This window comes from Maylandia zebra, linkage group LG22, assembly GCF_041146795.1.
Source record: "Maylandia zebra isolate NMK-2024a linkage group LG22, Mzebra_GT3a, whole genome shotgun sequence".
Taxonomy (NCBI): domain Eukaryota; kingdom Metazoa; phylum Chordata; class Actinopteri; order Cichliformes; family Cichlidae; genus Maylandia; species Maylandia zebra.
In genome coordinates, this window is record NC_135187.1 from 10237361 (window position 1) to 10381539 (window position 144179).

General features: G+C 41.6%; 1 protein-coding gene and 2 long non-coding RNA genes across 4 annotated transcripts; 1 reads left to right on the forward strand and 2 right to left on the reverse strand.

The window, feature by feature from the left end:
- Positions 1 to 56627: 56627 nt before the first annotated feature.
- nedd9 (neural precursor cell expressed, developmentally down-regulated 9) lies at positions 56628 to 98366 on the forward strand. Of its 2 annotated transcripts, none has more exons than XM_076879730.1 (7): positions 56628 to 56693; positions 78790 to 79173; positions 90946 to 91044; positions 93169 to 93306; positions 95072 to 96247; positions 96396 to 96485; positions 97461 to 98366. In XM_076879730.1, the coding sequence occupies exons 2-7, from the start codon at positions 78796 to 78798 to the stop codon at positions 98004 to 98006; spliced, it is 2427 nt and encodes an 808-aa protein (XP_076735845.1). In that variant the 5' UTR covers positions 56628 to 56693; positions 78790 to 78795; the 3' UTR covers positions 98007 to 98366. The 2 variants fall into 2 exon arrangements, with proteins under 2 accessions (XP_076735845.1, XP_076735844.1); XM_076879729.1 differs by lacking the exon at positions 56628 to 56693 and adding an exon at positions 60434 to 60685.
- A 9887-nt stretch (positions 98367 to 108253) lies between these two features.
- Positions 108254 to 112115, reverse strand: LOC143414565 (uncharacterized). Its single transcript, XR_013095198.1, has 4 exons — positions 111829 to 112115; positions 109989 to 110074; positions 109757 to 109820; positions 108254 to 109605 (listed from the first exon to the last, which is right to left on the reverse strand). It is a non-coding gene; the product is annotated as an uncharacterized LOC143414565 (long non-coding RNA).
- Positions 112116 to 132823: 20708 nt separating this feature from the next.
- On the reverse strand, positions 132824 to 137130 carry LOC143414607 (uncharacterized). Its single transcript, XR_013095253.1, has 4 exons — positions 136963 to 137130; positions 135883 to 135968; positions 135651 to 135714; positions 132824 to 134500 (listed from the first exon to the last, which is right to left on the reverse strand). It is a non-coding gene; the product is annotated as an uncharacterized LOC143414607 (long non-coding RNA).
- Between the last annotated feature and the right edge of the window lie 7049 nt (positions 137131 to 144179).

Sequence of the window (144179 nt, forward strand, 5' to 3'; positions counted from 1 at the left end):
CTTCACAAAGCAACAGGTGTTGCTACATATTGTCCTCCCCTCACCCTTAATGGGTCGCAGCAGATTGCTGCCCCTCCTTGAGCCTGGTTCTGCTCAAAGAGGTTTCTTCCTGTTAAAAGGGAGTTTTTCTTTCCTACTGTCACCATGTTCTTGCTCACAGAGGACCCTCTGATAGTTAGGCCTTACAAATCACGACCGTTGTTGTGATTTGTCACCATAGAAAACGAACAGAATTGAATAAACCCTAAGTATACAGAAATTTTGGCCAATCAGAAGACTGCAAACAAGAACACAGTGCCCGAAAAGCTGCTCCGAAGTACGCGTGGAGAAATGGCTTGTTTTAGACAAAGGATTAGCTGAGACGCTACAACCAAGGTCTGTTTAAAAAGACGGATTTTAAAATGTGAATCAGGCAAAGTAACTCTAGTGCAGAATAAAAATATAATATATAAAACCTAGGAATGAGCATAACAGGTCGAAATTAAGAATCCCACAGCTGTAGCTGTTTTTAAGACCTTTATCACATTGTGAAGTTTGAGTTATCTGAGTCTGCAGAGCTCCAAATGTTTTGAAATATGTTATACATAAAGGCGAAAGACTTCATAATGTTCATAAGTGCTAGCTCGGCTGGTTAGCATGCAAACATTTCCTAATTAGGAATGGTCAAAAACACAGAAACAAAAGTGTGCAACAGTAAAAGTCCAAAGACCAGGAAAGTTATTCAAGTCTATCCTGTGCAGATGAATACCCCGCTGTATGTATGGATGCAAACCCAGCCACACTGATGCACTTCTGGTGTATTTAAGAAGTGAAACCACCTATACTGTCACTTATTTGTAACCAGAGAATAAATTGGGATGTAAACATTTGGACAAACAGTGCAGTCTGACTCACTTTTAAAACCATCTACACTGGTTCAACCCACCCTTTAACCAATCATTTTCTATGCATCGTAATGACACATTTGTCATATGTTTTCTGTTTGTACATGGATCCTTTTGAAATATGTGTATATAGGTATTTTGTCTTTTAAGATTTTGCTGATGTTTTAAAGAAAGGCTGGTACACAACGTTAAATTACAGAGATCATCAGTCCTGTATAACACAACAAAGAAAACATGTCTCATTCACATAAGATAAAACGGGCCCCAGCATCATTATTCTAGCCTATGTAAGAAAAATCCATCTGGTCAATAGTATATAGAGAGATAACTCAACTCATCCTCTTGATAAATACTACCAGCGTGTTTGCTTATATCATCTACACGTTGATAAATGAACAGGGTTTGTCTTAAAGTACAGCACGTATTTCGGTGCTTTGTCAGCAGTCTGGGAAGATACTGTTTTACACTTTAAGCTCAACGTCAACTCTTGATAAAAGCCTTAAAAAACATAGTTGTCGGCTGTCTCGCTGTCTCAGAGATCATGTCTTCACTGATAAGACTGTCAGAGAGAAAAAAAAACTCACAGACAACGTTGACGCTGCCTTTTCCAGCAAGAGGAGGAACCACAGTACTCACTGTGGGTGTACATATGATCTACTCTGAGTAAAATGTGTATGACTCCATGCAAATATTTAGACTCAGCTACACAGTAACTTTCCCCCGAATTCATTAAGTCATAAAACCAGGGGTGAATCATTCTTACATTAAGCACCGGCAAGACTAAACAAAATTTACAGAGCTCAGAGGGCTGATGCAATCGGTGGACGCCTGAGCTATTTCTGTTTCACTTTGTGCTCTCCTCATTCCCAAACACCACGTGGAGGCAACTGACTGCTTCTGCTGACCATTTATACACTTTAAGCCCATAAAATAAGGCCTGTTAAAAAAACAACTTGACTTTATATATGGCTTCTGCCCCCAAAACAGCGAATGTCCAGTCCAATTTTCACAACTGGGTCTGACCTGATTCAATTAAAATACTACCAATAGATTTTTATGACATCTATGAAGCAAAAACAGAAGAGAACAGCTGTAAAGTTTGCATGCTAAAGTGACAAACACATAGAGCGGTCATAAGTTATAAAAAATGGAAGAATTCAAATGGTGGGATATCAAAGTTCAGTGTAACATTAACACTGAACTTTAAAAAAACAAGAACCTTTTATTGGAGCGACTAGCATTAGGGCCAAAGAACCCTTACAATCAGCCCTCTGCCACTGGATCTATTGGTTTTTCAGTCAAGATGCATTCAGTCAAGTCAGTCGGTGGAACAGCACAAAGGTCTGCCATGTTAGCCAAACGACTGTGTGATTCGTCATTTTAAATGGATTTCTTTCTATGAAGCAGAGAAGCACTGTGTTTTAAAATATAACAAAAATTTTAAAGAGTAGTTACATAGTTAATGTCTTACAAAGAGGAATGCTGAGGACATTAGGATTAATTCCAGCATTATAATGTGGCAAAAGTCTGCTAATATGTTACAGAATCAATCAATATTACCCTGTTATTATGGGGATACTACCATAAGTTAGTATGTAAAAGTTCAAATATATAGATTTATTTACAGCAGGTTAATATGTTCTCATAAATATATATATGTTGCTAATAGGCATATGTTTGTTTCCACAATGTCCCCCCAGTTTCTGGCCTGTTGTTACTCAATTAAATACATTTAAGTGTAATATTATTCAGCTGTTGATACAAGATAAATACTTGAATGTTACTGATATTACTTTGTAGTTAAGTCTCAAGGCTAAAAGGCCGGTATGTGGGAGTGGACCCAAAACAGACTCAATGGACACACGAGTAATGAATTTAACAAGCTTTACAGAGAAGGGGTGGGAAAACCACAGAGTCCAAGCAGAATGTCACCCAGATCGTGACATTAGGTCAGGGGTGTCAAACTCCAGGCCTCAAGGGCCTGTATCCTGCAGGTTTTAGATGTGTGCTTGATCCAACACGGCTGGTGTAAATGGCTTGATGACCTCCTCAACATGCCTGGAAGTTCTCCAGAGGCCTGGTAATGAACTAATCATTTGATTCAGGTGTGTTGACCCAGGGTGAAATCTAAAACCTGCAGGACACCGGCCCTCGAGGCCTGGACTTGGACACCCCTGCATTAGGTGGTAATAACAAGCTATTTTCATACTTTCTTGTTGCCTTGTTTTCAACTTATTTCTCCATGATTACCACAATGTTACTGAGCTGTAAGAGAAAATGCAACAATGTTTCTATTTTTGTGTTCTCTACACGGCTCATCAGCCACGGTCATGAAAAAACGCACACATTTTCCATGAAAAAGTGGCTTTTCTGACTTTATTCACTTTGATGCCGTGCCTACAGATAAAAGTGATACACAGCCACAAGGAAATGTGCTTTTTTTATGATTTAATCAACAAATACATCAACAGATTGAAAACGTAAGTATAGCATTGGTATCAGGAGCTAATCTTGTCCCTTTTAATTACTTAAGAAGTAACTTCTTGTAGGTGTTATGCATGACTGTCGACTCGTTTGCTGAAATTTCTGATCATTCTGCCATGTAAAATCCTTTCAACTGGAAGCTGTGAAGGTTTCCTTTCATGTACAGCCAGTTTCAAATCCTCCCCACAACATTTCAATATGAGTCAAATCCTCCGTTTCCCCCTTTCCGAGCCATCCCTTGGTGGTTTTTCTGCTGTGCTTGAGATCATTACCCAGCTCCTCGGAAACTGACAACTGTTTGCTTTAAGAGTCAGATGAAAACAGACAGGCTGGAAGTGAAATATTTCTGTGAATGATTAAATTTTCCGTACAGACATGTGATCGTCTTTGGTTTCGTGCCTGGGCGGTTTAATCTAGAAGTGGGGGGCAGGTGCAGGCAGAGTCTAACGCCAGGTGTGATGAGAAATTGCTCAAGCACGAGTAAAGAAAGCAGTCCTATTAATTATTAAAGACAATTCAAGAGAACAGAGAGGAGCAGCAAGGGGCGGTGATTTACTGTATATATCTGAACTAAAATGTAAAAAACACCATCAATTTAAAGAAGGAATACAAAATCGTGCTTTTATCTAAAAGATACAGCAGAAAGCCTGAGCTCAGCTGAGACAGAAAGTGATACCATTAATAATCTTGACAAACTGTGACCCGATGCTGAGCGAAGGGCAGTTTATAACCGCAGAGAGACTTTTCTTTCTGGTGCACAGTAAATGGAAGCCACTGTGCACATTTTGTTTGTTGTTCTGGAGCGAGTTTCTGCTTCTAAGGTCAAATTATATGATCATACTGCTATTTTATGACACTTGAGTGCATATTTAGGGATAATAAAAACAACTAGAATGTGCTGTTTTCTTACCAGCATCTCAATTCAGCAGTGTTTTTGGGGCCCGAGAGGCATGTGCTTAAAAGACAAACACCCCCACCGAGTTACCTCCATATAAGGCTGCCATGCAAGCCTCACTGCATAACACAGCTAACCCCAGAATTACCCAATACCTGCACAAACAGAGAAGAAGTAGGAACACATTTTGTACTGTTTGTCTTTGTGGTGCTGACAGAGCGAGCGCTGCCAGGTAAAATTAGTTCACGTCTGGGTTTCGGAGGGTTGATGTCATCGGGTGGTGACGCTGCCAGTCTGCAGCAGCTGAAAATTACAGGGCACGACCAATAACATGGATACATAACAGGGACAAACAACAAAACAATGCTCAGCTGGGATCTGTTGACTCTGGAATTTTTTTCCTGCTTCTCTGTCCAAACAGACAAAATGAGTTTTGGCTCTAATAAAAGATGAGGATGGTTAAAATAAAGCATTTGCATGCTCACCAGGTTATAAAAACCCGCTATTATTAGCTGCAGTGAGCCCTATCTGCTATAAATAGAAGAAGTCAGTGTTTCGCATCAGATGGAAAGTAGCAGTAACATATGTGTCAGCTTCCTTTACAGAGAGAGCAACATCTGGGGTTAACATGTGGCTCTGGCTACGTGTGACTAAGCAGATCCTTCCATGGAAGTCTATGTTTGAGCCACTTCTGATTGAATCTCGAATCAAATCGAATCTCTTTAAAGGTCTGTTTCAATGACTAATCCCCCAACTTGGGGGTGTCACACTTCTCAGTTCATGAGCTTATAAATTTAAATTTGAAATCTTAAAATATGCAAAATATAAGTGTAATTTCAAGAATAAATATTTGAATTCACGGTGGCTTTACAAAAGCACAAAAAACCTTTTCATGAAGTCCATAAATACACTAGTTTACTCTTCATTGTTCAAATCACGCTGACATCACCACCCCAGGAATTGAAATACTTTTTTTTAAATTAAAGGATTTCCCTGCCATTTTTACACTTTCACAGACAAGGTCTTGAATAACCATCTAATCTTAAAGACCTCAAAGAACGTATCAACCCAAGAGAGCACTTTGCTCCCAGACTGCTGGTTTACTTGTGGTTTCTAGACATTTAAAAGGAGAATGGGAGGCGGAGCTTTCAGCTTTCAGGCCTTTTCACTGGAACCAGCTTCCAGTTTGGATTCGAGAAACAGACACCCACTCGACTTTTAAGAATAGGCTTAAAACTTTCATTTTTGATAGAGCCTATAGTTAGGGCTGGATCAGATGACCCTGAATTCTCTGCAATAGTACCAGGCTCCTGGGGTATTCTCATAAATGTTTCTTCTTCACTGACCTTTTTTTCTGTCCCTGTATATTTACACACTAATCTGCATTGGCAGATAGCTGCAGCTCCCTGAGCCTGGTTCTGCTTGAGGTTTCTTCCTGTTCAAAGGGAGTTTGAACAGCTTGCTCAGAGGGGCCCATCTGATTGTTGGGGTTTTCCTCTGTATCATTATATATTGTTGTGATTTGGCGCTATATGAATAAAACTTTATTGAAATGAGCTGTACAATGAATGTTTGAATCATCAGCTGGTTTTGGTGAAACCCTCCATTCCTATTCTTTGAGTGTGCATTTTTATAATAATTAAATGTTTAGTACTGTTTGCAGTTCGTTCAGTGACTTCTTGGGTTGTTTTTTTTTTACTAAAATGAATAATAGTGAATAAATTCTTTATCTGGGGTGATGGATGGCTTAATTCACTCAGGCAAACCCACTGACGGCTGTTTTGGATCTTTGATATTCAGAAAATGGGACCATGGTTACAACTTCAAACTCCAAATCAGCTCATAACAACAAGAGCATTAGGCCATGAAAACATACACAATGTGCCAGACAATCCAATAATATCTGTCCCTTCTTGAAATGCAGCTGAAAGGAATTAAAATCATGCTCTGATTCGCTCTTGTCCTGCTGCACTGAGGACGGTGCGGATACATCATGTGACCATTTTATATGGCATTTCTTCTCTTTACACCACAATGATGCCGTTTCCTAAAATATAGTAGCTCATCATCTCAAATCCCCTCAACTAAATCTACGTGTAACTCAATCAGATTGCATTCTTTCTAATAAAGAATGAAGCAGCGCATTCATGAACGGGAGGCTGCTGGGGTGGATGGAGGGCACGTAGCACAGAGCAAATGACTCATGTCCAGAATCCCGTCTGTGGTCAGGTTCAGACAACAAAAGTAGTCCAGTTAAAGTCAGGGAAAGATTGTGGCTTCGATTAAATATGAATAAAAACATTGTGTCTCAATGTACTCTGGCATTTTCTTCTTTCCCATAATCACCGATCGCTGTGGGGAGATTACTACGCCGCAGGATCAGATATCTTGGCACAAAAATATAAAAAACATTTTCACATCTTTCTGATAGAAAATGAAATAAATTTGAAAATGCATTATCTTGGAAAAGACTTATGAGGGATGATGAATGAAGTCAATCAGTGAAGTAACCCCCCCACCCCACCCCACCCACACGATTAATACCGTGAGAAAGAGAGTAAGGGAGAAGAGGAAAGTAAACAGATCGGATCCATGGAGACTTCAACTCCAAACATTCAGGGGAATCCTGGGACGATGGCATCAGATCAGCTGAATCTCAAATGTTGCAGGGGGCAACCTGTCACTGCTTTAGGCTTTGCCCATGTGGATGGAGTAGCGTGGACGTGGGGCTTTATGAGGTCATAATTTAATGTAAGTCAGTCATCATGAATGAAAATCTGAACCCAAACTCTACCAGAATATAACATTTTGGCAATAAGGAGACAAAGAAAGTCATTCTACCTTACACAAAAGTAAACGTCCTTCCTGCTTTCCCCCCCCCAAAAAAACACAGGATCAGGATGTGGTTCTGTGGCTGGTGTTGTCACTGATGCAGACTTAAACCTGCACAGAGAAAATTCATCTTACAACCAACATATTCCAAAAGGTCCGACTTTTTTTGAAGGCAACTGATCTCTGTTTCCTGTTTTCCTGCATCACACTTTTTCAACTCCCACTACAGCTCTGCGATTAGTTTGCAAGTGTTTGCAGAGAAGTCAGAGTCTTCCATGCAAACTACAGGCAACCCTGACAATCTGATAGCAACCAAAGAAACCACAGAGAGGCTTTTTTAGTGCAGCATCGTCTTTGCAACCAGTTTTACCCTGCTTGAAGAAGACACCTAGCAACGTTGTCGGACGGTATGTTATTGTTGAGGTTAATGAGTGTCTAAGAGTGGCTTAAATCATGATTGTATACGGAGAGCTGGATGTGTAGCAGCCAGAGTTTGGCCTAGAGGTCATTCACAGTATTACAGCCGAAACAATCCCCTTCAAAAAGCTTTATCCCTGTAGACCACAATTATAAAAATGCAAGCAAGCAAGGCAGCTTATCTTTTTATAATTCACTTTTAAAGCATAAAGGTTTTCCTATTTTAGCTTTTCCTCAGCACTGTGACCTTATCCGGCAGCATACAGGATTATTTAATAACAATTTTAGAAAACAAGATTAATATCCCTTTTTTCAGCCCTGAACAGCTGATCCATTTTAATCCTGTGTGTTTACAAAACAATTGATATCTGCTCTACTAAGCTTACACCTCCACTCGAAAATAACTTTCCTCTGAGGAAATTGGATCTTTGTGAATTTGTGTTTTTTGTGTTCGGCTCCTTTTAAACATTTCATGAAGGTTCAGATGTGCAACAGATGCCCCCCTTCTCGCTTTCCAATTTCTTTGCATGCGTGCAGTGGAAGCTGAGGTGGGGGTCATTACTGCATCTTGGCTGAGCGACTTGATGGGTCACAGTTCAGCGGTGGAGCTTCAAATGAGGAGGAAGGGAGGCCCGGCGGGGATGGCTGCTCACTTACAGACCCTCTGTGTCTTTAATCAGTGAACAACACAAAACAGAAAACATAAAGGACACGCACAAAGGACGAGGCATACCAGGCTTTTACAGCCTTCATCTGAGAGTATTAGAAACACACACTGGGCACAGTGGGCCTGTTAGGGTGGGAGGAGGTGCGCCAGGGGTTAAAACGTGGTTGGAAAATAGTTTTTGTGTGCGTGAGAGAAGAAAAGTCCTCTGCGTAATTCGCCCTCCTTCTCTATCTGATATATTTAGCAGAGCTGGCCCATCTGAAAGCCCCCAGAATGCTGGGCATTTTTTTTGATCCATGCTGAGTTAAAGGGGAAGGCATGCAGGCCTGATCCCAGGGTCACCACACTTAAAAGCTGCTGTGGACAGCAGCCAGCCGGGTGAAGGCGCTGACGAGATTCTGACTCAGTGCGAACTTGTCGGCATGTATATTTGTGTTTGTCCTCATCTGAGTCAGGCTCAGCAGAACATCAGCGAGTGACTCAGGCCCTCAGGTATGAAGTATTTGGGCTTTAAGCCTCGTCACAGAGCGAGGACTCCCTTCATCGGGAGAAAACGGTGGGTGTGCCTGAAAAGTTTGTGTTATTTTGGTTCTTAAACCTTTATTAAATTCTCTTTGATGGTGACATGAGCTGGTGGTTACTCGTGAAAGTTCCCCTTTCCTGGGCACCCTCACAGCTGTTGTGCATCAGTGACGCTGTAGTTAAAGACTGCCTTTTGCACCCACTCTCTGCTGTCGCTATCATTGTGGTAAATACCCTAACTTCAGTGCTTTGTGCTCAGTAATATTTTATATCCTTTGTTCCCTGCTTTAAATCTCTATGTTGTTTCCCAAAGTAGTTACCAGCTTTTCCCCAAGGAGTGTGTAGAGCCGGCTTCTCTCACCGGATCCAAATGGACTACTGCTACAACAACAAAGGCAAAGACTTACCTTTAACCGACATAGCTGCCCACACTACATCGACACTCTCTCTCCCTGGATGGAACATCCCAACCGCAAATTATTAAGACTTCTGAATCAAATCAAAACTTGCACCAAAATCTTCAGTCAACTTCCTTTCTCTTCTTCTGCAGACCTCCCTGCTCTGCACCATTAACCAGTCTTTTCATCATTCACTCCACTCTCTATGACTAATGACTAAGTCTTTTAAACCCTTCATCAGTGGTTTGAGCTCTTTGGGTCCAGCTTATGCAAAAAATAAAAATAAAAAATGGCAGTAATCATCAGGAAACTGCACAGGGACTGCAAATATGACTGAAAGATTCAGATTCTTGCATATTCACAACCAACGACTTTATTCAACACCATCTCATCTCAGTGTGTTACATAGTGCCATTCTGCTCCCTTGATTTATTATTTTACTTTTCTGCATCAGTGTGGACATTTTCAGCAAACAGAGCATTCGCTAAAGCCGCCTCACGCTGGTGTTTTAAACGGGTTAAAATTGTCACTACAATCGTCTATAAACACAGAACTCAAAGCCCTAAATTTTAGGGCACAACAAGCAAATGAAAAACCGTCTTTGCTTTGAGCGTGTTCAGCTTCACAGCCACAACAGAGGGCATCAAAAAGCACTGCGCTAAATGAAAAACAACCTCCGACCTTTGGCCATCAATGAAAAGAAAAGAAAAAGGCCACAAAAACCTGAAAGTTGGAGTTACCAGATCTAACATGGTAACAGCTTCATGTTTAACACAGCACCAGTGCAATAACTATGTACGCAGATGGCCATAATAACAGGGTTCCCATCATAAATCGCCCCCTCCCTCCCGTTCAGAGATGGATCCACCCTCGTGGCTCACCCGCCAGGAAGCACATCTCAACTCCACGACACTCCTGAACCCCAAGCCGCAGAGCTTTCACCAGCATGGCTCCATGGAAAAATTAAACTGGACACTGCGAGGAGGCCCAGCTCTGTGGTCGTGGCAGGGAAATATGATTGGATAAACATACGGCAGAGCTTTGAGCTGCTTCCCTAAGTGCCCGGGGGTGATGTGACGAGAAGCAGGCAGAGGTAGGGGTGGGCTTTGGATCTGAAGGGCGTATGCTATTCACGGAAGAATTGGTGGGGCTGATTTTCACAGAAGGTGGAAAAGGACATTCATCCATGCAGAGCAGAGCAGGCAGCAGTGCCATCCTCAGTCAGTGTTTATTAAAAACAGACCTCATTATCAGCCCACTCTGCCTGCCTGGGCTATTTCAGTCTGCAACGAGCAGGTGATTCATGCTAGAGCGATCGGTGCCACGCCTTCTTACGTCACTCACCTCCTAACCTGAGCGTGCCCTCTCTAGGAAGAGTCTCATTTTTCAATTAAAGCCAATCATTAGAGTGTTATTTCCTGTCTCAGTCTGTAACCAGCTGGGTTCCTGCGAGCATCAATCTGTGGCCCGACAGCAAATGTGGGTTTGTCTGCTCGCTGCATCGGAAACTAAGCCTCCAGAGGCACACATGCAACAAATCATGTCCATCACAGCTGGATCTGGGTGCTTTGAAGACAATTATTGCTAGTTTGAGGCATCCACACAAAGTGCATTCAGATGTAATGGTTTTTATATTCTCCTTTGATTTGGATGTAAAAAATAAGACTAATGAAATGCATATAAAAGCTTTGGATAGTATTTTTATAATCGCATATGTGAATATATGAAAAGTAATACATCTTATTTAATGGGATTTAATACGTACAAAATTGTAACCGCAGGTGTTCGGTGAAAGTAAACACATTTTGATGTTAGACAAAGATGTATATGCAAAATATAGTTTTTAAACAATGACTTCATTTTTTAGGGGAAAAAAAAATCTGTGATCCTAAAAAACGTAATCCTACATATGAAAAATTAATTCCCCACAAAGCATAATAACTGGCTGTGCCGACCATGAGATCAAGAACTGTAATAAAGTGTTTACAATAACTGGTAAACGCTGTTCAACATCACTGTGGAGGAATTTTGGCTCGTTTAACATCAACCTGAGCATCTAAATCACACCAAAGACCAGACTTTGACTAGACCACTCCAAAATCTTCATTTGGTTTTTTAGCCATTCACAGGTGGACTTACTGGAGTGTTGTGGATCATTGTCCTGCTTCATAACCGAAGTATGCTTCAGCTTCTGGGCACCGACTCATAGTCGGACATTCTCCTTCAGGATCTAGTAGAATGCGAGACGAGCCTGTGTGTTCTTTTTGGTGAGCAGTGATTTTCTCCTTAGATGCCATTTCCGCCCACTCTCCTTTTTATTGTGGAGTCATAAGCTCTGATCTTAACTGAGATAAGTGGGTCCTGCAGTTCTTTAGATGATGTTTTCATTGATGCTCTCTTGGACTAAATTTGGAAAGCCGGCCACTTCTGCCAAGGTTCACCACTCTTCCAAGTTTTCTCCATTTGTGGATAATGGCTCTCACTGGGGTTCAATAGAGTCTTAACGCCTTAGAAATGGCTTTTTGTCCAGTTCCAGACTGATAGATGTTAATGATTTTATTTCTCAGCTGTTTCTTAGAGCATGATATGAAATGTATGTTCCATCCCGTGCCCTCCGATCTCAGGATACTGACCTTCTAAAAGTTCCTAAAGCCAAAAAAAGACTATTGAGGAGCGTGCTTTTTCGTTTGAAAGCGCTTTATAAATAAAGTTATTATCATTATTAGTATTATTATTATTATTGTTATGTTACTTTTTGAGATCTTTTAATCTAAACTAAAAGGTGAAAAATACTTTTTTCACAGCACTGACGACGTGCTTTAAGGAATTCAACTTTATAAGGACGGCAGCATCGTTTGGTTTCTGAAAATGTGCTTACTTAACAAATAGAACTTTGTTAACTATAAGACATTTTCCCATCATTCATAACGCTTCTCTTGCTGATAATTGTAATGCTAAATATGCTGCAGGCATCAGGAAATTCCCTGCATACACACTTAAAATCCAACTGAGAGGGATATTAACTGGCTGCAGTTGTAAATGACTAACATGCTGAAAGTGCTGCAGGGGTAAGGGGGTTTTTGTAGGCTAACCTGGAAGTTAGCCTACAGAAAAGAAAACCCAGTCGTTCATAGTTATTACATCTTCTTTGATACTTTGACAAAAAGCCAATCGAAAATGTCACGTTTGCAGATTTTATCACACAAAGTCTTCTATGGGAAGTACCGTTTTATGATGCTTTGTTCAGCAAGGTAATCTTCACAAAATGATGACACATTTGTAAGTGTAATAAACTAAACAAACTGCTAAATACTATGCTGCAGAACAAAAACAAATGAAAACAAATGAAACATCTGAAGTTTGTGTTAACTTTATTTCAGACATCTAACCAGGACTGATTACTGCAATGCCCTAACACAGGGGTGGGCAACTCCAGGCCTCGAGGGCCGGTGTCCTTGCAGGTTTGAGATGTGTCCTTGAACCAACACAGCTGATTTAAATGACTAAATTAGCTCCAGAGGCCTGGTAACGAACTAATCATGTGATTCAGGTGTGTTGACCCAAGGTGAGATCTAAAACCTGCAGGACACCGGCCCTCGAGGCCTGGAATTGCCCACCCCTGCCCTAACACCTACAGCACACTAACCGGTTATCGAGACTGAGAATGCCTGATGTACACAGGCTGATCTGGACATGAACAGTGTAACATATGAAGAGAGTTACCTGACATCACCCACTGGTTTGGGAATTCTTGTTATAAATCCTTAATTCCTGGATGTTTTTGCCATCACCATCTTGGTGTTTAAGAGCCAATGAGATGATTGAAGGGTGGATCTGACTGAGAAAATAAGCACACTCATTGGCTAACAAGTTGTGACTGACAACCCTTCAGCTAGTGAACGTATCCTTGGTATTCCTCCTTTCTGATTATTTGGGAAACCACCATTACAAAATGAACTTCCTGTTTTATTCAGTATCATCTTAAACTAACAACTGAGCTGTAAACTCTTCAAGCCTAACAACGCTATACCCAACTTGTAAACTCTGAAGCATTTACGTGTCCCAGAGTTTATCAGCAAGGGGTTAAAAAAAATCCAACATCACAGTAGGGCTGAGACACCTGTTGTTCATGTCAGATTTATAGAAATTAGTGAAATTTGTGTGATAAAAATGATATCACCAAATCTGATTATGCACCTTGTTCACCTAAAACTAGCACAAGTGATGGTTTAGTCTGTTTTTAAACACAAATCGACATATAGTAGTTTGGGCGATGCTAGCCTAAAAACCTGTCATCCCTGCAGCGTGCTGCATGTACTGTGTTATGGTTCAACAAGTTGCAAATATTAGAATATTAGCAATTAGGCCCTCATAACTGAACAAGAAACCTGAAAACAATTATGTAAGTGCTTTTGGCTGCTCTCTTATTTCTAAAGAGGTTGCTGTGGCTCCTACAGCCTGCAGGCTAAAGTATCCTTGGGCCAGAGTTTGAGTGTTAGAAAGCATTTAGATGCTGAATGAATGTGTGACTGTGAATGCCCTTATTGACCCACCGGCACTGAGAGTGCACTACTGTGATCCCCTGGGTCTGGATTCGTGTCTCTTCCTGGACTCGAACCGGGGATCTTGTAAAGCGAATCTATTAACCACAACGTGCTGCTGTTTTTCTGATTACAACTGTAAGCATCAAAGTTTAATTAAGCCTCAAACTTTATCTCATGAACCAGCCATAATTTTCGGGGTGACAGTGACAAATTCACAGGGGAAAACCAAGACGCGCAGTTTTGTGTTTCGCTTTCTTATTCCTGAACTGAATATGAAACAATTTGGATGCAAACTCGTCCTTTGTCTCCATCCATCGCAGTAAAATAAACTCATCAGTTCCCCAAATTATCCGGAGCACCAAGAATAAAATCCCTGCTATCTGTTCCTCATCATGGTGTTTTTCCCCCTCCTCCCCCCTCACTGATGAGCTCATTTGCATGTCATTATCCCACCATCCGTGAAACGAAATGTGGAATTACTTACTGTGAGACAGGGAAAGGAGAAGCAAGAGTAATCTGTCTGCCAGTGAGAGGGAATCGAATTTGAAATGCAAATCATAGAAATAATTACGGCTTTGCATTGCTAATGGCATCACAGAATAAACAGTAATGAAGGTTTTTTTTTTGTTTATCTGCAAAAATCTTTCAATCTTTGTGTACTTTTATTCCATTTTGAGCTCCTCTTTCAGAAATTAATTGCTTACCCAGAGAGGAAAGTTCATTAACTAGTCATTAGTCTGTCTTTGTCAAAGTAAACCTTCGGTAACTGTGAGTCACAGCAGTGTATTTTAACAGATTGGTGCGATAATGAATTTGAATTCCACACAGACGTTTTCCTCCACACTGAACGCTCTCCAGCCAAAACAGATGCCTGCATCACCGCCGCTGCTGTAAACACAAATAAATCACCGAGGCAGATGGAAACTTTTCATTTTTGTGATTTAAAGTTGGACAAAAAGACGTGAGGAAAGTTTTAACTGATGTGAAACACAGTGATATTGTGGTGAAAGCATTGTGATGATTGAATCAAACATTCAGACAAGTTTTGACAAAGAAATAAACTCCACATCCAGCCACAAAGAAAGCTAAAGCTTGATTACGCTTAATTTTCAGGCACACGGGCCTAGATACCAGTTGGCAGCTGCCTGGCAACCTCTGGTCACCAGAGAAATGGAAAATTCATCAAACCAGTTCAGAGTGGTTGCTGGAGTTTGACGGCAGTTGCTGGGAAAATTATTGCTAAAGCTTCAGTCACACAAGCTAACAGACCAGTCAATGACCCCCTGGCGACCTCATGTTGCTAGGGAAAAATGTGTATTTCTCAACCACGTGGTGAAAGAATTTCCCCGCTGCATGTTTTGGTTGCTGCCATATTGTTGCATTCCCAGTTTGAATGGAAGTGACGGGCTTGTCTACCAACAAACACTGACCAGCTTCTCTCCAAGCTGCAGTGAACCTGTGAAAATTGTGAAGCGAACAAGAAATGGAGAAGGTTCGTCTTCAGCAGCAGCTAACATGTTTCAAAAGGCACAACTTTTACTCCATTTCCACGTCATGTTCCACTTTTTTGAGTTTTATATGCTAGGACTTAGCATTTGTAGACAAATAAGAAAAACTATAGGCAACCGTGGCAATCCACGAGCAACCAAATCAATCACAAGGAGGTTTTTGAAGAAGCACCTTCTTTGTAATTGATTTCACACAGTGCGAGCCAGCAACCACCAGGAGCAACTGCCAAGCATTTGGGAAATACACATTTTTCCCTATCAAGCAGTGGTTGTATCAAGCCCAGTATGACGGACATCTCTTGAGCAATGTGCATATGACGTTGCATAATAAACTTCTATACTGTGCTTCACTGAAAACCGTGCAATAGTTTAGGTCAGCCATAGTTTGTGTGGAAGATGACACAACTCTCACCAACCAGGCCTCACACAGGACTAGAGACCCGTCAGTGACCCCCTGGTAACCTCGGGCAGTATTCCCTGATTGACTGACAGGTGGCTGTTGTAGGTTGCTGGCTGTCAGCGGGAGAAATAAAGCAAAAAGACCTTTCCTTAGCCTTCTTGGGATTGCTTGCATTGCTTGCAGATTGCCAAAGATGTACAGTTTGCGTGAAAGATACTGGCTTATAAAAACCCAACATTTAATGTCCAAATTTCAGTGACCAACAACCAACATATTTCAAAAGGTACAGCTTTTACTCTGAAGGTGGTTCAGATGTTTTTTTAACAAAAAGAAGAGAAATATTCCAGGAAATTACACAGCATGTGATACTGAAGCTTGCTGATAGACTGAGAAGAAAGTGAAATACCTAAAGTTTGTCTTCAGTGACATTAACAGACTTTAAGCTGTTTGTCACAGATGTCACTTACATCTTGACTTTTACTAATAGATTCACCATTTGTGTTTATGTGACACCCGCCTCTAACCAAGCGACAGAGATGAACCTCCAGTCGTGTTTAGACAGGCTTGGCGGGAGTCTAGCGGGGAGGCTAATGGCTGGTTTTTGCTTTTTCAGGTGGAACCACAGACAGACGCTGAGGTCAGTCAGAGCTGGCGGCACCGGTAACCACTGCTGCTGCTTCTGGCCCACATGGTTGACACTACAGCCCTTCAAACACAACTTTATCAAGCACTATTTTCTCATTATTAAACATGTCACTCACAGCCACCTCATTAGGTGCACCTTTCTAGTACTGGGTGAGACCGCCTCTTCTCTTCAGGACCGCCTTCATGTTTTATACCATAGATTCAACAAGGTGCTGGAGACATTCAGAGATTTTGGTCCATGTTGGCATGACAGCATGGCACAGTCGCTGCAGATTTATGACCTCTGTTCCACCAGAGATAATCGTCACTCATCATAAGACACTTGTTAACTGCTGCATTTTGACTGAAATTTCAATACAGTGAGAAAAGACTGTGGGCGGCTTTTGCACGTACACGGTATTTTGGTAAATGTGTAATGTGTTTTGGGTTCACACTTAACTGGTTTATTGGACTACTGAAAACTGAGCTTTTGAGAAACTCCTGTCAGGGTGAAGAATTTAGAAACCAAGATTCTGTCGTGTTATTGTTTGTGGCCTTTGGATTGGGCAACATTTCTCACGGTTAGTTTTTTTAGTTTAAATGTGTGAGATATTTTTCAAAACAAACTCATAAAAATCCCTGTTTTTAAAAAAAAAAAATATCCATGTGGCTTCGTGACATAGCCCTGCCCTACTTCATGTGGGACTGCACAGCACTTTTTGTATCTGTTTTCCTGCATCCCACATATTGTGATGTTGTCCCGCGTTTTGAAGCGTTCTATGGCTCTCAAAAATCAACACTGAATGGCGGTTTTCTAAAGACTGGCTCTTATCCAATGCTGCAAAGGAAGTAGAGGAGACTGTCTCCCCAGGGGTTTCATTTGATGTCAATCAAGCTGTGCACACGAGAGGTTAGAGGCATCAGGAAAATCAGGAGTCAAACCAAAGTTAAATGTTATGCAAATTTCAGTGGGATGTGTTGGAAACAGTTTCACAAAGAGAACGTGAAACTATTTATATTTATAGTTGGTTAAAAGTGGTTATTTTTCCAGTTGATACAAGGAGAATATGTGAAGTGACACAAAAAAGTGTCTCAAAAAGAGATACGTCATTTTACTTAAAAAAAGATAAATTCCCCTCTCACCCTTGTGAGCAGTCTGTCCTTCAAGCTCGGGTCCTCTACCAGAGGCCTGGGAGCTTGAGGGTCCTGTGCAGTATCTTTGCTGTTCGTAGGACTGCGCTCTTCTGGACAGAGATCTCTGATGTTGTTCCTGGGATCTGCTGGAGCCAATCATCTAGCTTGGGGGTCACTGCACCGAGCACTCCGATTACCACTGGGACCACCGTTACCTTCACCCTCCAGATCCTCTCCAGCTTTTCTCTGAGCTCTTGGTACTTCTCCAGCGTCTCCTGTTCCTTCTTCCTGATGTTGCTGTCATTCAGTATCGTTGCATCTATCACTACACTCGTCTTTTCTGTTTGTCTACCACCACTATGTCCTGCAGGTTAGCCATCGCCATTTCGTCCGTCTGTATCTGGAAGTCTCACAGGATCTTAGCTCGGTCATTCTCGACCACCTTAGTTGGCATCTCCCATTTTGACCTTGGGACTTCCAGGTTATACTCGGCACAGATGTTCCTGTATACTGTTGCCAGGCACTTGGTTATGGCGTTTCATGTATGCCTTGCCTGCTAGCATCTTGCACCCTGCTGTTATGTGCTGGATTGTCTCTGGGGCATCTTTACACAGCCTGCACCTGGGGTCTTGCCTGGTGTGATAGACCTCAGCCTCTATAGATCTTGTGCTCAGAGATTGTTCCTGTGCTGCCATGATTAGTGATATATTAGTGCTGTGGCATTAATAACGTTAAAATGACATTAACGCCATAAATGCAGCCCCACGCACGGGGCGATCCGTGCTAACTCGTTAATGGAGATTTGCAGGTTTGCAGATTTAATGAGACTAACGCTGACAGCACTAATATATATACATGCTGTGTGGGCTTGTATGGAGTGATGGACCAAACAGAAAAGCTCTTTTTGAGTCTTTGTTCCCTCCTGACTGGTTTTAATTTGCGTTTGATTTTTTCTTATATTATTTAATATTTTATTTTGTGCATTGTGAACACTGGATTGAGGTTAGGAGGGTGGACTGGGGGACTTCAGGTGGATAATGACTTTTAGGTATATGGTTATACTTCATAATACAGTTCTAAAAGAAACATTTCTATAAATTATAAATTGCCGTGTCACTGAGGTGTTGATTCTACTTTATTCCTGGATTTTTTTGTGCATCTGCTCAGATTGACTGCTTATGAAAAGGCGCTTTCATGAATTACAATAGAAAGAGGTGATATCCAAGTGCAGGGAAACTAGACCTGTGTCTGTTGTGTGCTATTTTTAAAAAACAGCTGTAGCAAAATTTTTGCCTACCACAAAATTTTGTGTGGTAAATAATCTCTTCATCCCACTCTTGGTTTGTTGGAGTCTGGTCACTATAGGAAAGACACAGAGATGCATTTTGAATGTGGAGCCCTCTTTCTTCTCGAAATGTGACTAAATCCCGAAACTTACAAAACGCTCTGCTGACTGTGACTTGGCCACTGGTCACAGTCACCAGCAAACTACCAGTGTTATTAAGAACCATAAATATGGTTCTAAACATGCAGGGTGATGACTCAATGAGCCGCCATCAGAGTGAGTCAAAGCTTATCTCTCTTATCGCCCCGTGTCATTCCAAGTTGAGCAAAACCACATCCACCACAAAATAAGACGCGCTCTTCTTTAGTGTTAAATTCAGTGCAGTTTGCACTAAATTGCATGCTTCGTGCTTAGAAAATCACATTTGCATGATTTATTTAAATTTTGCACTCTGAAAGACAAATGCTTACCTGCATCCACACCTTTCATTAAGGAAACTGACAGTTCACCTTAAGCCAATGCAGACACTTGCATTTTAATGCCAGACTTGTGCACTTGTATCTCCTTTGTGAGCAAACAGGACACGTAAGTTGCTTTGATAAAGCACAATCAGAAGGGGTTGGTGCATGAGTTATACTGGAACCAGCCAGCCTTATCGCACTTTTCAGGCAACAGTGTTTTGGGATGTCAGATAGTGGCTGATTTGTTCCTTCAAAAGTTCACTTCCTCGTTATGCTAAAAACTCCTTTTGAAAAGCGTCTCTGGGGCCAGTGTGCGTCACATTATGCATACAAAGGTTTCAGTAACACAACCCAGCACTGATCCTCAAGACTCTGCTCACGTCGTCGGCCTTTTCTCTTTCTGTGCCTCTCTCTCACCCACATATATGCAAACACAGCAGGGAGCTGAGATAATCCTCAGCCTGTGATGACACAAGCCCGCGGGTGGTCCAAGTGGTCAACAACTTCTGTTCACTCAAATAAACTGAAGGTGATGGGAATCAACAGGCAGCCTCTTCAGCTTGCTTAGAGAATTACTTTTGGAGCTGGAAGTAGCCGGGCAATTTGAATCGGTGTGAAACTGTATAACCGGCCTCTCGATGCAACTGGACAACGAATAATCAGAGCACCAAAACATGCAGAATCACGCTGGGCAAACACATCCTTCTTATCTCTGGAGGCTTTAAGGCAATGAAAACACACTGTATCGTTATTTCAACAAGGACAAACATAAAAGCAGCTCAGACTTTTCCACATCAGCACTTTTACGCAGTCATATATCAAACCTGTCTCTGTTAGATAAACAGTGTTACGATTGAATTGGCTGGATGGAGTCTCAACGAGAGGGGCACCCAGACGTCTGCTTGTACCAGCAGTTTGGAAATTTGCCAAAAAGTACACCAAATATAGTTTTGCATGCCTGTAAAAATGGGCATAAAAACATAAATTAGTAGAAAACAAGTAACCTTTTCTTCTCTGTTTTCTTAAACTTGGTTTAATGGTGTTGACCAAAGAGGCACACTGCATCCACGTCAGGTACACAGATTGATATAAAACATCTAAATAAACATTTTTAAAAAACAGGCTTAATGCTTCCATATACATCTATAGGGGGTTGTCTCGATCTGTCTTGAATGATGAGCTTATCTGTACGAGCCTGTTGACGGAGCCGATTGTTACCACATGCTAGGGTAGGATGCTGGTGCAGTGCTAAGTGATGCTGGCTGAGAGCAAGAATGTCCTGGTCAAAGGTTACATTTAAAACAACAGAGTTGACCAAACATTAAAGGGAAAACTGCACTAAAGTCCCAAAATATTAAAACATTAATACAACGTTAAAGGACTAACAAATAAAATAAAAGCGGACATCTATTCGGATGTCACACTAGAGCCAAAGTCCAAGGAGAATAGACGTGTTTTCAAGATTTAAATGTTTGTACCGCCTCCGTATCCGCTGTGCAGGTATGGAGGGGTAGATCAGTCCGTCGATCTGGTTCTGTTGCTACAAAACCTCGATCACCTCCCAGTTTTAATCTGCTTTCATGCTTGCATAAGAGCAACTGGTTAGATGACCTTAGAGCTCTCACAGATGCGTGAATGTGAAACAGCTCAGACAGACACAAAGATGCCATATCATTTAAAACTTTAAAGGAAGCAATACAATCTTAAAATCAATTCTTAAATGGATAGGCAGCCAGAGTCGTGACAGGACCGGGGGGATGTGTCTGACATTTAACACCAGTTAGAAGACGAGATGCTGCAAGCAGCACACATAACAAAGTAGAGGAGACTAAATAATTGATAACAGCAACTGAAAAAGTTCTTATGAAGTCCTTCATGAGAAGAACCTTTCCACAAAGTTTGGATATAACTGGACCTCCTTTTCTGGACATCTTCTAATCAATGATCTGCACACATGGCTTTTTGCATTGGGGTGGATCAGGATTAGACAGGATGCATACTGTAGATAATATAGTAGTTAATGTGTGAAGGGAGTAGGCATCCTTGTACTTTACAGGTACATAAACTTGAGTATCATCTGGATAACAATGGAAAGTGATTTTGAGCTTTCTAAGAACTGAACTGAAAATGAAGGCTCCACAGAGGCAGAATAAAAGACAGAAAAGGCCAGAGACAAAAACCACAGTCCTTAAAAGTCCAAAAAGGTCATACATGAGGGAAATTAACAAAACCATGTGAACCACTGGAAAAGACAAGAAGATCTGACAACTGAGGAGTGCAGGGCAGGAGGTAGGCTCTGTACACTGGGGAGGGCGATGAGTTGATGAGACTGACATTTAGGGGGGGAAAAGAGGAATTTCCCCAACATTATAACGGTCAACACCAGCTAAACTGGTAATATAGTAAGCAAAAATAGTAATATAGTAAGACAACATTCTTTGACAACATCATTTGACATTTAACTTGAATTCAAGGTGAGGCGTCAGGTTTAATCAGCGCCAGACGGCGGACTGCAAACAGCGCTTTCTTGTTTAAAAGGTGGCAAAAAAAAGCTGGAAGTTTAAAGAATGAGTAACAGATTTGATAACAGTGGATCGTTTCAGTATTTTCCATCTCTATTGTTGGATTTTAAACAAAGATGGAAAAACAGACATTAGCCTCTCAATAATCATTTCTCTCCGTCTGTCATCTCCTGACCCTCGTCCAGCTCTAAAGTATTTCCAGTTAACCCAGTGGGATCAGCGCTGTTTCTCAGCATGTTTCCACGCTCATCCTGCTCCATGTCAAATCGCTGATGACTACGACCTCGACCTTGTAAATCTCATGGTGAAGCACTGGCTAGCCTCTTGTCAAATGATAAACTGCACATGTGTAATGTCTGCTGGAGTAAGTGGCGGTCTGCGAGCAGTGAAGCAAAGGCTGCTTGATGCTGAGGTAATGCTCGTCTGCACAGCTATTGTAGGAAAGGAGCGCCGAGCGAGGAGCCATAACAGACGGCTGAAGCTGCGATAGCGCGATAAGATAAAACCTCTGCTGCTTCAGTCTTATTTACACTCTGACAGGGCTGTCATTGCATTTCATTGCTTGAACCTGAGCAGATCAGCAGGAGAAACGCTGCTGGAGAAACATCTTGATCAAGTAAAACAAATAAAACCCTTGTGATGATAATTTCTTTCTAGCTTTATGTTTCAAGCACTAACTCGAGGTCTAAGCAGGTACGATTTTGCATAATTCCACAAAATGTGCAGCTTTAAGACCAGTTAGGCAGCTTTACATTTGTAAATAAATGCCAAACTATCACTGCATGGGTCACCTGCTCAACCCAGTGAGCTAAACTTGAGCTTTAGAAGGTTTTGCTCAAATAAAATAAAAAATAATCAAATTCTTCTTTAATGTAAAGAAGTGGAATTAATAGATACATTTGTTAACTAATTGTCTACTTTACTCTATGTGATTTTTAACTTTCCATAATACTTAGTTGACACAAGAAAATACACCATCCAGCAGCTTTGATGCTTTGCTTGTGAAATAAAGTCTGATGTTCCCCACGGTTCATTTATAGAGCTGTCATCAAAGTGTGCGTATTTCACCATAACTACTCCTTAAACCTGCAGATTAAAGCATTGTAAAATGACTGAATTAGTTACTGTGTGCAGCATTTAAAGGATTTGGTTCAGTTTCTCAAGTACCCTTTCGTCTTATTTGAGGCTAATGCCATGCAAAGTGTTGCATTAAACCCAACACAGTTTGTTAACACGCTGACCTTTAATTAGAGTGCTGATGTATACAAACACAATACAAAAGGGCAGCTGGTGCATTAATAAACACTTCTGTTAGTGCTGTCAGTGGGACACAAAAAAAAGATTTAAACCTCGCCTGTGTGCAAAGAGTAAACAAACCGCAGTCATCAGCATCAGAGCTGTCGGGTTTAACATCTGAGTGACGGTTGTCTCTGCGCAGCTTTTATTTTCCACTGACTGAACTCTCCTGAGCCACACAAAGAACAAATGTGGTGTTTTTTTAACAGGAGACGCGCGCTTAAGAAAACACCCCCCCCGCCCAGGCCTGCTGTCAGCTTAGGGTCCCTCAGCAGTTCTGCGAACACGCTGTGCTGTCAGTCTGTCTGGGGTGAATCTCTCGGGAGGGTCCGTAAGGCGAAGGTTTAGATACATGTTGAGAGCAAAGGTCAGAGGTCGGGGAGGGGCAGCACAGTTCAGGGACAAACTCTGTGCAGCGAGGCGTGATTTTTACAGTTGGGTTTGTTGAATGCTTCAGTCATACGCTCTGTACGTGCACTGCCTCGCAGACGCCACAGATTCAGTCATGTGAACCTGCAGACGGCTGAAGATGAGCAGCACGTAACACGTTTGAGGGGGCAGTGTTTAAGTTACGGGCAATTTAAGTGCACTAATGGTTTGTTTTTGCTCGAGTAGAATGAAGAGTATCTTTTCTGTAGTCTGGAGGCGTCGGAAGAGATTTTTGTGATTTCATAATTATAAGCAAGCAATCGAGGGCCCGTCTTCTAATAAATCAGCAAGACACCCACGCTGAAGCAAACTAAAATAAAGATAAATAAGATGGTTCGCTCCTCCTTTGAGTCGTTTTGTGTCCTGTAAATGTCACACCACAGCGTGTTTTTCTGTTAATTTTGCATCTGTTTGTGGTGGTTTTGAGTCATTTTCTAATTATTTTTGCTTCTGTCTTCCAGATCTTGTCACAGTTTGTAGTTTGGCACCTTTTGGTCGTCTCTTTGCTTTTAGTATGTCCTACTGTTTTGCCTTTTTTTTTTTTTTACAAGTTGTTGTAAGTCTTGCGTCTCATCTTTGTAGTTTTGAATGTGTCTGAAATAATTTAGTCTTTCTTTGTAGCTGTTGTTCTGCTGTGTCTGTTTTTGGTGTTTGCTTTGGTCTGATTTTTATTGATCTCTCTTTTATTATTGTGTGCCTAAAATTGTCTTGCATGTGCACTCACCAGACACTTTAGTAGGCAAACATTGCTTGTACTGAGCTGGACCCCGTTTCCTCTTCAGAACTGCATTGATTATTTGTGGCGTTCATTCAGGACAGCGTTGGAAACATTCCTCAGAAATCTTGGTCGTATTGACATGAAAACATTTGCTGCAGATTTGTCAGCTACATCCTGAAACTAGGAGGCATATACATTTTCTGGTACCCTGGGTTCACAAAGAGATGGACATGGTCAGCAACAACACTCAGGTAGGCTGTGACATATAAATCATGCTCAGATGGTGCTAAGGGGGCCAAAGCGTGCCAAGAAAATATCCTATATCTTATTCAAAATTGAGTCTCAGCAGACCAGGCAACGTTTTTCCAGCCTTTTGTTCTGTTCTGGTGAGCTTGTGTGATTTGTGCCCTCGGTTTCCTCTTAGATGACAGGAGTGACACCAGGTGTGGTCTCTGCTGCTGTATCCCATCTGCTTCAAGGATCGACGTGTTTGCAATAAAAAGCCGTTATCGGTATGGTGTACCTAATGATCTGAGTGTATCTGTGGTAAAAGTTTTGTGTCTGGTTCTTTTTTTTAACATCTCTTTATAGCTGTGTGGGGTTTTTTTTTTTGTCTTTTTGTTGTATTTTTGCATTTTTTTGTAGTTGTGTGTCTGCAAATCGTCTCTTAGGAATTTGTGTCTTTACGTGTGGTTTTGTAGTAGTAGCATCATTTTGTATTCATTTCATTAATCCAATTTTGCAGGTAACCTCTAATGATCTGCTGAAAATCAGGCCGTGAGGTCTGTTCTTATTTGATAATCCCTCGATGTTGCTTTGTAGTCTTAATCCTTCTGCGTGAAATGAGTCATAAAAGGACACGGCTTTCTTTTCCCTTTTGACCATATGAGTCAACATGTCCTTGAGGTGCACAGTGGCATATGCCGTGCTCACTCATTGTGTTCCCTCTCCCATCCCTGAGGACTCCTTATAAAAAGGTGGGGAGAATACCTGATCTCTCTTGTGTTTTAAGTGGTTAAATCTCGGGTTACGCTCTCCGCTGGGGGTGAGCCTGTTGCATTTTGAGTCCTGTTTTCCCACAGAACCTCCAAGCGAGGAGGCCTCAGTACTTTCTGTCTTGCATGAAACACTGGAAACCCGACACTCTTCTGTCCTCAATCCCGGCTGAATGGATCCGAGCACGTAGGGAGATCGCCTTTCAACTCCCACGTCTGACACCAGCTTTACCCAAAAGGGCCACACCAGGTTCAGGCTTGTCAGTGCTCCACAGCACACTCTGTACGAGTAGCTGCAGCTTTTGCAGCTCAAGTAGTTTAATCCATGACCTTTGCAGTTGCGCTTTGGCTTGCATGGCTCACTTTTTTGATAGTGGAAGAAGTAATCCTTCTGCTTAAACAGAAAGCTGTGGGTAAAGTGCTTTTATACCTGAGATTTACATGAAAATAATCATCAACTCTGGTCTGAACAGGACTTTTTATGGCATTAAAGTTAATCAGAAATAATGGCCATAGTAGACAGCCACAATATAGCCTTCTGTTTATTACTATGTAAATCCCCTTGTGCCCCAGGTTGGACAGGGATCCAAAAGGGTGTCATGTTGTGTCTTGCATTCTGGGTCCTGTCGGGTGTCCTTGAGCCATTCCCGAGCTGTTTGCGTGAGGTGTCTTTACCATGCAGATAATCTTGAATTACACCAATGTTTAGATGAGTGGCACCTGTCAAAAAAACATTTGCATGACTTCTAGCACCAATGTTTTCCAAATTAAGTTTCTCAGTAGCTTCCAAATTCTTTAAAATTCTGGTTTTCTTGTAAGTCAAGGACCAAGTTTCATGCTCACAATCATTCATATGACATATTTCCTGACAGCTTTATGAAAAAAATACTAATGCACATTGGCTGTGACCCGATCAACAAAACTGCTTATTTTCATTAAGCAATAAATGTATATAGTAAAAGTGATCAGCACCATATTTTTTGTACTTATAACCACACCAAAACTGTAAAAAGATATCATAAACCTAAATCAAATCATAAATAGTGAACACTGAAGGAAATGAAACTTGTATATAACAGTACATCAATTTGGATTATTACGTTGCTTCAGGCAATTAGTTATTAGGCTGACAATGAACTGCCGAAATATTGAATAAACTCGTTTTTCAACATGCATTCACGACTGATCCAACTACTAAAGCTGCTCTAGAAGACTATTTCTTACTATTTCTAATTTTGGGAAAAACCTTTTTGCAAATGGACGCAGGATTTAGCTGATGTTTAAGTGTCCTTAATGCTGAGAAATGGAATGTAAGTTCAAATCCACATCAAAACCAGGTCTGAAATTTACCCATTCAACTTGACACGACTAACATACAGCCTAAGACCACCTTTACGACAAACAATAACCTGTCCTAGAAGTGACGATATGGCACAAACAGTACAGATCTCAACATCAAAGGTGTACTTCTAAGTGAAAAAATTTACTCAAATGTGTACCATAAAAGTGCCTTGCACCATTACTTGAAACGCAGAACCATATAAAGTTATGAGAAAGTGACAACTGTAATCTTAAGTCAAATCAAACTGCCATCTGACATATCCCTCTGAGTGTAGCATTGTTAGTTTTACTTTATCAGTGCTTTAGTTCTTTGGTTTCTGGAGCCAGGCCTAAACAGGGTGCTCGAGGGCTAACGCCTGGTGGCCGGGTTAGGGTTAGGGCACAGCTCGAATAGGTGGCATGGGCCAACCCGGCTCCCTGGTAAGCCCACTATCTGCAGGAGGCACCTTAGGGGTCGGGTGCAGTGTGGGCTGCGTGGCAGCTGGGAGAACGCTACCCGACTACCAAAACTAGCAATTGACACATGGAACGTCACCGCTCTGGTGGGGAAGGAGCCTGAGAAAAACCTACTGGCCAGTGCAGCTCCACGTCAGGGAAAACAATTTAAAATCAAATTTCTGATATCTTCTGATTACCTTGGCAATGAGTCAGGGTTATGGTTAGGCTTGGGGTCGTCAGCGATTATGACTCAGACCTCAGAGCAGCAGTAAATCACTGGTTTGTAGCAGGGACACCACAGTTCGTGACCTTTTTGGTAATTTTTCAGTTTTACACTTTGTCTTCATCTGCTTTTATTTCGTTTCAGGCACCAAATGCTACTTGACTATTATGCTGTGTTTTGCATGAAAAAGCCCCTTCACAGCATTAACCAAACACGGTGAACCCAAGCAGTCCTTTACAAGCCTCCCAGTTTGACTAGTTGGGAGTAAAACCCGTCTCACTATCGCCATAAACCGAGTGCATCTAAAGGACACCTTCAGTGTATCTGTGAGACTCCAGCAGCTTCCACAAAAGGCGGTTTTTAACACTCTGTGACTGAGAACAGGCAGAATTTTACGGTTGTATTTCAGTAAGCATTATCGTGTCGGTGAGTGCAGATGTCAAACTTAAATCTTAGAAATATGTAATACTCTATAAATTGGTGTAATAATATATAAATATGCTATATTTTTATCTGAGCTGGATGGATTAGGGCTTTGACACACAGCTGGTTCTCGGCTCAGTTCAGCTGAGTTCAACAGGTGTTTTAACCATCAGACTTTTCAGCCTCGCTGCCAGCAGTTCTTCACTCAGTGTTTCACCCACTCGGCCTCAACGCTCATCTGCTGGGGACACATGGTCAACATCGGCTTGGGCTTCATAGCGCTGAACGAAGTGAGGAAATATTTTTCCACCAAAAAGATGCGCCTGTCTCCTGGAAGATGGTGATTTAGTGGCTCATTTAAAACTGCGTCCAGGCGCTACGTAAACCAATCATCATTTTAGTTTAGCTGCCAGTCAAATCTGATGAAAAACAGCAGAATATTTTCAGCACATGTACCCCACAAACATGAAGGGGTTTTTGGTTTATAAGTAGATGACTGGCTGATGATAACCAGACCTTCAGGTTATAATTTCACCACCTTCTCTTTTCCTCCTGCATCAGTGCTGACAGTGCATGTAGTGAATTTACAGCCTCTAAGGGAGCTAATGAACCCCTCTGGCATCGCACCAAAAGTCTGGTTCTAGATATAAAATAGGAATCCTACACTTCAGCACAATAGGGATGTTTTATTTTCCGGTGGAGATGCAGACACGCAGGGCTGATTTGTGGCTTGTGTGTGCTTACACACAATAACAGGTGTTAGCTGCTGTAACACAGAAACCAGGCCGAGGACAGTGTGAAAGCCAGCGTGCAAGACTTTTACACGTAATTTGTTGCCAAATGAGTTCACAGGATGCTGATTAAGGCCATCAGCGTGAAGTAAATTTCTGTTTTTGCAGTACGAAGGAGTTTTGATGTGGTGGGAGACGTTCCTGTGCTCTGTTAGTGATGTGTTTTACATCAAGCAGCAGCGATAAGTCTGCCAGAGCTAAAGAGGGGAGAGAGAAACTGTAGTGATGTAGAAAGAATGGTGGAAAAACTGAGGGAGCGTCCAAGAAAGGATTCTCATGCTCAGCATTCAGAGGAAGAATAACATTTTAAACCTGCGAGTATATTTTAACATCGTAAGCACACATTTGTGATTACTCGCACAGCCGGGGTGGAGGAACAGTTTCCGCACTGCAGGTTCAGCAAAGCGAGTTTCTGGAAGTGAAATTTTAACACCTTCATGTAAGACTCATATCCTGGCTGGATGCTCTGCTGCCAGAGATCAGAGAGAGAGTCTCCAGAGAAAGGCTGAATAGACACTGACCTCCTTGTGGAGTCAGTCTGTTAGTAACACCCACCCACTGTGAGCCAACAGATGTTTAGCCCAACGAGCAGGGGTGCCAGGGATCGTCTGTCGGTTAGCCCACTGCTTTGGTCAAGAGACAAAATGAATGAATTGTTGACTTACATGAAATTCAGTCAGTCATTGTCCCCAGAGGATGAATCCCAATGAATGAAGGTTTTCAGGAATCCCCCTAGAAAATAACTGGATGGATTTAGATTAAATTTAAAGGCATATTTTCCATCCATACATCTATCCATCCATTCTCTTCTGTTGGGAGTCTATCCCAGCTAGCACAGGGCAAGAGGTGGGGCACACCCAGGAAAGGTTGCCAGTTTACAGGTATTTGCCATTAACACTTTAACACCCATCATCATCTTCTTGTGGTTTCCTTTGCAATTTCATGGAAAATTTCTCACTTACTTTTGCATGTGCTCTAAGATGTGTTTAATGCTAATCATCAACTGTCAGAATAGTATTTTTTTAACATTAGGATGTTTATTTTCCCTATAATATCATATTAATTTAACTATGACGGAAATCTGCAGTGGCTCCCTGCCCCTCGCCGGTGTTTCCCACGCCACAGTTCAACAAGTACAGCATTAAACTAAGATTAACCCTTTCATGCATGAATTATGACAACCTCAATGAGGATTTTTTCATCTTTAGGCATGAAAAAAGATTTTTGAACTTCATTTTTTTTAAAACATGTACTTTTCAAAGAGTTTTTTACATGTCCAGGTGGACAACTGATGTGTATGGAGTGAGTAAGCTGCCTTGAGTCGCTGCTAATGCCAAACCGGCATGTTGGATGATGCAGACAAAGAGCTCAGAGTCATGCTCAGCCGTGCTGTTAACTGCTTATTTTGTTCAAAAGCGACTTAACCTTCCCAGGTTAGGTCACTTTACAGGTTCAAGATATCCAATCTGATCTGATCTATATTCACTAAGGAATACCAAACCAAATGTTGAAAGGTGAAAAACAGTGGGAGAGAGATTGCCAGCAAACAGTGGAATGGCAGAGTCAGTTATTTTAAAAAAGCAACCTGGGACTCTGTCTATTGATTTCCATTAAACGGCTCTTATTTCATCAAAGCATTTGAAATCTATGAAAGAGTCTAGCAACAGTTTTACTCTCCCGCTTTAATATTGAATGCAATTATTTAGCAGACAGACAGTCTGTAGTGTCCATGCTTCATAACCAGAGCAAAATAATTTCTTCCCCCAATCAGTTCATCATGAGGATAAATTGAATTAGATATGCTTCGAAATCTCTTGGACATCGTAACTGCAAATCTAAAATTCAGAGGCTTCAATTAACCGCCCGAGCACAGCAGAATAATTTCCTCCTACAGAAAAAACAATACCACACACTCCCACCGCCAGGCACAAAGCCACACCGTGGATTACTAAAGTACCTCGGACGCTGCACACTGGTTTCCAGCATGAACTCGTTCTGGAGGAACATAAGGATTGTTGGTTTCCCTCCTGAAGTGCAGTCTGTTCCTGCTAACGGGCTGCAGGGAGGGCATGGGAAACAAGCTTGTTAATTCATCTTACAGCAGCATTTCTATAGGCTTCTCTTCCACGACAAAAGGGAGGAGAAAACAAAGCCAACTGGGGATTTTCTTCGGTTTTGTTATGTAGTAAAACCGACTAGTCAGTGAAGCACATTCCTCACAGTGTGAACAGGAGTACAGACGTGGCTGGGAGTTTTACTGCTCTTTGAAGGCAAATCCACAGACTTAAATTCTGAAAGGTCAAAACAATCACAGCTGAGGTTGGAAATATATCACAGTGAATTGTTTTATATTTGGACTGAGCTTCACTACAGGCTCGGGTGCAATTCTTTTTCTGTCTCTCCTCAGCTGTACCGGTCTAATAAAAGGCAAAACACATTATTTACAACAGCCATGATCAAGCGTGGTTTTCTGTCTTTTTGTGTTAGCTCTGCAATGTTTTGGCAGTCTGTCTGATAGCCCTGACCCTTTGAGGCATGGACCCCTGAAGGTGTCTGTGGTTTCTGGCACCAAGACGTTGGCAACAGATCCTTTAAGTCCTGTATTTTGTGATGTAGATCCTCCATGGATGACACTTGTTTGTCCAGGACATCCCACAGATGCTAGACTTGACTGATATCTGGGGAATTTGGAGGCCAAGTCAGCACCTCAAACCATTTCTCAGCCATTTTTGCTTTATGGCAGGCCACATTATCAGGAAATACTATTTGCATGACAGGGCATACATGGTCTGCAACACTATTGGTGTAGGTGGAGCATGTCAAAGTAGCATCCACATGGATGGCAGGCCCTGAGGTTTCCCAGCAGAACTTTGCCCAAATCGTCGGCTTACCTTCTTCCCATAGTGCATCCCATAGTGCATCCCGGTGCCAGGTGTTTCCCAGATAAGCAAACATGTTTACTTGCACCCTAATATATCCCACACACTAACAGGTGCCATGATGATGAGAATTAGTGTTATTTGCTTCACCTGTCAGTGACTGTAATGTCTAATAAGGCATGTACGTGTACACTAAATGTGCCACTTTAACATCTCCAATTTCTGACCACTGACTTCCTTTCTTTCTAATGCCTGAAGGCACCACATTTAGATGACAGCATTAGTTTTAAAACACAGAGAGACAGATATCTGCTAATTAAATACCACACTGTCAATCACCAAAACTGAAGCAAAGCAAGTCATGTTATTTGTCAGATCAGTCCATTAAAAATGCTCCAAAAAGCACAAACACCACGAGTGACTCCAATTAGCACAGGTCAACAAGCAGCTGACAGTTCTCACAAGAACAGGAATCTGTATAGACCACATTCATTTTTGTTCCAGGCTGCAAACATGTTTATTGTATTACTGAAGTAGAGTGTTTCAACACTGAAGTCAATGGAGACCGACTCATTTTAGGCGTCAGCTCCAAGCAGCCACTAGAAGCACTTCAGTTATGAACACATATGTATTTGCTTCAACTTTGAGCCTGCCTGGGTGTACCTTACCTCTTGCCAAGTGTCTAAATACCATAAAGGTGGTGTAGCTGCTGTGGCTACATGTTGCACTAACACAATAATGAGGATTGTTTTGGAGTCAGATGGGCTGACATTTGATTAAATGTTTCTCATCTCCAGCTTCATTGACTGTGATGAATTTTAAAGGTCAGTAAAGGTTGGAATGATTGAGCTGCAGCAGGACAGAGTTTACACCGATACAAGCTTTGGATGTTTCCTAAATAAGATGCAAAGGTATGATTGGCACAATGAGCCACACAGACCCAGGCGGTCACTCTTCTGCCCTCAGTTAACCTTGAAATACGTGCAAAAAAGAAAATGGATTACTCTTTATAATCCAGATGGACACTGACATAATGACATGTTGCATCATCAAACAGGTTAATCTGAAGGTTTGGATTACCTGTATGCGAGTTTGCTTACAGTGAAATCTATTTGAACTCAATAGAGGAGAGGGGTCAGAGACCTCAGGCTTGGGCGAAGGCTGCAGGAATTTCCCAGTGTAGACAATAATAAGAGTCTGTTTACTTCTCACATACACATGTATTATTTCTGCAGGTCATGTGTCCAAGCAGAGAGCACATCCAGCATCCCCCAATCTGAACAAATCAGGGCAAAGGTTCAGTCTTTTTATGAAATCTAAAGCCAGGCACCTTACACTTTAGTGATGGTGATAACTGGCTGATTATTAGCATATTAATATGCAAATATGCAATTTTCTGTTTATCTCATTTTTATCTCATTCTAAGCTTGATAGCATACACATGAAAGGTTTGGTGGACTTTTATATTTCATTTTGCAGTTAAAGCAGAGCAGACCCAGCAAACATCGTGATGCTAAATAACGTCCCTCGGAATCTAAATATGGTTGAAAAATTGTTCCAAAATAAAAACTGTCGGTACTTCTCACAGTACTGCTTGAACGTTGTCTTGACGTTCTTGCTATACACAAGAGAACTCTGTGTTGATTAAGTAATTTATATTATTTTGTTATCAATTTCAACACAACATTCACATTCAAAGAATCTCAGCAAAAAAAAAACGTTTTTATTGCTAACATCAGGGGACAGAGAGGCGATAGTTGAGACAATATGGTTTCATCACATAACAAATCAGAATTCAGATATATGTGAACATAAATGGGTTAAAAATCTTGTTCATATGTAAGAAAAACAAACAAAAAAACAGACCCTGGTAATATTAGTCAAATTTAATTTAAGTTTTTTTTATTTCGTAAGATATGGTCAGATTAGACATCCCGTTCTACATGGCAACAAAGTCCTCACCACTCCTTTTTTTTTGTTTTGGACACAGACAGAGAGGAGTAAAAGTAGACCATCTATGTCCACTTGCTACAGTCGTCACTAAACGTGGTGGTGGCCTATGACACCATCTATCAGCCACCTATAACAGAGTCTTGAGATCCATTTACAAGCAATCCAGCCACCACTCGCACCTTGACCTGTGTGATGTTCCTGTGATCGCCAAGTGGAACACCTCACAAAGAATCCACACCTTGGCTCGTGCAACCCTCAGTACAACTTCTGCGACCACTTCCCCCCTTATAACCCATTCGTTAACAATATCAGAGGTTAAAGTTGCCCTTAAGATACATTTTGTTCTCCCAATCAGGACTTTTATTAAAATTTGATTAATTTTGTACTAATCAGTTTTCTCTAGCTACAAAGTCCAACAAGATCATTTAAATAATGTTCAAAGAGTATGGCACATGTCGAAGTCAACTTTCATTTTGGAATGATTTTCAACCAAGAACAGATGGTGAGAAAATGAAGTTAATCAACGGATAAATGTTTGCTGTTTTCAAACAATACAACGTATTCCTTTATCTAACTTGTTCGTTTTGATTATTCCATAGACATAGAATGTATTTAATCCCACATTAGGGAAATTCACTTATTATAGCAGCAATCGATGAAAAAGGTGAATTAGAGAATAATAAAAACATTAGCGCTCAGTCCTACCCTGAGGCTGGAACAGTCTACTGCTGAAGGAGCTGCAAAAAAAAAAAAATCCTAAAAAAACAGTAATATTGTAGTGTGTTGTAGTTGTGTTTTATTTTGAAATAAATACAGGGAGTGCAGAATTATTAGGCAAATGAGTATTTTGTCCACATCATCCTCTTCATGCATGTTGTCTTACTCCAAGCTGTATAGGCTCGAAAGCCTACTACCAATTAAGCATATTAGGTGATGTGCATCTCTGTAATGAGAAGGGGTGTGGTCTAATGACATCAACAACCTATGTCAGGTGTGCATAATTATTAGGCAACGTCCATTCCTTTGGCAAAATGGGACAAAAGGACTTGACAGGCTCAGAAAAGTCAAAAATAGTGAGATATCTTGCAGAGGGATGCAGCAGTCTCAAAATTGCAAAGCTTCTGAAGCGTGATCATCGAACAATCAAGCGTTTCATTCAAAATAGTCAACAGGGTCGCAAGAAGCGTGTGGAAAAACCAAGGCGCAAAATAACTGCCCATGAACTGAGAAAAGTCAAGCGTGCAGCTGCCAAGATGCCACTTGCCACCAGTTTGGCCATATTTCAGAGCTGCAACATCACTGGAGTGCCCAAAAGCACAAGGTGTGCAATACTCAGACAAGGTAAGAAAGGCTGAAAGACGACCACCACTGAACAAGACACACAAGCTGAAACGTCAAGACTGGGCCAAGAAATATCTCAAGACTGGTTTTTCTAAGGTTTTATGGACTGATGAAATGAGAGTGAGTCTTGATGGGCCAGATGGATGGGCCCGTGGCTGGATTGGTAAAGGGCAGAGAGCTCCAGTCCGACACAGACGCCAGCAAGGTGGAGGTGGAGTACTGGTTTGGGCTGGTATCATCAAAGATGAGCTTGTGGGGCCTTTTCGGGTTGAGGATGGAGTCAAGCTCAACTCCCAGTCCTACTGCCAGTTTCTGGAAGACACCTTCTTCAAGCAGTGGTACAGGAAGAAGTCTGCATCCTTCAAGAAAAACATGATTTTCATGCAGGACAATGCTCCATCACACGCGTCCAAGTACTCCACAGCGTGGCTGGCAAGAAAGGGTATAAAAGAAGAAAAACTAATGACATGGCCACCTTGTTCACCTGATCTGAACCCCATTGAGAACCTGTGGTCCATCATCAAATGTGAGATTTACAAGGAGGGGAAACAGTACACCTCTCTGAACAGTGTCTGGGAGGCTGTGGTTGCTGCTGCACGCAATGTTGATGGTGAACAGATCAAAACACTGACAGAATCCATGGATGGCAGGCTTTTGAGTGTCCTTGCAAAGAAAGGTGGCTATATTGGTCGCTGATTTGTTTCTGTTTTGTTTTTGAATGTCAGAAATGTATATTTGTGAATGTGGAGATGTTATATTGGTGTCACTGGTAAAAATAAATAATTGTAATGGGTATATATTTGTTTTTTGTTAAGTTGCCTAATAATTATGCACAGTAATAGTCACCTGCACACACAGATATCCCCCTAAAATAGCTAAAACTAAAAACAAACTAAAAACTACTTCCAAAAACATTCAGCTTTGATATTAATGAGTTTTTTGGGTTCATTGAGAACATGGTTGTTGTTCAATAATAAAATTATTCCTCAAAAATACAACTTGCCTAATAATTCTGCACTCCCTGTATTTACGCATTACCATAGCGACCACAGAGCATTGCGGGGCAGAGAGGAGGATGTTACTCTCTATGTTGTTGCTGCATTTCAGGAGGAAGGTGCTAACAAAGTTACACAATTACACAGTGAATTTGCGTTTATTATTATATTTACAAAATACCACAGTTTTTGTCTTGGTCGTATCATTTTATTTTGTTGTATTTATCTGCGACCCCTTAAAGGCTGGTCCGTGAAAATATTGTCTGACATTAAATCATCTGTGGCAAAAAAAGGTTTAGGACCGCAGATCTAGGGGACTGTCCAGGACAGAGCTGGCCCTTTTTACCAGTCTATTAGGCTGTTTCCTGTCCCTCTCCGTGCAGCCACCTCCACAGCAGACACCCACACAAAAGATACAAGCCATCACATTCCTCGTTTTTCTTTGCCATGTAGGATAATACATTTTTAATATAGCATTTTGTCATATATAGAAGGATTTGTCACCAGGATAACTTTGGGTCTGTGGGCTTGTATTTTTTTATTTATCATTTTAGAGAGCAGATTATCAGCAGATCAGTTGATACCGCAAAGAATAGCTGCGGCCAACCAGTTATATTTGCACACCAGGATTCACCAATTCCCTCCCATGCAGTTCATCACAATAAGCACAAAGCCTTCATTTGGGCTCTCTTTTAAGTCAGTGCACTTCATTATGCTTCACTATGTTTGCTGTCACTCAGCTCCTGCTCACACAAAGACACCACAGTCTCTGCCAAGTTACAGTATGGGGTGGAAATCTGAGTTTCTTTGTTTGCTGGAAATTGAATTTCAAGCTTGGTTTAACGTTCACTTGAAAAATGATAATATGAAAAAAAGCGCTGGTTGTGTGTCACACATATTGCTAGCACAAATAGAGGTAAATAGTCTGTACGTGAATAACAAACCTAGAAGTGTTGTGTCTGATGCACAGACATCTGAACAGCTCAATATACCAAAGCTGCATCTGTTCTGCAGAGACGGATGTGTGAACAGCAGGGGAGCAGGTATGAATCCCCACCAGGCATCCTGGTAAAACTGTCCAATATTTCATTGATTTCCCCCATTTTTTTGTGACAAGGCAAAGGATAGGATTCAAAGGCATCACATCCTCAGCGCTCTAACCCAAATCTCGCAGCAGCTTGAGATTGCCATGCCGGTGGGACCGCAGTCTGACTGGGCTTCGCTGAGGGGAGCTCGCCTCGTTAGAAAGCAGCCGCTATGACCCACTTCTCTGCTTCTTGTTTACCTCGTGTCTGGATTTGATACGCCGACCAGACATGGAACAAAAGGTGGTTTTATCTTTATGATGTCTGGGATTTGGTGCTGGGAACAAATGTGATGGTACTGGAAGGGGCAGTGCAAGTTTATACAGTCCTGACTGATTGAACATGTGCAACTTTTGTTTTCTAAATTAGTGATTTCCTCCTGGGGGTAAATACTTCAGCAGCTGTTAGGTGATAAGTAGGAAAAAACATAAATTACCATGTAAGAATTCAATGGACCTGAAAAGGTCTGATAATAAAATGTAACCTTTCTCTAAAAGTATCGCTGGAAGCAGTAATTAAATAGACGGATAAAATTCATACATAAATCTCTCTCTCTCTCGGTGTAAGCTAACTGCTTATGCAAAAAGCATAGATAAACTGTTGAAACTGTTAGTCCACAACAAGAATTGTTGGCTAAACATAACAAATAAATGGAACAAATTCAAATAGAAAGATAAATATATGTGAATGAAAAGTTGTAAACTGTTAAATTGCACTGTACATTAATATTGGAAATTACTGTCTAAGCTAACGATAAAGTAATTGTTAGCTTAACACACCAGAGTAGGCTTTGCTAAGCTATGCTAAGCTAAAAGTATAACAACTGAACATATTATTGGAACGCATGGCTTTACTGTTGGAATTTTTAGACAGACACTTTTTTAAAGCTGTTCTATTGGATACTATTAGCTAACATAACAGTTAGCCAAAGGTAAACTGTTTAAATGTAAAGCTAAATGTATAAATAAAAAGCTAACACTAGACGTTAGTAACTAAAAGTATAGCTACATGTATCAAATTGTTAGCTAAACATGCACGATAAATAGCTCGAATAGCGAGCTAAAAGTATCAACAACTTGAAGAATTTGCCTAAAAGTACTCTTTAACAGTTAAACCTGGTTAAACCTTAAGTAAAGTATAAATAAAATGTTGGAATTTGTTACTTAAAACTGGAGTAGCAGTGAAAACTGTTAAACATAACTCTTAAAATTGCTGAAACTTTTAATGGATAATAGCTATGTTGACATAAAGAAAACAGCTGTAAAACATTAAGCAGGTTAAAGTAGGCTATGAATTAAAGGGAAGTGTTAGCTTCATAACCTGGTACGGCACCTAAGATATATTTTTTTACAGTAAAAAAATAATTCAGTCATTGCTGTCAGCAGAGCCAGTTATACACAGAGATATAGCTAATAGAGACTTGAAGTGTACCCATAAATCTTATGGTTGGTCGGATTTAAATGACAAAATCACCAATGTGATTAAGTTGTGCTAGCTTCTGCAGTCAATATAAATAATAATATGTAGTCTTTGTATTTTCTCTTCGAGATTATAGTTCCTCACCCCAGGCTAGTATATTTGCACTTTGGTGTGCTTAAATATAAAAAAAAAAAAACACCCATCTGCATGAACCAGGCTTTGTTCACACAAAAAATACCCAAGTACCTTCAGCCATCCTGTTGGGATTAACTTACCCCCTATAATTTGAGCTCACACACACACACACGCACCTGTAATGACCACATTAGGCTCCTGTTGTACCCTTAATTACACAGAACAAGTCTTCTCCTACATATCCAGTTGAAAAAACACAACTTTATGAGTAACACACATGAATTCACATTATTTTACATGGAACACCACAACACGTTATATAATATTTTACACCAGTGATTGAAAACTATCTATGTTTTGCAATGTTCTTCAATGAGTGCCATCAGTTGGAGGCCCTGTTGATTGGCAAAGCAAGAAAAACCTCAAGCTGTGAGTCAGAAATATTCAAGTTTTCTGCCAGATGCCTGTGCAGCACATTCACCCCTCAAAACTAATCGAATTATATTTAGAAACCGAAACCTTTTGTTTGAATCCTTCGATTTTATTTGCTATTTCTGTACTCTGCAAACACCATCCAAACAAATGCCTTCCCCTTTCCCCTCAGACTTTCTTAAACCCTCAGCCTGACATTTATCAGGGTAATAAAAGAGCTCAAGTTGTCCCTGTGTTCATTCACTGGAGACCTACTATGGTAAACAAACAAGGAGAGTGAAAGACTAACCCTGCTGTTTGCAGTCAAATACATCCTGTACAGTATAATCCCCAAATGGAGGCCTTTTGTTGTGTTGGGCTAACTGCAGGGTGTGGTGGTATTACTGTACCATACCTCCACAGACCTGTCAGGATAAAATACAGCTCACACAAAAAGCACAAGAAAGGAAAGAGGAGCTCTGAGTGCGCTAGTGCGAAAGCAGAGCAGAGAGGAAAACTGTAGAAAGCAAAAATATAGCCATTGTTTAGCACAGTTGTGTCCTAAAAGCATCACTTGGGTTTGGATCAGACCATAAAAAAGAGGCTGTGGTTGGCAGCTTAAATTATATTCATAGCTGCGAAGAAAATCAGGTTGCTTCATAATGGGAACGTTGCATCCAAATGACAGGCAGATCCAGCCTCAGTGCGACAGTGATTTACAGTAAACGCCTCAGCGGGCTGAAAACAGGCAAAGGGAGGATGGCAGTGATATGTGAGAGAATGGCTCAGCAGGCTTGTTATTATAATAGGACATGGCCATTTGTGGCTACAGCTGCAGAACTGCAAAATATGAGAATAGGAAACTCTGCTGATAGACCTGCTATTGTTCGAGTGCACCGAGAAAACCAACAAAATAAACATGACATGGGCTTGTCCAAACAACAACGCTGAATTTATGAGACAAATGTGGCAAGGTGCAGTGCACTGGCAGCAAAAGACTTCACCAAATACTGAACAGATTTCATGCACAGACTTGTCAGAAAGGACAAGATAAAGATTTCAGGAGCCTTTTTTCATGAAAATTAAAAACCTTCATCATTGGATGGGGACAGCACCAGAGTCCACCATCAAATCCACCATCAGGCTGAGGCCTTTCTTTGTGAAGCTTGCATGTTCCCCCCATGTCTATGTACAGCCTCTAAGTATTGTGGTTACCCCCCAGAGTCCAAATGCAGTCAGTGGGGTTAGGTTCATTGGCGATTCTAAACTGGCCACAAGTGTGAATGTGAGTGTTAGCCCTACAACAAACTACTGACCTGTGGGCTTGTGTTTTACCCAGCATCAAACCGGGGATCTTTTGCACGCTTGCTGATATGCAAACTCCTACCCTCCAACTGAGGATCAAATATCCAAAGCTCAAAAGTGTATATTTTAGTATAAAAGTCAATATTAGCAAATTTCTCTGTAACCTGACTAAACTGTTTTTGTTGGGGTCTATTTTGGTGGATTGATGCATGTTTTGCGCTCTGGTGAGTATTTACAACAGCAGGAAGAAGCTTCCAGCTTAAACGTTTTCAGACAACAGTGGAAGTCTATTTTAGACTTTGTACACAGACAGTTTCATTTCTGTTTTGACTTCTGTTAGCAGCAATAAAAGCAAATATAATGTTTTATGACCTGTTTCACAGGAAACGTGTATATATTAGCTATAACAGAGTAAACAGTAGCGTTTTCGTCACGGTTATTTTAGACTGGAGGGATCTCTCCAAGTTCCTCTTTGCAACATGAGGGAGATTATTTTTCATGCTTCTTTTCAGGAAAAAAGAAGAAAAAAAAGATTTTATTCTTTTAAATTCGGAACATCTTTCAGTCCCCCAGAGGCTTCGTTAGCATACCCTGAAGATACTTTATCGCTCACCAGCAAACGTTGCTCACCTTTCTTAGAGCTTAACGTGGCCTCTTTGCAGTTTGCGTGTATATTCCAAGATGAAATGAGGTCTAGATAAAGTGGGTGACGCAGGATGCGGCTCCCTCCGGGGAGCCTCATGCAGGCAGGTTATATCAGGTCAGGATCGGAGCTGGATGCCCCGCAGCAGCCGTAAGAGCCGGTATCCCGGCCTGTTTTCATTCCGGCCGGCAGCTCAGGGAACGGCTCTGGTGGAATTGGTTTAGCCCCAGGTGATGGTGGAGGACAAGGAATCCATATTTTTCAGCTAAATGGGGAAATCTGCCCGGCTGTTCAGGGCAAACAGCCTCACTGTCGGTGGTGAAAACCAGACGTGTGTGGCTCAGAGACAAAAGGTTAGCTGCTTGTATTGTTTTCTTTTCTTTGTTTTTATCCACGAGATGGTTTTTTTTATACCCCTGGAAAAAATATATATAATTATGAGCTGTGGAACAAATGCCTCAAGTTTCAGGTTTAGTGTGTTTCTCGAGGACCCTAACACAGTCAAGCTCCAGTTGTTTCGTCCATGACTTGGAATATGAAATGATTTACAGCGAGGCCCATTTTTCACCCACATTAAAACCCAAACCTGCTCCCTCGAGCCAGAGGAACACAAATATAAACATCATTTAACGTTCCTGCGCCAACACGAACTCAATAGTAAAAACAAATGGTTGGTCAAGTCAGGCACATTCTTTCACAAATGGATTCTTCATCTGTTCTTAAGGCTTCTGTCTCGTCTTCAGCATCTGTTACTAAATTTATACATTTCTAAATCTAAGGTGGTAAGAATTTGTGGAAATGTTCCTGCCAGGCTGATGAGCATTACTTCTGTAAGTGCAGGGCTCAGAACATCTTACGGAAAAGAAATTAGAAAAAGAAAAGTAGCTGTGGTGGCTTATTATGACACTCATTCCTTATTTTGGTAATGATTAAAAATGCTCTTGCACAAAGAGGATCTAATAGCACACTATTGGAAACATACTGGGTGATTTATTTTGAAAACTATTTCTGACATGGACCTTCATCAGGCATTAAACTCAGTGTTTATTGAGTGCACTCAAGGCATGGCCGCTTAATTGCATCCATAAAATGCCACAAGAAATTGATCTCTACTGGAAATAGAAAACACCATCAGGAATGGAAGCGAGAACATAAATGCAAGCCAAACAAACGAGAACCGAGCCTCTGTTGTCCGATCGAAAGACAGAAACGCACAACCATCTCTCGGATTTACAAAGAATGGTGCAAAGAGCAAAACCATCCAGTGAGCAGCATTTCTCTTTGTTAAAAAAGGATGATGCCACAGGTCAGAGGTGAATGGCTAGACTGCTCAAATAAACACTCAGTACTACCAGGGTATGCAGAAGAACCTTTCTGAACAACGCATTGAAGCAGATGGGCTACAGCAACAGAAGACCGCACTGAGTGCCACTCTTACCAACAAAATTAGACGATGAAAATTGACGAGCAAAGTGTGACAAAGAGGAATGAGAAAAAAAGTAGTAACATTTGTAATAATGTATAATCCGGGTGATGCCTTTCACAGTACAGCAGGAGAAGTTGCTTTGCCTGGGTCCCAGTTAAGTGAAAATTAAGATGGTTCAGTTTCTGGACTCGTGCTTTCTGTGCAAGTTTCCAACTATTCCTTTAGTTCCACCTTCCTCACTCTCCAGAGAACACTTTGCATTTCCAAATTTGAGTTTTTCAGGAGTAGATGTTCTTTCATGTGCAGAGAAAACTTCCTTTATGTCTAAAAAGGCTCAAAGCTAAAAAGCAGTTCTCACAAAGGATCGATCACACGGGAAAAAAAACACCTGATCTTTTACCAGACCTGGAGTCAAAAGTACAGATTGTTCCACTGCTGGTTTCGCTGAAGAATTCAGTGCTTTAAAACTATTTTGCGGTGCAGCTACGTTGCCCAGCTCTTGCTACATCTATACATATTAAATGTGAAGGCTCGTGCATGACTCCTGTGTGTGTGGCTGGCTCATTCAGATCGACTCTGACTGCAGAAGGGGGCACAGCATTGAGATGAAACCACTCCGGATGGCCGAGAGCAGAAACTGGATCAGACTCACGACCACACGTCTGGCTGTGTTTGTGCACGAGTGTGTTTAAAGGAGAGAGAGAGAGACAGGAGCTATTTAAGCAGAGGGCTTTTAGGCAATGGAGACATGCTGGAGGTCCGACCCTGTGAATGTAAACCTCTGCTGTCCCGAAGACATGTTTTGTATCTGCGCAGCTGTTGATGTTGAGGTTTTTTCAGTGGAAAATCGGTTTGATCATAACAATCTCAGCCCTGCTGTAAACATCTATTTTGTGTGATAGCTAATGTGCTAGTGGCTTCTAAATTAATGTTTTCCAAGTTATTGCTAGCACAGAAAACATGAAACATTTTCCTTCAGCAGAGCTCAGATTTTACTATCTTAGATCTTTAGTCAGCTCTCTGAAAAAAGCAAGAAGACTCTTTTTTGAACAATTTGTGTCAAAGATAAACTTAAGCGATTTTTAGGTACTTTGTTTTATTTTAATTGGACAGCAGAATTCCCATTAAAGATGAGCGGTCTTCACTTCAAGTCACCAACCTCATTTTGGTTTTGTGTCTCTTTTTTTTCTAGCTGATGTACATTTGTGGTTAGATGTTTGCATCCACTCATCATGAGCATGAAAGTCATGGTAATTTGGGGCTTTTAATGATTTCTTTGAACTGTTCTTTTTCCGGGATGTAATTGATTGTACAGACTATTTAATGACTTTAAAAAACAAGAACTGGGTACAAAAGTTTGTATTTATTCTGGATTTTCTCTAATCAACACAGGCTCGAACGTACACATGCAGGTTCAAATATAATAACTTAAATATTTTTGGTGCTTAAGGTTCTACAATTAGATAGTTGGTGATCATGATTTACTGAAACTGGTAGTTTCTCTTTGCCGGTATGAAAAGGATTTATTTTTAGTCAGCACTCATTGGATTTATCAGTGGGAAAGTTCAAGAAACTCAATGAAGATGTAAGAAGGAGAGTCGTAGATCTATACAAGTTGGGAAGGTCTCTTTGAACCATTTCTTAACTGCAGATTAGAAGATCTTCAGCCAAAACAACTTTATATACAAGTTATTCAGATCGCAAAAAGTTTATTCTGTTCAACTGGGCGTAGTGTTTTCAGTGGGAGAAATGTTTCATCACTCATCCAAGTGACTTCTTCAGTCTCAGTTGACTGCAGGACGTGTCACCACTTAGCCTGGAAGAAGACTCAAACTGTCACCATCAGAAAACAGGAAATCAATTAGGATTTTATCCAGCAACTAGCAATCTTTGTAGTTCATCGTGGACTGAGAGGATGCTGACCAATGAAGGAACCTTTGCTCCAAAGTCAACACCTTCAAGTTTCACTCAAATTTGCGGCTGCACACATGGATATCCCAAATGCCTTCTGGAGAAATGTTTTATGGTGAGACGAGACAAAGATTGAGCTTTTTAGGCACAATGACAAGCGTTATATTTGGAGGATTAAAGATGTAGTTTTCAAGTGGACAATGGGATAGTACATTTTTAAGATGGGTCAATAAAGGAATTACAGCAATGTGCACATTAATAGACGGGACAACATTCAAATCCTTCGAGAATCTACAGAGACAATTTGGACTGGATAAATCAGATTTATTTAGGTATTTTCAATTAAGACATTTTTACAATACAGAAATTAGGAAGAAGTTCTTGAGAGAAGGAAGCCATGTAATAGAAATAATAATAGGTGCATATAAAAATCCTCCATCAAGAATTTTATCGAAATTATATAATGGCCTGCAAAATTTGAATAGGAATGAAACATTATATATCAAACAAAAGTGGGAATCTGAATTACATCTTGAGTTGTCAGAGGATGACTGGCGATCCGTATGTCTCACACAGCATAATTCCACCAGCTCTAGACGATGGAGAGAATATGGCTGGAAAAATGTGATTAGGTTCTTTATTACTCCTTATATCAAACGCAAGCAGCTGAAAACACCCCAACAATGCTGGAGATTATGTGGAGACTGGGACGCCAATCATTCTCATGTGTTTTGGAAGTGTAAAAATATCAAACCTTACTGGGAAAGCATTGCGGTAACAATGAAGAAAGTGCTGGGGTATGACGTGCTGTGTGAGGCACGAGTAATGTATTTTGGAATATGGGAAAATGTAAGAAAGGAGGACCATTATTTGTTTAAAATTATGTTGTTGTCAAGCAAAAAGGTAATAACAAAAAACTGGCTGAAAAGTGACCCTTTAAAATTGGAAGAATGGACTGATGTAATCGAGGACATATATATAATGGAGAAAATGACCTACACTTTGAGACTGAAATCTGACAAACACCGAAAACAGTGGACAAAATGGATAGCCTATAAGACTCACTCAGCCCCATAAGGCAGGGACCTCTCCTCGTTGGGTTTTTTTTTTTTCCCCTCTTCCACAGATTAGGTGTCCCTTTTTTTTTAGTTTGTTTCTTTTGTGTTCTTTGTTCATATTTTTGTTTGCATGTACTATAAAATTGGAAAAAGTACAAAATAAAAAGTTTAAAAAAAAAGAATTAAAGATGTAGTTTTCAAACGTAAGAGCACAGCACCAACTGTTAAGCATGGTGGTGGCATTATACTTCGGGACTGTTTTGCTGCCAGTTGTACTGAACAATGAAGGACTACCTCCAAATTCTTCAACTTCATGTTAAATCAACAGCTGCATGTTTGAAACTCGGACACAACTGGGCGTTCCAGGGGGACAATGATCCCAAACACATATCAAAGCTGGTTTTGGAATGGATATTAAGCTTCTGGAATAGCCTTTCCCAAAGCCCTGACCTCAACTCTACTGAAAACATATGGGTTACATTTAAAAGCTAGGTCTTCATCAAGAAACCAACCAATTTAAATGAACTCTACTGATTTTACCAAGAACAGTGGTCAAGTATCTGGCAAAATCATCAGCGCATGAATACTTTTGACCCTGTGTGTATTAGTAGAAAGTCCAAAATAAATTCAGACATGCAAACCAAAATTGGGTTGACCTGAGCACCAGTTTAGGTCATTTCATCAATTAAGCAGCAACCATGGTAGGAAAAGGCTACATAGAAATGATCCATCCATCTATTTTCTTGACTGTGTATGAAGTCCAGGGTTCAGTTTGGGCAGTTTTTAGAATTCAGAGCCTATCCCAGATGCCATAAGAGAGGGCAGGGTAGACAATGGTCACATTTACACATAGAACCAATTTACAATCACCAGTTAGCCAAACTCCACACATGGAAACGCTCAAGAGTCAAAAGCAGGGCTTTTTTGCTGTAACATAACAGTGCTTTAATACGGTAGTAACCCCCAAAGTAGACTTGGTGCAACTCTCCACCCAGAATGAAGAGGCTGATTCTGTCCTGGCAGAGGGAGGTACTTTTGTGGAAGTGTGAGTCAGAAGATGACTTCTGGTGTTGGAAGGCTGGCAATTCACCATGATCTTGGATTACCACGGAGACCTGACTCACTGGATTTACATATAATATCCCAGCAATTTTTGCAGTAATTACAATTATTAGGAACATACTGGGAAGCAAATGTGAAGTCATAGTAGTTAAAATGATTTGTTTATCTGCTTTTCAGCTATTGTGGTCACACAAAAGGTAGTTTATAAATGTCATTATAAATTATGACATAACTGATGTGCCGGCAAACCAACTAATGTGAGTAAAACCACACTTTACCTGAACAGATTTGACTTATCATTACACTGAGCAAACCTATGATGGCTCAACAAAAAAACAATTGACCAATGAAGGGTTTAGTCACTGGGATTAAGAAAAGGGTTTGTCATCTTCAAGTATAGCTACCCCCCAGGGATAAGCAGAAGAGGATGAAAGCGTCACTAACGAGATCAGATGTTAAAAACTTCAATGATGAGTGATAAACCGATCTTTAAGAAGAGATTCTGAAAATGATACTAACATTTGTCTGCATTTTATTAGGAGAGAAGTAAAATAAATGTGTCTTTCTGAAAGGAAACTGTTAGCATAGTTTGGTGTTTAATGTTCTTAACGGGGTGCTAAGGATGCTAATTTCCAGCCTTTAAACTGCTAGTAACTGTAGGACAATGATAACAATCTAAAGCACCATATCTGTGTTAAAATGTACATCAGTAAAGGATGTAAGATTGGGAAACTCCATCCAGAAAGTGGTACAATACTATGAATGAACCATTGTTCTGCCTCTGTCCCTCATACATGAGGGTTTTGTTTTCAGGTAACTTTCTGTTTCCAGTGTTTTTGTTTCCAGGTGTTGGCACACATGGCTGACAACACAGCACTCCTACACATCAGGCTGACGAAATGTGTTTGTTTCCCTTTCATGTCTGAAGAAACGCTACACGGTTAATCCCTGTGATGTCCCTCATTTCACCGCGTCTCATCTGCACCCACAGCCAACACCAAACCCGGATACAAGCCAAATGCTAGCTTTACTTTTCAGCCACAGATCCTGGGCAGAGCTCCGTGTCCTGACAAGAGCAACCAGAAAGCAATCAGAGCAGTCAGACCCCGTTCTCCAGAGCCACAATTAGATTTGTAGCATTTTCGCTCCAGACTTTGTGTTGAGCAATCTTCCAGCCCAGACTACACCCTGCTATGAGTTCATTAAGAAACTACCCACACTACACCCATTCATCTCAGTCAGCGGGGTATGCAGGAAACCAGAACCCCATTTCCAAGCCATACCAGAGGCACACAAAGACCCCAGCACGGATGGCTTACATTGTATCACTGACTTTCCTTCCTGCTTATTCACATATTTGCTCAAGCCCCTTGGAATGATTGTGCTTTGTCTCAATACTGTTTTTGTAAGGTTTTGTTAAGAAAACATTAGCGTGCAGGTATGACCACGGGGGAGAAAAGCTGCATTGAACATTAGTCTTGGCTAAATAATGCAGGAAGGGGGGAAAAAAAAAAAAGGTTGGCGTGTACAGTGCAGTCAGAAGAAGCTTAAAGTAGGGCACTTGGCAGAAAGCAGTTTATCTCTCAACAAAATGGTGAGTAAAAGGCCAGAGGAGGAGTCAAAGGTCAGGAATCACTCATAAAATCATAGTCATTTATGTTTTTATGCATATTTGTGGCTGCACTCTGGAGTATGTTAAAAGCTCCAGGCGCTGGCAGTCTTCCCCCTCCACCAACATGCTGAAGGGGGGGTCGGGGGTTTGGTGGCAGCGTTGCCTCGTTTAGATCCTTCAATTCCCAGAATTCCCACCCGCATCGCCCCTGCCCGCAGAGCACAAAAGGATGGATGGATCCTCTCCATAAATAACCAGCAGAGCAAAGCCAAAACCACTATGTTTTTCCCTCCATGCTTTGTTTCAAAGCCTCGAACTGAAAGTAGCCTCGGTCTCAATGTGCTGGATCCATCACACAGGCAGATAAATCTTTGGCACACATTTGAATAAAGGAGGAGCAGAAGTAAGGAATTTTAAAAATAGAGGAAGATAAAACCAAGAGACTGAACAGACTTGTCTGCACATGAGATTAAATACACAAGATAATGTCAGATTGTTGAGATGTTTGCTCTGTATGAATAAGAATTGATTTAAAGCTTAATTTAGTGCTGAAAGGATTACCCAGACCGTCAATCAGGACTAATCCACTCAATATGTTTGATAATAAATTCACAGTTTTGGCTCTAGTTATCAAAGATTTGAAACATTTGTCTGAGTTACCTGTATATGAGTTAAACTGAGTATTTTGAGGTTTTACGGTCTCGAAATAATAACACTTACATCGCTTTGTGATCTAAAACATTCAAAAATCAGTATTTAGTGAATATATACAGATAAAATAGTAATGAAGAATGAAGAGTGGTGAAGAGAGAGCTGAGTGTAAAAGCGAAGCTCTCAATTTACTGGTCGATCTATGGCCATGAGCTGTGGGTAGTGACCGAAAGAACGAGATCGCAGATACAAGCGGTGGAAATGAGCTTCCTCCGAAGGGTGGCTGGTCTCTCCCTTAGAGATGGGGTGAGAAGTTCGGCCATCCGGGAGGGCCTCTGCTCCTCCACATCGAAAGAAGCCAGCTGAGGTGGTTCGGGCATCTGACAAGGATGCCTCCTGGGTGAGGTGTTCCGGGCATGTCCCACCGGGAGGAGGCCCCGGGGCAGACCCAGGACACGCTGGAGAGATTATATCTCTTGGCTGGCCTGGAACGCCTTGGTGTTTCCCCGGATAAGCTAGAGGAGGTGGCTGGGGAGAGGGAGGTCTGGGCTTCTCTGCTTAGGCTGCTGCCCCAGCGACCCGGCCCCAGATAAAGCGGAAGAAGATGGATGGATGGATGGATAATTATTTTCTATTTGAGTGATATTTTTATTTCTTTATTGAGCCTTTGGAACAAATGGAGGGTGGGGCTATGTTTCTCACATTTATTTTCCTCTATCTTATCTTTTCTTTGGCATTATACTTGGTTTTTCTGCTTGTATTTTGTTGACTTATCAGGCACTCTAATAATTAAGAATGCTCTGGCTACATACCTACATATCTGTTGCAACAAAGACATTTCCTAACTTTGAGATATATAAAGCATATTTTTCTAGTTTCTTATTTTGATTAACATATAACAAAAACATGCTTACATGCTTTAATTCAGAGTACTAATGATTTTCTAATGATTAATATTATGCAAAAAATGGTCATTTTAGCTGCATACAGTGGTGTTTCATAGCACAATGTGAAATCGCCACAAAACGTCATCTGTGTTTGTGTCACATTTCTTCACGTCACTCAGCACAAGTTTAGATGTAATGTCTAGACTCTGGTGAACATAAAAATATAGCATCGTGTGTTTGTGTAGTTCACATCATGAAAGGGTTTATTTTCACTGAGTCTGCAATTTTTTCCTAAACCAACCCAAGTTGTTTTTAGTGCCTAAACCTGCCCAAGTAACATATCAAACATAATAATGTAATGAACATAATAATTTCACAAAAACTGGTTTCTAGATACACTAATAAATAGATTTGATGTTGTCACTATTTCACAAGCTGCTGTGATGACTGCAAAGCCTTATTAATGTTTTAAAAACAAATATCTCCTAAACGCCTTGTACTGATTTTATGCTGCTTTTCTTTCCTCGAACATCAAACCCAGCATCAGCAGGCTGAATTACAGTATTGATTAAAGAGAAATACAAAGCCTAGTTTCATCACACAAAGACCGATGAGCTCAAAAACACACAAACACTTTCATCATCTCAATCTCAGCTCAGAGTCTCATTTCACCCCCACACTGCTTCTGCTTTTAAGGCAGCCCGGGATTAGTGATTAAAGCTGTGTGTGCTCACACATCCACCATACAGTAAACACACATACAGGGCCACACACACCTCTACACCACTCTGCAATCAGACAGAGAGCACGGGAGGTCAATACACTCAGTCTGTCTCCTTGCCAACTAGAAGCCTTATCATACCTCCAACCAAGCAGGAAGGCATCTTGCAGCTCACGAGTGACAGTTAACACATTATCAGGCTTAATCTTCAAATCCCAGCCCAGACTTTAAATCCAAGACCAGGACACTCACACCTTTTCACTCTGACAAACCCCCCACAGTGCCTTATATTAACTCAGGTGCATCCATCAACACCAAACATGAAGCCTGTTCATTTTCGAATGGGATGTCATTATGTTTGGTCATGTTTTATTCATGCTAACACCTGGAGGAGCTAGAGGTGCTCTATCTTTAAAATTAATTAAAAAGTGTTCATTGATTAGTTTTAGTGTCTACCATTTATCCATTAAGCCATTAAGCTATTGGATTCATCTTCTCATTTATCACAATAGGCACTCAATTATCTAACCTCTTTTAGCTAACAAAAGTAGCCTTAGCTGCTCTTTTTAATAGTGTGTCCAGTTTCAGTATCAAGATTTGATCAGTGCTTGCAACTATATTTTGACTGTTCATCACATGCTTGTGAAAAATGTAATTTCGACAGTTTCTTTCACAGTACTTTCAGCTCGTACTTTAGCTAGCTAGAGTGCTAGCTAACTATGCTGCTTGCTAGCAGATCACTATTTTTAGCTGAGATTTCCACCAGTAATTTCACTGTTATAATTAAAGTATGATTTGCAGGGGTAAAAGAGGAATATGTAGACCAGAAAAGGTCTACATATTTTTCCCTCCACTAAATAATTTTTATTGCCAGTGAGGATAAAAATGTATCCCTACAGGTATGTATCGTGGCTGCTAACCGCTGCATCCTGCAGTTAGAAAGCCTTGATATAAAGGGGTCTCTGGAGAAATGTTTCACATTACACAGACAGTTTGTTGGCTTTGTAAAGGACAGGTCATCCACAGAGAAGCACTCCTAATCTGACTGTCTTTTCCTGGATCGTTCACAGTGAGAACGTACGGTCCAGAATGCTCTAAAACAGCGGTCCCCAACCTTTTTTGCGCCACGGACCGGTTTATGCCCGACAATATTTTCACGGACCGGCCTTTAAGGTGTCGTGGATAAATACAACAAAATAAAACTAGTACCGGTACCGAAAAAAAGAAGATTTATTCATAACACACGTGAAAAGACCCAGGAAAACCGAGTTAACGATAAAAACGATAACAAAATAACGCTGAAAACCGATAAAAATCCTGAAAACCATACATTTCACACCTGAGCCTCAACTCTCACGGCCCGGTACCAAACGACTCACGGACCGGTACCGGTCCGAGGCCCGGGGGTTGGGGACCGCTGCTCTAAAACACACTAATTTTCACATATTTATTGATTCATAACCTCTTCTTTTTCTTCTCGTAATGAATTTCATTATTTTTATTTAACCACATTGAAAAAGCAGTTGGTTCGTCTATCCATTACAATTCGCTCACACTTAAATTCTTGTATGTCACAGTGTCACTGTACGAATAATGAATAAGATTATTGCCTCCATAATGTTTTACTTTCAATTTTCCATCTTTTTATACTTATTTTCAGATTTAAGGTAATAAAGAAAATACAAGCTTGTCACGTCAGACTGTGGTTGGTGTTCATTCTGAGAGCTTTGAGCCATTGCAATCACCTTTGTTTTGTTATGTATTCACTCCCTGCTTGGTTAGCTGCAGGAAAAGGTATTGGACTAGGTTAAACTACACCCTTCCACAATGAAAAATGCAAGTTAATGGTACCTAGGGCATTTAAATATCACACCAAGGGGCCTGAAATATGCGTCCAGTTGACAGTTGTCTCTTACTACTTGTGCGACCACTACATTGGGCCCCGGGCACCAAAGTTCCACTTTTGGATATTTCTAACATAACAGTTGCTTTGACAAAACAGCAGTATACCCTTTAGACACCATGAGAATAAACAGGCTCAACTGTGCAGTCTTTCTGAATAAAAGTACTGGTGTACACTTTCAAAGACCAACAAAAGCCTGTATTGTGATACAGAAGGGGTAGCGGTGGCAACAAATTTCCACCCAAGATACCAGTCTTTTGGACTGTTCGCTTTCATGCTCTGTTTAGCTAGACTTAGGCACCAAAACTACTTGGTTTGGTTTAGGAAAAAAATGATGGCCACGGTGAAAATACACCCTTTCACAACGACAACCACATGTGAGAACGCTTTGTTTTCTTGTTTAGTCGGGTGACGTGCACTTTTTCACATGACTTTGCCTGCATAGACTGGAATCTTTCTATTTTTCACACACTTCTAGACCTCTATAGGTCCACGACGGCACCTGGCATATCTGTGCGAATGACAATAACTGACAGTTAGACAAAAAGAGGTTGATATTGGAGGTGAATGCTCACATAAGGGACATTGTTCACAAGCTGAGGATCAGACTGTCTAACAACTTGTGTGCCTGCTGTAGATTGAGTGGCATACACTACATTGTCCAGACTTATTGCTCACTGGAGAGAATGATTGGAAGCAAGGCCTGAACCCAAGTCAATATCAAGCGTCTGACCTCGTCGTCCTCATATTTAGAGAGCAAAATGGGAAATTTTCAGCTCTTATTTCCACGGATAAACCTCTGCTGTGTGCAGGGATGTCTGTATGTCGCCTGAATTTTAAAACCGTTCCTGACACTGAAGCATTATCACACAGTAGCTGGTGACAGAATGATGAACAGTTGGCTCTGCAGCAGAATACAAGACCAATCCAGAGGCAAATTACTCACAAGGGAAGGTGTGCCCAGGCAATGTACAATGAATGAACAAGTGAGAGGGGTAAAAACAGAGTGAACATTGAACTTGGGGTATTAAAAGATGGCCTTGGCAACCAGTTAAGCGTAATTCACTTTCACAGTGAGCATTTACGTGTGCAGCCCAATCTCAGGCTACTGCAGACTTTTATGGCCTTGTTTTTCATCGACTACAGATCGGTTATATCACTGCCAAGCTGAAGGCCAAATAAAGCAAAGTATTTAGCCGCGTACAAGGAGCTATTCAGGTCATTGAAATACAACTGTGACAATCAGAAGTAAATGAGACCCTTCATGTTATTGAGGTTGGTCGAGCTGGAGCCTTGGAGCAGCTGCTAAAGGCTACAGACCTTTAATGCTGGTACTGTTACTTCTGATCTCAGTTTGATTCAACTAATGATGCAGAAGGAAATTAATCTACTGTAATGCTTGAGCTGTGTGGCGGAATACATTAAGCACAGCACAGAGTTTATATGAGCTTTTACGACTGACTACCTTGGAAAAGTGGTCAGACTAATGCCATGTAGGGATCACTGTGTCAGTTCTACCAGTATCCAGTTTAAGTGGGAAAATGGCTCCATGTGTGTTTTTTGTTTAGAAAATAAGTTCTTTCAAAAATAGAGTCAGACATGAAGATTCCATTCCCTCCATTTTTATTCTAGTCTGTAGAATAGCTTTGCATATCTTTGATGGTCCAAATACACATACAGATAGATAGATAGATTAGTTTTTCTTTATTTTTACTGCTTTCAGCATTGTAGATACATACTGAAGACATCATAGATATGAAGCAGGATATATGGAATTATGCAGCAAAGAAAAAATTATAAATTATATTTTGGTTTCCTGAAAGTAGCGACCTTTCACTTTGTTGACAGCGTTGCAAACACTTGGCCTTCTCTCAATGAGCTTCATGATGTGGTCACCTTAAATGGTTTTCACTTCACAGATGTGCCTTTGCGGGGTGGAATATTTTTTGCCTTCTTAATGGGGTTGGGACCATCAGTTGTGTTGTAGGAAGTACTGTACACAGCTGACAGCCCTAATTGACAACTGTTAGAGTTCATATTATGACAAGAATCAATCAGCAAAGTAAAGAGAGACCTCTGTCTTTAACAAATAAAGCTCAGTCAGTCCGAAAAATTGTTACAACTTTGAGTGTGTACAAGTACAGTCGCAAAAACCATCAAGCGCAACGATGAAACTGGCTCAGATGATGACGACCAAAGGAAGATCGAGTGTCACCTCTGCTGTTTTTTGATTGGCTGCGCCTCACAAACAGGTGCTCCACTTATTTCATTTGGCACAGATTTGTACACTATACTTGATACCTCACACATCACATACTGTCACACACATCCCAAACATACTAAACCACAGATAATGTTTAGAAGAGCTCCGAGATAGGTGAGAAAAATCATATGTCTTCATGGTAACTCCTGAAAATATGTTACTGTTACTTCCACTTTCAACTGTCTGCTGCACACCTCTTCATACTTTTCACTGTTAGTGACGAATGTTTGTGGGTTTCTCAGTGTAACTGTATTTAAACAAGTGAAACCTTACTTCATCTTTGGTGTGAACGCACCATGATAACGCATACCTCTGCTTTACATTGCACCATATTTTATCAATTTCTTTTTTAAAGCTGACAGCCAGAAGCTTGCTTCGCTGTCACTTGAAGTCGCCCGATGTAATTTACGTTCTATGATTGAAAGATCCCTGCTAATCGCTTTCAGTGTGCATGTAGCTTAATAGCTACTGGTCCGAGTTTGTTTCTGTTGTGTTACATCTATTGTTAATGCACTGTGATGTCTATTCTTCCACTTTAAGGTTGTCTTACATTAAATCTAAGAGAAATGCTATTTCACCTTTACTGTATATAGAAAGACTGACAATGAACACATGTCTTGAAGGTTGAATGATCTTCAGTATGAAAGCCAGGTCAGTTTGAGAGAGACGCTAATGTTTGAGGTCAATGCTAAAACTCAAGGATGTCCAAAACAAACTAATGGGCTTGAAATGTGATCCTGGCCTACAGTCCAAGGCTCAAGGACTCCACAGTCAGAATTACCGAGCTGGTTAAAGACAAGAAACAGTTGGTTACTTAAGGAAAGAAGCAGTTAATTGTGGGTTACTCTTGTATTTCCTAAAGACAGAATTTCCAACCACCTTGATAGGCTTTGTGTTAGTGGGGAGAGAATTTCCACACGAAGTCCTGGGAATACAACTTTCAGTCTTTTCCTTTCCAAGGAGTTGTTGCATCCATCAGGCTGGCCTCAGGGTTCCTCCAACACTCTGGATTAGAGTGGCATCTCGAATCCCTGTGCTGGTTTTATTTCATGCAGGTTGCTGCTTTGTCTTGTCTGTCTGCAGGTAATACCTGCTTGACCCCACAGGACATAAAGTCTCTTTTATAAAGCTTTTAGTAGAGCTGCAGTGTCACCTCTATTGCTGAGAACCCTGTTTGATTTAAGAGAATGACTCTTTAAAGCGCATGTATTCAGAGTTTAAAAGACAAACGACAGAAAAGGATCAGCTAAGTAAGCGCACTCATATTTTTTCAGTAGTCTTCTTGTCTTGTGTGTTTTGTGCATTCCTTTGCTGCTCCTCGGACACGAGGCTGCCATAGGTCACAGGGACTGGGTGGAGGTGGTGTTGGTGGTGGGGACTCGCCTGTCTGAGCAACAAGGGTTGGTGGAGCATCTATAAATCTGCCTCAGCTAGTTTACGAGAGTTTGAGGGACGTTTTTTCACGGGGAGCAGTGAGGGGGCTATCTCAACCTGGCCTACACAGAAGAGCTTTTGTCAGGAACCACCAACACCTCCACCTCCTGCTCCCGTCCATCCACCCAAGCAGCAGTGAGCATAGCCCCCCACCCCCACCCCTCATGATCTCTACTTCTGGCTGCTCTGCACTCTGATGAAACCTGGGGCCGTATCTGCAGGGGTGCTTATGTAACCAAAACATCACAGACACCTGGCGGAGATGAAAGGCGTCCGGCTCGTTTTTCACTCGCACTATTACTGGCTATTTCCGTGCTGAAATGTGCCGTAATAACACTCTGAGACCTCTGCAACTCCAGAGACGGGAGGCCCTTTCAGCTCTTGTAATACAGTAGGTGAGAGGCCACAAATACTGCAGCCATGGTGGCGGTTGTCATGGCGACTTGAGCCCTTGATGCCAGTGCAAATCTTCCCCTGGCTTCTCTGCTTAGATCCAAAAGCAGGATCCTGGGCTGCAACCAACGCTGAAGAGGATCATTTTTTTTCTCTTATTCACTCATTCCTGCCAATGAGCTGATGATGCATGTCGGGGTAGAGTAAAAGCCAGCTGAAATGGCACGCTCAGTCGAGACTGAAGACTAATGGACTCATTCAGTTCAGCCAAATGTTGTGCAAAGAGGATAAACAACCTTTTTGGCTTTTTTCTCTCTCTCTCTTTCAGGCTGCTTTCTTCCCGGCGCTGATATAAACAGATGGGAAAATGAGTTTTGTTTATCATAGGAAACAGGTGCTTGCATGCACATAATCACATGCCATACACAGAAGAATAGCCCCCCCGTGCCCACTTGTGGCTCGGAGAATGGGCTCCAGCTGGGCATGGTGTATGTTTCACAAACGAGTGTTTTGAGCGCCCTTACAGGAGCCATTCATCTGAGGATATGACTGTTCACGGGGGACAATGAGAGCCGATAGGGTCCCTGTGATTGTGATAAATGAGCTGACACAAATTAAAGCATGAGATACAGGCTAATTACAGGAGATTTCAGCCCCTTTAAAGTAATAGCACACAGGCCCACAGAAGGCAGCCCACTGCAACAGACAGACCTCCACGAGCCCTGCTGTCATAGCGAGGGGGCTTTTTTCCTGTGTGGTGTGTGTGTTTGCGTGTGTGTGGTGTGTGAGGTCATGAGATGCACATTTTGAGCGCATGCGAGCATAGGTGTGAGAAAAGAGAGGAAGGCTTTCCTGCTTGTTTGTCAGCTTGTCAGATATCATACTGGGTGTTTTTTCTCACCTCCGTTACATTGGAGCTCACATTAAAGAAGTGACATCGCAACTTTCACCCACTTCGTCTTTCCTTCGTTTGGGGTAAGCACAAAAGTTAACCTTAAAATAATGTAAATTGACCTTTTTTCTGGCCTGTGAGGACAATAAATTGCATTTTGGTGAGTTTTAAAATATATTTTTATGGTATCTGAGTATTCTGAGTTGCGATAGTTTTATAGGGAGCCAATTTCATGCATACAGAGACTTTTTCAGACTTTAGCAATGTTTTACTTTTCATATAAACCTTTCGTGACTTACAGAAACATATATGGTAAGAGCTGCTGGATCATACTGCTGTATGCACTGATCAGTTTATTTAATTCTTCCATTAAGGTGCTTTATTGTGTTTACAGTCAAAAATAATCAGTCATTGTTTTCAAACTGTACGAAACTCTTTTTGAGATCATTCAGTCATGACTGAATCTGAAAACTGTCTCCTGTCTGTCACTGCATAGCTAAATCATTCCTACATACGTTTGCACTTGAGAACAGCCGTGGCAAAAGCTATTCTTTTTTCTGTTTATCTATTTAACAGAAAGATGAAAGTGTTAAGAAGCAGTTTTATTAGGTGTTGCCATTCTGAATTTACAGTAACATCAAAGCACAGGGGAAAATGTTGCATAGTCGCAGTTTCCTGACACCCTTCTGTTGTCACCATTTCTAAGAATAACAACCAGCACATTTTCTTCTTGCTGAACTTACAAACGTGTATCAGCGGGATTGTGCCACATGTTAACTACAATAGAGAAAATGTTTTTAAGCTGGATGTATCTCCAATTTTTTAAATTGACTTACATTTATAGAGTGCAGGCAGGGTGGGGCAGGTGGAGACGAGTGTCAATGGTGATTTGTGTCAGAAAGATGGCCGCAAAAGTGATAGAGAAGATGTCTATGATGTCTAGAAGTGGCAGAGTTGAAGATGTTGAAATTCTTATTGAGAGTGACCAGGATGGACAGGATTAGAAATGAGTACACAGTACACGGTTACAGCTCAGGCAGATGATCCACCGTGCTGATAACTGCTTGACAAGTTCAGGGTTGTGGAATAGCTAGTCTATCCCAGCTGTCACAGAGCAATAGGCTCTAGCTTTCCCATGACAAATTAAGAGTGAGTCATAGGTTTGACACAGAAACGTAGACAGCCATTCACACCTACACCCCATTTAGAATCACTAGTAACCAAAGCACCCACAGCAGGGCCCCAAACAATCTGCAGATTCAAAACCAGAACCTTCCTCTTGTGGGATAGCACAAGCCACCCTTTTCTTCTTTCGTTCTTCAAACTTTAAGGGTTAGCTAAGCGGATATAGTGGTCATCAAATCCATCCAAATTACATGGTTGATTAAAATAATCAAATTACAGCATTTACATTTATGTTAGACTACTTTTAATTAACTGCTTTAGCCTACTTACAATGAAAATGAAAAAAAATCTTGTTCATGACCTTTGTAGTATATTAACACTATTGGAAGTAAAAATAACTTGAACTCCAATTTTGTAAACACAACTTTTCTTTTTTTTTTTTTAATAAAGCTCTGACTTGTATTATGAGTCCGTGGTCTGGGAGAGAGTCTGTAACTCTCTGTCTGCAAAATACAGTATATAATGACCAGTGTTGGGCAATTAATTATATAGTTACTTCTTCAAAAAAGTAACTGAGTTATGCAAACAAAGTTTTTTGCAGCCGTTTACCTAAAAATGCAGCCAAGGCATTTTTTAAATAAACATTTAAAACTATTTACAGAACAATCAGCTGTTCTGCATCAAATCTGATGCCACACAAATTATTTGTGCCACTCCAAAAAAATCATTTCTGTCCACTATGAAATAAAGGAGAACAACAGCCTCATACCTGCAGGCAGTGTTGGTCAAGTTACTTGAAAAAAGTAATAAGTAACTAATTACTGATTACTTCCCGCCAAAAGTAATCCCATTACTTTACTGGTTACTTATTTTCAAAAGTAATTAATTACTTAGTTACTTTTTAAAAACACGATTTACAACTGAATAGGTGATAAAGCAATAGATCTTTCAGCCCAATTCTACTTTTTCTGCATAATCCATCATACAAAATGTAATCAAATGGAAAAGTCTCTTTTTAAAACTTGTTTTATTAGTTTTAATCTTTTAACTTTATGCATCAAGCAAATATTAAATTATATGCAACATTCTCTGACTGGAAGAAATTTGTTTAATATTTAAACCTATTTTCTGCACATTCCAGCACATAAAATAAAATATTTTTTTGGTGTTTACACTCAGTCTTTCAAATAGATGCAAGTAAAACACAGCAGAAAATAAATAAAGTCAAAGACTAGCGGTCCTGTTGCTCTATTTTCACCTGTAAAGTAGGGTAGGCGGAGGTTTACCCTGGTGCAGGTGTGCTGCAGCGGTCAGTGGAAGAATCTGCCAGATTCTCTGTGAATTTCCCATTACGTTGTAGCGCACTCGGTGCTTGCTTGGAAGTTTAGGGGTTTTTTTTTCGCTCTCCCCACTCCATATATTATCCATTGTTGATCTGCACACAGCTGTTGTCACAAACTTCGCACTCGCTTAGGTCACTGTCATGAGACATTCTCGCAAAAAACTCACGGTTTTAGTAACGCAGTAACGCAGCGTTCCTACGGGAATGTAACGGTAATCTGATTACCATTTTTGCAATAGTAATCCCTTACTTTACTCGTTACTTGACAAAAGTAATCGGAGATGGGCAGTAATGCGTTACTTGTAATGAACTTGATTTAGTTCTTTTGTCTCCTGCTCAAGCTGTGGTTTGCAGTACGATGTTGAATTTAACACTAAAAAGAGTGTAATAATGAGTGCCTCATGTAAAGACGACTGGTAGCAAACTATTTACTGATTCTGTTTGGGAGGTAAAGTTTTAAATGTAGTGACTTTAAGTTAGTTATTTAACTCATGTCATCAGAAATGATGGCCAATGTTGTAAACTTTATGCACAAACAAATATGCTAGTCTGTAATTTCTACAGGTGCACAGATTATGTTAAAATAACTCTTTTTTTAGAGACTGTTGTACTGTACTTTATGCACTTACAGTACACCATAACAAAGCGTCAGGTAGCATATAATTACTTAGGCTTCCTTGATGGGACAAGTGCAAGACAAATGTTGGTGACTGGTAATGTTTCATATGTAAATGTATGTGTTCATTAATGGATTCAGAAAAGCTGGTCACAGTGATTTTAGCTGTACCGTCTTTTAGTGATACGAGAAACTTAAATATAGATGTTATACATTATATATGATATCATAGATATTTCTCGTTCGTCTGGACAATTGTCTGTTCACACTGTAACTTATAACGATTGCATTTTTGTGGTGTCTTTTATTAACTTTTATTAAAAAAAATAAAGATCACTTTATATCAGTTGTAAATGTGCAGAATAAATGGAGAAAAATAAAAAAATAAAGCCTTTTTAATGATATTTTGTTTTACGCCTGGCATTAAGTTATGCTACAATTAACATTTCTATACCCTGAAAAACCGACAGAAAGTTGAGAGAATAATTTTTTTCTTCATATTCTACTGTTTATTATTATTTTTATACAATATCTTTAGATTTTTAGAATTCTTGTTTTAATTCAATTTTTTAATTTATTTTTTTGGCAATTTAATTTTTAAAATATTTTCTTTCTACTCTATTTTTTTCCTTTATTTTATTTTGATACGACGATGACGTCGCAGATTTCTAGCCGACCGTAAGCGGGCGTGGTTAGAGGGTTTTAGTTGGGCCAATCAGGAGCGCCTAATGTTAATGAGCTGCAGGAGTTGGTGTGGTGAGCGGTTCTCCGGAGTAGAGGAGTAGAAAGCGGCGGACTGGAGTCAGCTAGATCATTGCGTGTTTCTCTGCATATGAATCTCTGGATGGCTGGTTAACCGCACAGGAAGAAGAAGAAGAAAAACTCTTAATAGTGCCTCCGGTTATTCCGACGTGCCGCTGTGTGTCGCGGTAAAGCGGATATTTCTCACTTTAACTGGAGTCAGAAAGAGAAGCGGCAAGATGAAATACAAAGTAAGTGAAGCGCCGCGGGCTGGATTTGATGCTACATCTCAGTTTTTTGTGTTATTAAGGCTGGATATTTGTTGTGTTGTTTAACCTGGATAATGACAACAAATCTTGATGCTGTCGGAGATTTCTTTTTGAGTCGACGTGAATGTGAAATGTTAACGCTTCTGTATTCGTGGCGGTAATCACAACTTATTTCAGTGAATACATCCGGGTTGCTTTTTTCTTATGAACTGGTTAAAAAAAGAAGGGGAAACTGCACTAATGACTTGCTGAAACGTGCCTTTTTTGTTTCTGCTTGATGTGTGTGTGTGTGTGTGTGTGTGTGTGTGTGTGTGTGTGTGTGTGTGTGTGTGTGTGTGTGTATAAATGTGCTGCACAAGTCAGTATGCGTCACTTTAAATCTGCAGGTTACGTTTTCCATCACAGGGGCGTAAAGGGAATTAAAATGAAAACAACTTTGAGGCCCCCTCCTTGGACTCACCACAACATTAGATTAGACAATGTCAGAAAATTGTATTTTTTTGAAGTCTACAACCTGAAGATATCAGGTTATGACAAAGAAATTTGTGACAAATACACATTATAGGAGGTGTAATTAGCAAATACTTAGAGATATTGTTTAAAATGTTTTAAAAAAGGAGTATTGGGTTATGAAAGCGGTTGTAAAAAAAAAAATAGATTAAAAAAATATATCTTTAGAGAAGATTCATGGTAGTGGATGTGGAGTGACATTACATTGTTGTTTGGCTTGGCTCCTTGGAGATCAAAATGCTCAGCTAACTGCAGGTCATTTCCACAACAGCTGAAAGCCCCCCCCCCCCCCCCCAGAGATATTTAGTTTAGTGCTATAAATCTGTGATTATTATCCTGTTTTTGATGCTGTGGATATTTTATGGTAGTGGGTTTTCTTTTGTGAGTAAAGCTCGCTGTAATGTGGTTTAGGATGCTATAAAATCAGACCAGCTCTCAAACAGACAGAAAAGACTGTTGTTAATGCTGTCAAATGCAGTTACTGGGATTAAAAGGGAAAGTCACCTCTGCATCATCAGCTACAACCACAGGTCTTTACATCAGGGTGTAGACAATTGGAGGCTTCGACAGTGATGGATGGAACAGCTGGATGTCACTTCATCAGGAGGAAGCTTTGAATTTACTCTGGATGTGATTGCATTTTAGCACTTTTCCTTTGCTTCATGTTCTTGGGTCTGAGGTCTTCCTTGCCCCGTTAAAGGGGCAATAGTCTTTTGTGAGGGTTTTGGGGGTTTTGAGGGCACTTGATTCAGTTTTCACTGGCTGTTTTCTGATGTGTGAAGTAGCTGTTTGCCTCAGTGTTGGCTGGGATTCTCTCTGCTATGAGGTTTGGCTTTTTTTCTTCAGTCTTCTGGTCACTCTTCAGCAGATTTGTGACTGGAGGGCGTGCTTGCTGCATATGTGCGTCATGCTCACAGACTCATTGTCCTGTCAAGTACACAGTTCACAGAGCCAAGGGTGATAGTTTAGGTGTGAGGCCAGAGGAGGATTTGAAAGTGGGGAAATAACTTCGAGCATGTCTCCACGGTCACTGTATTCACCCTGAACAATGAGACTGATCAGTGCATGCTCATAAATATGATAAACACCACCGTTTCAGGCCATTATCAGCCTGTAGGGAGGATATCTGTGCAGTATACACACTCCGCTCTCTGACGTCTGACTCCTTTGTTTGTCACATTCAGAAGATAGCCAGAGCACAGAGATCATGTAGACAGCGCTCTTTGTTTACAATAAACATATCCACGTTATGCAAGGCTGTGGCAGAGGAAAGGAGGGTGGGAAATCAGCCCAAGGCTCCGGTTAGGTGACACATTTCACGTCACTACTGCGATTATCTAGTTTCAGCCGGTCACAGCTCTACTGCATCACATCCCGACAGCCACTCGATATTTACAGCTATATTAAGAGCGTCCCTGTCCTCGCAGAGTGGTAGTGTTTCAACACATGCTTAACAAGCGAGGCCGACCCCTCCCCCTCATGTGGTTCACGTGACCTGAGGTGAGGCGCCGCGATCTGATCAGACGCCTCTAGAGATAGTTTCCAACAGGTGTTCAGGTGTGAAACGGGGTGCCTTTTTCCATAGGTCACCAAATGTGTGTAATGCCCATGATGATCCTCACAGAGGCGGAGCTCTTCCAGGGAAATGGAGGACAAAGAAAGATGAGACATAAATTAGTATGAAGGGGACCTATTTTGCTTTTTCCTTATTTTCTGTCTTGTCACTGTTACAGAGGCGGATGGTTATATTTTTAGTTTCACTTAATGAGGTCTGTGTTTAGTGAGTAATCCCTGTGAGCCAAAAGTTCGGGCTCTAAACGCTCAGATTCAGACAGTTTTTTTCTACCTTTGGGTCTGAGTGATGTCATAGAGTGGAGATATTCCTCTTACAGCCATCACAGTCACACAGCTATGGTTCTTAGTTCATAAAGCCCCACCCACCTACAGTTTGAGCCCTCTGTTCGTGAATGGCAGCCAGTCAGAACAAAGTTGGCCTCAAGGGGGAGGAGCTAAAACGGCTCGTTTCAGACTGAGCAAAGCTGTTCTGTAGAGTTCAAGAACAAAATATGGAGATAGAGAGGATTATGAGAGATTCAATTTGCTTATTGGCTTGGAGATACTTCACATACCATAGTATAACGACTGGAAACAGGAGGAAACTGCCAGCCAGGCTCTGTCCAGTGCTAACAAACGGCAACAGTAATGCTAAAGCTCCATAATTAACCTGCTGCTTTTGTGATAACAGGTAAAAACGATCAACTCCTTTAATTCTTTTGAGTTAAAGCTCTCGATATGATGCCTTAAATGAAGGATGTCCCTGCTGGAAGTTGGACTTGGACGTGGAGAATGTACTTGCCCAGAACTGTCCTTTTAAAGGGTCGTGACACAGTTTTAAACACCCAGGTCTCATTCCTTTGTAGCTGATGTAACCGTTGTAGAAATAGCTCCACAACCAGAGTGAAGAGTGATTAGATGAAGCCAAACTCTGGCCCAAAATGTGCTTTTCAAAGTGTTTGTATTTTTTTTAATGGGTTCAGGTTCTAGGCAGTCAGCCAGCACTGAAGGGAACTGGAGGAGAGAGCATAGCAGACATTGTTCTAAGAGTGAGGAGGAGGATCTGTGGTGCTGAAGGGGCCTGCAGAAAATGAAAAGGAGAGGAAGTTGCGGGAATAACGAGAGGGCAAACAGAGTTGGCTGTATAGTGGGGGTCGAGCCGTTGGGGTGGGGTTGATGGGAGTCGAGGAGGTCGAGGAGCGCCCCGTGAGAATGAGTGCATTCCAGGCGATCGTGCATGGGAAGGTTGTTCAGAGGATGCACATGATTGTTTCAAGGTGGCCCTTCACATTGATAATGAGCCTTACAGCAGGGGTTCTTTTCTTTTCTCAGCTTGTTTGCTTACGCAGGGGGTGGCATTGTGTAGTCCTTCCAGAAAGAGACATTTGTATTCTTCTGAAAGAAATTCCTTGAGAGGAACCCAGTGCCCTTTTCAAGAGAACTCTGCAAGTTATATGCACTTAAGCATTATTTCACATTGCTTTTTCCCATCTTAACTTCAAAGCATTTATTATTCTGTGCCTGCTCAGATGTCTGAACAGTGACATGTAGCTTTTGTAGCCCATGTGTGTCAGCGATTTCCTGTCCCTTTCCCCAACTTTGCTCCTGTGTAAGATTTTCAGATAGTGCAAAGAGCTACTCCCCCAATGTCAATGAATAGCGACCCCCCAACCTCCCCTCTCTGCGCCCTCGCACCGTGAGCCAGCCATTAACATTTGAAAACAGCCAGCGGGGAGACAGACTACAATGTGGACTCGTTTTAGAAACAGACTCGCCAACAATGCAAAGAACCATTTCCACGGTTGAGCTCCTCCTTCCTTCCCTCAAGGAATGCCAGCTATTTCACAGGGTCATCCTTCAAGATCTAGTGGGCTCCCGTCAAGTCGGTTCGACTGCACGGAGAGTCTGTTTAATAGCTGAGCTGACCTGTGTGCGCTCTGGATATGTGTAGGGTAGAAGCAAAGGTCCTCTAGCAGGCCGACAGCATCGTAGTTTTAAAGCATGTGAGATTGCATTAGTCTTCTTTGTCATGTGGCGAAGCTGAGCAGTGTGTAGACAGTCGTTTGGGGAAAAAGCAATTATAAGAAGCTGCTGTATACAGGTAAAAAAAAAAATACTAAACATTGCTAAAGGTTTTAAATAAAGAGGTCAAAGTGTATATAAATTACATGAATTCAGAGTACTCTAAACAACCCATTTGAGGCTTTTATTCGCTGTCCCCCCCCCCTCTGTATGATGGAGGATGATATGTCCAGTACAGCCATCTAAGGTAAATTTAACTGTTTGTGAGTGCAGAAGCCCCACTCGAGGGGCAGCCAATCAGAACTTTGCTATAACTTAGTTCACCCAATGTCTGTTCTAGACAGTGGGTGAACTAAGGGGCTACCCCATGGTGGAGTCTAAGATCATTATTATTTTTTTATGCATGAATCATGTTGTTGAAATAAACCTAGTAAGTCCTCTTAAACCACTTCCTTCATCCTTTTAAACAGTTACTCATTCATTTCCACACACATCATTTTCAACGCTTTCCCTTGAGCAACGTCCACAGAGACGTGGACGCGGACGAAGAAAAGCAGAATCAAAGATTCATACACAAGATTCGTCTATGAAAGTTGGTATAAAATGCAAAGACGGCTGATTTTGGGAAAACAATCTGAAGTTTACGATCGATAAGCAAGATAACTTGACATATTCATATGTCATTAAACTTCTTTTTATCAGTTAGGAAAGTTGATATTTATTAATGAAAATATTCCTGATATTGCCTTTTTGGATTTTTTTTCCCATTTGTTGGCCAAAACAACCCATAGCTGTTGGTTATTGAATCTATTTGACATTTCATACACCAAATTATCCATTCAAAAAAAAAAAAAAAAAAAATATATATATATATATATATATATATATATATATATATATATATTAGGGGTGCAACGATACACAAAATTCACGGTTCGGTTCGATACTTTGGTGTCACGGTTCGATATTTTTTCGATACAAAAAAAATGTTCATGCATTTTTAATTTGTCATTTATTAAAATTATAAATATATATTTTAACTCAAAAGTACAGTTTTTAAATTTAACCCTAACCCTTGTGCGCGTTTTTTATTTTGACAGCGAATGCGCACCTGCGGACCACTTATGTGCAGCCCTGGTTATTTAGCTCGTCATATTGCAGCCACAGAAATTATTTTGTCCATGAAACCATAAAGCTGCACTTTCTTTTTGCCTTATAGTCTGATTTGTCATAACTTCTCCGTTTTGTGGTAAGCTTTTATTTGGCTGTCACTTCTTCACCCTGACCTGTCTTATTTGGCTCAGCAGAACTGAAATGCTTTTACACGCGCACTCACATAAGCTCAGCGATTCTCTGCGCGATCAACCTCTCACATGTTTAAGCTTGCTGCGGGAGATTTCACTTGTCATGTTTGCATAGTAAGCTAACGATTAATAAGACGATGTCAGAGGAATTGGTGCACAAATTATCATCACTCACAGATCAGTGCTGTCGCTCTCTATACACAGTTCGCACGATTGCAAAGTGAAAGCAAAAAAACAAGCGCAAATTCAAACGCGACTTCAATATGTCACATATTGACAGTGGCTCACCGATGCCAATGACATAATTACCCAGCTACATTTCTGAAAGAATGCAAAAGCATTGACATATATTTTTCCTACAATAGCCCGACGGGCAGGGAAGAGATAGATTTTGGTAGCCCGACTGAAAAAATCGCTAGCTCCGGGATGTCGGGCTAGCGATATTGCAAGCCCTGTATCTGATTGAGGAATCACTCATCTTTGGAAAAGAGAGTTTATTACAGAGAAATGGCTCTTTCCAAAATAAAAGCTATACTATCCGCTTCTTCTGGGCTATATTCTCAGCAGCATAAGGAGAATCATGTGCTAACAGCTGTCTAAATGACTCGGCTAAAGTTAGTAGCATGCTTGTTGTTTTTGTCTTTGCACTAGGATGATGTCGGTGTAAATGTGCAGTCATATTCGTTGTGTTCCCACTAGTGCTTTCAGGTTAATCTCGTCGAAATGACCTTAACGCCACAACACGGCAAATCTCCATTAACGAGCTACCGCCGATCGCTCCGTGCATGGGGCTAGACGGCCAACACGTTAACGAGCTAACTGCGCTAACACACTAGTTCACACCAATGTAATTGAGCATTGCATGGCACATCCAACATACTGTTTTACTTTAGTCCATGACTCGCTTACCTTCAGGGTCATACGTCACATGAAAACCAAAATAATTCCAAACGCCAGATCTGAATGAGGGTCAATTTGCCTGTTGCAAGAAGAGCTTAACTTCTGTCTCGCTAGCTTGCCCTGTGCTCTTCCTTCTGACTATGCTGTCTGTGTGGAGCGCTCAGTGGATCTGTGCTCGACAGTGCAGCCTAGGCGGAGTAGTCGAACACAGATTCACTGAGCGCTCCACACAGACAGCATCGTCAGAAGGAAAATTGATAAAATAAATTACAAATGTTGTATTGTTCGATACATATGCGTACCGAACCGAAAGCACTGTATCGAACGGTTCAATATCGATACGAATATCGTTGCACCCCTAATAAATATAAATATATATATATATATATATATATATATATATATATATATATATATATATATATATATATATATTTTCGCCTGTTCGGCACTTAATCAAATCCCACAGGCGAATGGGAACCATGAAGAGGCCGCTAGAAAAGCTGCAACCACAAAGTACCTGCAGAGGGTCAGGCAAGTCCTGAGGAGTCAGCTGAATGGTAAGAACAAGATCCGGGCCATCAACACGTACGCCCTGCCCGTGATCAGGTACCCTGCTGGGGTAATAGGCTGGCCAAAGGAGGAGATAGAAGCCACTGACATAAAGACAAGAAAGCTCCTTACCATGCATGGAGGGTTTCACCCCAAATCCAGCACCCTGAGGCTGTACGCTAAGCGGAAGGAAGGGGGCCGGGGACTGGTGAGTGTCAGCACCACAGTCCAGGATGAGACAACGAACATCCAAGAATACATTAGGAAGATGGCCCCAACTGACCGAGTGCTCAGTGAATACCTCAGGCAGCAGAAACCCAAGAAAGAGGAGGGAGACGAGGAACCATCATGGAAGGACAGGCCCCTGCACGGTATGTACCACCGGCAGATAGAGGAGGTGGCTGATATCCAGAAATCCTACCAGTGGCTGGACAAAGCTGGACTGAAAGACAGCACAGAGGCACTAATCATGGCAGCACAAGAACAAGCTCTGAGCACAAGATCCATAGAGGCTGGGGTCTATCACACCAGGCAAGACCCCAGGTGCAGGCTGTGTAAAGATGCCCCAGAGACAATCCAGCACATAACAGCAGGGTGCAAGATGCTAGCAGGCAAGGCATACATGGAACGCCATAACCAAGTGGCCGGCATAGTGTACAGGAACATCTGTGCCGAGTATAACCTGGAAGTCCCGAGGTCAAAATGGGACATGCCCCCAAGGGTGGTGGAGAATGACCGAGCTAAGATCCTGTGGGACTTCCAGATACAGACGGACAAAATGGTGGTGGCTAACCAACCGGACATAGTGGTGGTAGACAAACAGAAGAAGATGGCCGTAGTGATCGATGTAGCGGTTCCGAATGACAGCAATATCAGGAAGAAGGAACACGAGAAGCTGGAGAAATACCAAGGGCTCAGAGAAGAGCTCGAGAGGATGTGGAGGGTGAAGGTAACGGTGGTCCCCGTGGTAATCGGAGCACTAGGTGCGGTGACTCCCAAGCTAGGCGAGTGGCTCCAGCAGATCCCAGGAACAACATCGGAGATCTCTGTCCAGAAGAGCGCAGTCCTGGGAACAGCTAAGATACTGCGCAGGACCCTCAAGCTCCCAGGCCTCTGGTAGAGGACCCGAGCTTGAAGGATAAACCGCCCGCAGGGGCGCGCTGGGTGTTTTTTATATATATATATATATATATATATATCATCTAATCATAATGAGAGTATCCCTTAGTTTAAAAGGCACTTAATCAAATGCAGTAAAGTGTTAAAAGGGGGAATCTTTCTCCTTTTATCTCTGATGCCCTTCATGTTTCAAAGGGGAAAGATGGCAGCCTCTGTTGTTTGGGCTGTGAGATCTTTGTGTGGCGTGAAATCGAAGGGACATTGGAGTGAATCTCCATCTCATTTACTATTCCTATATGTAAAACCAATCAATGTGGCCCTGCAGAGATACCCCGAAACATATTTCACATGTCGGCTAATGCCCCCTGGAGGGATTAGTGCTCTTGTCTCTGGGGGTTACTATGATGCACTCATGTACCCTCACTTGGCATCAGCACCAAGCTTGGAAGTAATCCACTAGTCTCCTTTGCCAAAACTGAGCGTCTGTTGGCTGGAGGCCCCGTGAATACCATTCGTATTCACAGGACTGTTGTACATTTGTGTTGCCGGTGCTCCTCGACCCGTTTAGGTGCAGTAAATTATATTTTCAGGTCAAAAGTCGGTGTCAAGCTCGCAGTTATTCACTGCTTTGCTCAGGCGCTGAGCCAGACTCACGGATCAGTTTCCTCTCATAGCCCTGGATTGTCCTGGCAGAATGCAAAAGCTGCACAAGCCGTTACACTTTTGAGAGAATATCTCCAGTTTCAGTCCTAATTATAGTTAAGGCTCCAGGACCACAGCGAAGGAGTCCAAGATGTGACAAGATAGCACAAGCTCGGTGGTAGCCTGGATCTATCTGGGTCGTGCAGGAGCCAGGAAGCGCTGCAGGCTAAGGAGTGGGTCAGAAACGCAGGAGATGTCAGGTTACCTTATAGTTTGTGTGACAGTAAAAAAACAAAAACAAAAAAAAGACGACTGAGATGAATGGACAGAATAAGGAGGAGCCGCGGGATAACAGCCATTTTACCCAAGACGTTACACAAATTAGATCATTTCCTGTGACCTCACCTAAAGTGGTTGAGTGTTGCAGTTGAGTCCTGCCCACGTTGTATTTCATCACAGTTTTTACTGCTACAAATTACTGTAAGTGCACTCAAAGTAAACAGAGTGGCAGACATACTGCCGCAGGAATGAAGAGACTACAACAATGTAACAAAGCATTACTGTTTTAATAACCTTAACATTAGAAGCAGAAGCTGGGTGAAAGCCACACCCCCTTAAATCCCAAATCTGCATTCAGTGACCTTTTTATCTGCTTTGGGCAGCAAATAACAACTAATAACAGTAACTAATAACATTCTCATTACTATAATGATGAGTCAAATTTCTGTAAACCTGGTGAAGTGAAACCCAAAATCGACAACTCCTAAGTGTACTGGTTCTCCAACAGCTTTATTTAGCTCTTTAGCTTCATGTGGTTATCAGTTTTTGTGACATTTGGACAGTTTTCAGAGATATTTGTACAAGAAGCAGTCGTCCATTGTGTCTAGTAGTTAATAGTAGAAAGAAATGAAAGATGATTTTGACTTAAATAAAGGATCAAACTAGCTTGGCAAAAGGCTTTGGGCAAACTGGAAAAGTACGATTTACAAATGTGTCTGGAAAGCATCTCAGTAATCCAGGTCATGGCAGTCTTAAGAGTTTAAAAAAAACAAAACAAAAACAAGTATCTGGACTTCCTTAAGTTTACCCCCACTAGGGTTTACATATCTGGGACTCTTCACCTTAACTTAAGAACACAGACAGGAAGGCGTCCAGTTATCTTCTTTCTTTTCAAGATCCTAAGATTATTACTTTTCCACAGTTCAGAAGCACTTGAATGATTTATATCGAGCACAATTCTTAGCAAATGCATCTAGAGAGGAGAAAGTAGCTGAATGCAGTGAAAATATAAAAGCTTTACTGTTGATTATGAATGTGATCGTCATCTCCTAAATAAGAGTGAAACTGACATTTTCCAGGGGAAGGCCATGATTGTGACACACTTTTCATCATTCTCTGACTAGACAGTTCAACTGAGATATTTTTTGAGGATCTGAGGTTTGTTGGAGCTTGCGGCGTGGTCAGACGGCATCATGGCGCATCACATCCCATCAAAGCTGCAGCTGCCATGCTGTTGCTGTTTATGTTTTAGGGTGTGGAGATTTCCTCGCAGCTCGTGAATCATAAATGAAGGAGAAGGTGTTGGTGGTGGGGGTGTCATATTTACACTGTGGATACAATAGTCCTTTTTATTCAGCGCTTGGCAGGTTGAATTTACCCTTCTTTCCACATCTTCTGGCAGAATTAAAGTCTTTACACAAGAAAAATGAATGTTTACAATCAGTCACAAAGAACCCCTGAAACAGTTTGTTCCAACCACAAAACTAAAATAAGCTATCGATTGATTACATGCAGCTACAGCGCCCAGTTGCACTGTAACTGTGTCGTAACAGTGTATTGATTTACACTTGCTTGCATAAGATATCAATCATTGCGAAGCTGCAGGGAATGTGCTGGGTCACGTTCCCCTGTGTGCTGGCTTTAAATGACACCGGCCTTTTTCGACAGGATTTTCTCAGAAATAGCCGAGGTGAGATTTCACCGAGCCTGCTGTGTAATTATGTTAATACACGGCCACTGGCAGGGCTTGTAAGGAGGCTGTAATCAGAGGGTCAACCTTCCTGAAAACTGTCCAAATGAAGAAATTACCATGTACTCTGAGCTCTGAACCGCTTCCCATGAGCCCTTCCTACCCAGAACCCAACACACGGCCCATTTATTCGAACTGGCTCTCACCCGCAGCAGGCCGCGCTCTGAGGAACGGCTTGTAAAAGTCATCAGGTCCTCATTACCGTCATTACTATAATTATTTTCTATATTTAACCATGCGAAATGAGGCCAAATGAGCGTGTACAAACCACCCCGGGACACGTGTTACAGTGGTACGGCCCTAATTGTGGCACCAGTGTTCTCACAGTCAGAGCGTACCACTTTTTTTGGAGCAGGTTGTTTGTTTGGGCTGAAAACGTCCTCGTCGCTTTGAAAGCCGAGGCACTCTCATTGCTGTGGGGACGCGGGTTTCTTCTATGTGGTGTGGCTGTGGCAGTAAGGGAATTCAAGTATTTGTGAGCTTGTTTAGCCAAAGCCACCTTCATTATTATTAGACTGATGTGTACCCCGGAGAGGCAGAGCCAAAACCACCCAGAGAGCTCTTACTGAAAGCAAAGGTGGGGCCCTTTTCAGCAAGTGGTGAAATTACGTAAGGTTTTTTTTTGTTTGTTTGTTTTTTTTTTTAAATTTCGGGAAAGGTCAGAACAGGCTCGCAGATGGGATGACGTTTTAAACTGCTTGTGTTCAGGCAAGACACTGATGGGAAGAGGGGAAAGAAAAGCCTTGGTGATGTAGAGGTTTGAGTCAGAGGGGATTCAGACAGACTGGACAAACCAGGACAGACTAATAAAACATACCAGATGGGAAGGAGAGCTGTTTTAGTGCCACATGTTTTAAAAGACAGTAAACAAAAAACAAACATGTGGAAATAAAACAAACCTGTCAGCCTCAACATTAAAACACCTTCCATGTGAAGAAAAGACATCAACCATCTACGTGCCTATGCAACCCTTGCATTGCATTGCAGTGACGCACCCCAATGGTAGTGGTCTCCCTTTTCAAGGCATTGTACCTCACCATGCATTAAAACCTGAATCCCATGGCACTGATCTGGCCCCTCAACTCCCCAGATTTCAATCTAGTTGAGCACTGGAAATGTCCCGGAGCAAGTCAGATACATGGAAGCTGACGTCTGGGTCAAAGCTGTTTAGGCACAGCAAAGCTGGTTGGTCTTTCTACTTGGGTTTAGTCTTTTGACTTTAGATACATTTTAGGGTAGTTTAATTTTAAGGCCTTTTTTGTTTGTCCTTCACATTTTATTCTCCTGTGTAATGCAGTAGCAGCTCTCTGTTTTCTCAGAGTCCAGACCAGAATTTGCTCACTAAAATACAATTTCTTCTGCTTGTGATTATTCCGGTTTGTCAGCAAGATTGCAAGTTACACCATAAAACTCATTAAAGAGGTGGAGCACGGGTCGAAGAAATCACCCATAAAATGTTGTTGCGGCTCAGATTACTTCCTTGAACTTGTTAAACAGGACATTAGCCCTCAGCGACCTTCTGCTTACTGTCTAGCTTTAGCTAAAGATACACTAAAAAGTTGTGATGGGTGGATGTCAAACCTGACACTGATGCTTTTTTTTCTTTGTTTTTTTTACATTAATCTTACATTTATATCATCTTATACATAGACTTGGTAAACTCACCAAACCAACTGTTCAAACCTTCTGTTTGTAAGAGGCAGCCAATGAGAAGAAAGACAGCTAAAATGGCTTGTTTCAGGCAGGTGATGATCTGAGGGGCTGTAGTATAATAAGGATTATCTTAAAGTGATGATTCAAAGCAGGGTTCAAGAAAAACTAAACGTGGAGTTGGGGTCATCACATTAGGTCCGCTCTCAGTGTCATCAGTATAGACTGTACCTAAACAAGGTTTCGATGACTCATCTAAAGCTGTATGCCAATTAAAAGGTCTGAAACTACGTAAACATAGATACATTACATAAACAAATAGATACAATAGTAATACATCTAAGTCACTGCTTCAAGACGATTCAAGGTCATGAGCAGAAATGTGGTACTTGCAATAGGAAGCAGCTGAGCGCCTTTCACCTCGCTGAGTGATAACTTCCTAGAAGCTCATACACATGTGTGTGTGGATGCAGCAGAAGCACCCCTCTCTGACACATGGCAAACACACGTGTTTACAGGAGGATCAGTGGCAAGCGATGGAGTCTCCGTGCTGCGGCTAAGTGCTGTTTATGACGCCCGGTTTAATAGCCGGGTTCACCTGCTCTGGGTGAAGACAAAAACACGACTCTTCCCCTTCTGCATCACTTCAAAAAGGGCCGCGTGTAGCTGGCAGTCATTACAGCCGACAAGCTGTTTGTTTAGTGTGATTAAAGGTCATGTTTGGTGTCTCGCATGACCCTTCACATCCCAAATACCATGCTTGAAATCTGCTGTGGCTCACTGTTTTTCGACTCAGATGCTCTTTAACCGTTCATTGATTTATATCGCATGAATCTTTACAGACAAGCTGCGGCACTCTAATGCGAAGTAAACTGCAGCGTGTGTGTGAAGAGGAGGGTGTGAAAATGTGTCAATCAGGCTGCTTCCTGTTAGGATCTCTGTGGTACCAGGCTCACCACAACGGATGATACATATATTTATATATAATGTATAAGTGTTCATGCTTTTTTTTTCTACAGTATCACAGTCATGTCAGACTTCCGCAGAATCCAGATGCAGAAGTTTACTCACAGCTTCCACTGATCACTAGTTATTAAAGTGCAAATGTTTGCAATGCTTATCAGTCTATTAGTGATCCTGTGCAGCCTCTGGGAGCTGGCAGTGGTACTGTGATTGTGGTAGCTTCTACTATTACCCCTCTTTGTTTTGTTAATATTACCTTTACTTCCTCATGAACTTTTGCATAACTGGAAAGAACAGCAATAGAAGGGGAAAAATCAATATGTTTTAAACTTCACTAACACCTGTGACGGGTGATAAGTGAACATCATTTTTGGTAAAAGGCTGGAGTACCATAGACACTATCACCCCTTGGTGTATGAAATATACTTTGAAGCCTCCAATTTGGTATTTGTGGCTGTTTCAGTCATGAGTTTCTTTGTTTTTAAGAAAACACAACGTTACTTACATGAGAAGCAGTCCTTAGAAACACTGTAACCACCTGTCATCCAAGAGAGCCACACCCCTAAGTTTGTATTACTTTAAGCTTTGATGGCAGTAAAACCAAACGATAATACACAAAAGCAGGTGAACAATCAAAGATGCCACACAGGTATATGTGTCATCATCTTGCCTAGCGACCTCTTACCAGTAGGCTAAAATGACCAGTTTGTGGCGTTTATGCACCTATAATGTTATTTTAATTTCACGACAGTAACATTTAATTTGTATCTACAAAACATGAATATTAGGATATGTTTCATATATGATGATACCATCATGTTGCCAGGCAACCATATAATGGCAAGCTAAAATGACTTTTCAATAGTAGAGCAGGGCTTGGGCTTGGATATTGCTGTACAGCTATTACAGAGAAGCGAATCAGCCACAGAGACCAAAACAGTTTCTTGCAGCAGGCTGTAAACGTTTTTATTTCTGCTGTAAAGTTGGACTGTCTTTTAATAACAGAGTCTGTGGGACTGACCTTTGGAGCCAGGCTCAAGTGGCCACTAGTGGAACTGCAGTCAACTACACTTCTTTGTTGGGTTTGTTTTTTAGCTCTGATGGTTACTGCTTGCATCATGAAATTAAAGTCATAGAGACTTGTGGTGAAATGTGTTTTCGATCTGCTAAAGATTTCCCGTTAGGGTTCATTTATGTCCTAAGATTAGTATTAAATCTGCACCGAAGCCTTATTAAAGCATATGTACGAACTACAAAAGGCAGCGGAGTGTGGTTTAGACAACAGATGCAGGGTGACAGTTCCTGTTGCACATTTTCCTCGACGGGCTTGCATCTCTGCAGACTGAAATTGCTGGGTGTGCTCATACTGGTGGTTTTCAGTACCTTTTTCACGTGAAGGCACGGCTCAGTTTGTGATCGTGCGCGTATGCGGTCTGCAAAACGGGTGCTTTCATTTCGGCAGCTGGTCACAGTGATCACTAATTAGCAGAGACAAAGGAGCACGATGCGTGCAATTCTGTCTGTCGGGTGATTTAATTTCTCTTCTGAGCATCAAACACAAAGCAGTCAACCACAGCAGCAGAACTGGCCTCATGCAAATACCTACAGCTTTGGCCTTAAGCTGAAAGAAGACGACTTATTTAAGATCTAAGTTAAATAAAACCGTGTAGTTTGTCTGCTATGGCTTCCAAATCATCTACATTGTGACCTAATTTAAAGAAAAACAAAAATCTAACCACAGTATGGCTGTATTCATGTCTATCAGATCTTTCATTAGACGGTAGCCACAGCCTTCTATTGCTGATAGAGCAGATGACACCCACAGTAGCCACAAACGACCTAGATTAGTTTTCCTGCTGGGGTCACTTTTTTATTTTACTCTGGCCTTGAATATTAGGCATGCAACATGCAAACAGATCTGCAAAGGACAAGGAAAGATCACGATTCCAGAGGCTGCTCATCAGATATTCACAGCTCTCAACAATAAAATGATAAACTCAAATCAGTGTGTTTGAGCAACCTGTATAATCCTATTTTAAACCTTAACTTTATGGACTCTGGACTTTCAGTAGTAATAAAACTGTAAATATTCAGCACTCTATTGTGCTTTCGACTTGTCTTTGTGTCCAAAGGTCGTCCTTATGGGACACTTGTTTACTCTTTTTTTTTGTGTGTGTGGCTGTTTTAGAGGCCAAAGGCAGTGGAGGAAACGCTCATTCACTGTTACAGAAAATGTTCATAAAAACAACAGTCGCCATTCGTTTTAAATAAAGAGGTCGTTGCACGTGCAAGCGATTAGTTTTAGACTGCTCTGTTTGTGCTTACAGAAGCCCCACCCACCTGTTGTTCTTACCTTGTGTTTGTTAGGGGTAGCCAATCACAAAAGGGTTGTCTTAAAAGGAGGAGGAATGAAGCTAGATAGTTTTCCTTTCTTTTTTTACACACAGAGGATGGAGTGGGCAATAAATAAGCATTATTTTTAAGTGGCATGCTGGTATAGTGTGTTTTCCTTGTGAATCAATGAAAAAAAGCAAACACTTAGAGGTTTAAACAATCTAACAGTAATCAAAAGCTTCAGTTCAAAATCTGTGCTGATCTGGACGGCTGTATTTCCTCATATATTCAGACTTTAATTGGAGCAGGAGCAGTTATCAGCATTTTTGTTTCCTTCTGGACAACTCTTGGACATCCAGGTCTGCTCCCGTTGGATGGCATTGATCTCTAGGGCTCATGCTCAAGCTCTTCGCAGCTAGTTAGGTGGCAGTGGGTGATAGTGAGGGTGTAACTGTGCTCTGGGTGTTGCTGGCTAATGGCTCCGACAGCACACTGAGACAATAGCCAGGGAGGCCCGCCCCACAGAGAGCGAGAGAGAGATAACGATGTTACTAACAGCGAGTTTCACATGGGAACTGCTTGAATCGGGCTGATAGGAAAGAGGAAGGCCGAAGAAGGTTCAAGAAAGCCCCAAAGTAGAAACTGCCACAAAGTAGGCTTCCTTATTCCCACGGTGAACCGATGAAAGGTGAGATACAGAAAGAACAGATCAGAAAAAAGGTGGAGTGGAGAGATAAACAAGAACTGAGTGGCTGTCCTGTGTGGAGCTCTGTTTGGCTGCTTGAAGTCAGTTTTTAATCTAAATGGGCATGTTATCCAAATAAAAATATCATTTTCATCCTCCAATCAGCTCGTTTCATCTCATGTAAATGTAATCCAGCTCAGAAAGATTATAGCTGGTGCTGACTCGGAGGCAGTCAGAGCTACTTTATCGCTACTGTGCCTCTGTTGGTTATTCGTTACATATTTTTTTTCATTTTATCGCTTAAGAAGAGTCATGACTGAACAAATAGGAGGCGTGTTGCTTCTTCTTACTGTGTTATGAGGCTCATCTGACTGGTGAAGGTTTTTGTTCATGAACTGATGATTTTGAGTTATTTTAAGCTGTTATAGAAAGTTGTGGACTGGCTTTGTTTGTCTCTAGTTGTTGAGTTTTTGTACTTTTCATTGGTGGGAGATATATTGTAGAATACAGAGGCACTGCTACAGTCTTTGAGCTTAAAATGGAGGTTGGATTGGCATTTATGAAGTACTCCTTTAATCTTTTTGACCATTCAAACGTGTTGCATAAGCTAAATTTACCCATTCATATGTGTAGGGCTTTAGTCTTTGTACTTTATCCGCCTTACATACTTAACTACATCCACATTAGAATCCCCATGTAGGCTAACATGCATATCTTTGGACTTTTGAAGAAAGCTAAAGTACCTTGGGACCATGTAAGCTCCTCACAGGAAGTTCAACCAGGAAATTTGACTCCAACACGATCAACCTATGAAGCGATAGTGCTAACCTCACTGCACCATCATGCAGCCCAGGATGTCAAGAGCACAAGAGTTTGTGATCTTGACATCCTAGATTCTCTAATCTAATGTGATCGTTGTTGATTTTCTGAAAAGCTAAAAACAAAAGTAAAAACCAGATAATAACCACTCTCCTTTCCCACTTTATTAGATGTTAAAGGCGCACTTGACCAAGCCGCTTATCCACTAATTGTATTCATGGACTTTGCATTGATCGCTGTTGTGCCTGGTAGTTCCCAGGATTTAAAGTTGTGGGCATCAGGCAGTTGAAAAGGAGTATTCATGCTCAGTTAACTCCTTCCGTGGTTGAATAAAGGCTAAAGGAAGAAAGACTGAGGCAATTAGTCTTAAATGCCCCTCTCAGACACAGCGGCACGCTCCGGGGCTTTTTCTATCTCCAAAATCTGCTGTTTTGAGTCATTATCCCTCAACCCTCCGTAGACCTTTAGATAGCTGTGCCCTGAAGCACGAGCTGAGCTGAGAAAATCCCATCAAGTTCAGATTTGGTTTGAAAGACATCTGGTGTGGAGCTGCCGACCAATGGCAGCGCAGCGAGTTCACCAGCATGTCATTCACTGGAGTATTTAAAACCTGGCGTGGCAGACGGCAGTCATGTGTAGTATTAGGTTAGTTTTGATGCTTCAGATAATAAGTGATTGATACTGTTCTCATGATTGTTGCTGGAGCTCGTTAATTCAGCTTCTTCTGGAGCTTTTTATTAATAAAATCCACAAAACTTCTATATGAACGTGTGGGTTTATGGGTGCGTATGTGTATGTAGGTGATTGTTTTTTGTTGTTTTTTTCCTTTGGTTTAGCATTGTGTCCTGCAGATAACCCGCCTGTAAAACCGCCACTGTTGTTTTTCCACTCAAACCTGACAAACAGCACGCAGCAGGAGCGAACAGCTGTTGTAACCACGTGCTTGTTGTGTTATAATTAAGCCGACACGTATCTAAACACAGTCTGACCTTTGCTCCCGCAGAACCTGATGGCCAAAGCGTTGTACGACAACATGCCGGAGTCCCCCGAGGAGCTGGCCTTCCGGAAAGGGGACATCCTGACCGTCATTGAGCAGAACACAGGCGGCCTGGAGGGCTGGTGGCTCTGCTCCCTGCACGGCCGCCAGGGCATCGCCCCCGGGAACCGCTTGAAGCTGCTGATCGGACCCATGTTCGAGGCTCAGTCGTCGGGCGCCGCCGCCGCCGCCCCTTCTCCATCTCAGAGCTATCAGCAGAAGGCTAACTCGGGGTCTCAGGGCCTCTACCAGGTGCCCTCGTCCCTCCAGAGCCCACAGCAGCAGAGTCAGCAGAGCATCTACCAGGTCCCACCGAGGAGTACTCTAGCAACTGATAACACACCAAGCAAGGTGAGACAGAGCTCATCAGTCAATCTGTCAGCTAGTTTGGGTTTCCTTTATTGACTCAGCCCAAGAAAGATACATCACTATGGAGCACAGCAATCAATAGTGACCATCTGATTTCACTGATTAGTCCTCCTTTAAAGCAAAGTTGAGGGGCTCACCAGTGAAACCACCTGGTAAGATGATTGGAGAGAAAAACTGTTATTACTGAGTCGTACTTTTTTCCCCTAATGCGCGCACAATGTTTTGCATTTAAATGCACTTTTACACACTTTCATCTGTAGCAAAGGGTCGCACATTAATATTTATCAGAGCGTCAGAAGAAGAGGAAATAACAAAATGGAAAAGGTTTAGAGTAACAGAAAATGGAGTCTGGTCTGTTCCCCAAACTCTGGATATTTGGGATCACATTGGATTTCTAAGGTAACATCAGCTGTGGCGGGTGTGGGAATGAGATGTGATGGGAAATGGCATTTGCGCGTTTACACCGTGATCCGTGAGGCTCGGCTCTCACCAGCGCGCGCACGGAAAGCAGAAAGGCCAAAGAGGAGATTGCAGCTCTGCCATGCGAAATGTGTGCAGGGTGTGCCGGGCCTGGCGCTCACCACAGATGAGGGTAGTGTTTTTGTGCACGGCTCCCATTTGGCTTTATTCCTGTATTGGCACACTGTGTTCAGCAGAGCCAGTCTAACCCGCAGAAAGGCTGCGAGTATGGAGAGAAATTGTGGAAAAGCAAACAGTACAGAGCTGTTTTTTGGATTTTGGTGGAGCACAGCTGCATTTAAATGCTTTAAACATGGTCACTGGCAAACACACTGGACTTGGTCATTTGCAGTATAGCTATATATACACAATTCTCCAAACAGCGTATCCATGTATTCATCATTTTATGGCCTAGATCGTATATCATTTAAAGTATATATCTTAATTTGCCTGCTGAAAAAAGCATTTAATAGTCTTAAATCACCTAGTTATCAGTTTATCAGTGTTTATACTCATAATTATAATCGAATTATTATTATTTCATTGTCATTTTAATTTCTGCACCAAACACTTTCCTAACTGTGGGGTAATAAGTCTTCTCTTGTGTTCGGTGTCTCCGATACTGCTGAGCCAGCTGAAGCCTTCTTTACTTGCTCTTGTTTTACACCACCAGATGTCTCGTACACTTGATTTAAATGCATTAAACAAGGGTGAGCAGTTAGCATGTCATTACCTCTTTACACATGGAAGTCACTGGCAGGTGTGCGCTAAAATACGACGGGAGGAAATTTCCCTGGTTATTCAAGCGTTTAACTAGTACGAGCATCTCAGACCAAGTCTTCCCTTCAGGAGGTGGATGGTAATTACATGCTGAATGAGCTTTTGATATCCCAAGGGCTATTTCCTTTAAAACAAATCAGCCCCAGCCATCATAGAAATGAGCTAAGGTGTTCATTTTAGTGGATAAACAGGCAGCAGGCGCCAGGGGCTTAGAGGACTCACTGCACAGGAGTTGCTGTGATAAAGTCAGTGGGAGCCAGGGGGCTGTGGGGAGAGACCTGTCAATCAGACACACACACACACACACACACACACACACACACACAGCAGTAGCAGACCTGTCAAGCAACACCTCTCTTTTTCCGTAACAGGCTGCGAGGCTTAGCCGAGGAGCGGTATTAACAAGGCTTTGCGATAACATGGAAAATGAAATGCGCTCCTAATGAGAGTGTATTTCTGTGCCGTAATCGTGTTATTGGAGAGATTATATTAAGTCTTGGACGTTCGACTGGTCCTCCAATCTGCGGTTATCAAAGCGCTGCAATTTTCGGCGGTTGTTCCCGTCTATTGAATAGAAAGATTTCGGCTGCGTGTGTGTCGGTGCGTCATGACAAGGATCCGCTGTTTTCCAGTGCTGTCTGAATCTTGGACAGAAGCACAATCGCCTTCATTCGCCACAGACTGTTCTGTTAGATCTGGTTATCTCTAGTGAAACACTAAAAGAAAGGAGAGATGTTGTTGGTTCGTGCTCACCAATTAGCTTTCCAAGATTTAAGGAGGAGCACCTCCAAAGCTTGAGTAGACCTGAAGCTCTCCTGATTCAATCAGATTAATTTAACCCTGCATAAAACATTTATAGAAATAATCACACAAAAAAACCTACAAGTTGGTTCATTTTCAGGTTTATGGCTAACTAAACAGAACAGTTTGCCTCGGTGGTTGTTTTCACTATAAAATTTTTCATTTCAACCAGTTACTGACCAATTAGAGCAATGCTCCATTTACAGTCATATAAAAATAGCGTTCAGCTCTTTCAAATACTCCATTTTATCCCTTTTCTTAGCAGTAATTAAGAAGCTACTCTATTGTTTAACTGAATTTTATTTGAACTAATGTTCTGTTTTGAAGCCAAAACTCGTGTGTGGTTTGTGTTTTAAATTTGCTTTAATTCTGACAGTGAAAAATAGCTCAGGCTCAGTGTTTGCAGCCATTTATTATGTCCCAAGTGACAGAAAAACATCATCTCTCAAAGCTAAAGGCTGTGATAGAAACCTATAGTTATGTTAAGCCATCCTGGATATACATACAGGCCTCAGGTTTGGAGTCACTGTATGTTTTTGGTAGAGCAGAGACGTTTACTTTCATCACAGCACACTTTTTAAGGGCGTCTAATTATGAAATTATGGTAAACGCTGTTTTAAAAAGAAGAGCCTCTGATTGTTTGCTCTGAGCTCCACGGTGTTGCGCACCAATGAAATCCCGATCGGTCGAACGGTGTGCGCCCTGCGTCAGAGTATTTATGGAAATATTTGTTGCTGATGTGAAACCCCGGCTCTGGCCTTTGCTCTTGAAAGAAGCAAAGGCAGGCTTGTTTACTACAGCGCGTCAGTGTTGATGACAGGCCGGGCTCGCTGACTTATGGCCTCGTGTTGTTTTAACGGCGGCCGTTTTCATGTCGTCACGCGCAAACATGCGTTTGGTTTCCCAAATGGTTTTTGAGACTGATGCCGGCTTCCTAGACTGATAATCCCCTCTCGTATTACTCCGAAGCAGTCATCCCCTCCTGTGGAGAGAGGCCCCCGTATGCCATGAATGTGTCCTCGGAGTGGGGGGCGGAGGCGGGGGGTGTTGCGTGCCAGGCCTGCAGTGCAAATCCAGATTGGCGACTGGCTGTTTTCCCTTTCATGTGGCGTGGGGCTCCGGTATATAAGGCACACTGAGGTTTGGCGCTCGCTGCCACTCTGGCTCTTCGGTTTGGTGCTGCGGCCTTGTCCTTGGGTGACCCTCCTGGGAGGGTGAGCTACAGCCACCCCACCTCCCCCTCCCGTCCCCTCACATAGCCTTAAAGCTGGGTCCGTGTGGGACGGACGCCAGGAGCTCTCGGCCACACAAAGAGCCTCCTCACATGGAAGCCAGGAGCAGCCTTTTATCATGTGGCTCCCAGAGGCCCGTGTTTCATCTCAGCCTTGATTTCCTCCTCCTCCTCCTTCTTCTTCACCATCTCTGAAAGGTGTGTCTGTTTTCGCCCCGGTCACTGTTGTGACTCAGGCGCTGAGGTCACGGCGCCCAGTGATGGGCTGGGTTCAGAGTTCAAATATCTGCCCTTATCTGCTCCTTTCAGGCGGCCTTTTCATTCCTCCCTTCCTGCCTTCATGAAGTCTGCTCCTTGTATAGGCATTTCCTCCTCTCACCACGTCGTAGCCGTAGATGCAATCTGTTCATTGGTGCCGTAAAGAGCACAACAAAGGGTTTAATGTACTCAACACACAACTCAAGGAAGTTCCCTGATAGCGCTTTGTAGACTGCGAGGGTGTGCTCGTGTACCTTGATAAAGCTGTGCTTTTTGAAGTAACCAGGTTATGTGAGAAGAATATCTTGTTTGTTTGCCTCGGCCATATTTTCTCTGCCTAATCACGCGCACGGCAGTCTCAGCAGCAGATAAGTGAGTTATTTCTTCCTGGAGGAGGCCGGCTCCTTCAAACGCTCGCCATTGTCACATTAGTGATGAATCGCTGGCTGGCGAGATTCGACCAAGAGGGCACGACCATAAATCAGTCGCACCAAAAGTAATCTGCTCTGGGGTGAGCGCACTGACAGGACTTTCTCCTCTGGAAAAGTTTAAAGCAGACAGTGTGATAAAGTTGCAGAGGAAGGCCAAGAGAAGACAGGAAATGCTTTCTTGAAAGCATTTATAAAAACCAGAGCTTACATATTTTATCTTCTTTTTTTTTTTTTTAAGCCAGCCAACAATCCAAAAGACCAAAACAGATTCAGTTTCACATCACAGAAGGCAAACAAAACCAGGAGGTATTTACATTTAAGAAGCCAACGCTGGTTTCATTTTGGCATTTTCAGCCACACTAGCAGCTCTTTGGTTTACAGTGTGGGTCTGTCACTCCGCTGCTGGACAGAAATATCTCTCCGACCACGGGATGATTGGCATTAGATCTACTGCAGACATTCGCCTCCCCTCGATGATGAACCCTCATACTTGCACGGCACTTTTCTACTCTAACTGAACAGTCAAAGCACTTTTATTACAAGCTGCATCCAACCATATAATAATTTATACTACATTTCAAGTGCTTTTGAACCAACAAACACTCATATAGTCCAGGGTTCAGTAGTACACAGAAGAGTTTTAAATAGATGCACAGTTTCAAGTAAACCTTTAAAGTGTTTTTTAAATGAGGATAATACACTGACATAAGTGTCCTCACACACACACACCCAAAAACACACCTGTTATATCCTCATTAGATCCCTGTTAGATCTTCGTTTCCGGAGAGGGACTGTGAAGAAGTGCAACAGAAGAAGAGTGTTAAAGTACAACGATAAGCAAACATTTGGGCCGCATAACTTCTAAAAAAGGAGCAAACACATTTTTTCCTTGTCAATAAATAAAGTTACGCAGGTGAAAAGTATTCCATATCCTGGCTACTCACTACTTCACCTGTGAGGTATAAAAAGCTTTCCGCTGGTGAGCACCACCTGCCTTCTTCATTTACATCCAACCAAAGTTTCAGGTCATAAATCCACTGTGACTGTGAGGTGCTGCTACAGCTAACCATTTGTTGTCTCAACAACTTTAAAAATTAACTGCCGTGTTTTGTTTAGATTTTTATTGCGAATTGATTAAAAACAAATGTGTCCACTTGTGCTATTTCCATTCATTTTGGAAGCCTTAGCCTCAGCTGTGTGGGGGAGGAAGGGGCAGGTGAAATAAGAGCTAAGGGACTGTTATGTTTTTTCATAATGTATGGTTTCAAAATCTAAAGTTTGAGGATAAAATTCTGGATATTTTTTTGGGGGGGGTGGGGCCCCAGTTGTGTGTGGGCCCTTGCCCAAAATGTCTCTTGGATAATCCAAGAGCTTAAAAGCTTCCTCACTCCACATTATCCTGCTTTTTCCCAGAATTCAGAGGATTTTTTCCCGGTATATTTTTCTTAGAAAGTAAACACGAAGTGTCGGAGTCATCTTTCGTCTTCTCAGATATTCGTGCCACAGGATTAAGTGCCGCTTTGATCACAGAGAATGAACAATGATCCCTATTAGAACTGAGAATCAGCCCATTCTCTTTTCACGCTCCTCATTAAGCCCGCTGTCTGTTTGGGTTTAGTCGCTCGGACGTGCTTCGGAGACGGACGGCGGCCTCTCGGGATTCGAGGCTTAATTACCTGCATTAATTCGTTTGGCGCTTTAATGGGCTGGTGCAGCTCTGCGTGGCAGAGGGGAACTTTACCAAGTTGCAAAACACATCTCTGTGCTGTGAATCAGCAGGAGCCAAACACATGCAGTCATATACAAAATCACGCTCTTACCTAACATATGACTGATAGCGTGCATGCTTCCTGTGCCCTCAGGTGACCTTCATTTAAAAGTAAGCTAGCGGCGCCGTGCTGACAGAGCTGCAGATAGGAGCAGAGCGGAGATGAGGAGGTGTGAATGAGGAGACGGGTGGAGGAAATTCAATAAAGCTGTTGCTACATTACCGGCGGTGTCATTGTCACCATCGTTTTATACGCCGCGCTGTGGTGAAAAGCCTCATTTGGGTTGTTGATGTTGATGTGTCAGCAGCCCATTAGTGTGGGTGCAGATGGGGGTGGCATTGTGTGTGTGCAAGTAACCAATGAAAGGGTGTGAAAGGATGATATCCGGGGAAGTGTTGCCACACAAAGATGCCATAATTCACCCCGAGGCAGTCAAGAAGAAATGAACTTACTCAGATGAGTGAAGGACAAATCAACATAAGGTGTCTTAGCAACCTGGGCAGGTTTCCAAAATGGCTTTATGTGATCTTGGCTGCAGGAACACAAATATTTTTTTGGAGAAGACCTAACCCTCCTTTGTTGTTTTGACTTTGCCGGTGGCGAGCGGGGTGTCCAAAAACTACTATTTGGGTTTGTCTGAGTCGAGATTAACTCTGCGCGCCAGATGGTTTTAACACAGAACCATCTGGGAAGTCGTCCTGGGAAACCGTTTGGAAAATGACGGGCACGTTCAAAAAATACTTGGCAGGTGATTGAGCAGTCTGTCTATCACTGAGTGTGACCAGCGGAGCCAGCTGGTGAAGCAAACTCTTTTCAAAACCAGATGGGAGAAGAGGGAAGACCTTCGCCGTCTGAGCTCTTCTTCTAGGCCGTCTGCAGGCCCTTAAAGTTATCTTGATTACAATTTCACTTGGAAAAGGAAAAGGCCTTAAAATATCACAAATTTAGCTGGTGGAATCCCCGAAGATGTTGAAGATGACGCTAATCAGACTGTTTGTTGTTAGTCTGCAGAAATGTGAAGAATTAAAAACCAGCTTATTGTTCCTGGTGGTTAAAGTCTGTGCCTGGAAAGAGGGAATAAGATATCTTCTTGAGGTCAATTACTAGTCATTTTAAAATAGCATAGCAAGTATGGTCTCAGTTAAATTGTGTATTTTGTTCTTTAAAGTTGTTTGGACAGGTAACCTGCAACCCACTTGTCCCCCATGACCACTGAGATAGACTCTTGCTTTCAACCGCGAGTTGGTTAAGCAGTTAAGAAAATAGATGGATCTTTTATAGAAGGTCTTAAAAACGTATACTTTTACTTTCCTGTTACCCGCCAACCACATCTGTTCTTCTTTTAGAGAAGAAATACTCTGTTTCAGCCTTATCTGAATCCGTAGCAGCACATTTTCTCAAGAGAAGGAAATACAGAGACATTTTAACAAGCTGATTTCTTTTGCTATTCTCTAAACTGTTAATAGTTTACCTAAAACTTCACTCCAGCTTTGTTTTTTATGCTTTGGAGACCAAACTATTAATATGTGCTAGTAGTTAGTAGTTTGGTTATATCTTAGGATGTGAATACCAGTAAAACCTGACATATATACAGAGTAATTCATTGCCCATCAGTACATAAAACCTGAGAGAGTATATAACAAGCCCATGAGGTAGTTGTTGATGCTATGACAAGACCTCTCAAATGACCCTGAAGTAAAGCTTTAAAGGTCTACCTTCCAAAATCTGATCCTGCCAGCAGGCTAAGTAAACAGGGTCCTGCTGAAAGAGACATGAGTCACTCGCCACAACGCGTAGGAGTGTTAACAAGCCATCTATTTGCCTCCTCTTGCCGCTCGTTTAAGTCGCCGACGTTGCCCTTCATCGTCCATGAAGGCATCCTGAGCTCCCCTCACCTGAGTGGGAACAAATGTTTGCTCAGCGCCCTCCCTCCTTTTGGCTCGGCTGTTCGTGATGTCATCGTTCTCTGAAAGGCCACGCACCGCCGTCATGCAAGCGACAACCTCATTGGATGTGGTAAATATTTGCCCGGCGGCAATTATAGCCGCGCCAAGTGTCCTCAGAGCAACAGCCTGCTGGGTAAACAGAAGGGAAATAAATGAGCAGTGTGCATCTGGCAGAGGCTGAAAGAAGCCACTGATGGGCGCTCAGAGCGATGACATGTACCTGTAGAAAAGGTCACCGAGGTCTTCAGCGGAAACCTCGCTGTCATCTGCATGTGACAGCTGGGTCCAGGCTTCCCTTAAACCCAGAGGGAAGGTAGCCCGGCTGAGTGACCTTTTAAACAAGCAGGAGGCTTGCTTGTTATCTCCTGAGTCTGGTTGCTCTGAGAGATTTAATATGCCTACTGCTTTTCACATTTCAGCACATTTTCACTGGGCAGAAAATAGAAAATATGAAAAGGCATTAAAGCTGCTCTCAAGCCGGGCCAATAGAAAGACAATAAATCAGATAAACCAGATGAATCTTTTTAACCGATGCTACTGCGCTCCACTAAGCTCTCGTCTTTCATTGTCTGAATAGTCACGAGTCCCCAAAACCATTTAGGTGTCGTCTCTAAAAGTAATAATAAAACTATTTATATGTAGCGTGTGTTTAAACTAAGCTTTTAAAAACTCGCAGTACAATAAACTAATGAATAACCTCAGACATTTTATTAGCTGAAGGTTTGCCTGTTTTCAGTGTCGTCTTCCTGCCTTTCGATGGCATTTGTCTCTCCCCATTGGAGAGAACAATCTAACTCTCGTCCTCCACCTTCCCTGTACTGATGTGTTTTTATTAACCTAACAATAACACTGGAGGTAGCCAGCAGGCAGCACATCGTTATATGTCAAAGAGCACAACTTCACTAGACCTCCAAACAGTTTTTTGTCTTATTTAGTATCCAAAGTTACATTTTAGATTTTTAGAAATAGGCAGGTCTTTAGGTTTCTTTAGTATTAAAGTACACTGTAAAAAAACAGGAACCCGTATTGGCTAAGTAGGCTGACATTTAATAATACCAAGGTTTAAGATGAACAAAAGAGCCCACAAAACAAAAACAAAGTGTTAAATTAACAGTAACCCTTTTCCTGCTGGCAGTATCGCTAGTTTTTGAGAGTAATAAGGGGCCCAGATTTGAAAACTTCAGATCTAAGTCATGCAGTAACAAATGGTTTACATCACTTGACTGTGTATGCTTTTAAGCAGATAAAACCTTAAAAATAATCAGTCCAGAGTGAGGAGAGCCAGAAGCAGCTGTTTATTCCTCTTCTGGTTTATTTCAGAGAGTATTTAAAGCCTGCAGTATACGTTTTCAGCTCTGACCCCAAAGGCCTCGCCGGGATGATGTCTGCTGTGGCGCGAGCGCCAACAGTGAACACCTTAAATCACCACGGGCTTGTTCAGATTGGATTCATAAGAACCATATGGACTACTGTTAGTCAGATGAATGGCATTCCTTTCCATACTAGGCAACTCTTTTTCCGTTCCCCTCTCTTTCCCTTTCTTCCACTTGAGTTACCTTTTTTCATAAATCTCTTTTACAAACCAGTTCCTCTGGAGCACTAATCCCATTCTGAGGTTACGTCTCCTACTGCTCATGCTCCGATAAATGTCTCAGGACGAGAGATGCTATTAGGTTATTGTGCTATAAAGTGACTCATGAGTGGATGCAGGGACTGAGGTCTTTCATGTCCCTGGGGACTCGGCCCTTTGCCAGGGAGCCGTGCGTATGGTTCCTATTTTCGAGCCCTGCTAATGAACCCTGTTTGTTCCAGTGTAACGATAGCGTTGCGCGGGGGCAAAAGAGGAGTACTGGGCTCAGGGAAGGACATTCCCAGCATTCCTCCGTCTGTCTGACGCATCAAGGAGGTCGGCTGCTCTGCTGCTTTTAGGAGATGTGAATCAGCCTGAGGGTTTAAGAATGGGGGGATTAGGAGGTGTGAAGGAGCTGATTGCCTCTGACGGGAAAAGAGGAGGAAAAATGTGTTAAATAATTAACAGGGTTAAAAATGTCAAGGGCGTAGGTGAGGCTCGCAGCATGTGTTTGTATTTTGTTTCGTTTTTTTTTTCCCAAGCAGTAATCGTGCCATTATTCCTAAGCCTGTCTACACCGCAGTGTAAAATATTTTAAAGGTGTATTAAATCCTACAGCACCAAATGCTTCAGTTTAAGAGTGTTGTTCATCAATACCAGTGACCCGGTGATTACTTCACCAGAGATTTCTGGATTTAGAAACTCACAGTCCTGCCAGCACTACGATAAAATTCCTTCTCCAATGCCATTTCGGCTATAAAACTATCTTCCATTCTAAAAACTCTCCCAAAGCACTGCTGAAGGTTGACCTATTTTTATTGCTTGACTGAATCACATTATTTTAAGTTTTATTTAGTTTTTATTAGTTGAGCTCTAGTATTGTGGGATATGTGTTTTCCAAGTGAGCAGAGATATAACGATCTCACATGTGTCAGTTGGTCTTGCTTCCATTGCCTAATTCTTCTGGTATAAGTAACAGTTACAGTGAAATGAAAAGCTTATATTACAACAACAAGTTGTTTGTGCAGCAACCTCCACTGCCTCCAGTACTAACCAGTCAAAATACATTTTCCCCTGGATAGCAGTGTTTACCAACCAGTCTCTATGGCCAGCGTTAATTCAAGCAACAAAAAAATCAAACTTCTTTTTGTACATTTTTAATGGGACAAATTGCATTTCTCACTGTTTATATGAGCCAAAAATCAGTTTCATATGTTTAATAATTTTGTTTCCCCTCCTACAGTTTTTAAATAAGTAGCTATTTCAGGGTAACATTAGCTAGCGTTACTTTCATGTTATGTATCTCTATGAAAACTAAAGCAAAAAGTTGAAATCTTAACAAACAAAAAATAAACCCTTTTATAATGAAGTGTTGTGTCAAGACTTTCTTTTACGGTATTTTGAAGTAGCTTTAGGCTAAGGCTACTTAACTTTAGTGCCCCTAAAAACCTTTCCTTAGTATTTAATTTTGTTTTTAGTATTATAAACTGAACTACACAGCATGCTTCATGGGAATAAAAAGGGAAGTTTATGGATGAGAAACACAGCCTTGCTGAGTTTATTATATTCAAATACTTCTTGTTACATTTTTTTTGATGTGGCATGAGTAAGCTAATTCAGGCTAATAAAAGCTAATATTAGCTGCTGGTTTTTTTTTTTTTTTTTTCATAATCAGTAGTTTAACTTTAAGCTTTTAAAGAAAAACTATACAACAAAGGTACAAATAATAAAGCAGTTTCTCAATGTTTAGATAACCCATTGATCTGTTTAGTAGTTGCCTGTTTTACATCCTCATTAGCAACCTTATCTGGTTTAGCTAGTACTGCAGGCTTATGTTAACTGTGTTTTTCAAGCTGTTTTTTAGGCCTGACTATTTCGGCTTCTAAACAAAGACACCGCTGTTTTAAAATTAGAAAGCTACATGATCAAACGTAGCCATTCGCAACTTCTTAAAATATATGACCTTAGTTGCTGTTATGGTATATTTCAGCACTTTTGTAACCATGTTAGGATTTTAATAAGGGAAACTGACTGAATTGGCTGTCATGTCATTTTACAATGGTGTAAAATCTATGTCACCTTTTTGTCTTTAGAAATCTGTTTTGGGCAGTTTGGGCAGTTTGCTGCTATTCTATAGACAATGGAAAATGGCCCCCAGTCATTTTCAATCCAGAGATACATCCGTGCCTGCAATGCTTTCAAAACAGCTGCCTAAGGAGATTTTTGCAGGGTTGTGTTTATAACTTCATTCCCTGGGTCCTTTGTAAACAGCCTGGCACAGGGAGGATGTTGTTAGAAAATATCTGCCTTGACTGTAATCACTTACTATCCCTGGGTCATTCAGGGACTAGAAATGGAAAACAGGAAAAACAAATAAAAGTCGGCACACATGCATGTACAGACGCTTGAGAGTTGGGTGGCAGCAGGGCTGCTAGGTTGTGAGTCAGAGCATTTGTCCTCTTACCCTGGACGACAACTGATTGTTTGTCTTCCTGCTGTTTTCGGACAGGTGGTGACCCCAACCAGAGTGGGACAGACCTACACTTACAGCCCAGGACAGCATAACCAGCAGGACCTCTATGACGTCCCACCCATCAGATCACAAGGGGTAGGTTCCTCATGCACCATAACACCAGGATCTTTTTTTTTCTTTTTTTTTTTTTAGCAACCAAAGAAGCTTTGATATAATCTGCCAAACAGTGAACCCAATAATACAGTGCACTCTATGACTTAGAATAAAGGAATTTGTTTAAAATTAACCAATATAGGTTCCTAAAACTCCTTAAAATTATTGTTTTTCAAAACCAAAAAAAGCCATTAAACCCATTAATTTCCAGTAATGAGGTCATTTTCTAGTAATAGCTGTGAGGCATACGTTAAGGTTACAAGCTGTACTAAAAACACAGCTTGAAGTGTTTTTCCCCTCTCTTTTTTTCTAATCTTTGGTCTGTATGATGTCAGAGAGAGAGAATGTTATGGTTATCTCTGGTACCGAAACCACACCCACCTTCTGTTTGCAAATGTGGGTGGAGCTAAAGCTGCTGGTTTCAAAAAGAGGATGACCTGAGGGGCTGAGCCAACGTACAGATAAAGTTATGAACAAGGATTATTTTGAACTGTGGCTCATGCAAAGCTACACTAGGAAACGCCAAGCATAAAAATAAGATGGATAAATATCTTTAACACTATATTGCATGCATCTGAGAATGTACAAATATAATCTTTAGTTTACCTACACATTGATATCAGTCGAATCTGTTAGCATGTTTTCACCGCATATCAAGCATCTTCGTTTTAAAAACAAGCCATCCAGGTGAGCTTTTGATGCAGCACACAGTGCCTGGGCAAATGCATTTCATTTCTCAAAACAAGAAAGCCAATTCTCTGATCTGCATCGTGCTATTCTGCCTACCACATTTCCTGTTCTGTGCAGAGATGAGAGAGGATTCTTCACACTTCATTTTCTCTCATGCTGTTGAAACCTGCAGTGCGGCAGTAGTGTTTGCACATTTTGAGAACTGTACTGTATTGTTTTAAAATGCTCAAATAGATATTTTTAGAATTACAGACGAGGTACAGTGTGAAAACAACTCGAGTTGCTTACAGAGATGGAGTTACAGGTAGTCATCACCTGATTGTGCAGTTAGCCTCAATTTCACATTGCTTTATAGTGAGTTTCAGCTTTGGTCTCTGTTCTCACCGTTTTCATAAACTCTTACCGCTCTTTAAGTTTTGTTCTCAGCCAAAACAGCCTTCTGTTTTTAGCCAAAAACCCACTGAAAACTACTTCAAAACAGCTGACAGACAGGTGGAAACTAGCAAAATATGGAAGTGGAGCATTTAGCATCTGAAGGGCAGCTGGTGGAGACCAAAAATGGAGCAAAAAGAGAAAATACTGTGCAAAGAAAAACTCCAATCAGTGACCGTGTTGCTCTATAACTATTCACCATATCAAACGGACTTATCGTGCATTTTTTCCTGTCATATATACAAACTTTGTTGTGATGCTGGATGCTGACACTAAACGCAGCAGGAGATTCAAATAATGAGGCCAGCGTACGTACGAGTCAGAAAAGAAGCCCAGGCTTCAGCTGTCAGTGCGAACAGTTGTAACTAATGTGACTACCTCAGGCCAGCCAATCAAAAGCAAGTTGGCCTTACAGCCACCTTTGTGGTAAAGAACTCTCACTTTAGATAGGAGCGCTGCACCGAGGCACCTGTGCAAATAGAAATATGAAGCTTTTAACTTAACAGTGACTTATTGTCACCTTTGACTGAGCACTAAATTTGATTTTATTTACTTTGTGTCACATTTGCTTCTTCATACATGTTCATATATATTTCTTTTAATGCTTCCTAACTATTACAATCAAACTTCACTGAGTATTACCCCCAACTCTCCCTCAGCCTGGTTCAGGCGAAGTTTCTTCCTGTTAAAAGGAAGTTTTTCCTTCCCACTGTTGCCAACTATATATAAAAAAAAAATGTAATGACTTTAGGGGCAATTTGGTGAGTAGTATTTTCCTCCGAGCCAATTTGGCATGTGGACTTGAGAAGTCTGCGATTGAACTGCGACCTTCTGATTACTAGACATCTCACATACGGCCAAACAGAAACTAATAGTGTGCTACAAAATCAGATCAAGTCAGCTACAGTCAAATAATATGAAGACCAAACTTTGTGTGATTGTTTTTCTGAAACACGTAGTGATCATTTCACTTCCCTCTTTCAGGTGTACGATATTCCACCTGGTCAGATGTTCCCTGGTCAGCAAGGCGGAGCCAGAAACCAAGGAGTCTATGATGTTCCCCCATCACCAATGGACCCTAGGTCACAAGGCATCTATGACATCCCTCCAACCTCTCAAGGGGTAAGAGAAACTTCCAGAAGCAAAATGAAAGGGCACATCAGTCAGCCACTCCATTTGTTTAAGCCACATGAAGCTGAATTAACGAGGCTGCGTATGTCCAGAAAATTGTATTTTTATGTTTATTGATACAGCTCCTAGAATTTCTCTTAATTGACTATATTAAATGAATAATACGTCAAATATCATATTTATTGCATTCCTGCGGCCAGTTTAAATGAAAGCCTCGCCTGCCAGGAGAGTTTAACCAAAACGGCTCCGTGTTTAAACTCGCCAGCAGGGGAAAAAAACAAAAAATCAAGGACAAGGACATAACTCTTCTTTTGCCAGACCCTCTAAGATTTCACCAGAGCTGACCAGGCAGCGCGCCACCAGTTTGTTTGTAATAACCTGAAATATGCTGGGACCTGTTATTTGCGTCGTTCCTAATTACAGTTTGGGCAGGCCTGTCTAGCTGTAAAGAGTGCGTTTGGAGGCTGATGGAAATCAGTTTTATTGCCCCCGTTGCGCTCCCATCGTGCTCCGTGCCATGTACGTCAGCGCACACTCTGCTGCGTTGAGCCCGAGGGAGGGTGAAAGCTTCGTTGCATTAGAGGAAGGAATCAAGAGGCTGAAAGTTTGAGGTTTCAAATATAGTATCTCCCCAAGCCAGAAGGTCTTTCACTTCCTCAATCTCTAACTGCAGGACTGCTGTGCAAACACACTGCATCCAGTAAAAACCCACTGAGGTGCATTTACAGTCCAAATTCTGTGTTTAGCACATTTTTTGAATGTCATAAACTCGAGTCTCCCGGGGGGAGGGGATTAAAAGAAAACGATCTCCTCTGCAGGAATCCAGGTTTCTAACTGCTAATCTTATGATGGTCGTGAATTTAAAACATGTCACTTTTCTGGTGAGTTCTTAACGAGCTGTGTTTTAGGAAGGGGAGCCTTCTTTGTCGATGACTTTCCAATCCCCGAAGACTAGTCGGCCCGAATGCGGGACCGAGCGCACATTTTAGTGCTGTGCCTTTAAACGGGACCTCAGAGGCCAAAGCTGAAAATTGAAATGTCATAAACCATTTTAGGAAACCAGTACCGCAGCAGTGATAGTTCCTCACTTTGTTATGAGACTGCATGCACATGCAAAGAGTCAGTCAGTCAGTTTATGACTGTTTCTGTCAACTGTAGAGGCAAATGTTTGCTCACTCGCTGTGTGCTGCACTCTTTCACATTAAGTGGACTAAATGCGTCCAAGCCTTTAGTTTAGAAGAATTTGTTATATCCACATCTGGCCAAGCAGTCGTGTGCACACTCCAGCTCCAAGAATGCCTCAGAGGCCCCTTATTTTCAGAGCCCACGGTCGATGCTTCACAAAGCACGATCGATCCTAGTGCGATATAAGTGTTTACATTTTCAAGTTGAGAAAGCGTGACAGCACCTCTCAGGTGCGGATGGCGCGACGTGACTGCAGAAGGAGTGCAGAGGAGGTGTTTGTGTGCAGGAGGTGGAAAAAAAATGAGTCATATCGCAGGTGTTTCCACATCTGTTTAGGAGGGTAGCAGCAAGAGAGTGGGATGCACAGTTCTAATAGTGCAAATAAATGAATGTCTGAGATATGAAATGCTCTGTAGAGGTGCAGCAGAGCATTTTGTATGATGACAGGGATTTCACAACAAGGAAAAAAATAGTCCTGTGAGGCCACTGGTTAGGTGAAAGCTCCACTGTTTGATAATAATATACATGTTAACAAAAATAATAACAGTCTGATTACTGTCCTCGCCCACAGGTCTACTCAGTGCCTCCCTGCAGGACCAACTCTGCCCAGCAGGAGGGGAACTACGACTTCCCGCAGCCCCTCAAGAGCAAACAGGAAGGCATCTACGACGTACCCCCACCTGTCCTCGCCAAGCCCGCCCAGAGCTCGCAGTCACATTACAACTTCCCACCGAACGTGGAGCCTCCGGCTCATCAGCCGCACCCGAACACCAACGGCAATGAAGGCATTTACGATGTGCCACCGCCTGCCTTTCATTCAGGGGCGGGGTCTCGCAACGACGTGTACGACATCCCGCGGGTCATGCAGACCTCCCAGCACAGAAGCTCGCCCGCCGACAGAGACGGCAGCAAAGGCATCTACGACATCCCCGCTCAGGATGCTCGCGCAGTAGCGGACGTGACGGACGGCGTGAACCGCTTGTCGTTCTCCAGCACGGGCAGCACGCGCAGTAGCATGTCCACCTCCTCGTCCTCCACTGGCTCCAGCTCTGAGGGCCGCCTCGCTCTGGATGTGGACACCGCCATCCAGAAGCTGTACCGCCTTCAGCAAGCAGTGGACAGCTCAGTCGGGAATTTGCATTCAATGGCAGCTTCCCCTCACTGGAGGACTTTTCCTTTCATGGAACGCCACGCCAACGACGTCCGCACAGTTCTGGACAGAGTCCGGGCCGGTCTGGGAGACTTCATTGTGTTTGGCAGAGGTGCCGCGGTGAACGCTACGTCTCTGTCAGACAACAGTCTGCACAGTAAGCTTCGAAGGCAGCTGGGACGCCTGGAGGACTCACAGCAGATCCTTCTGCAGATCTACCAAGCTCTGGAAAACTGCAGCTGGGCGCTTAACACCCTGGCCTCGTCTGGAAGGCACCACAACAAGACCGACGACCTGGACCGCTTCGTCATGGTCTCCAGGACTGTTCCCGACGACGCCAAGCAGCTGGCCTCCACGATAGGCAGCAGCGCCGAGCTGCTGTTCAGGCGGACGCATGTGGACGGATCTTTCTCTGTGGGCAGCACGCCTGATGAGAACGTGATCCACCCGCTCACCTCCCCCTCGTCGGACAACGACAACAACGGGGGCCAGACCAAACCTTTCCCCATGCCCTCGACCCCAGACAAGGACAACATGAACAATAGCGAGAAGTGCGTGAAAAGCTGGATGGAGGACTACGATTATGTACATTTGCAGGTAAACAATTAAATCCACAGTTAGTAGAGTTATTTACTTTAAGTGACTTTACCCAACAGATAAGAATTTATGTGTCGTGTATCAAAGATCAGACCTACGTGAGTCTGGTTTCTCACCCTGTTTAAAACATTTTTTTACCTCCCTTCAGGGCAAAGAAGACTTTGAACGGCAGCAGAAGGAGCTGTTGGAGAAAGAAAACATAATCAAGCAGAGTCAAGTTCAGCTGGGTCAGGAACAGGTGAGGCTTTGTGTTTGTTTGGGCCTCGCAGGTGGAGCGCACACTGTGCGGGGGAGTGAAATACCTCGCAGTCTTAAACAAAACAGATGATAACACTGAGCGATTAGGGGCCCTTCGAGGTTCTTACGAAGGCCTCTGCAGACCTCGGCGCTCAGATCTGATTCTAACATCATTCTCTCGATGGAGGCCAGCCAGATTACAAGGTGGAGCGGTCACGGCCCTGAAGTGACCCACATGTGCAAAAATATATAAAACAAATGCTGCCGTACAAATGTAAACATGGAGTCTAGAGTTTTAGGTTTATTTTATTTACTCGTGGTGCTATTTTCATACGAAGGCGTTTGTGGATGTGGAGTTGCAGCCAGCAGTGGTGGGATTGTTGGTGTGAAACTGATTTCTTCTACATTTTTAGGATGAAATGTAAAGGGTGGCTGTTTCATTTTGGTCATTTAATTTCTAATTTCTTCGAAGTAACAGCGTTTTCCAGTAAATTTAACATTAAACATTTTCTCAGAGACTCAGTTTGATACTTTTAAGACAGCAAAAGTTTGCTGTTAAAAAGGAGAAAAGCCATAAAATGCTTTGCAAAAAGGAAAGTGTTTTTATGTTGATTTTTCTGCTTAAATTTACATATTTATAAAACGCAATTTGGCCTTGTGACCCTGAACCGGAGGATAAGTGGTTAAGAAAATGGATAAGCCAAATGGGAAACATGTTTGCTTTGAAATGAAATGAACAATCAGTGTGCAATCAAAGCTTAGACACGCGTCCTTCCTCCAAAACGTGTTTATACTTCCCTCTGTCAGGTTAATAAAGGGAACTCTGTTGATCTTTTTCTGCCCCCATTTTTAATCTGTGGGTTAAACCTGATGTTTTTTTTAAATGTTCACTTCAAATATTTTCCATTATAAATAATTATGTGTATTTAAAGCTAAACCTTTGCCCTTTGACCTCACATCTGTACTGCTTCTACAGATCAATCAGTTCAAGAAGCTGGAGCAGGAAGTGAGCAAACCCGTGGAGAACGACATCACGCAGTGGATTTCACACCAACACTCGGCGCCGCCCTCAGACTCCTCGTCCTCCTCCACCTCCCTCTCCCCGTCCGCCCACCTGTGCGCTCGGGACCGCCAGCTGCTCAGCTTCTACTCGGAGCAGTGCGAGCAGCACTTCGTCACGCTCCTCAGCGCCGTGGACGCCTTCTTCGGCTGCGTCAGCGCCGGCCAGCCCCCCCGCATCTTCGTGGCACACAGCAAGTTCGTGATCCTCAGCGCCCACAAACTGGTCTTCATCGGGGACACGCTGTCCCGGCAGGCCTCGGTGCCTGAGGTGGCAAACAGGGTGATGAACTCGAGCAACGTGCTGTGCGACCTGTTAAAGACGGTGGTGTGCGCGACTAAAGCGGCCGCCCTGAACTACCCGAACACAGCCGCCATCCAGGAGATGGTGGACAGAGTCACCGACCTGTCGCACCACGCTCAGCAGTTTAAAGAACAGTTGCTGCAGATGGCTCATTTGTGATTTTCACCCTCATGGCTCCTGCACATCACTCCGTTTGTACATCTGCCATAAAAATATATATATATATTTGCAGTATATGTATGTCGCTCTCCATCTTTAAGCCCGTTTAAGATGTTGTAAATAGTCTGTGTTCTGTAAATATTTGCTCTATTTTTATGTACATTGTTCTATATTATGATATGGACACATATAGATGCAGTACTGGTGCCTCTGTAGGAACATGTGGACATTTTTCATAACATTCCCATTGCATATTATGAAGCACCTTATGAGATGTCCTGTTATTTCATTTATAACTGTAGAGTGTCGTTTCTGTGTCTTCCTGCTGGATGTGACAGTTAAAAGTTCCTTGTAAATCAAGTCGGTGTCGGTGTCCGTGTGTGTGTGTGTGTGTGTGTGTGTGTGTGTGTGTGTGGAGCTCTCCACAAAGTAAAGGACTGTTCTTCACCACAGGGGTTTGTCATCCTTATGTCGTCCAAGAAGTGAAGCAGTCAGAGGGGTTTGGATGATAAATAGTGATATTTTCTTAAAAAATGTATATATTTTCATGTCAAATATGATATTTGTTGCAAAGATGATAAGATTTATATGTGAGCATAGAAAAAACTTTCAGGTGTTTACTGTGTCCATGTATTGATCAATAGACACCACTGGCTCCAGTTTTACGCCAAGCTGCTTAAAAAATATTACAGTACAATACATCTCATGGTCTCCGTCGGCTGATGGTAATAGATGGTATGCACACATTTAGTTTAAAATTCCTAAGGTCCCGGGAGAGGACACGGCTCCTGCATCTTTGGGGTTGGCGTGCGGTGTAAAAACCACAGCAAATCAAACATGCGGCGCGACCTGCTGTGGTGACCGCTTGTGAATAAGAAAGCAGCTGAAGGCGGCTTTTTCATTTCAAAGGTCAGAAGTGAAATTTACAACATAAATCCTGTTTGCTGAGCTCCTCTTGGGCTTTCGGCCACATCTCACTGTCTTCCTCAGCTGATTGCTTGATTCAAAGTCTTACAGAGGAATACCAGATAGTTAAGAAACTATCCAGTCACATTCCCCTGAAGACATTCGTGCATAGACATAATTTTACCTGCTCCATATAAACAGTTTGTGGATCTGTTGAGCCTTTCCTTACTCTCTGTCACATATGCACTGCTACATTTGTGGAAGTTCATATTAAACATGGTTAGTTTGCATAATCCCTGTGAGCCAAAAGCTCCGCCTTCCCACTGATCTAAAAATTTTATACTATTGACTCTATATGACATCTGAAAGGGGATATCCCAAATATGGCCATATAATGCACACAAGCACCACCCACCTGCTGTTCAGACCTCCTGCCAGTAGAAATCTGGCTTTAAAGGGGGAGGAGCTTAAACAGTGTCTTCCAGTCAGGATTATTTCTAACTGTGAATTATGCAAAGCTACACTAGTATAGCCCAATACTAGAAAAACAAAACATCCACATTAACCGTCAACTACAGTGTATGTTGACTTTTTCCAAGGCTTTCGGTTGTGTTTCATGGTCTATATCTGCAGCACTGAAGGTCATGTCCTTGTCTAAAGGTGGCCAAAAGTGCCAAAACAACTGCCGGTGCACCTTGGTGTCATGCACCTCTTGATTTTTGTAAGCCAGCATAGCGGCACTAAGTCTGGCACTAATATCAGCACAAGAGCTCAGACATTCACAGGAGATACGGAGGAAAACTGATTTCTTTGCTTCTGGTTTCAACTGGTTTTACTCCTCATTGAGTACTGATGCAGAGGTTTTGTCTGAGTGGCGACACATTTCTGCCGTTCTGCAGCAAGCCCAGCTAGTGGTTATGTCATAGGTGGTGTGCAACAACCCTGAAAAAAGGCATTATTGTTGAAACTACTGTTTCAAACGGCCTCTCGTAGTCTTCATCAGACTGATGGGGAGCAAACACTAACAGAAGGATCTTAAGGTGTAGATTAATCATTCCAGGATCTAGACTGAGCGCTTAGATGAAGGGTTCATTCATCCGAAGCGTGACTCAGCGTTTAAGTAATATAAAAATCTCACCTTAGGTTATTGTTCTGGTTGATTTTTTATCCAATCGCATGCTTGTCTCATCGTTAAGTCATATCTGATCACATTAAACACAGAGCTGAGAGGATTTCATTGAGCGGGACTGGGCAGGTGGAGAAGGAGCCAAACTATTCTTCACTTTGCTTGTAGCGCATTAGACGTGACACAAAGAGTAATGAGGGTGAGTAGAGGACAAGACTCTGCTACAGATGTTGTGCGGGCCGTGAGAATCGTCTCTCTGAGCCACCGGCTAATCTGCAGCACATTTCTCTGCTTCAAGGTGCAGTGAATTGATCAGATAAACGGCAGAGCTGAAAACAGCCTCTGTTTTCTCCTCATCTCCTCTTCGCTGTGTTTCATTATAGTCTGAGTGACTATAACCGCTCCCTGAGGGGTAGCTGCTCTATAGATAGATGGAACTGCGTAACGGCGAGATGTCCATGAGCACAGCAAAACTCCCGCCTCCCCCTTCAGCTTCCAATCTCAGAATCTCATTAAAAAATCCTCGCTGCTCTCACAGACTGGCACTCACAGGCAATCTCCCTGTTTTTATTATTCACTGCATTCCTCTCTGCGCTCTCCAGGGAAAGGAGAATGACTTTTAAAAAGGTTCCCGTTTTGCAGGCAGGGTGCAATGAGTCTGTCCACAGCAGAGATGTGCTCTCTGTTAATCTGCCCCACAAAGGCAGAGAAGAAAAAAAAGGGGCTCAAAGTTTTTAGCCTGGCTGGAAAAAGAGAAGCTGTTTTAGTCCGACTATTTGAACTTGAAAAATAAATCCATGCTGAAAAGGTCAAAAACATTTCACCTGAAGCACAGCGGTGGCTGTCCTTAGATCCAAAAATATATGACTCTGCAAATCTGAATGTTTGATCATAAATAGTGTAGAAAACTTGATTTTCAAGCTCATGTGCACCCCTGAGCTTTATAACATCTAAAAATATCTGACATACTAAGGTTCAAATGCAAAGTAAAACACAAAATTAGGCAATTATAATTCAGGTCTGAATCCACACACTGAGACAAAAGTCTAAAATAGAAACAAAAGGAAAACAGAGACGCTAACAAATCAAAACTGAAGAAAACCAAGGAATGGACGGAAGCCTACAGGCAAGAGTAACAAGATTATTTGACTGGAAACAAGGGAAAGCTCAGGAGTAAATATATCCCAAGTGGACGCAGGAGAGCAGAGAGGGAACAGGTGTGGAAGAAGGCACAGGTGGGACAGACGATTACCAAAGAGAGCCAACAAAGCGAGGAAGTAAAACTCACAGGAACGCACAAAGACCACAATCTAACCTAAGTATTTATACTTGTTGCCTTTACTACTTTAGTAATACCACAAAAGTTAACTATAAACTATTGTTTACCTGCATAAGAAAAGACACTTTATGTCTGTTGATTTATCAATTTTATTTTTATAAAGTGAAATCAATAAACAAGTGAAAGCCAAGTCAGAAACTTGAGCTCTTTGTCCTGCTGCCGAAACTGTTCCCCGAGCAGATTTTGCGTCTCATGCCTTCCGGTATTTGTAGTGGCCAGCAGGGGGCGATTCATCTGGTTACAAAAATAAAGAGGTGGTGGCTACATCTATCTTTGATATAAAGGCCATTGTTATTTAGTCATATTTGGAGGTGGCATTTAGAGGTAAGGTGAAATCGGCAACTTTTTAACAGACTTTTTTTTAGAAATTTGGTGATTTTATAGGTGTTGTCTTTATGTCCTGGTCACCATTAAAATTCAAGTTAATTTAGGAAAATGCTTGAAAATAAAACTGCCAAAATAAGTGCCCAGAGGTGCTTCAAAGACAGCTGGCAAGTGTTAAGTTTAACATTAACATCCACCCGATTTTCCCTGCATACTACGGAAGAGGATTAGGGCCACTGGGGAAAAAAAAAGTGGGAACGTCTTTTTTTTTTTTTTTTTTCCTGAATTCGGTGAAAAAAGTCAGAATTCTGAGAAAAAAGTCAGAATCCTAAGATTAAAGTCAGAATTCTGACTTTTTTTCTCAGATTTTTTTTTCCAGTGGCCCTTATCCTCTTCCGTAGCATACCTTTGAATTGTAACACAAGATGAATTATGCACTTCACCTGTGCTTTTAATCTCTTGGCAGATTGGTGTTTGTTATATTTTTTTAAAAAAAGTCTATTACGTGAAATTAAAAATGTAAGAACTCTTTTAGCTTCCACAGCTTTCTTTGTTTAGTCGTTTTGCCTTCGCCGGGCTTGGATAATGGTACCTCTGGACGACTTGCGGCTCCAAACAAGTGAGAGAAATAGCTTCTGGGTGATGTTAATGCTTCAGACCCAGGGAGAGCTCAGTGAATCAATGAGTTATTTTGGTCTTGGCAGCTCTAATTCATCCACTCAGGCCAGAACACACAGTCCTGGACGCAGCAGCAGCAGCGGCGGCGGCTTCTGTGACCAGAGGCAGCGAGCCAGACATCTTATAAATGACTGTCTCTGGTTCACTGCAGTTGCACAACAACGTAAGGTGCTGCAGAGACGAGCGAGCAGAAGCTGCACTTCCATCAGCTCCCCGGGGCAGACGTCTCCACGATCCCGAATGAGATATCGTCTGGCCGAGCTGAGAAACAGCAAACAGGTGTTTGGGCCGCCGAGATGGAAATGTGCAGGAGAAGAGCGATCAAACCGTGGGCGAGCAAACGGGGTGAAAGGTCATCAGAGAGGGGGCGTGCAGTACCTGCAGCCAACGACAGGAGCAGAGAGCAAAGCCCGGCTCTCGCGTTATAAGTTACAGAGGAGAGTTGCAGAGTTGGTGTCATTTCCTTGGCTTACCACAATCATTTCCTGTGAAGTATTTGCAGGCTCTGAAATTACAGCTTCTTCGCTCAGCAGGGCCCCTTTGTGCCCCAGCTGCAGGCAGAGACGTCATCAGCCAGATCTGAGGTAGATGTGGCATCAGCGTTACCAACACAGCTAAGGGCGAAGGTTTTCCTCAAAGTCGGTTTAGTGTGAGAGCGGTTTCTTAACTTTACCTGCATCCAGCGCAGATTCTCGGCATGTGACTCATGCATAACCCAGTGTGTCATTCAACTACTTTACTCTAAATAATCCAGATTATTTCCTCTTTATTAGGTTTATCATGATCTTTGCGGCAGTGGATGAAGCATTCTGAAGTTTCCTACAGGTAGAAAAAATATTCAGTCTTTAGCCACACTGACCTCAGTGCTGTATTTCTGGAGTGCATCTCAGCTGCAGATGTGTCGGCTTCTTGAAACCAGAAGTGACCATATTTGGGTGGAAAGCTGAAGCTGTTTCATTAGCAACTGAAGATGTAAACAGTTTCCTGGCCACCAGTGACCAGCAGGGGGCAGCCCTCAGCTCCTTCACTCTGTGACACCAGCAAACTGCTAACCCCGATCATCTTCAGCAGGCCGCCTGGAATGATTTTGTTTTAGCTGTAAAACTGTCATTAAAAAAAATCAGCTGAGAGCATGAGATTTGGTCTCTTTTTTTCAGGACAATTACTTCTTTCAACATCTGGAAGTTGTTTTGCTCTATATGTTTTGCTGTATACTATAAGAGTGTAATCAGTGATTAAGAACATAAATAAACAAAATTAAAATGTTACCGTTTTTACGGAATAAGACCCTCAGAACTTACATGAATAATATACTGATAAACAATCCCCCTGGTAGAGCTCCAAAAAACAGTTCCTGCCAAGCTGTAGGCGAAGGCCTGCGCTGGACTGCTGACACTTGTGCTCACCTTTATTTTTCCTGAGTGGATCATAAACCCACTCTGCTCTACAATCCCTCAAAGCCCTGCTTTTTCAGGGGTTGGAAGAGGGCTGGGTAGTGTATGTTTGCTAATGGTGACATTTCATATATGGAATTAAAAAAACAAAAACATGGCATGAAACGCTAAAAACAGAGAAAGAATAAAAGAATATTTAAAAAATGACAAAAAAAAATACCAAAATGTCTGATAAAATGCTCTCTCTCCACATTCATCTTCCCGGGGCTGCTGTGACGCGGTGCTTGGGATTACCATAATGCCTCTAATATCCCTGAAAAGTGCAGAGTCACTGTTTTCAGGATCCGTTGGAATTTTTTTACATTGCACAAACTGTTCAAGAGTTATGGTAGTTTAAAGAAACGTTACAGAAACCTGTCGCCAGGCATGGGTTAAGGCTAAAGGGCATAAGGCTCGGGGGCTTTTCCTACTTTTCCCATTAACGATGCACCAAAGTAATTAAATGATAGATTTCTTTCATTTTATACACAAACGTCTCAGAATTTAAGCCCCAAAAGTCATACTGACAGATTACTTTAATTTACTACAGAGGCATTTCTTTATCACTTAGAACAGCGGTCCCCAACCCCCGGGCCTCGGACCGGTACCGGGCCGCGAGAGTTGGGGCTCAGGTGTGAAATGTATGGTTTTCGGGGTTTTTATCGGTTTTCAGCGTTATTTTGTTATCGTTTTTATCGTTAACTCAGTTTTCCTGGGTCTCTTCACGTGTGTTATGAATAAATCTTCTTTTTTTTCGGTACCAGTACTAGTTTTATTTTGTTGTATTTATCCGCGACACCTTAAAGGCCGGTCCGTGAAAATATTGTCGGGCATAAACCGGTCCGTGGCGCAAAAAAGGTTGGAGACCGCTGACTTAGAAAACCTGAGACAGTTGAAATTGCACTCTGTTGTCTTATATTAAGATCTCTCATTGATTAAATGTGTGGTTAGACTTCTTCACTCTGACAGAAGTTGGAGTTTAAGTGGTCCAGCCCACGTACGATCAAAGTGGGGCTTCCCAGTCACAATCATTTCTCTTTGAATCTCCATATTTGACCTTTATTAATAAATTATCTTTAAATCACCAAAATGTAGCTGCACATAATTTAACTCATTCCAGGAAGAGAGCCCTCAGATTTTAAAAGGTCTTCGCTGGCTTCCTGCAATTTCCAGTATTTTTTAAATTATTTTTTTAATTGGTGTTCCTAATGCAGATTTATTCTTGAAAAGTGGAGCTGCATAAGAATCTAAACCCGATCTTATGACGATTAGTTAATTTGCAAAGTAAAATAAAGTATTTAGCACCTATGTAAAAGTTATGATCATATTTAAGTAGCATTACAGTTCACAGGTTGCATATTCAAATAAATAATACATTTTTTAAAAAGTAGCTAAAGTACCTCATGTATCATTTCACATGAGTGAATCATGTCCATAATATTATTGGGTTATAATTATTGATGTCTGTATCTCTTTAATGTTGCAGCTGGTTATAATTTTAGTTGCCCTGTAGCTCAATCAAACTAAAAGGAAAGCAAAGTTTTAAAATAAGTAGTACAGTGTACAGAAAAATATACAGTGCATGGAAGTACTTAAAGTACAAGTCCATTGAAAGTGAGTAAAGTACTTGAGTAAATGTACTCAGTTACATTCCCACTGGTGCTTTTATTTAATGGTGTTGGGGACAGTAAGATTAACAATACTCTAGTCCAATGGCTTTGACTGTAAGATACAAATAGAGACTCTGGCGTCCTGTTAGCTTTAGAATCAGTTTTAAAAATCTTATTTTTTAACATTTCAACAAACCTTGAATTGTCCAGTAACTCTCAGGGCTTTTACTGGCTTTCCATTCCATCATGTGTGAGTTAAAAACACCAGGACAGTCATGGTGAAAACTCGTGGCTGAGCTCATTAACCAATGGGTGGCATAACAGTAGCCATGGCCGTTCTTTATACTGGCTTGGTTAGCATGCTGCATCCATGAACTGTACGGCTGCAGCAGACACCTGCTAATAAAGACCTCTGCTTCATAAAGAGAGGCTTTGAGGAGAAGCTGTTGGCAGAATTAACAGCACAGCAAGCAAAATATTTCTCAGATAATTCCATTAAAAATGCTCCAAAAGACCCCAAAAAAAAATCTATAGAATTTTATGTCTATTTTTTAATTTTATTATTTTATGTCTCGATTTTATTACTGTTTAAATCAGGTACTGGTTACACTTTATGACCTTTAACTGTTTCTTTAATGGATTGTTCTGTCTTGTTTGGTGGTGGTTTTCAATTTTGCACTTACCTGGGCTGTGAGACACATAATTTCATCTCTTTGTCTTTTAAGATGACTAGAATGACAAATAAAGCGAACTTGAACACTACATTGACACACCCATAATTCTAAGAGTTACAAAGGAAACCAACACTCATACAGTAGATATGAAGGGGAAAATGAGCAGTGAGCTTGAGTTTATTTCTGCTGCTCTAACTTGGACATTTTAACATGTGAGTCAATAGGGACTGACTTGCCTTTGGAGTCGGCCCCTGCTGGCCACCAGAGGAACTGCAGTTTTGCTTCATTTTCTGCCCAATCTCGACATTTCCCTCTTCTGGTATTTTCTCGTCTTTCCCCGTCAATAAAGGAGAAAGACAAAGATATAAATCCCCAGCAAGTTCAAATAGCTGCCCTCTCCCAGAACTGGAGGTTACTTCCTGTTAAAAGGGAAATTTTTCTTCCCACTGTTGCCAAGTGCTTGCTCAAAGGGGCACATCACTTGTCTCATTTTATTTATTTCCTAACTTGTGAAGCATTTTGATCAAAACTATTGTTTTTAAATGTGCTATATAAATAAATAAATTTTGATTTGATTATGCTTTGATCTGATCGCTGGGTTTCTTTCCAGTCATATGGGGTCTTTAGCATACAATTTAAAGCACTTGAAATGATTTTTGGCACTATAGAAATAAAACTGAATAAATATATATGCTCATCATTAAATGTTCCCCTTAAGTGTTTTTAAACATGTGTTAAAATGAAAGGGAAGGATATACCTTACAAGATGTTTACATTCTTCACTATTTTATATCCTTCCTCGATCTTTAATAATTATAAAATTATCCGTTTATTTTGGCCCAGTGATAGACTGCCAACTGTCCATAGACTGTCCTAGGAGTACTCTGCTCCTATTGTCCCCTCAACCCTGAAGTGGATAAGCTGTTAAGCGCATGGATGTCTGATTAATGCAGTGCAGTAAGAACTAGCAGTTACCTTCCATGTAAATATTAGTAATCAAACAAATGAAATTACACTCAAATGCAGGAAAAAAAAAGAGGAAATTCACTACTTAATGAAATCTTTTTAGTTACTTTCCATCACTGTGCTCTTGGTGCTTTAAATGCACAGTCATGACTGCACAAAGAGGATCAGTGAAGTGCAGAAAAAGCGTGCAGGAACAACACTGCGTGAGGACACATCTTCATTCACTGCTTCACCCTTCACGTGTGCTCAGCTCCTTCTGACAACATCATGGCTCATTTGTAATTTCGCTTTCAGCCCGTTTGCAGTAAAAGTCATTGTGCGAGCATCCAGGAATAAGCTAATGACCCCTGTGGCTGAAACAGATTAAGCCTTGTCATAGAATAAAATGGTCTTTTGGAGCTTGACAGACTGTAGATTAAACATGCGGTGCATTAATTCACTGCATTGAGGTCATGGACAGTAATTTATGGCAGCAATTTAAAATCTTCCAGCAGAGTCTAAAACACTTTACAGAGACTGGTTAACGGAGGAGTTCACTGGAGGAAGGACATGTGTCTCTTTACTGTCTTTTAGCATCTGTTCTTAAAAACAAACCAGCTGCACAGTTTGTTGCAGGCTCTGCAGCAAAGCTGAAGCCCTCTATGGAGCTTTAAAATCAGTCCTTTAACACATCTTAAGGTTTAATTTGAATCAAAAAGACGAATGTTACCAAATAAACCCAAGGGAGGTACAAAAGTACAACATTTCCTGCAGAATATTGTTAAGTAAATAGAAATACTTGAGTAAAGTAGAATCTAAGCTGGGGCGCGTCTGCTGTTGGTTTGTTTTCTATCAGTGCAACACTGCCACCTTGTGTTTAAACTGTGGGGGGACAAGGGAAAAGGGAAATTTGGATCTCCTCCAGCTTTGATGGCACCATGCATTTGCTTTGGCTTCACTTCAGTCTATCCACAGTCAGGTTAATTTCTCACCAAGATCTTGCACTAATGAAGCACATCCCAAAGATTCTCAAAGGGGTCAAAGTATGGACTTGATGATCCAAGTGTGAAAATGATGCCTCCTGCTCCCCGAACCACTCTTTCATGGTTTGATCCTGGTTAATCATTTTGGAACGAACACACACACACACACACACACAAACACACACATGCTATAAGGGATGGCAAATATCCATGCAGTTATACTGCAGATTTTTTTAATTTCATTTTTATTTTTTTACTTCAATAAATTATCTCAGTAAGTCTTTCAGGTTTTAATGTGTTGAAGGAGTTCTTAACCTGATTTTCAAGTTTAAGAAATATTTTTAGTTGCTTCCTTTGCTTCACAGGGCCAATAAGTAGACCCTTCTGAAATGTACTAACAACATTTAATGAGGATCTGTAAAAAAACAAAACAAAATCACATTATGTTTTATCATCCTTGACATTTCTAGTACAACACATACAGTGGCTTGCAAAAGTATTCGGCCCCCTTGAACTTTCCCACATTTTGTCACATTACAGCCACAAACATGAATCAATTTTATTGGAATTCCACGTGAAAGACCAACACAAAGTGGTGCACACGTGAGAAGTGGAACGAAAATCATACATGATTCCAAACATTTTTTACAAATAAATAACTGCAAAGTGGGGTGTGCATAATTATTCAGCCCCCTTTGGTATGAGTGCAGTCAGTTGCCCATAGACATGCCTGATGAGTGCTAATGACTAAATGTGCACCTGTGTGTGATCTAATGTCAGTACAAATACAGCTGCTCTGTGACGGCCTCAGAGGTTGTCTAAGAGAATATTGGGAGCGACAACACCATGAAGTCCAAAGAACACACCAGACAGGTCAGGGATGAAGTTATTGAGAAATTTAAAGCAGCTTAGGCTACAAAAAGATTTCCCAAGCCTTGAACATCCCACGGAGCACTGTTCAAGCCATCATTCAGAAATGGAAGGAGTATGGCACAACTGTAAACCTACCAAGACGAGGCCGTCCACCTAAACTCACAGGCCGAACAAGGAGAGCGCTGATCAGAAATGCAGCCAAGAGGCCCATGGTGACTCTGGACGAGCTGCAGAGATCTACAGCTCAGGTGGGGGAATCTGTCCATAGGACAACTATTAGCCGTGCACTGCACAAAGTTGGCCTTTATGGAAGAGTGGCAAGAAGAAAGCCATTGGTAACAGAAAACCATAAGAAGTCCTGTTTGCAGTTTGACACAAGCCATGTAGGGGACACAGCAAACATGTGGAAGAAGGTGCTCTGGTCAGATGAGACCAAAATGGAACTTTTTGGCCAAAATGCAAAACGCTATGTGTGGCAGAAAACTAACACTGCACATCACTCTGAACACACCATCCCCACTGTCAAACATGGTGGTGGCAGCATCATGCTCTGGGGGTGCTTCTCTTCAGCAGGGACAGGGAAGCTGGTCAGAGTTGATGGGAAGATGGATGGAGCCAAATACAGGGCAATCTTGGAAGAAAACCTCTTGGAGTCTGCAAAAGACTTGAGACTGGGGTGGAGGTTCACCTTCCAGCAGGACAACGACCCTAAACATAAAGCCAGGGCAACAATGGAATGGTTTAAAAACAAATTTCACTGTTCAAAAACTTGCAAACCATATACTGTGTGGACAGTGTGGACTGATCATATGCCACAAACTAAGTTTGTGCAGACTAAACTGTCTTTGTATTCACTTACACAACATGTCTCTCAGGATTAACTGGAGTCATCAGCAACAGCATAGAGCAATCAGGTCTCAAGTCTAATAACAGAAGACAGGAAAAGATCAATAAAGAAACAACTTCCCCAAACCAAAGCACAAATGAAACAATAAGTAAAACAGGTTGATCTAAAGTATAATTAAAGCTCAGCCTGATTAATATAAATGTCACTGACAATTATTAATATATTGGAAAACCAAAATAGTTACCACTCAGTTAAAGACTTTCTGTCCAACTGCTTCTTCTTACAGACTTGTAAGGGTTTGATGTAACCTGGGGAGTGCTGGTCCCGAGCCTCAAAGACCATAAGAAGCAAGCAGAGGGAGAAAAAACAGAAAATTATTTAGAAACTGATTTGATCCTTAATGGCTGTGCAGCAGTTATAACTTACAACACAGAAGGTCAATGTAGTAGACCTCATACAACCAAATTAGACTAGCACATATAGTACTAAAATCCTCTATTACTGTGTCTGAATTTGTGGCATTAACACTGTTAGTTTAGGCCTAAAGAGATGTGTTTAAAGAAAAGACCACCTAACTTAAATGTAATCATTGCACGCTTGTTAAAAGCTAACTTTCAATATATAAAGTCTCTAATAAGCACAATTACCAGATAAAACATATGGCAGTGTTTATATGTGACACAGGCAACCCCAACATGTTCTGATGATTCAACAGTGGGATTTAGCTTCATTATTTAGAATATAGAAGAAGCTATAAAGCCAACATAGACTTTAACCATTTAGCAAGCCACGAATCTGGTTTATGGCTTTGGACTTTCACAACAAAAAATGAATCTAAACACATGTTTTAACAAAACAAATACTGCTGTTCTTCTTCTTCTTTTTTAAAATGTAATTACATTTGACATTAATAGATGCCACAGATGCAGTAGCGGTTTTTGACATGGGCGACATGGGACCAGGGCGGCATCGTGGTGGGGTGCGGCATCACGGGCATCAGCAAAAAAAAATTTATTTGCTTGTACTCATGCTGTCCCGACATCATGCCAGGGCATACTGGGAATGCCATAGGCACTGATCGGTTTTCTATCGCCCATTTGCTGGGAGTAAGGGCGCCCTCCGTTTGTGAGGTGCGCCTGCTGCTTGTCGCACAGGGAGGAGAGGGCGGAGCAGCGGGGGATTCTGTGGCTGGCTGGAGCAGCATCTAATAACCAACTCGCAAAATAAAATAAAATAAAAACAAACCAACAAACACGAAAACACCAGACATTATAATATGCTTGCTGCTGCGCTGAAGTCAAAGTAAACTTTATTATCATCTCCGCTATAAACAGTCCAGTATATAGAGAGACCAGACGACGAGGGTCAGGTTACAGCAGTGCAAGTAAACAAACAATAAATTTAAGAAGAGTAAGAAAATTAATATGCACTTTAGGGCTAGGGGTAAAGGGATCAATAACAATTTATAATTTACAGTTTGATGAATTAAAGTCTCACACACTGTCGAAAGGAGAAGGGGCCGGCTGCTTCCAAATAGAGCACATTACATTCATAATGTTGTAATGTTCTGTCGAATCTGTGAACTAACTTAAGGTGTAGGTTTATTACGCTATATTGTGGTGATCCTCGGGTTGGGGGATGGGTGTTCCTACTGGAGTGCAAAATTAAAACCAATGGAAGATGGACGCCAGAGGGAGTGTTCGCCCAAGGCGCCAAACAGGCTAGGACCGCCACTGCACAGATGTTCAAAAGCTGCCACAAAGAATTAAAATAAATCCAGGGGTTAAAAATAAAAACTTAATATGTTAGAAAGTTTTATATGGACTATAAACAAGCCCCCAACCTTAACGGCTGCACCTTCCGAAAAGGTTTCTTCCGGGCTCTTATATAATAGCTGCTCACTTTTCTACTTCAAACAATCCAAAGAAAACTTCACTTTTTAAAAGGAGTTAATTTTAAGTAACAGGAGCCGAGAGGCAGCAGCAATGCTAGGCTAACACTAGCTAGCTAGCAAGATCATAAATCTGGTGCTAAACTGAGAGAAGGCACAAAAGCAGTTTGAATAACAGTAAACATTTACTCACCAAATCAGTATATAACGTAAGGAATCACAGCAATGACAAGCGGCTCGATAAAACCATTCTCCACAACGACTTTCCATGAAGTTCGTCTTGAATCGCTAACGAAGAAGAATAAAACCAGCCAAGTGCAGATGAAGTGGGCGAAGATGAAGCAGGGCAGCACGGAGGCGAAAGGAGCGAGGGCAGTGAGACGAGATGAGAAACAGTGTGACGGCCTTTAAGTTCTGGAAAAATATAAGCAAATATCAACCCAATAATTTCTTACAATTTAAACATAAACGAAAGTTAACTTAATCTGATTCAACAGGTTAAAAAAGTGGGTAAAAAAATTATTTTAAACCCTCCCGTCGCCCCATCTGACATTCGGCAAACAAAACATTTCCACCACACCTCTCCAGGGGGCTCTTAAAATCCCTTAATTATTGGGAGGGTGCAGAGGTTAACAAACTATTCACTTTTCAAAACCATAACAAACAGAACATTTTAAAAAATGTCTATTTTTATTGCAGGGAATAAGTAAGGTTAAAGTTTAACAACAAACACTGAGCCTCACTTTTGATATTCGCACACAACATTTCAATTCAATTTCAATTCAATTCAATTTTATTTATATAGCGCCAAATCACAACAAAAGTCGCCTCAAGGCGCTTCATAGATACAGAGAAAAACCCAACAATCATATGACCCCCTATGAGCAAGCACTTTGGCGACAGTGGGAAGGAAAAACTCCCTTTTAACAGGAAGAAACCTCCGGCAGAACCAGGCTCAGGGAGGGGCGGCCATCTGCTGCGACCGGTTGGGGTGAGAGAAGGAAGACAGGATAAAGACATGCTGTGGAAGAGAGACAGAGGTTAATAACAGATATGATTCAATGCAGAGAGGTCTATTAATACATAGTGAGTGAGAAAGGTGACTGGAAAGGAAAAACTCAATGCATCATGGGAATCCCCCGGCAGCCTACATCTATTGCAGCATAACAAAGGGAGGATTCAGGGTCACCTGGTCCAGCCCTAACTATATGCTTTAGAAAAAAGGAAAGTTTTAAGCCTAATCTTAAAAGTAGAGATAGTGTCTGTCTCCCGAATCCAAACTGGAAGCTGGTTCCACAGAAGAGGGGCCTGAAAACTGAAGGCTCTCCCTCCCATTCTACTTTTAAATACTCTAGGAACAACAAGTAGGCCTGCAGAGCGAGAGCGGAGCGCTCTAATAGGGTGATATGGTACTACAAGGTCATTAAGATAAGATGGGGCCTGATTATTTAAGACCTTGTATGTGAGGAGCAGGATTTTGAATTCAATTCTGGATTTAACAGGAAGCCAATGAAGGGAAGCCAAAACAGGAGAAATATGCTCTCTCTTTCTAGTCCCTGTCAGGACTCTTGCTGCAGCATTTTGGATTAGCTGAAGGCTTTTCAGTAAGTTTTTTGGACATCCTGATAATAATGAATTACAGTAGTCCAGCCTGGAAGTAATAAATGCATGAACTAGTTTTTCAGCGTCACTCTGAGACAGGATATTTCTAATTTTAGAGATGTTGCGCAAATGGAAGAAAGCAGTCTTACATATTTGTTTAATATGTGCGTTGAAGGACATGTCCTGGTCAAAAATGACTCCAAGGTTCCTCACCGCGTTACTGGAGGCCAAGGTAATGCCATCCAGAGTAAGAATCTGATTAGATACCATATTTCTAAGATTTTCAGGGCCGAGTACAATAACCTCAGTTTTATCTGAATTAAGAAGCAGAAAGTTAGCGGCCATCCAGGTCTTTATGTCTTTAAGACATTCCTGCAGTTTAACTAATTGGTGTGTGTTATCTGGCTTCATGGACAGATAGAGCTGGGTGTCATCTGCATAGCAGTGAAAATGTATGCTATGTCTTCTAATGATACTGCCTAAGGGAAGCATGTATAATGTAAACAGAATTGGTCCTAGCACTGAACCCTGTGGAACTCCATAATTAGCCTCAGTGTGTGAAGAGGACTCTCCATTTACATGCACGAATTGGAGTCTATTAGATAGATATGATACAAACCACTGCAGCGCAGTACTTGTAATACCTACAGCATGTTCTAATCGCTCTAATAGGATATTATGATCAACAGTATCGAACGCTGCACTGAGGTCTAGCAGGACAAGCACAGAGATGAGTCCACTGTCAGAGGCCATAAGAAGATCATTTGTAACCTTCACTAAAGCTGTTTCTGTGCTGTGCTGAGCTCTGAAACCTGACTGAAACTCTTCAAATAAACCATTCCTCTGCAGATGATCTATTAGCTGTTTGACAACTACTCTTTCAAGGATTTTTGATATGAAAGGAAGGTTGGAGATTGGCCTATAATTAGCTAAGACTGCTGGGTCTAGAGATGGCTTTTTGAGTAAAGGTTTAACTACAGCCAGCTTGAAGGCCTGTGGTACATAGCCGATTATTAGAGATAGGTTGATCATATTTAAGATCGAAGAATTAATTAATGGCAGGACTTCTTTGAGCAGTTTTGTAGGAATGGGGTCTAAAAGACACGTTGATGGTTTGGAGGAAGTAATTATTGAAGTTAACTCAGAAAGATCAATTGGAGAAAAAGAGTCTAACTTAATATCAATGGTACTAAGAGTAACTGTAGATAATATTACATCTGTGGGATGATTATTGGTAATTTTTTCTCTAATGATAAAAATTTTATTTGTGAAGAAGTTCATGAAGTCATTACTAGTTAACGTTAAAGGGATGGTTGGCTCAAAAGAGCTCTGACTTTTTGTCAGCTTGGCTACAGTGCTGAAGAGAAACCTGCGGTTGTTCTTATTTCCTTCAATCAGTGATGAATAGTAAGATGTTCTGGCTTTGCGGAGGGCTTTCTTATAAAGCAGCAAACTATTTCTCCAGGCTAAATGATGATCCTCTAGATTTGTGACACGCCATTTCCTCTCCAGATTACGAGTCATCTGCTTTAGGGTACGTGTTTCAGAATTATACCACGGAGTCAGGTACTTCTGATTTGAGGCCTTAGTTTTCACAGGAGCTACAGTATCCAGAGTCGTACGTAGTGAGGAGGTGAAATTATTAACAAGATAATCGACCTCTGTTGGGGTAGCGTTCAGATAGCTGCTTTGCTCTGTGTTGGTACAGGGCATTGGAGATGATAACAGTGGGTGGATTATATTCTTAAACTTAGTTACAGTGCTTTCAGAAAGACATCTACTTTGATAAAGTCTACTCTTCACCGCTGTGTAATCAATTATTGTAAAAGTAAATGTTATCAGGAAATGATCAGACAGGAGAGGGTTTTCAGGAAACACTGTTAAATGTTCAGTTTCTATGCCATATGTTAAAACAAGATCTAGAGTGTGATTAAAGTGGTGGGTGGGTTCTTTTACATTTTGAGAGAAACCAATTGAGTCTAATAACAGATTAAATGCCATGTTGAGGCTGTCATTTTTAGCATCTACATGGATGTTAAAATCACCCACAATAATTATTTTATCTGAGCTCAGAACTAAATTAGATATAAAGTCTGAGAAATCAGAGAGAAACTCTGTGTAAGGCCCAGGTGGACGATAGATGATAACAAGTAAGACTGGTTTCTGAGTTTCACAGCTGGGGTGGACAATGTTAAGCATCAGGCTTTCAAATGAATTAAAAGTCTGTCTTGGTCTTTCATTAATTAATAGGCTGGTGTGAAAAATTGCTGCCACACCGCCCCCTCGGCCTGTGCTTCGAGATTTCTGGTAGTTAGAATGGCTCGGGGGTGTTGATTCATTTAAACTAACATAATCATCCTGCTGCAACCAGGTTTCTGTAAGGCAGAGTAAATCAATTTGTTGATCAATTATTAAGTCATGTACTAACAGAGACTTGGAGGAGAGAGACCTAATATTTAATAATCCACATTTCACTGTTTTACTCTTTGGTTCAGATGTGGATACTGTATTGTTCTTTCTTTGTAATTGTTTATGTTTAAGTTGTTTGTTGCTGGTTTTTAGTTTGTTTTTTGTCTTTTTGGAAGCTGACACAGTCTCTATGGAGATGGGTTTTTGGGAGGGTAGCAGGAGGAGAGAAGCTGCAGAGAAGCGTGTAAGACTGCAACTCTGCTTCCTGGTCCCAACTCTGGATAGTCATATTTTGGGGGGTTTAATAAATTTGTCCATATTTCTAGAAATGAGAGCTGCTCCATCCAAAGTGGGATGGATGCCGTCTCTCCTAACAAGACCAGGTTTCCTCCAGAAGGTTTGCCAATTATCTATGAAGCCCACATCGTTTCTGGGACACCACTCAGACAGCCAGCAATTTAAGGAGAACATGCGGCTAAACATGTCACTCCTGGTCTGATTGGGGAGGGGACCAGAGAAAACTACAGAGTCCGACATTGTTTTGGCAAAGTTGCACACCGATTCAATATTGATTTTAGTGACCTCCGATTGGCGTAACCGGGTGTCATTACTGCCGACGTGAATTATGAATAAACTGAGATCCAAACTCTGTCTCGCAGCCTTTTCTATTAAAATACCTCATATAGCACTAAATCTGGTACCTGAACACACTGAAATATCTTCATTTTTAACATATTTATGGCTGTGATGAATCAGCATCTCTCTCATGTGTTTTAATACCTGTGACATGACGGTCATGAGCCTGCACACAGACGTCTTGTTGAACAGATGGCGCTGTGGTGAGGTTAGAATAACTAAGAGCTGATTGCGCTCAAAACTGAGACTTTTTTGTCTGATTGTAAACAGCCTTCAAAGTTAAATGTTGCTACCAGGAGCGTCATAGTGGAGGCTAAAGTGATGCTCAGACACCCACGGAGGCAAAGGAAGGAGGCAGCCGCAGGTCTCTCTCTTAAGGATGTGACACAAGATGAGCTCATACAACGGCAATGAAACATTATTAAAACAGCAAATAGCTTTTATCGGTGGAAGTGAAGAGAGCGGAAGGAGCGGGAGGGCTAGTAGGAGGAGTTGGCCGTCCGACTGCGGTCTGGGGTGTGGGGCCTCCCTGCTGCTGCGGAGTCGGGGTGGTCTGCCTCTCCCCACCGCAGGGAAAAGGGTAACACCACCTGGGTCTGGGTGCAATTCCCCCCTCCAGGGGCAAGGGTACCTAGACCCGGTTTGTAGAGTACGCTTGGGGAGTGTGATTGTGTGTACAGCGTCTCTTTATGTCTGTCTCCACGTTGGTTGAGTGTGGAGTGAGTGCATATGAGAGCATGAGGGTGGGAATGGATGTTTGTGTCTGTGTGTGCCTGTATGTCTGTGTCTATATGTCAGGTTGGGTATCAGACGCCACCTCTCTGGGGACACCTCAGGCCCTCCAAGGTTTGGAGGCCTATCTCCACCCACCACCACTTCCCCTGCCGGTGGCGGACTCCCTCAGGTGTCGGTGTGTTGGTGGTTCTTTGTGTCTGGGGGTGGGCGTCCGGGTACACACCGGCTCACTCCTTGGCGGCCGCTTGTCGGGGCCTGGGGCCTGGGGCTCGCTCGGGCCCCTTTGGAGGTGGGGTGCCCCCGGCCTCTCGGCCTAGGGCTCGGTCACTCAGGCGCAGCTGGGGGCCGGCGGAGCTCACGGGCGCGTCACTGCAACTCCCCCTGACTTCTGCTCCGCGGCTGCTGGGCGAGCCCTCATCTGGGACTCTCCTCAGCTCTTACTGGGACAGTGGCGCGGCTGCCCCTCTGTTGGTCTTCCATGGTCTCTTGTGTTCTGGGGGCCTCTGGATGTCTGGAGTTTTGATCTCCTCCATACCCGCTTCACACCCTGGAGGACGGGGCTGTGGCCCCCCCACACTCCCTAGCAGATCATTACATGGAGAAACCTTTGGAATGCAAGCATGCTGATCCACACAGGTATGCACACATGGGTATTCACAGACGCGGACTAAAGCTTTCTTGGCTGCTGCCTCAAAGCACACTGTGCGCTGTCTATCTTGCGTGCTGCACAATATCGTTTATTACTTAGTAAATACTGATATCTATGACTAGCTAGTTTATTGTGATGGTATGGTGCTTTGTTTTCTCTATTATTATGTTGCTCTTTGTTGTTTGCTGTCTCCTCTGTTTGTTTTTGTTTGTTTGTTTGTTTGTTTTTTTTCTCCATACAGGTGACCCAGGAGTTTTTTTTTTTTTTTTTGTCTCTCTTCCCCCCCCTTCTCACCGTCTCTTCTCCCCTTTGGTTTTCTTTCTTTCTCTCCCCCTCTCTCTCTCATTCATTCCCCCTGTCCTATTTATTAAAAAAAAAAAAAAAAAAAAAAAAAAGAAAATAAAAGGTTTTCTAACACAGAGAAGAGCTTTTCTCTAAGTGGTGAAAATGGTTTTCGGGTAAATGAAGAGGGATGAGTTCTACTAAATTTAAATGGATATATTTCTAATTAATTTCTACTTTATTATTTGTAACTATGAATTCAATTGTAAAAATCTGTTCTTTGTGGGCGTTACCTATTTTCAATCAGACAATGGGGAACGTTGTTGTGGGCGGGGCCTGTTTCAAAGATGAAAGGCAAGAGAATCAGGCTTGTGACATCACAGTCAACCCAACTCTATAAATAGCAGGTGAGACCCACACAGGACAAGCACGTTTCTTACAGTCACGAGCGATTCACTGGATGAACTTTTGTTCTGCTGCCCTCAGTCATATCTGAATATCTGTTTCATTGTAACACCGTAGCGTTGTTTCAAATGTCAAAAATGAGCAACCAAAAAGCAAACCCACAATTTGTGTGCACTTTGCCAAAGAGTACACTGGACAACCTTATTCAGGTGAGGAAAGCCTTCCAAAACACTCTCTCTGAAAATAACATTTTAAAAGAGGATACAAAGACAGCCAGACAGCAAATCAAACAGCTGATGGCCCAAATTTCCCTGATGCGTGCCGAGCTGGACCAGTATGAGATCCAAGCTGGAGAACTCACTGATGAATCAGTGTCACGCAAAGTGGAAATGAGCAGCGCCACCAAAGAAAAAGGGGATCAGACTTGTTCAGGTCAGACCAACAACTTTGACCTTGACATGAACCGTCTGAAACAGCAGCTTCAGCAGAGGGACAGCGAAATCCTGACCCTGAAACAGGAGAAGGACAGTCTGTCTCCCAAACCTGCACAGCTTCAGACACACGAGAATCCCAAAGTTGTGTGCACGCTGCCAAAGAGTATAGTGGACGACCTTGTTCGGGTTAGGAAAGCCTTCCTAAAAGCTCTGTCCGAAAATAAACGTTTAAAAGAGGATTCAAAGACAGCCAGACAGCAAATCAAACAGCTGATGGCCCAAATTTCCCTGATGGGTACCAAGCTGGAACAATTTAAGATCCAAGCTGGAGAAGAAAAGGAGGAACAGACCATCGCCTTTGACCTTGAAATGAACTGTGTGAAAGAGCAGCTTGGGCAGAGTGACAGCAAAATCCTGATCCTGAAACAGGAGAAGGAAAGTCTGTCTGCTGAGCTCGCACAGCTTCAGCAACACCAGGCCTCTCTGGCAGACACTCTGTGGAATGAGAAAAAACACAGAGAGAATCTGGAGCAGGAGAAGAAAGTGCTGGAGGAAGAAAGTAAAGTCCTGGAAGAGCAGAAAGTGGTGAAGGACACAAAAGAAATTCAGAAAATTCTGGACGAGCAGACCCAAGAATTAGTGGAGGCAAAGACTGAGACAGTAGAGACGGCAACCCCAGAGTCGCCCTCATCAGAAACCCTCCAGGTGTATCACAGTGCAGATGAGACCAAACAAATACTGGAGACAAAGGCTGAAACACCAACACTGGAGAAAACACTGAAAATGGAGGATAAGTTGCGCGTCAACAGACTGATCCAGTCGGTGGTTTTTCAGGCCATAGAAAAAGTCTCCTCTAAATACAAGCTCTTCACAGAGCGCCTCACTCCCGACTGCATCAGCGATCGCCTGATTGAGAAAATCTGGCCTGATGTTGAGAAGAAACATTTGGATCTGTCCCCAAAACGGCTGAAAAATCTAGACAAGGCCATTCTCAAGAATCTTTCCAAAGCACATAACTGCAAGGAAAAATATTTGATTTTTAATCTGAGGGAACAGCTTGATAATATTACTGTCCCAGCCTTCACCGAAAAGCTGTTGTCATTACCAAGAAGAGTCCTCAGTGTCTCTAAACACAGAGAAGAGTACAAGGAAGTGGTGAAAAACGTCACTAAAGATCTGGTAATGCACGCTATGAGCCAAGAAAATGAGACGACAACATGGCGTCCAGGAACATCAGATTTTATTATACAGAAGCTTTCCCATAAGATCTGGAACAAAATTCTGTCCAAAAACTACAAAATGTCCTTGGAGAACATTGAACAACTCGCCCTGACGGTGTACAACGAACTCCATGACAGGTGGGATTCTCCAGCACTCTTATTGAAGTCAAGCAACCCAGTGGTTGACGAAGCAATCGTCAAAAGCTTCAAAAAACACGCCAAACTGAGGAGCCAAAACATCATCTTTAGGGCTTTCTCGTGTGCACGCTAAAATTGAACTGACACGTGCATGCCACTATGTGGCAAAACTCTTAAAGTGGCTTAAAATATTCATTGAAATTGGGCATCTAAATTTAATTTTAAGACCAGGTGGTTAAAAAGAACCCCTCTTCTTCTCCCAACTTCCTTCCCTCATCACCAACTGGCCGAGGCAGATGGCCACCCCATCCCAGAGCCTGGGTCTGCCGGAGGTTTCTCTCTTTTCAAAGAGAGTTTTTCCTTCCCACTGTCGCCAAAGTGCTTGCTCTAGGGGGTTGGACTTTTTGTGCAATATTGTAGGGTCTTGACCTTACAATATAAAGCACCATGAGGGAAGTGTTGTTGGAGTTTGGTGCTGTTTCTTAGCTCAAAATGTCCAATTACAACAGGACATTTTGAGTTCAGAAACAGCACCAAACCACAAAATAAAATAAAATAAAAATAAAAAATAAAAAAAAACTTTGAATTTGTGCTTTGTTCTATTTGCTGTAAATTTGCTAAGAATGTCATATCAGATTAGAATTGTTTGTCTCAATATCATGTATCGTAGCATCACCCTGTAGTTCAATTTGAAGTGGATGTCACAGTAATGTCTTTCTGTATGTGTGAAAAACACGGGAGATACTCAAAGTATAACCGGTGTTTGAGGTTAGCTGGTTACATTTGTTTAGATATTCTACTCTCCGTGTTCCAGATCCCCAGAATTGATATTTTCACCAAATGGTCTTTTCTGCCTGCCAGTGTGTCATGCAGTTTTCAAGATTAAAGACTTTGGATAAGAAGAAAAATAAATCCCCACTCCTGGAAATGCATCTAGCCTTCATAACAATATTATTTACAGACAATTAATTATTTTAATTTTGAATAGAAAGCCTTCAACCTGGTTTTATTTAGATTTGTTTAGATTGTGTTCCCCCTCAGACTGACACATCTGAATTAAAACTGATAAACAGGATTTAAAAGGACACTGAGCAACAGATCAGTCCATGTAGAAACAGGACATAAGGTTAAGGAACAGGGGGGATCATTTGATTGTGGTCATTTTTTGATCTGACTCAGTGATGCTGGCTTCTCTCCTGGACACATCTTCTCTTTGCATGCAATTCACTGATGTAGAATAGGTGTAACACGGTGAAGGACCAGGGCGCCTGACTGTAGCATGATAAATAATAAGCTAATCAGAATTGCTTCGCCTACGGAGGCCGAATGTTTGAATAAAACACAGGAAACACAAATAGAGCCCAAAAATAAATATATTATTTATGTTAAGTTGATGCTGAGTTTATAGACAGATATACAAAAAATAAATATGCAAATATATCACAACAAAAACAATAGTAATAATACAAAACAGCTCATTCCTCATTTCCCCTTTAATTTAATGACTGATATGTTGAAATGGTTTGACACACAGTGAAATGATTTAATGCTCAGCAGGAAGTGCATATTCAAATTCATCTCCACATTAAGATGAGTGTAGCCTGGAAAATGGTTAGCCACACAGGACACAAACACTGGGGTTCTTAATGTGCAGTTTTTATTGTCAATAACCAAAAATGTCCTTTGACCTTTACTTTTGTCAAACAGCAACCATGTGGACTTGTACTGAACACTGACAACATGAGAGGTAACGTGGCAAAGTAACAGAATAAACGATTTTTAAAAAAAGATGTGCCGGCACAATATGAGGAAGAAAGGAAATGAAATAAAATACAAAAAAACACAAAAATACGGCCGTCAATGAAGTGACCAAAATGCAAATTAATCGAGCCATGACGTCAGAAGCTCTGTTCTTTGTGGGCGTTACCCATTTCAATCAGCCAATAGGGAACGTTGTTGTGGGCGGGGCCTGTTTCAAAGATGAAAGGCAAGAGAATCAGGCTTGTGACATCACAGTCAACCCAACTCTATAAATAGCAGGTGAGACCCACACAGGACAAGCACGTTTCTTACAGTCACGAGCGATTCACTGGATGAACTTTTGTTCTGCTGCCCTCAGTCATATCTGAATATCTGTTTCATTGTAACACCGTAGCGTTGTTTCAAATGTCAAAAATGAGCAACCAAAAAGCAAACCCACAATTTGTGTGCACTTTGCCAAAGAGTACACTGGACAACCTTATTCAGGTGAGGAAAGCCTTCCAAAACACTCTCTCTGAAAATAACATTTTAAAAGAGGATACAAAGACAGCCAGACAGCAAATCAAACAGCTGATGGCCCAAATTTCCCTGATGCGTGCCGAGCTGGACCAGTATGAGATCCAAGCTGGAGAACTCACTGATGAATCAGTGTCACGCAAAGTGGAAATGAGCAGCGCCACCAAAGAAAAAGGGGATCAGACTTGTTCAGGTCAGACCAACAACTTTGACCTTGACATGAACCGTCTGAAACAGCAGCTTCAGCAGAGGGACAGCGAAATCCTGACCCTGAAACAGGAGAAGGACAGTCTGTCTCCCAAACCTGCACAGCTTCAGACACACGAGAATCCCAAAGTTGTGTGCACGCTGCCAAAGAGTATAGTGGACGACCTTGTTCGGGTTAGGAAAGCCTTCCTAAAAGCTCTGTCCGAAAATAAACGTTTAAAAGAGGATTCAAAGACAGCCAGACAGCAAATCAAACAGCTGATGGCCCAAATTTCCCTGATGGGTACCAAGCTGGAACAATTTAAGATCCAAGCTGGAGAAGAAAAGGAGGAACAGACCATCGCCTTTGACCTTGAAATGAACTGTGTGAAAGAGCAGCTTGGGCAGAGTGACAGCAAAATCCTGATCCTGAAACAGGAGAAGGAAAGTCTGTCTGCTGAGCTCGCACAGCTTCAGCAACACCAGGCCTCTCTGGCAGACACTCTGTGGAATGAGAAAAAACACAGAGAGAATCTGGAGCAGGAGAAGAAAGTTCTGGAGGAAGAAAGTAAAGTCCTGGAAGAGCAGAAAGTGGTGAAGGACACAAAAGAAATTCAGAAAATTCTGGACGAGCAGACCCAAGAATTAGTGGAGGCAAAGACTGAGACAGTAGAGACGGCAACCCCAGAGTCGCCCTCATCAGAAACCCTCCAGGTGTATCACAGTGCAGATGAGACCAAACAAATACTGGAGACAAAGGCTGAAACACCAACACTGGAGAAAACACTGAAAATGGAGGATAAGTTGCGCGTCAACAGACTGATCCAGTCGGTGGTTTTTCAGGCCATAGAAAAAGTCTCCTCTAAATACAAGCTCTTCACAGAGCGCCTCACTCCCGACTGCATCAGCGATCGCCTGATTGAGAAAATCTGGCCTGATGTTGAGAAGAAACATTTGGATCTGTCCCCAAAACGGCTGAAAAATCTAGACAAGGCCATTCTCAAGAATCTTTCCAAAGCACATAACTGCAAGGAAAAATATTTGATTTTTAATCTGAGGGAACAGCTTGATAATATTACTGTCCCAGCCTTCACCGAAAAGCTGTTGTCATTACCAAGAAGAGTCCTCAGTGTCTCTAAACACAGAGAAGAGTACAAGGAAGTGGTGAAAAACGTCACTAAAGATCTGGTAATGCACGCTATGAGCCAAGAAAATGAGACGACAACATGGCGTCCAGGAACATCAGATTTTATTATACAGAAGCTTTCCCATAAGATCTGGAACAAAATTCTGTCCAAAAACTACAAAATGTCCTTGGAGAACATTGAACAACTCGCCCTGACGGTGTACAACGAACTCCATGACAGGTGGGATTCTCCAGCACTCTTATTGAAGTCAAGCAACCCAGTGGTTGACGAAGCAATCGTCAAAAGCTTCAAAAAACACGCCAAACTGAGGAGCCAAAACATCATCTTTAGGGCTTTCTCGTGTGCACGCTAAAATTGAACTGACACGTGCATGCCACTATGTGGCAAAACTCTTAAAGTGGCTTAAAATATTCATTGAAATTGGGCATCTAAATTTAATTTTAAGACCAGGTGGTTAAAAAGAACCCCTCTTCTTCTCCCAACTTCCTTCCCTCATCACCAACTGGCCGAGGCAGATGGCCACCCCATCCCAGAGCCTGGGTCTGCCGGAGGTTTCTCTCTTTTCAAAGAGAGTTTTTCCTTCCCACTGTCGCCAAAGTGCTTGCTCTAGGGGGTTGGACTTTTTGTGCAATATTGTAGGGTCTTGACCTTACAATATAAAGCACCATGAGGGAAGTGTTGTTGGAGTTTGGTGCTGTTTCTTAGCTCAAAATGTCCAATTACAACAGGACATTTTGAGTTCAGAAACAGCACCAAACCACAAAATAAAATAAAATAAAAATAAAAAATAAAAAAAAACTTTGAATTTGTGCTTTGTTCTATTTGCTGTAAATTTGCTAAGAATGTCATATCAGATTAGAATTGTTTGTCTCAATATCATGTATCGTAGCATCACCCTGTAGTTCAATTTGAAGTGGATGTCACAGTAATGTCTTTCTGTATGTGTGAAAAACACGGGAGATACTCAAAGTATAACCGGTGTTTGAGGTTAGCTGGTTACATTTGTTTAGATATTCTACTCTCCGTGTTCCAGATCCCCAGAATTGATATTTTCACCAAATGGTCTTTTCTGCCTGCCAGTGTGTCATGCAGTTTTCAAGATTAAAGACTTTGGATAAGAAGAAAAATAAATCCCCACTCCTGGAAATGCATCTAGCCTTCATAACAATATTATTTACAGACAATTAATTATTTTAATTTTGAATAGAAAGCCTTCAACCTGGTTTTATTTAGATTTGTTTAGATTGTGTTCCCCCTCAGACTGACACATCTGAATTAAAACTGATAAACAGGATTTAAAAGGACACTGAGCAACAGATCAGTCCATGTAGAAACAGGACATAAGGTTAAGGAACAGGGGGGATCATTTGATTGTGATCATTTTTTGATCTGACTCAGTGATGCTGGCTTCTCTCCTGGACACATCTTCTCTTTGCATGCAATTCACTGATGTAGAATAGGTGTAACACGGTGAAGGACCAGGGCGCCTGACTGTAGCATGATAAATAATAAGCTAATCAGAATTGCTTCGCCTACGGAGGCCGAATGTTTGAATAAAACACAGGAAACACAAATAGAGCCCAAAAATAAATATATTATTTATGTTAAGTTGATGCTGAGTTTATAGACAGATATACAAAAAATAAATATGCAAATATATCACAACAAAAACAATAGTAATAATACAAAACAGCTCATTCCTCATTTCCCCTTTAATTTAATGACTGATATGTTGAAATGGTTTGACACACAGTGAAATGATTTAATGCTCAGCAGGAAGTGCATATTCAAATTCATCTCCACATTAAGATGAGTGTAGCCTGGAAAATGGTTAGCCACACAGGACACAAATACTGGGGTTCTTAACGTGCAGTTTTTATTGTCAATAACCAAAAATGTCCTTTGACCTTTACTTTTGTCAAACAGCAACCATGTGGACTTGTACTGAACACTGACAACATGAGAGGTAACGTGGCCAAGTAACAGAATAAACGATTTTTAAAAAAAGATGTGCCGGCACAATATGAGGAAGAAAGGAAATGAAATAAAATACAAAAAAACACAAAAATACGGCCGTCAATGAAGTGACCAAAATGCAAATTAATCGAGCCATGACGTCAGAAGCTCTGTTCTTTGTGGGCGTTACCCATTTCAATCAGCCAATAGGGAACGTTGTTGTGGGCGGGGCCTGTTTCAAAGATGAAAGGCAAGAGAATCAGGCTTGTGACATCACAGTCAACCCAACTCTATAAATAGCAGGTGAGACCCACACAGGACAAGCACGTTTCTTACAGTCACGAGCGATTCACTGGATGAACTTTTGTTCTGCTGCCCTCAGTCATATCTGAATATCTGTTTCATTGTAACACCGTAGCGTTGTTTCAAATGTCAAAAATGAGCAACCAAAAAGCAAACCCACAATTTGTGTGCACTTTGCCAAAGAGTACACTGGACAACCTTATTCAGGTGAGGAAAGCCTTCCAAAACACTCTCTCTGAAAATAACATTTTAAAAGAGGATACAAAGACAGCCAGACAGCAAATCAAACAGCTGATGGCCCAAATTTCCCTGATGCTTGCCGAGCTGGACCAGTATGAGATCCAAGCTGGAGAACTCACTGATGAATCAGTGTCACGCAAAGTGGAAATGAGCAGCGCCACCAAAGAAAAAGGGGATCAGACTTGTTCAGGTCAGACCAACAACTTTGACCTTGACATGAACCGTCTGAAACAGCAGCTTCAGCAGAGGGACAGCGAAATCCTGACCCTGAAACAGGAGAAGGACAGTCTGTCTCCCAAACCTGCACAGCTTCAGACACACGAGAATCCCAAAGTTGTGTGCACGCTGCCAAAGAGTATAGTGGACGACCTTGTTCGGGTTAGGAAAGCCTTCCTAAAAGCTCTGTCCGAAAATAAACGTTTAAAAGAGGATTCAAAGACAGCCAGACAGCAAATCAAACAGCTGATGGCCCAAATTTCCCTGATGGGTACCAAGCTGGAACAATTTAAGATCCAAGCTGGAGAAGAAAAGGAGGAACAGACCATCGCCTTTGACCTTGAAATGAACTGTGTGAAAGAGCAGCTTGGGCAGAGTGACAGCAAAATCCTGATCCTGAAACAGGAGAAGGAAAGTCTGTCTGCTGAGCTCGCACAGCTTCAGCAACACCAGGCCTCTCTGGCAGACACTCTGTGGAATGAGAAAAAACACAGAGAGAATCTGGAGCAGGAGAAGAAAGTGCTGGAGGAAGAAAGTAAAGTCCTGGAAGAGCAGAAAGTGGTGAAGGACACAAAAGAAATTCAGAAAATTCTGGACGAGCAGACCCAAGAATTAGTGGAGGCAAAGACTGAGACAGTAGAGACGGCAACCCCAGAGTCGCCCTCATCAGAAACCCTCCAGGTGTATCACAGTGCAGATGAGACCAAACAAATACTGGAGACAAAGGCTGAAACACCAACACTGGAGAAAACACTGAAAATGGAGGATAAGTTGCGCGTCAACAGACTGATCCAGTCGGTGGTTTTTCAGGCCATAGAAAAAGTCTCCTCTAAATACAAGCTCTTCACAGAGCGCCTCACTCCCGACTGCATCAGCGATCGCCTGATTGAGAAAATCTGGCCTGATGTTGAGAAGAAACATTTGGATCTGTCCCCAAAACGGCTGAAAAATCTAGACAAGGCCATTCTCAAGAATCTTTCCAAAGCACATAACTGCAAGGAAAAATATTTGATTTTTAATCTGAGGGAACAGCTTGATAATATTACTGTCCCAGCCTTCACCGAAAAGCTGTTGTCATTACCAAGAAGAGTCCTCAGTGTCTCTAAACACAGAGAAGAGTACAAGGAAGTGGTGAAAAACGTCACTAAAGATCTGGTAATGCACGCTATGAGCCAAGAAAATGAGACGACAACATGGCGTCCAGGAACATCAGATTTTATTATACAGAAGCTTTCCCATAAGATCTGGAACAAAATTCTGTCCAAAAACTACAAAATGTCCTTGGAGAACATTGAACAACTCGCCCTGACGGTGTACAACGAACTCCATGACAGGTGGGATTCTCCAGCACTCTTATTGAAGTCAAGCAACCCAGTGGTTGACGAAGCAATCGTCAAAAGCTTCAAAAAACACGCCAAACTGAGGAGCCAAAACATCATCTTTAGGGCTTTCTCGTGTGCACGCTAAAATTGAACTGACACGTGCATGCCACTATGTGGCAAAACTCTTAAAGTGGCTTAAAATATTCATTGAAATTGGGCATCTAAATTTAATTTTAAGACCAGGTGGTTAAAAAGAACCCCTCTTCTTCTCCCAACTTCCTTCCCTCATCACCAACTGGCCGAGGCAGATGGCCACCCCATCCCAGAGCCTGGGTCTGCCGGAGGTTTCTCTCTTTTCAAAGAGAGTTTTTCCTTCCCACTGTCGCCAAAGTGCTTGCTCTAGGGGGTTGGACTTTTTGTGCAATATTGTAGGGTCTTGACCTTACAATATAAAGCACCATGAGGGAAGTGTTGTTGGAGTTTGGTGCTGTTTCTTAGCTCAAAATGTCCAATTACAACAGGACATTTTGAGTTCAGAAACAGCACCAAACCACAAAACAAAATAAAAAATAAATAAAAAATAAAAAAAAACTTTGAATTTGTGCTTTGTTCTATTTGCTGTAAATTTGCTAAGAATGTCATATCAGATTAGAATTGTTTGTCTCAATATCATGTATCGTAGCATCGCCCTGTAGTTCAATTTGAAGTGGATGTCACAGTAATGTCTTTCTGTATGTGTGAAAAACACGGGAGACACTCAAAGTATAACCGGTGTTTGAGGTTAGCTGGTTGCATTTGTTTAGATATTCTACTCTCCGTGTTCCAGATCCCCAGAATTGATATTTTCACCAAATGGTCTTTTCTGCCTGCCAGTGTGTCATGCAGTTTTCAAGATTAAAGACTTTGGATAAGAAGAAAAATAAATCCCCACTCCTGGAAATGCATCTAGCCTTCATAACAATATTATTTACAGACAATTAATTATTTTAATTTTGAATAGAAAGCCTTCAACCTGGTTTTATTTAGATTTGTTTAGATTGTGTTCCCCCTCAGACTGACACATCTGAATTAAAACTGATAAACAGGATTTAAAAGGACACTGAGCAACAGATCAGTCCATGTAGAAACAGGACATAAGGTTAAGGAACAGGGGGGATCATTTGATTGTGATCATTTTTTGATCTGACTCAGTGATGCTGGCTTCTCTCCTGGACACATCTTCTCTTTGCATGCAATTCACTGATGTAGAATAGGTGTAACACGGTGAAGGACCAGGGCGCCTGACTGTAGCATGATAAATAGTAAGCTAATCAGAATTGCTTCGCCTACGGAGGCCGAATGTTTGAATAAAACACAGGAAACACAAATAGAGCCCAAAAATAAATATATTATTTATGTTAAGTTGATGCTGAGTTTATAGACAGATATACAAAAAATAAATATGCAAATATATCACAACAAAAACAATAGTAATAATACAAAACAGCTCATTCCTCATTTCCCCTTTAATTTAATGACTGATATGTTGAAATGGTTTGACACACAGTGAAATGATTTAATGCTCAGCAGGAAGTGCATATTCAAATTCATCTCCACATTAAGATGAGTGTAGCCTGGAAAATGGTTAGCCACACAGGACACAAACACTGGGGTTCTTAATGTGCAGTTTTTATTGTCAATAACCAAAAATGTCCTTTGACCTTTACTTTTGTCAAACAGCAACCATGTGGACTTGTACTGAACACTGACAACATGAGAGGTAACGTGGCCAAGTAACAGAATAAACGATTTTTAAAAAAAGATGTGCCGGCACAATATGAGGAAGAAAGGAAATGAAATAAAATACAAAAAAACACAAAAATACGGCCGTCAATGAAGTGACCAAAATGCAAATTAATCGAGCCATGACGTCAGAAGCTCTGTTCTTTGTGGGCGTTACCCATTTCAATCAGCCAATAGGGAACGTTGTTGTGGGCGGGGCCTGTTTCAAAGATGAAAGGCAAGAGAATCAGGCTTGTGACATCACAGTCAACCCAACTCTATAAATAGCAGGTGAGACCCACACAGGACAAGCACGTTTCTTACAGTCACGAGCGATTCACTGGATGAACTTTTGTTCTGCTGCCCTCAGTCATATCTGAATATCTGTTTCATTGTAACACCGTAGCGTTGTTTCAAATGTCAAAAATGAGCAACCAAAAAGCAAAACCACAATTTGTGTGCACTTTGCCAAAGAGTACACTGGACAGCCTTATTCAGGTGAGGAAAGCCTTCCAAAACACTCTCTCTGAAAATAACATTTTAAAAGAGGATACAAAGACAGCCAGACAGCAAATCAAACAGCTGATGGCCCAAATTTCCCTGATGCGTGCCGAGCTGGACCAGTATGAGATCCAAGCTGGAGAACTCACTGATGAATCAGTGTCACGCAAAGTGGAAATGAGCAGCGCCACCAAAGAAAAAGGGGATCAGACTTGTTCAGGTCAGACCAACAACTTTGACCTTGACATGAACCGTCTGAAACAGCAGCTTCAGCAGAGGGACAGCGAAATCCTGACCCTGAAACAGGAGAAGGACAGTCTGTCTCCCAAACCTGCACAGCTTCAGACACACGAGAATCCCAAAGTTGTGTGCACGCTGCCAAAGAGTATAGTGGACGACCTTGTTCGGGTTAGGAAAGCCTTCCTAAAAGCTCTGTCCGAAAATAAACGTTTAAAAGAGGATTCAAAGACAGCCAGACAGCAAATCAAACAGCTGATGGCCCAAATTTCCCTGATGGGTACCAAGCTGGAACAATTTAAGATCCAAGCTGGAGAAGAAAAGGAGGAACAGACCATCGCCTTTGACCTTGAAATGAACTGTGTGAAAGAGCAGCTTGGGCAGAGTGACAGCAAAATCCTGATCCTGAAACAGGAGAAGGAAAGTCTGTCTGCTGAGCTCGCACAGCTTCAGCAACACCAGGCCTCTCTGGCAGACACTCTGTGGAATGAGAAAAAACACAGAGAGAATCTGGAGCAGGAGAAGAAAGTGCTGGAGGAAGAAAGTAAAGTCCTGGAAGAGCAGAAAGTGGTGAAGGACACAAAAGAAATTCAGAAAATTCTGGACGAGCAGACCCAAGAATTAGTGGAGGCAAAGACTGAGACAGTAGAGACGGCAACCCCAGAGTCGCCCTCATCAGAAACCCTCCAGGTGTATCACAGTGCAGATGAGACCAAACAAATACTGGAGACAAAGGCTGAAACACCAACACTGGAGAAAACACTGAAAATGGAGGATAAGTTGCGCGTCAACAGACTGATCCAGTCGGTGGTTTTTCAGGCCATAGAAAAAGTCTCCTCTAAATACAAGCTCTTCACAGAGCGCCTCACTCCCGACTGCATCAGCGATCGCCTGATTGAGAAAATCTGGCCTGATGTTGAGAAGAAACATTTGGATCTGTCCCCAAAACGGCTGAAAAATCTAGACAAGGCCATTCTCAAGAATCTTTCCAAAGCACATAACTGCAAGGAAAAATATTTGATTTTTAATCTGAGGGAACAGCTTGATAATATTACTGTCCCAGCCTTCACCGAAAAGCTGTTGTCATTACCAAGAAGAGTCCTCAGTGTCTCTAAACACAGAGAAGAGTACAAGGAAGTGGTGAAAAACGTCACTAAAGATCTGGTAATGCACGCTATGAGCCAAGAAAATGAGACGACAACATGGCGTCCAGGAACATCAGATTTTATTATACAGAAGCTTTCCCATAAGATCTGGAACAAAATTCTGTCCAAAAACTACAAAATGTCCTTGGAGAACATTGAACAACTCGCCCTGACGGTGTACAACGAACTCCATGACAGGTGGGATTCTCCAGCACTCTTATTGAAGTCAAGCAACCCAGTGGTTGACGAAGCAATCATCAAAAGCTTCAAAAAACACGCCAAACTGAGGAGCCAAAACATCATCTTTAGGGCTTTCTCGTGTGCACGCTAAAATTGAACTGACACGTGCATGCCACTATGTGGCAAAACTCTTAAAGTGGCTTAAAATATTCATTGAAATTGGGCATCTAAATTTAATTTTAAAACCAGGTGGTTAAAAAGAACCCCTCTTCTTCTCCCAACTTCCTTCCCTCATCACCAACTGGCCGAGGCAGATGGCCACCCCATCCCAGAGCCTGGGTCTGCCGGAGGTTTCTCTCTTTTCAAAGAGAGTTTTTCCTTCCCACTGTCGCCAAAGTGCTTGCTCTAGGGGGTTGGACTTTTTGTGCAATATTGTAGGGTCTTGACCTTACAATATAAAGCACCATGAGGGAAGTGTTGTTGGAGTTTGGTGCTGTTTCTTAGCTCAAAATGTCCAATTACAACAGGACATTTTGAGTTCAGAAACAGCACCAAACCACAAAATAAAATTAAAATAAAAAATAAAAAAAACTTTGAATTTGTGCTTTGTTCTATTTGCTGTAAATTTGCTAAGAATGTCCTATCAGATTAGAATTGTGTGTCTCAATATCATGTATCGTAGCATCACCCTGTAGTTAAATTTGAAGTGGATGTCACAGTAATGTCTTTCTGTATGTGTGAAAAACACGGGAGATACTCAAAGTATAACCGGTGTTTGAGGTTAGCTGGTTGCATTTGTTTAGATATTCTACTCTCCGTGTTCCAGATCCCCAGAATTGATATTTTCACCAAATGGTCTTTTCTGCCTGCCAGTGTGTCATGCAGTTTTCAAGATTAAAGACTTTGGATAAGAAGAAAAATAAATCCCCACTCCTGGAAATGCATCTAGCCTTCATAACAATATTATTTACAGACAATTAATTATTTTAATTTTGAATAGAAAGCCTTCAACCTGGTTTTATTTAGATTTGTTTAGATTGTGTTCCCCCTCAGACTGACACATCTGAATTAAAACTGATAAACAGGATTTAAAAGGACACTGAGCAGCAGATCAGTCCGTGTAGAAACAGGACATAAGGTTAAGGAACAGGGGGGATCATTTGATTGTGATCATTTTTTGATCTGACTCAGTGATGCTGGCTTCTCTCCTGGACACATCTTCTCTTTGCATGCAATTCACTGATGTAGAATAGGTGTAACACGGTGAAGGACCAGGGCGCCTGACTGTAGCATGATAAATAATAAGCTAATCAGAATTGCTTCGCCTACGGAGGCCGAATGTTTGAATAAAACACAGGAAACACAAATAGAGCCCAAAAATAAATATATTATTTATGTTAAGTTGATGCTGAGTTTATAGACAGATATACAAAAAATAAATATGCAAATATATCACAACAAAAACAATAGTAATAATACAAAACAGCTCATTCCTCATTTCCCCTTTAATTTAATGACTGATATGTTGAAATGGTTTGACACACAGTGAAATGATTTAATGCACAGCAGAAAGTGCATATTCAAATTCATCTCCACATTAAGATGAGTGTAGCCTGGAAAATGGTTAGCCACACAGGACACAAACACTGGGGTTCTTAATGTGCAGTTTTTATTGTCAATAACCAAAAATGTCCTTTGACCTTTACTTTTGTCAAACAGCAGCCATGTGGACTTGTACTGAACACTGACAACATGAGAGGTAACGTGGCAAAGTAACAGAATAAACGATTTTTAAAAAAAGATGTGCCGGCACAATATGAGGAAGAAAGGAAATGAAATAAAATACAAAACACAAAAATACGGCAGTGGCCTCTGTCTGTGCAGAACAAAATACAAAGAGCTAAATCACACAAGGCTCCTTTAAAAAAAAAAAAAGTGGAAGTGTTAAATACATTTTCTATAAACACTGATATTCCACAGCAATCTCAGCTCACTTGGAATACTGCAGCACACAGCTCACAACTTATCCCTTGCATGCAGAAAATAGCCGCTCATACACATACAGGTCCTTTGCATCATCCATTTCAGAAACACATCATCTTGTTAAAATACTGATGTTTTACCACTGCACTACAATTATACCAATATCTTTCAACGAGTTATGTGCATATTTAACAATTCCTTACCAACAATTTAACTTCTTCACAACAATCCGATCCACATCCACAAATAAAAGTAAACAGGAAGTCCCAAGATGCATTTCTTGGTAAGTTTTTTTGGGGAAACTGCAGGTAAAGCCTTAAGCACTGCTCCCCCCGTGACCACAATATGTAACTACACAAACCAATAAAATTAACAGGTTCAAGTGCACATAACATGCAGATAACATGCAGATAACAAAAGAAATAGCACAAGAAATAACATAAAATTACTCAATAACATTGTTGTCTTAACATACATGGAAATAAAGAAACAACATTTTAAGACCCTGTTTTGAACCTTATATGGATATTTGGTTAACTGAAGGTTAACTGGCATGTTTTCTGCAGAATACAGTTAAGTAAATAGAAATACTTGAGTAAAGTAGAATCTAAGCTGGCGCGCTTCTGCTGTTGGTTTGTTTTCTATCAGTGCAACACTGCCACCTTGTGTTTAAACTGTGGGGGGACAAGGGAAAAGTGAAATTTGGATCTTCTCCAGCTTTGATGGCACCATGCCTTTGCTTCACTTCAGTCTATCCACAGTCAGGTTAATTTCTCACCAAGATCTTGCACTGATGAAGCACATCCCAAAGATTCTCAAAGGGGTCAAAATATGGACTTGATGATCCAAGTGTGAAAATGATGCCTCCTGCTCCCCAAACCACTCTTTCATGGTTTGATCCTGGTTAATCATTTTGGAACACACACACACACACACACACACACACACAACAGAAAACCATAAGAAGTCCTGTTTGCAGTTTGCCACAAGCCATGTGGGGGACACAGCAAACATGTGGAAGAAGGTGCTCTGGTCAGATGAGACCAAAATGCAAAACGCTATGTGTGGCGGAAAACTAACACTGCACATCACTCTGAACACACCATCCCCACTGTCAAATATGGGGGTGGCAGCATCATGCTCTGGGGGTGCTTCTCTTCAGCAGGGACAGGGAAGCTGGTCAGAGTTGATGGGAAGATGGATGAAGCCAAATACAGGGCAATCTTGGAAGAAAACCTCTTAGAGTCTGCAAAAGACCTGAGACTGGGGCAGAGGTTAACCTTCCAGCAGGACAACGACCCTAAACATAAAGCCAGGGCAACAATGGAATGGTTTAAAACAAAACATCCATGTGTTAGAATAGCCCAGTCAAAGTCCAGATCTAAATCCAGTCGAGAATCTGTGGCAAGATCTGAAAACTGCTGTTCACAAACGCTGTCCATCCAATCTGACTGAGCTGGAGCTGTTTTGCAAAGAAGAATGGGCAAAGATTTCAGTCTCTAGATGTGCAAAGCTGCTAGAGACATACCTGGTCAAACTTAAGCTCTCCTCTGTCTGCAGCAAACTTGCAGGCAGCAGCTTCTCCCCCCTCGCTCACATGCGTAAGTGCTCAGTCGCCTAGTGCCCAAGCTCGGATCATACCAAAATTAGGGGGAATTTACGACTGTGCGCTATGTGCTTCGAATATTGTATAGTTTTTGTTTTATACAGTTGTCAGTCAGGCATCTAACTATGAGACAAATTACACTCCAAAAAACCCCGGGCTTCTGAAACAACAGCCCGGGCTTAAGCCCAGTAATGTCCCACTTGTCAGTCTGGACAGCCCTGACCACCAACCGAAACATATTCATGTCATGAAAGCATATTTTTTAAAAATGGCTAAGCAAACACAGCCAATAACCTTCATTCTGATGATCTGCAGAATGATTTGGGCACAAAACAAATTTCACTGTTCAAAAACTTGCAAACTATATACTGTGTGGACAGTGTGGACTGATCATATCCCACAAACTAAGTCTGTGCAGACTAAACTGTCTTTGTATTCACTTACACAACATGTCTCTCAGGATTAACTGGAGTCATCAGCAACAGCATAGAGCAATCAGGTCTCAAGTCTAATAACAGAAGACAGGAAAAGATCAATAAAGAAACAACTTCCCCAAACCAAAGCACAAATGAAACAATAAGTAAAACAGGTTGATCTAAAGTATAATTAAAGCTCAGCCTGATTAATATAAATGTCACTGACAATTATTAATATATTGGAAAACCAAAATAGTTACCACTCAGTTAAAGACTTTCTGTCCAACTGCTTCTTCTTACAGACTTGTAAGGGTTTGATGTAACCTGGGGAGTGCTGGTCCCGAGCCTCAAAGACCGTAAGAAGCAAGCAGAGGGAGAAAAAACAGAAAATTATTTAGAAACTGATTTGATCCTTAATGGCTGTGCAGCAGTTATAACTTACAACACAGAAGGTCAATGTAGTAGACCTCATACAACCAAATTAGACTAGCACATATAGTACTAAAATCCTCTATTACTGTGTCTGAATTTGTGGCATTAACACTGTTAGTTTAGGCCTAAAGAGATGTGTTTAAAGAAAAGACCACCTAACTTAAATGTAATCATTGCACGCTTGTTAAAAGCTAACTTTCAATATATAAAGTCTCTAATAAGCACAATTACCAGATAAAACATATGGCAGTGTTTATATCTGACACAGGCAACCCCAACATGTTCTGATGATTCAACAGTGGGATTTAGCTTCATTATTTAGAATATAGAAGAAGCTATAAAGCCAACATAGACTTTAACCATTTAGCAAGCCACGAATCTGGTTTATGGCTTTGGACTTTCACAACAAAAAATGAATCTAAACACATGTTTTAACAAAACAAATACTGTTGTTGTTCTTCTTCTTATTGTTTAAAATGTAATTACACAGATATGTTTGTTAAATGTAAAAGCAGTTTGCTTATGGCTAAAGGCTAGATTTGACATTAATAGATGCCACAGATGTTCAAAAGCTGCCTCAAAGCATTCAAATAAATACAGGGGTTAAGAATAAACGGTTCATATGTTAGAAAGTTTTATATGGACTAAAAACAAGCCCCCAACCTTAACGGCTGCACCTTTCGAAAAGGTTTCTTCTGGGCTCTTATATAATAGCTGCTCACTTTTCTATTTCAATTAATCAAAATAAAGTTTCACTTTTTAAAACTGTGGGGTTAATTTGAAGTAACAGGAGCCGAGAGGCAGCAGCAACGTTAGGCTAACACTAGCTAGCTAGCAAGATCATAAATCTGGTGCTAAACTGAGAGAAGGCACAAAAGCAGTTTGAATAACAGTAAACATTTACTCACCAAATCAGTATATAACGTAAGGAATCACAGCAATGACAAGCGGCTCGATAAAACCATTCTCCACAACGACTTTCCATGAAGTTCGTCTTGAATCGCTAACGAAGAAGAATAAAACCAGCCAAGTGCAGATGAAGTGGGCGAAGATGAAGCAGGGCAGCACGGAGGCGAAAGGAGCGAGGGCAGTGAGACGAGATGAGAAACAGTGTGACGGCCTTTAAGTTCTGGAAAAATATAAACAAAAATCAATAGAAAGCCTTCAACCTGGTTTTATTTAGATTTGTTTAGATTGTGTTCCCCCTCAGACTGACACATCTGAATTAAAACTGATAAACAGGATTTAAAAGGACACTGAGCAGCAGATCAGTCCGTGTAGAAACAGGACATAAGGTTAAGGAACAGGGGGGATCATTTGATTGTGGTCATTTTTTGATCTGACTCAGTGATGCTGGCTTCTCTCCTGGACACATCTTCCCTTTGCATGCAATTCACTGATGTAGAATAGGTGTAACACGGTGAAGGACCAGGGCGCCTGACTGTAGCATGATAAATAATAAGCTAATCAGAATTGCTTCGCCTACGGAGGCCGAATGTTTGAATAAAACACAGGAAACAGAAATAGAGCCCAAAAATAAATATATTATTTATGTTAAGTTGATGCTGAGTTTATAGACAGATATACAAAAAATAAATATGCATATATCACAACAAAAACAATAGTAATAATACAAAACAGCTCATTCCTCATTTCCCCTTTAATTTAATGACTGATATGTTGAAATGGTTTGACACACAGTGAAATGATTTAATGCACAGCAGGAAGTGCATATTCAAATTCATCTCCACATTAAGATGAGTGTAGCCTGGAAAATGGTTAGCCACACAGGACACAAACACTGGGGTTCTTAATGTGCAGTTTTTATTGTCAATAAACAAAAATGTCCTTTGACCTTTACTTTTGTCAAACAGCAGCCATGTGGACTTGTACTGACAACATGAGAGGTAACGTGGCCAAGTAACAGAATAAACGATTTTTAAAAAAGTTGTGCCGGCACAATATGAGGAAGAAAGGAAATGAAATAAAATACAAAAAAACACAAAAATACGGCAGTGGCCTCCGTCTGTGCAGAACAAAATACAAAGAGCTAAATCACACAAGGCTCCTTTAAAAAAAAAAAAAGTGGAAGTGTTACATACATTTTCTATAAACACTGATATTCCACAGCAATCTCAGCTCACTTGGAATACTGCAGCACACAGCTCACAACTTATCCCTTGCATGCAGAAAATAGCCGCTCATACACATACAGGTCCTTTGCATCATCCATTTCAGAAACACATCATCTTGTTAAAATACTGATGTTTTACCACTGCACTACAATTATACCAATATCTTTCAACGAGTTATGTGCATATTTAACAATTCCTTACCAACAATTTAACTTCTTCACAACAATCCGATCCACATCCACAAATAAAAGTAAACAGGAAGTCCCAAGATGCATTTCTTGGTAAGTTTTTTTGGGGAAACTGCAGGTAAAGCCTTAAGCACTGCTCCCCCCGCGACCACAATATGTAACTACACAAACCAATAAAATTAACAGGTTCAAGTGCACATAACATGCAGATAACATGCAGATAACAAAAGAAATAGCACAAGAAATAACATAAAATTACTCAATAACATTGTTGTCTTAACATACATGGAAACAAAGAAACAACATTTTAAGACCCTGTTTTGAACCTTATATGGATATTTGGTTAACTGAAGGTTAACTGGCATGTTTTCTGCTACTGCAAACATACGAAATCCCATCTCATCTTTGGGTTGCTGCTCTGCGCTGGTCCTTTTCAGCTCATCTTTGTCAGGATTTGGATGGAAGACTTTATAATAAATAACTTTAAGTATTAGACCGAGGACGTAAACTGCAATAACACAGGCAGCTGTGATTAAAGCGTGCATGGGCTGTATCACAAAATCAGCAAGATGTTTGCTCATCTTCCAGCACCACACAGCACAGAGGATGCAAATATCAGTCATTATCAGTCAATAACCAGCATTTTTCCGTCTACAGAAAATGAAAATGGACTTTCTTTTGGTACTGTCACGAATACCTCGTACATTAAGGGATAGTATTTTTAAGGAACTGAAATGTAAGTCTGCCATAGGGGAAGAAGGGAACAAATAAAGTGAACTGGATGTCTGTTATTAAATTAACTGAAACTTGTAACGTGCTAAGGTATAAACACCTAAAGAAGATGCTCTCAGAAGGGAACAATAAGTTTTCAGTACCTCAGTAAAATTTATCAGACTGTTTTTTCTTTTTTCAATGAAGTGACCAAAATGCAAATTAATCGAGCCATGACGTCAGAAACTCTGATAGCCTGTTCTTTGTGGGCGTTCCCCATTTTCAATCAGCCAATAGGGAACGTTGTTGTGGGCGGGGCCTGTTTCAAAGATGAAAGGCAAGAGAATCAGGCTTGTGACATCACAGTCAACCCAACTCTATAAATAGCAGGTGAGACCCACACAGGACAAGCACGTTTCTTACAGTCACGAGCGATTCACTGGATGAACTTTTGTTCTGCTGCCCTCAGTCATATCTGAATATCTGTTTCATTGTAACACCATAGCGTTGTTTCAAATGTCAAAAATGAGCAACCAAAAAGCAAAACCACAATTTGTGTGCACTTTGCCAAAGAGTACACTGGACAGCCTTATTCAGGTGAGGAAAGCCTTCCAAAACACTCTCTCTGAAAATAACATTTTAAAAGAGGATACAAAGACAGCCAGACAGCAAATCAAACAGCTGATGGCCCAAATTTCCCTGATGCGTGCCGAGCTGGACCAGTATGAGATCCAAGCTGGAGAACTCACTGATGAATCAGTGTCACGCAAAGTGGAAATGAGCAGCGCCACCAAAGAAAAAGGGGATCAGACTTGTTCAGGTCAGACCAACAACTTTGACCTTGACATGAACCGTCTGAAACAGCAGCTTCAGCAGAGGGACAGCGAAATCCTGACCCTGAAACAGGAGAAGGACAGTCTGTCTCCCGAACCTGCACAGCTTCAGACACACGAGAATCCCAAAGTTGTGTGCACGCTGCCAAAGAGTATAGTGGACGACCTTGTTCGGGTTAGGAAAGCCTTCCTAAAAGCTCTGTCCGAAAATAAACGTTTAAAAGAGGATTCAAAGACAGCCAGACAGCAAATCAAACAGCTGATGGCCCAAATTTCCCTGATGGGTACCAAGCTGGAACAATTTAAGATCCAAGCTGGAGAAGAAAAGGAGGAACAGACCATCGCCTTTGACCTTGAAATGAACTGTGTGAAAGAGCAGCTTGGGCAGAGTGACAGCAAAATCCTGATCCTGAAACAGGAGAAGGAAAGTCTGTCTGCTGAGCTCGCACAGCTTCAGCAACACCAGGCCTCTCTGGCAGACACTCTGTGGAATGAGAAAAAACACAGAGAGAATCTGGAGCAGGAGAAGAAAGTTCTGGAGGAAGAAAGTAAAGTCCTGGAAGAGCAGAAAGTGGTGAAGGACACAAAAGAAATTCAGAAAATTCTGGACGAGCAGACCCAAGAATTAGTGGAGGCAAAGACTGAGACAGTAGAGACGGCAACCCCAGAGTCGCCCTCATCAGAAACCCTCCAGGTGTATCACAGTGCAGATGAGACCAACCAAATACTGGAGACAAAGGCTGAAACACCAACACTGGAGAAAACACTGAAAATGGAGGATAAGTTGCGCGTCAACAGACTGATCCAGTCGGTGGTTTTTCAGGCCATAGAAAAAGTCTCCTCTAAATACAAGCTCTTCACAGAGCGCCTCACTCCCGACTGCATCAGCGATCGCCTGATTGAGAAAATCTGGCCTGATGTTGAGAAGAAACATTTGGATCTGTCCCCAAAACGGCTGAAAAATCTAGACAAGGCCATTCTCAAGAATCTTTCCAAAGCACATAACTGCAAGGAAAAATATTTGATTTTTAATCTGAGGGAACAGCTTGATAATATTACTGTCCCAGCCTTCACCGAAAAGCTGTTGTCATTACCAAGAAGAGTCCTCAGTGTCTCTAAACACAGAGAAGAGTACAAGGAAGTGGTGAAAAACGTCACTAAAGATCTGGTAATGCACGCTATGAGCCAAGAAAATGAGACGACAACATGGCGTCCAGGAACATCAGATTTTATTATACAGAAGCTTTCCCATAAGATCTGGAACAAAATTCTGTCCAAAAACTACAAAATGTCCTTGGAGAACATTGAACAACTCGCCCTGACGGTGTACAACGAACTCCATGACAGGTGGGATTCTCCAGCACTCTTATTGAAGTCAAGCAACCCAGTGGTTGACGAAGCAATCGTCAAAAGCTTCAAAAAACACGCCAAACTGAGGAGCCAAAACATCATCTTTAGGGCTTTCTCGTGTGCACGCTAAAATTGAACTGACACGTGCATGCCACTATGTGGCAAAACTCTTAAAGTGGCTTAAAATATTCATTGAAATTGGGCATCTAAATTTAATTTTAAGACCAGGTGGTTAAAAAGAACCCCTCTTCTTCTCCCAACTTCCTTCCCTCATCACCAACTGGCCGAGGCAGATGGCCACCCCATCCCAGAGCCTGGGTCTGCCGGAGGTTTCTCTCTTTTCAAAGAGAGTTTTTCCTTCCCACTGTCGCCAAAGTGCTTGCTCTAGGGGGTTGGACTTTTTGTGCAATATTGTAGGGTCTTGACCTTACAATATAAAGCACCATGAGGGAAGTGTTGTTGGAGTTTGGTGCTGTTTCTTAGCTCAAAATGTCCAATTACAACAGGACATTTTGAGTTCAGAAACAGCACCAAACCACAAAATAAAATAAAATAAAAATAAAAAATAAAAAAAAACTTTGAATTTGTGCTTTGTTCTATTTGCTGTAAATTTGCTAAGAATGTCATATCAGATTAGAATTGTTTGTCTCAATATCATGTATCGTAGCATCACCCTGTAGTTCAATTTGAAGTGGATGTCACAGTAATGTCTTTCTGTATGTGTGAAAAACACGGGAGATACTCAAAGTATAACCGGTGTTTGAGGTTAGCTGGTTACATTTGTTTAGATATTCTACTCTCCGTGTTCCAGATCCCCAGAATTGATATTTTCACCAAATGGTCTTTTCTGCCTGCCAGTGTGTCATGCAGTTTTCAAGATTAAAGACTTTGGATAAGAAGAAAAATAAATCCCCACTCCTGGAAATGCATCTAGCCTTCATAACAATATTATTTACAGACAATTAATTATTTTAATTTTGAATAGAAAGCCTTCAACCTGGTTTTATTTAGATTTGTTTAGATTGTGTTCCCCCTCAGACTGACACATCTGAATTAAAACTGATAAACAGGATTTAAAAGGACACTGAGCAACAGATCAGTCCATGTAGAAACAGGACATAAGGTTAAGGAACAGGGGGGATCATTTGATTGTGGTCATTTTTTGATCTGACTCAGTGATGCTGGCTTCTCTCCTGGACACATCTTCTCTTTGCATGCAATTCACTGATGTAGAATAGGTGTAACACGGTGAAGGACCAGGGCGCCTGACTGTAGCATGATAAATAATAAGCTAATCAGAATTGCTTCGCCTACGGAGGCCGAATGTTTGAATAAAACACAGGAAACACAAATAGAGCCCAAAAATAAATATATTATTTATGTTAAGTTGATGCTGAGTTTATAGACAGATATACAAAAAATAAATATGCAAATATATCACAACAAAAACAATAGTAATAATACAAAACAGCTCATTCCTCATTTCCCCTTTAATTTAATGACTGATATGTTGAAATGGTTTGACACACAGTGAAATGATTTAATGCTCAGCAGGAAGTGCATATTCAAATTCATCTCCACATTAAGATGAGTGTAGCCTGGAAAATGGTTAGCCACACAGGACACAAACACTGGGGTTCTTAATGTGCAGTTTTTATTGTCAATAACCAAAAATGTCCTTTGACCTTTACTTTTGTCAAACAGCAACCATGTGGACTTGTACTGAACACTGACAACATGAGAGGTAACGTGGCAAAGTAACAGAATAAACGATTTTTAAAAAAAGATGTGCCGGCACAATATGAGGAAGAAAGGAAATGAAATAAAATACAAAAAAACACAAAAATACGGCCGTCAATGAAGTGACCAAAATGCAAATTAATCGAGCCATGACGTCAGAAGCTCTGTTCTTTGTGGGCGTTACCCATTTCAATCAGCCAATAGGGAACGTTGTTGTGGGCGGGGCCTGTTTCAAAGATGAAAGGCAAGAGAATCAGGCTTGTGACATCACAGTCAACCCAACTCTATAAATAGCAGGTGAGACCCACACAGGACAAGCACGTTTCTTACAGTCACGAGCGATTCACTGGATGAACTTTTGTTCTGCTGCCCTCAGTCATATCTGAATATCTGTTTCATTGTAACACCGTAGCGTTGTTTCAAATGTCAAAAATGAGCAACCAAAAAGCAAACCCACAATTTGTGTGCACTTTGCCAAAGAGTACACTGGACAACCTTATTCAGGTGAGGAAAGCCTTCCAAAACACTCTCTCTGAAAATAACATTTTAAAAGAGGATACAAAGACAGCCAGACAGCAAATCAAACAGCTGATGGCCCAAATTTCCCTGATGCGTGCCGAGCTGGACCAGTATGAGATCCAAGCTGGAGAACTCACTGATGAATCAGTGTCACGCAAAGTGGAAATGAGCAGCGCCACCAAAGAAAAAGGGGATCAGACTTGTTCAGGTCAGACCAACAACTTTGACCTTGACATGAACCGTCTGAAACAGCAGCTTCAGCAGAGGGACAGCGAAATCCTGACCCTGAAACAGGAGAAGGACAGTCTGTCTCCCAAACCTGCACAGCTTCAGACACACGAGAATCCCAAAGTTGTGTGCACGCTGCCAAAGAGTATAGTGGACGACCTTGTTCGGGTTAGGAAAGCCTTCCTAAAAGCTCTGTCCGAAAATAAACGTTTAAAAGAGGATTCAAAGACAGCCAGACAGCAAATCAAACAGCTGATGGCCCAAATTTCCCTGATGGGTACCAAGCTGGAACAATTTAAGATCCAAGCTGGAGAAGAAAAGGAGGAACAGACCATCGCCTTTGACCTTGAAATGAACTGTGTGAAAGAGCAGCTTGGGCAGAGTGACAGCAAAATCCTGATCCTGAAACAGGAGAAGGAAA

What these genes read in the sequence shown, in the direction of transcription:
- nedd9 (XM_076879729.1), top strand. An exon ending in CTGATAACACACCAAGCAAG is followed by an intron (nt 79,174 to 90,945) that starts GTGAGACAGAGC and finishes GTTTTCGGACAG; the next exon opens with GTGGTGACCCCAACCAGAGT. An exon ending in CACCCATCAGATCACAAGGG is followed by an intron (nt 91,045 to 93,168) that starts GTAGGTTCCTCA and finishes TCCCTCTTTCAG; the next exon opens with GTGTACGATATTCCACCTGG.